Source organism: Neopelma chrysocephalum, unplaced genomic scaffold (assembly GCF_003984885.1).
Source record: "Neopelma chrysocephalum unplaced genomic scaffold, ASM398488v2 Primary Assembly neopelma1_143, whole genome shotgun sequence".
In the NCBI taxonomy this organism is placed as follows: Eukaryota; Metazoa; Chordata; class Aves; order Passeriformes; family Pipridae; genus Neopelma; species Neopelma chrysocephalum.
In genome coordinates, this window is record NW_020897805.1 from 1155969 (window position 1) to 1277864 (window position 121896).

General features: G+C 44.5%; 3 protein-coding genes across 10 annotated transcripts in view; 1 reads left to right on the forward strand and 2 right to left on the reverse strand.

Annotated features, from left to right (window-relative positions):
- LOC113975762 overlaps positions 1–28560 on the reverse strand; it is a 31615-nt gene extending 3055 nt beyond the window's left edge. Inside the window, exons 1-7 of one of the 5 annotated variants that reach the window (XM_027700172.1) lie at positions 28404–28560; positions 17644–18494; positions 10345–10506; positions 7636–7822; positions 6467–6621; positions 5226–5252; positions 3600–3718 (exon numbers count right to left, since the gene is read on the reverse strand). In XM_027700172.1, the coding sequence (XP_027555973.1) occupies positions 3600–3718; positions 5226–5252; positions 6467–6621; positions 7636–7822; positions 10345–10506; positions 17644–18494; positions 28404–28449 (1547 nt within the window). In that variant the 5' untranslated portion in view covers positions 28450–28560. Of the gene's footprint in view, positions 1–3599; positions 3719–5225; positions 5253–6466; positions 6622–7635; positions 7823–10344; positions 10507–17643; positions 18498–20576; positions 20689–28178; positions 28254–28403 lie in introns of those variants that run through there. The other 4 variants (XM_027700171.1, XM_027700174.1, XM_027700173.1 and 1 more) reach the window with 4 other exon arrangements.
- A 21516-nt stretch (positions 28561–50076) lies between these two features.
- On the forward strand, positions 50077–71301 carry HELLS (helicase, lymphoid specific). 3 transcript variants are annotated; one of them, XM_027700169.1, is made up of 22 exons: positions 50077–50165; positions 50268–50389; positions 53971–54093; positions 55375–55434; positions 55917–55953; positions 56047–56111; positions 56596–56637; positions 57379–57603; positions 58196–58378; positions 58636–58779; positions 59368–59564; positions 60233–60329; positions 61269–61430; positions 61951–62093; positions 63253–63391; positions 64831–64914; positions 65018–65137; positions 66061–66177; positions 67124–67283; positions 68776–68872; positions 69079–69155; positions 70769–71301. In XM_027700169.1, exons 1-22 carry the CDS (start codon positions 50123–50125, stop codon positions 70864–70866), a joined length of 2535 nt encoding a protein of 844 aa, XP_027555970.1. In that variant the 5' UTR covers positions 50077–50122; the 3' UTR covers positions 70867–71301. The 3 variants fall into 3 exon arrangements, with proteins under 3 accessions (XP_027555970.1, XP_027555969.1, XP_027555968.1); XM_027700168.1 differs by having other exon boundaries at positions 50128–50171; positions 59371–59564; XM_027700167.1 differs by having other exon boundaries at positions 50153–50171.
- A 5313-nt stretch (positions 71302–76614) lies between these two features.
- On the reverse strand, positions 76615–121305 carry PDLIM1 (PDZ and LIM domain 1). 2 transcript variants are annotated; one of them, XM_027700148.1, is made up of 7 exons: positions 121175–121305; positions 108808–108959; positions 99429–99513; positions 88960–89150; positions 82358–82512; positions 78780–78897; positions 76615–77143 (listed from the first exon to the last, which is right to left on the reverse strand). In XM_027700148.1, exons 1-7 carry the CDS (start codon positions 121268–121270, stop codon positions 76957–76959), a joined length of 984 nt encoding a protein of 327 aa, XP_027555949.1. In that variant the 5' UTR covers positions 121271–121305; the 3' UTR covers positions 76615–76956. The 2 variants fall into 2 exon arrangements, with proteins under 2 accessions (XP_027555949.1, XP_027555950.1); XM_027700149.1 differs by lacking the exons at positions 88960–89150; positions 99429–99513; positions 108808–108959; positions 121175–121305 and adding an exon at positions 86281–88914.
- Positions 121306–121896: the final 591 nt, after the last annotated feature.

Below are 121896 nucleotides of genomic sequence, written 5' to 3' on the forward strand. Positions count from 1 at the left end.
ATGGAGTCACACTGTAATGGATGGACACAAACATCATTTTGTTGAGAGCAACCAGTATTTTCTGCCTAGCTGGCAGCCGGGGCACAGACTCATGGTTCAATGTCACAGGGAAGTTAAAAATTCTGGCCTGAAGTAGTAAATAGGAAATTAAGTGTTTTGAAGAGCAACACTAAGCTAGCTGCTGTGGACTGTCTCCAGCCTATTTTTGTTCATTATTTATTACAAATGATTGAAATAAGTATAATATATCCTGTTTGGTTGAAATTACTTAGCTCGGGCCTCCAGGACTTATAAGAGACAAACCTTTTAGAACACCTTCTAAACATTTTTTTAAAATAGCTTCTGTTTAAGAAAGAAAAGCTCTAGTTTGGGATTTTTTTAAAGCAATATTTGAAAGTTATTTACAGAAAATAAATGGCTATTTACTTCAAATATTTGATTTGGAAAATTTTCAACTCAAAGTCCTGACTGATGTGGTGCAGACTCTTTTTGTTGTCAACTACTATTTTGTTTTTTATCTAAATGTTGTATGTTTTCTTGTTTGTTCAGCTCTTAGTTCTTTTACAATGGGATGGTCAAACTTCTGCATTGATGTTGTTCTTTAATCCTCTGTCTGTTTCTCAACCCTGAGCACAGGGATCTCCTTTAGTAGTAATTTCCCAAGTGAAAAGCAGTGTTCAGACCTGGGTCTGAGGTTCTAGGGACCTTTTCAACCTTTGCTGTACAGTATTGAAGACAGGGGTTTGTAATATAAGAGCTGCGCTGTCATTCCTTAATGACTTTGCCCTAACCACAAAGTAGGTGTCATACAGCAGCAAGCTTTTGATGGCTTCAAACTGAAACTATTATCTTTACCATGAAAAATACTGTATTTGAGGTTAGCTCATGCCCATGCAGCCGCATTAAAGCTATAGCTCCTACAGAGAGCCAGGTGGGTATGTCTGCACAGGAATGTTAGGAGGGGATTGCTCAAAGCTGCTCACATTAGATCCTGTCCTGGAAAGCTGGGTCCATGTGCTGCCTAAGTTCATAACACCATGCTCAAGTCAGTCAACAGCCTGTTCTGCCCCTTTGCACAAAACAGATGTTGCTTTGCAGGAACAAATGTACTAGCAGGAAAAAGAAAATGAAATGAAAACCTGCGCCTGTTTAGAACAATGTATGACAAACCACTGAGTCTTGTGCCAGTATGTTTACCTTGGCAGGCCCCCCTCTCTACTGCTAAAAGAACCAAGTTCTCTCTCTACTATGAGAATTCTTTTGTGGATGTTTAAAACAAAAAAAAAAGGAGACAGAAAAGAAAAACAAAACAACGGCCCTGGAGCAGATCATTCATCATACACAGAGTGGGAGCATAAAAGGGGATTTGCTTTGACCTAGTTACAAAAACAAAAACAAAGAGACTTTCTCTAATTGCCCAAATGACTCAAGTGGGACTGGGTGTCAAAAGCAACAAACTCTGCTTCCTTGGGAGCTGTGTTAATATAGGGCACCAGGATCCAGCCTGTTCCAGTTCGAGACCTGGAGCCCAAGGAAGCCCGGGTAAGCAAAAGCCAGCCAGCTCCATATGCCTGCATGTACAAACAGGACTAGGAGCCAGGACAAACATGTTTCATAAATTATAACAAAGACAGTGGCTTTAAATGCTGAGAATATCAGGCCTTCAAGGTTTGCTTTGCCAAGAGCTACAGATGAGTGAGACGTTCTTGCTTTACAAAGAGTCTGTCTTTCTGTCCAGCAGGATTTGCTGGCCCGTCATTGATCTGGTCTGTCATTGATCCATTAAGCCTAACTTTTTATTTCATAGGAGCCTGAAGGCAACTGCATATCCAAATGCCACATGAGCAAGGTACTCAAATTTTCCAGGCCAGCGTCAGTACATTGTTATTGCTGGGTTTGGGGTAAAAAGAGCAAGATCAAACAGAGATAGGGCTAGGGAATAAGGAAATGGAGGCAGATAAAGGGGCATAAGTAGAGCCAAGGGGTTTATGTAGATATACACGAGAAGAAAGTTAGTGAAAGTTAGCCATTCATCAGCTATAGAAAGCAGCCTGGAAAAATCAGTGTACAAGGTGTCTGGGGCTGCCCAGTTACAACCAGCTAAAAAATTGTCCATTTGGCATCTTACTGTATAGCATTTCCATGACAGCCATAGTTGTCCAGTCTAGGAGACTAATTTCTAGGGAGCTAGAATTTCTGTTAGGAGCTATTGGGCTGGCCCTTTTTTGGAAGTATATCAGTTTAGGCACCTGAGGATCTAGCCTTCAATTCTCATGCAGAAAGCACTGGCACTGTCCTCTGTGCTGCAGAGAAAGAGCCAAGCAGGAGGTTAAAGAGACAGAACTTTTCTGAAACCCAAATAAAGTCCTGGTTCTATTGAGGTTTAGAGGAAAGGTTCACAGGAGTTTGTATTTTTTCCCCAGCTGGTTCACCATCTATTTTAGATGGAACTGTTTGATCTCTTTCTGCTTTGTGTTTCTTTCAGTTTCCCAAACAATAGGAGGAAGTTCGCCTGTTATGTGTGCTTGGGCCCCAACCAAGCTTTTCCCAGCTGGAAAAGTCACTCCATGAACTACAGAGGGGTTTTTTTCGAGCTGTAATTACAACATTCCCAGTTCTCTTATGTATTTTGTAAGGTAGGTACAGGCTGTCTTAAGGGGAACAATAGGACATTCCTGAGTGCTTAAACAACTGCTGTTTCCCTACCATCACCCCCTCTAAAACTTGAGGAGGGCTTAAGCACATTTGAGCTGTTCTGCTCAAGGTTACTGAGACCTCAGCTGAAAAAACATACCAGGAGGTGCACAGCTCCATGTAATGCTCCTGCTTTGGTGAGTAAGATACCCAGGCTCTTCCTGTTACCTGATTATATACACAAACACTCTAAATTCATCAGACTAGCTGTGAGAACTTGGCAAGCACACCGGGAATATCTGTACAAGGGGTAGCTGGCAGCACTGTCAGATAGACATGCACCACACAGTATAGCTCAGAGGCCAGCCTGTAACTAGCCTGGTAGACAAACTTGTCTAAGGGACCAGCATGGAACCCTTAATAGAAATAAGACCTCGTGCTTGACCCAAATATTCATCTACAGCAACAAGCAGGTCCGACTCATGAGCGCACACTCAGCAAACTTCATCTCCCTTCCTCTGACAGGAAACCATCCCGCTGATCCTGACTGTCCCATCCCATCACACATCAGGTGCAATATTGGTTACTGTTCCACTGGATGAAAGGTGGGAAAGTGGACAAAGGAGAGCATAAACCTTGTCTGTAATGATTAGGAGGGAGCAGAAAGACAAATAATTAGACTATAGAGTGGCTCTGGCTAATTGTCATCATCCCCTTGTTCTGCTGGGGGGTAAGCACCATCTTTTAGGGACCCTAATGTTTCCATTATTCTCGCACAGGTAACATCCAGTTGGAATCTTAGAGCATCTGGGCACTAAGGAAGCAAATGGCACTACTGGCCACAACCAGCATATGCAATGGAGAGAAGGTAAGGAGTGGTCTTCTCCAGGCATCAACCACCAGAGGTAAATCTTCTATCACCTCCTCCCAACACTAAGTGAAAATCTCCCATAGCATTGCCTCACCTGTACAACTGTGGGCAGGACCTCTTCAGAGCAGCAGAGGTCAGTCCCAGCTTGTTCTGATTTCTCAACCGTGTCTTTCTCATAAGATCTCTCATTCTCCCCCAAGCATGGCTCTCGCCCTAGGGAGCAAAAAGAAACCACAACTTGAAGGACTAGTGGCAAGTTGCTGACAGACCTCATCTGGCCAACATATGATACTTTGGGGTACTCCAGGGTGGTGGGAAGAGGGCAACTTCTTTCAGACAGATAGGGGTCAGGTCCCACAAAAGAATTTTTAACACTGTGCAATGATACCTAGTGGCTAGCCTGTAGCTATACAGGGAACAAGGAGACAGGATGGAAGAATTGTGAGTAACACCATCCTTTTTTTGTATTTTGTTTGGTAACATTTCCCTGTCTAGGACGCTGCTGTTCTATCTGACTTCAGGTTCAGAGAGTGAGGGCACCTCAGTGGTGAGTGCTAAGTAGCTGCCTAAGGGCAGTTTTACCCTATTGTTATACTGTACTAAAGGAAAAGATCCGTTTGGTTTCCTATCTACTCACATGCACCCAGGGGGCCTTTACAACAAAACCCAAAAAAGCAGTTTGACTCTCTTATCCTTTCTATTAGGCCAGGTGCACCGTTATCAGCCCTTTTCAAGGTGGTGACTTTTGTGGACCATGAATTAGAAGAGATCAAGCCTTTTTTTTCCTGTCACGTCTGCAAGCCACAGCTATTGGGCCCTTACATTTGAAATGCTAATAGAGATTATCAGGAGGTCAGGGAGTCTCAGGAGGCCATTCCTAATGTTTATTCTCTCCAGGCTGAGGTCACCTGGACTCCTGAACTAAAAGGAGCTAAGCATGAAAAATTTTAATGTTTTTTTTCTATATTGTTTTAAATTTCCTAAAGTGATGGCTGGAAAACCTTGGGAACAGAACAAAAATGATCATGCCCCAGAACTAGCATAACGGGTAGAAACGATTCCCATTCCACTAAAGTTCTCAAACCATTATCACGGTTGGAGCATTGTTCTGCCCTGTCCCAAGGTTCCCGCCCACTGTGCCACCAGCAGAGCCATTACTACAGGAGTTGTGGCCACTTTGAGAGCACAACCTGGCAGCTGCCCAGCCGCACGTACCAGCCCTGGCAGTGCCTACTGCAGTAACTTCTTGGGGCTCTGCAAAGTTTTCAGTTCAAAATTTCAGATGAGGTCACAGGCTCAGCTGAGAACTGCAACACAAGATTCTGTGCTATTGAGTTAATTGCCTGTAAGCGAGACTGTTTACTCATGGAAATAGCAAACCTTTGTGTTTACTGCTAGGATTAATGTGTGCTGTAACAGGGTTTTGGAGGCCTCGGCAGTTAGTCCCTCGTTGTGCTGGTGTTGTCTCAGAAAGCAAGCACAGCTGATACCGCAGAAAGCCTGAGCAGTTGCCTGCTCCTGAGGGCTGTCGTCTGCACTGGGGGTGGCAGAACAAGGGACCACATGGGTAAGTCGTAATACTTGTGTGTCTGTTACTTTGACAGTAAACTTTGGGAGTCAACAAACCTCTTTTGTTCATGTACAATGCTGTGCAGTACAGAAGCTTGGTCCCTGATAATACAGGCACAAGTTAAAAATACTCTGCAAAGACAGTACGTACCGAGATGTTCTTGCTGACATCGAGACTCTAAAAACAAAAGGCAAATACATTGATAAATAACAAGCCAGTGAGACCATCTCCCATTGTTGGCAAAAGACTAGGTTTTGTTCTCAGCTCTGCCCTGGCATATACCCATAGCCTTGGTCAAGTCCTTTATCTCTTTACTGTTCAGTCTCTCACGTGTGACAATCCCTTCTTTCTTTTACCACCTCTCATCTCTCTTTTGTATTTAGACTGCCAGTTCATGTTTATAGTACCTAGTACCCTTAGGATGAGTGTAGCAGACAGAATTCCCATACAGTAGGAATAAATGGGGCATTTCATGTTCAGGTTACAAAATCTAATACTAAGTGACAATACTAAGGTGTGATGTAATAAGAAAGCACGAGGATTCAGTTTAAAGAGCATGGATCTTGTTCTCCGGTCCTGTGAAGTCATCAGGACTTCCTGTGTGCTTAAAATACTCTGGAAACTGGCTGGACACAAGCCAGAACATGGAACACCTTTCAGAATTCAGCCTTAATTTGATTTCTGAAGTTCATCGAAGTGTTTGTGACCTATTTACAACTTCGGGGTGGAAATTTCATGAGAGGGTCTTTCCCATGAGAGACCTACTCCTTCCTCTTTCCTGTTGGGCTGGGAATATTCTGATTAGAGTCTCTGCACTGGCATTTCAGCACTTCTGATCCCCACCGGAACATGAAAGTGCTGAGGCAGCCACAAACAATGGGAAAGAAAGGGAGAGGAAAGCACTCATCCTGGCTCCCTTGGACTTCAGAGCCGTGGATTCCCTAAGACATGCTTTGGGGACTGGAGCTAATTACATTGATATGCTGCTAGTCTGGTAGTAAGTCTGGCCAGCTAAGGATTGATCTACTAAAATTTTTTTATGTGGTCATGAATGCTTGGTTTAATCAGTAGTGAAGATACTTATGACAGAGTCCACACACTGAGCTGTTTGGAGTTGGTGAGGGCTCTAAAACCCATGCTGCTCTCTGCAGTGTTCCTCTCCCCTGCACCAGTGATCCATTTGTGCCTTTCTTGGCATAAAAACAGTCCTTCATTTAAATCTGGGAGTAGAGGGTCACTGACCACCCTGGCCCTCACTGCCCCAGCCCTGCTTGATAGCAGACAGGATTGGTTTGTTCCCCTGGCATCCCACACTTATCTGCCTGAGCAGAACTTCTCTCTGCTTCTCCCATAGGTCCCACTCAGGGTCTGCCTTCAAGCTTATCACTCACCTTTCTTACTGCAGGGTCCTTTGACGGAAAAGCCTGTCCCTCAGCCATACTGCCAGCTTCTCTGAACTCATTCTCCTTGTTGTTCCTGTTGTTTGTTGACTTCCTGAGCCCCACCATCAACTGGCTCTTTCCTGATTCCGGGTATCTCTCACTTCCTGCAATAAAATGCAAGGACTTGCTCACTTTTCTTAGCAGTGTCCTGCTAGGATGGCCTCTGGGCAGTGCTGCCAGCAAGTTACGACTCCAGATGGGATGAGAACGCTAAGGACTTAAAGATAGGATGAGACTACGTGTGTCTTCATGCCACACTGCAGTGGAGAAAAGGTTAACGCTCCAATAAAGTGCCTGACCATGGCAGGACTTTCTAAGGGTTTCTTCGTGATCTTATTTTCCTTCCAAGCCTGCTCTGAAAGTGCCAGGAAAGGATATTTTTGAGCCTCAGCACTAGAGATCCCTAAGGCCAGTTATACCCTGGCTCAGTCCTCCTAGGAGGTGTGCTGATGTTCTGGGTTTCACCGGGTATTACAGACAGGCTGAAGTCCAAGGTTTGAAATAAACTCATTAACCTCACTTAGTGAGCTGGTTCACATCTAACATTGGATCCAGACTTTTCATCTGGCTTTATCATCAGTAGGCTGAGCCCAGTCTTTCTCAGCCTTCTGGAAAAGTTGGTCTCTGATCCAAGCTTTGCAGCTGGGGCTTATTTCCACTTGGTCTATAGAACAAATCATTCTCCAGGAATGTGTTCTGTGCCTACTTGAGAGGGTCAGAGACTAACAACAGGCTTAAGGCTTTCCATCTTAGATCAAATCCTACCTTGCCTGGGAAGATTTTAAAGCCACACAGGGGGGCTCCACTAATGGGCCCATTTGGGTATGCTGAGTTTCCAAAAGAAAGACCCCTTTTATAATGCATTTATCCTAATCTTTATAGCCACAGCTGCAGAGCAGAAACCCCTGATTCGCACAAGTCGAAGCAGCCAGTGTTAACATCCTAGGTATAGACAAAGCATTTTAAATTGCTTCTCTTGGATTTCCAGCTAAGGTTTAGTTCTACTAACACCTTGCTCTGTTCCCATCTGTCTTTCCTAGGAAAAAGAAAGTGGCCGGTCAGCTTATCTGACCAAGTGGTGGCAAACAGGAGGGCAGGTTAGACATTTCTGAACTCACCATTGCAGCTGCTCAGCTTTTCAGTGTTCGCTCCTATTTCTGGGATGATGGAAAGATCAGATGGGTTTCCAGTCTGAACCAAGAGGCTGTGAGGTCTGCTCCTCCCAGCAAAAATTGTTTTAATGTCTTGATGCGAGCTGAGGAAGATGCTGGCAGCTCCACAGGAGCAATGCTGCAGAAGGTACTCCTATACCAGACAAAAAGAAAGTATGCAGGCTCTCAGGCTGCAACAGCCCAAGGTAACTGGGCAGTGTGATAGCACAGACAAATTGCAATCATTCCAGCCCAGGGATGTCCATCCTTGTCCTGAGACCCCCCAGAACCCAGACAAATTACTTAATTTTCTAAAAGGCTGAGAAGCCTGGAGTTGGTAATACAGAGTTTTCATGAATTCATTAGCATTTAACTTAAATTGCCTGATACTAAGCATCTTTTTGGTTTGTTTCCTAGGAAGAACTAAATACAAGTGTCTAAACACAGAGCTGCACAGCTAAGGCATTTGTGTAAATAAACAGATCCATTATAACAATGACTTGAATTTTAAGATAATGTTATTTGTTTTGGAACGTGCACAGACAACAATATCTTGTATTTTTGTTGGTGGGATGCCACAGTTCTCTTGCATGTTACCAGTCAGATTGACTGTATGTAGTACTTCAGCCAGTGTACTTCTGCTGTAGCTTGTGGGGTGTAAAGGGGAGATTTTCTACCTTGCATGACCATGTTGCACAAAAATTTAGTAGGGCAGGAAGCAAGAATAATTTTATCCAGCTGAAGTAGAAAGGGAACCAGACTGTTTATTGGTTTTGGAACCAGGACAGGCCAACACCAGTTTAGCATCTCTAGAGACAAGCAATTGACAGTTTCAATGTCACTTCTCATCTGGATATGTTGTCACAACACTTTGCATTACTTATACCTTTGGGAGGTGCTTTGAAAATCTGATGAAAGACGCTGGGTTTGGCCCATGGTATTATAGATTTCCCTGTTAAGCAAAGGATGGGGAACAACAGTGTTCTCTTTGTGTTCCAGGATCGAAGTGTCACCAGTCTCTGTGGTGATGTCTGTACTACTCTCAAGAACAGCAGTGGGAGCACTGGTTATCTACAATCCTCATGACCAGCTCTTAATACCACACTAACCAATCTCTGCTTTGGGGGTTGTGTCTTCCCGAGCCATGTCTGGGACACGGAAACCTTTCCATGCTCATGAAGAGTGAACATGGTTTGTAAAGGAGCCTTTGGAATCCCTCCAAAAATATGATGTGGACAGCAATCTTCACGTCTCATGGCAAATGGGGTAGTAGTGTTCCTCTTCTGCACAGAGGGGCTATGACTAAAGAACAAAATGGCAGAGAGCTGCTCAAATATAGGAGATGCAGGCACCACAGAGATACCTGGGAGAGCATCCAGTTTTATAGAGCACACTGCAAGTGCTGAATATTACAACTGTGGATCCAGTTCCCCACTGAACAGTATGGGACAAATGCATCTCCAAAGGCACTGCTGAGAGATCTTGAAGAGTACCAAAAAGATCAAGGTTTCAAATACTTAAATGAAAGCACGGTGCCTTTCATTTCAGTGGGAGCTGGGGAGAGGGCACATATACCAGATGAGTTTGCAGCTTGGAAGAGTTACTTTGAGCAATGACTCACAGTTGTAAAGCTCCAGGAAATGTGTTAACAATTCCCAGGCTCTATGTAGGAGGCTGCATTCCTCTGAGCATGAGATGGGTACATGGAAATTACGAGCTACTTTGCTCTGCAACCTGACTCAGAACTTGGCTTTGGCTCTGAGGAGGAGTCAGTCACCTACTGCAGATCCAGTCCCAGCAGGTGGGAGAGCAGCACCAGGGGAAGAATGACGCTATCGGGAGAATAAAAGACTCACCACAGCACAGCTGGGAAGAAATAGTTGAGTGTGACAAACCCCTTCTGTTCCTTTGGGGAGTGATAAAATAAACAAAAAAGCAGGGGAGGAAGAAAGCTGGAAACCTTGTGTGGTGGCTGAAGAAAAAGAACTGAGAAGTAGAGGTGGGGTAGAGCTGAACAAAATATGCAGGGGCAAAAAAATGCTGTTTAGGTGGACACTGAAATGATTTGCAAATTTCAGTCAAATTCCCCAGCTAGCTCTGGCTGATAAAACTGACAAATGGGAATACTGAGATGTTTTGTGTCAGAGATTCTTCATCTGGCAGCTCAGAAGCACAAGAAAGGAAAGAAAACATGGAGTTGGGTAGTAGCACCACTACTTCTCTTTCCCATTGTGTTGTTTTGTGAGAAATTCTGGGATTTTGACATTTGAAACCAGAAGGAAGAAATATCTCTTAATTCAAAATACAATTGCTAAGGAGGTCTGCAGATTTCGTTTTGACAGCATTGAGCAGAGGAGATGTGTTCCTGGGAAGTTTACAGCTATAGAGAAGTAAAAGCTAATGACTTAGAGCTGGCCATCACATGAGGTGAGAGGGGTGCTTTTTAACTCAACAGAAGCAAGCACATCTGGGAAGCAAAACTGAACAGGAACAGAAACCCAAGCCCATGCTCAGGAAACTAAGCCCATTGTGGTGGGCAAGAGTTCCCTGAAGACCAGGGAAGTACCCAGCCCAGGTGGGCGATGGATCTGGTAAATTAGCATCTTCCTCACACAGAACTTTCCATCTGGGCCATGACTATATAATTTAATGGAAGATGCTATGGTGTCTGCTTACCTCTTTTAACTGGAACATCTTCTGCTCTTTCTGCAAGCTGCACACTTGTTTTTGGAGACGCAGGTTGTGCTCCTGCAGCTGGCCAATCTTTTCAATCAGTTGGCAAATGTGTTCTAGGTATCCCAGACCAGATCCCAGGGCTTTGCTGTTACCTTGGTTCACCTGCAAAGACAATGCATCTTGGACCATGGAGTAACAACAGAGCAATTCTTACTAGCAGCTAAGAGCCCTACACACTTCTTACAGTTATGGGTGCTTCCTCTTGCAAGGGGCTTTGGTCATAGACAGATTTGAGCTACAGGATTGCTTGCTGGAGCTCTTTTCTGGATTACTCAGCAATATCCACCATCAGATGGACTCCTCTGACTGATCACAGGCTGACACAGAGGAAAACCTCATGACGACTTGTTTCTAGTTCCACCTCTCAGGCTAATTTTTGTCTTTTAGTACCCACAGGACCCTTTGTTTGTAAACAAATATGATTCTACTGTATGGTATAGATGGCTGGGGCTAGTATGGCTCACTTAGCCCATAGTCCTCAGTGCAAATCATGCTTATGTGTACTGAGGCTGAGCTTGGCTCCTACCCAAAGGCACGTATCTGCAGGTTGCATTGATTTGCTGCATTGTGGCCAACCTGAGGGTACATTTTGTCTGATGTACTCTGACTGGTACATCACAGGTGAGTCTCTGAGAGAGACGTGTGTCTGAACCAAGCTGCCAAAGAGAAAGAACATCTTTCCACTGATCTTTACCAGATGCCAACTTGCATCCCTGTTGCTGTTTTCTCAGTCTTTAAGAGATGCCCGAAGAAAGTCTGCAGGATCAACTTTGCTGTCTGGCTGTAGTAGGATAACCTCTACTACCACTCTCTCTTCACCCAGGACCTGCCAGAGTCTCACTGCTGCTCAGCCAAGGGCAGTGCCAGAGACTGAAATCCTGTGGCAGAGGAAAGGCAATGATGCTTCCCTGCCCCCTGCTCTGCACCTCACCATTTCTGGTCCCAGGACTTCCCTGTGCACAGCAAGTGTTCTCCCCTGTGCTGTGAGCAGGCTGTGTCGAACGTGATGCAAACAAACACATGCAGAGGCTCACTTCCACCTTGGCGCTGCCTGCTGATGTGCGTGTGATATCAGTAAGTAAAATAAGCCTCAATCTTTACAAAAGCAGTGCTCTAAGTTTATCTTACTTCAAAAAATAAGTTCCCTCTACAAAAGCAGGAAGCTTACTCTGTCTCCTTTCCCACAACAATCTACATTTTTGGGGAAATGCCAGCCTTGGGACTCTTCCTGTCTTTTCATTATGTCAGAAAGCTCATGGTGTGTTCAAAAATAATCAACATTAGGATTTACTTCTTTTTAAACAAATGATGATACAACGTTATCTATAAACAGGTATTATTATATCCAGATGGTTTTGTGTCTGAGGCTGGGACAGAGGTTGTTGACTCCAAGCCAACCAGTCATTCATATTCACGATTTTTCGTTTCCTCTCAAGCAGAGCCTGCAGAAGTGATGGCAAGACAAAAGTTACTCAGCCATGAAACTGAGTACTCAGTGTGGCTGTGCAGTGAGAAGGAGCACAGCCCCAGGACCCAATGGGAGACCAAAGCCTGTGTGGTGTTGGGTGAGAAAAGCTTGAATCAAAAGCACTATAATGAACAAATCTGAAAGCAGCTAGGGATTCGGGGGTGCCTAGCTTCAGAAGCATGATTTTCAGAAAGTACATGAGTATCAGCTTCTGAAAATTTGGCCATTTTGAGCAGTCTTGAAATGAATTGTAATTTTTTTGTATGCTGTCCCAATGGGTTGTCAGATGTTCCTCATTAGCCTTGAAAATATAAGTTTTGTGCCACACTGTACTCTCTTTTTGCACATCTAGCAACTCCCCTTCCTGCCAGTTTGCTTTTGCATGACTGTTAGCACGTGTATTGCCCTAAGGAGACACTGAGCCAAATCTAACCCCTTATATCTGTGGAAACAAAAGGGGAGGGTACAAGGGACAGAGGAGGTCGTGGAGAAGAGGATGATATAAAATATTTAGTTCTAACTTAGATTGCAGAAAAAGCATGAAGCATTTGTGACCTCTTTCAGTTAGAGACCCTCTTTTTGTTTGTCCTGTACTTAATGCTGTTCAGTCCTGCTTCATGTCTGCAGCTGCTAGGTTGGTAGGGCAAAATGGGCAGGGTGAAGAGAAGGTGGCCCTGATTTCCAGTGCTCTGTGTCTAGGGCTGAAGGCACTGGAAAGAAAAGGTGTATTTGGGGCAGGCATGGAGAAAATCTGGCTTCTAGCAAAAGTTAGACAGAACTTCTAACTCTTGAGAGTAAATACAGGTGCCCAGAAAATGAGAGGGAAAAGGTGCAGAGTAGTTACTCCAGGTCTTAGGTGGATCTACTCCTGCAGAGGACCTAAACCAGACTGAAGGTTGGACTCAATATGCTAAAGACCCCAGACAGAGGAAACAGCCAGCCTTCAGAGGCTGCTTAGGGCAGGCAGTTTGGCCTATTTGATAGGAAATTTATCTGGATTTTATTGAAGTGATCCCAGAAAGCGCAAATGAGCAAGAGGCAAATCAGGCAGAGCCTCCTGTGCCCGCACATTCCTGCAGGGCCAGCCACCTCAGTGGTCAGCATGCAAGAGTAGAAACTTTTTTTTGGGAGGGGGGGGTTTGCTTCACCTGGCTTGCCCTGCCACAGAGCCTGTTTGCCTCAGAATTGCTCAGATATGGTAGGTGTTTGATACAGAAAATTTGTGCAATGTAGCTGGTTTCCCCCAAAACAATTGCGCAGAGAGGGCTTCTCTAGGAACCCTTCAAGGACTTTGTTTCTTCATAGACTGGAAATACCTAAACAGCCCTTGATATCTTCTGGTGATACCAAGTGCATAGAACCTGGTCTGTCCTATTCTGGTCTAAATATTTTCCTTTCAGCACCTGAGACAGTTTTATGCTAGCAGTGAACAGTAAGCAACCATAGAAAAACTGCAAACATTTTCCAGGGTGAGTCTCTTCCAGTTTCTGTCCTTCCAGTTGAAGCTTCCCAAAATATTCACCTACCAAGACTGAAATTTTTCCCACTCCACACATGGGAATTATCAAGTAGTGTTGGAACAAAAGCTGTATGCCCATTTTTGAGCTGATGAAACCTACGAAGAAGGAAAAACACTTTGCCTACTTTTCTGCAAGGTAAAGATGAGAAGGATCAGACAGACACAATTTATGAATCAAATGGTTGAAGTTGCTCTAGGAAAGTAACAATATAATGTATAAGTTGGTGCTAGATTTTGCTTTTAGGTACATGAGACTGAGCCAGATCCTCATCTGGAAGAAAAGGAGTCAAAGCCTCCCAGCTATGCTGTGCTGAGTTACTTCCATTACAGTTTTGACCCTGCAGAGTTGAGGTGCACTACACTGACTTCACACTTGTGTAACTAAAAAGAGATCTCTGCCCTTATCAGTGCTCACCTGAGTAAGTTTTGGGGACAGCTTCTCGGTAGATGCGTCTCTGGCAATAAACCATTACAGTTGTGCTGGCCCATAGATTTCTTAGGAAGTTTAAAAATACAGGATCAGTATCTGCACTGGGAACTATGGCTAATCCAGAGCCCTCCAGGCAATATTTTGACTAGTGTAAAATCACTTTTCCTCTGAGGCTACCCAAGTTGCAGAGCTGGAAGCCTGTCTCTCTTGTCTCTGTGTAACATTGTGCTCACTGCAGCATCTGAGAACTACAAAGATTTGAAGTTCAGTGGGAGCTGCAAGAATGACAGTTGCTTTCAAGCCCCTTGTCCAATTGATCTATAATCAAAATCTGCATTTCTAGTCATCTAATCAGCAGTTTTTCCTGCCTCATTTCAGCCATTATCTGTTACTTGGATACATGTGGTGTGCTTTTCTTCAGTTGGGCTCAATGGAAAACTGTCCTGGGCTGGACCTGGCAGCAGGAGCTGAAGGTGATGGGCAGCTTGCAGAGGAAGATTTTCTTCATTCAGACAAGAGCTCACTGATGTATTTTACATTGACTTAGGTTTCTGCACTTCACGCAATGCTCTTCACTTTCTCTTGTGGATAGTTTTGAGTTATACTGTGCTCCATCCTCCCATAAATCCCTCATTGCGTGCTCTTGCCACATTAGCATGGCCAGTACAGAGGCAGCAGTCACTGTGCCGACTGCTGCCAAGTAACATAATTATGAACCTCCCATCACGGACTCGGAGCGACTGATTAGAGACGCCACAGGTTGAGCGGGAAGCATTTGTCACTGGAAGCTGACAGCACCAGGAGCCTTGTGAATAACAGGAAAGAGAGGGATTGTGCTGTATATTTCTGAGTGCTCCACCCTGCTGTCCAGGAGGGGCTGTGCTTGCTGATAGCTTCTGATTTCCTCTGAGCAGCATGCACAGGCTATGGGGATGACCATCGCAGGTTGCCCTATTCTTCCCCTGAACCGTACCACTCTGTAGAGAAGCATTTTGACTGCTTTGGCCCAGGATAAATTGCACTGCATGAATAATGGGTTTTTTTTCATTTAATGATGACAATGTTCCCACCCTCTCTCTTCATCTAGGATATGGGCTGGCTTTAAATGTAAACTCTATGAAGTGTGAGGAAATGTTTGTAAAGCAAAAGCATCAAAAGCTATGTATCTTCAAACTGACCCTGAACATTTAATTTTGATTAAAAGGAAATGCTTTTATTTAGGCTTCAAAGTTCTTTCTCTTGTTGTTTGACAGCTTCCACTTTCTTTCATCTTTCCAAATGCAGGCAAATTTCAAAATAACAATAGTTCAAAACAAAAGATCAGAAAGCTTTGTTTAAGAAATGCTGGACTGAAATGATTTGATGTATATTTTCAGCCAAAGCTGTTCACCAACTGAATCCAAACGGTCAAAACATTTGGTCATTTCCAGTCTCTCTTTTTCAGTATTTTTCTTCCTGTTCTCTTGGAAGTGGCCTCAGCAGTGAGGGAGGTCAGGAGGACATCAAGGGGCAACCTCATCCAGAGACTGAATCCTTGCTCGGCTGTGGTGAGCCAGTAAGCACAGTGCTGTTGGCATTGCCACAGCCAGCTGGGCTAGGGAAACTCAACTGTTCTCCTCTCACTTAAAAGCTGTGTTCCCAAAACAAGCAACAGAACTGAGGAAGTTGCTGTCACCTATAGTTAAATAATGCTGTCACTTAGCATTAAATATAAGCCAGTAAGCACTCTTGCATGTCTATCAACATTATTGCAGCAGGGATTGATTTGATGGAGCAATTTGGTTTGCCACGTTCTTGCCAAGCGGGGCGGGAATACCCTGTACTGGCCTGCTTTCTTTCAGACAACACTGATTGCATTTCTAGAGGTATCTGAGTCCCTCAGAAGACATCAGGCCATAGAAGAGATTGGCTTCTAAGTACCATGTTGTGTCTTGGACAGGTTACAGGCAAATGTGAAAACCACAGAGTACACCTGAAGCAGAGCCTCAGCTGGGATGAACCAAGATGGATTCATCAGCTGCATGGACAGATGATCATCTGGACATTGCTTCTGAGCAAGTCTCACTGTGTCCCACCTCTGTTATATGACAGTGAAGACAGGTCAGCCTTGTGCAGATTGGGTGAGGGCAGAAGGCTCTGCAGCTGCAAGGGGCTGTCCTGATGCTCTGAGGCACACAGAGCAGCACCAGCCACAGGGCTGTGCAGCAGCCGGTGGGCATTTCTTGTCCCAGTCAGCTTGGGTGCTACCTGGCATCCCAGCAGTTTGAAGAGTGCTGCTCTTGAGATACAGCAGCCTGGAGGTGCTCTGTGAAGAGGGGCAAACTTCCTTAGCATCTAGGTCACAGCTGTATTTATACAGCTCAAAAAACAAAGACAGAAAAGTGCTCTGGGGCACAGAGCTTTAGCACTCAGCCAGTGAGGATATTAAAAAGGAGGGGAGATAAGCCACCAAGAGCTTCATTTCCTCTTCAGCTTCTTTCTAATTTATTCTCTTGTTTATTTAAATGCTCTGCTTTGGGAAACTGAGACTCCATTTCACAAAGGATTTAAAAGAATTTCACAGGCATACAGAGCTGTCAGACAAGACCAATCTGGCTGCAAACCCTCCAGAGCGCAACAGAGAATTTAGGTAACTTTCTATGAAGTCTCCTTATGGTCAGACTGCTGCTCTGATCCTTTCTTGAACTCTCTGCCAAACGAACGGATCACTGACTGTTTGGGATGTGTGAGAAGTAGACATCTGTCTTCTGCCATGTGTGAGACAGCTCTGGGGAGGAAGAGACTGCTCAGATGGATTGTGTGTTGCTTGTACTGCCTTGATATGCAATGTTAACAGAGATGGGACATCTCTGACCTTTCTTGCTGCTTGAGAGGGTTTGGCACGCTGGAGAGGAAGTCCAGCGCCTGATAGTTCATGGCTGGGGCAGAGAGGTCATGGTTAAATTGTATGCACAGCACACAGCACTTGTTACTTGGCTTCCTCCCACCCATCTCCCGTTCCAATTCATCGCTATTACTGCAATGAATGCCCTAAAAAGAAATCCCCACTATGCACGGTTTGATGCTGGTTCCTGGAATCCACTGCAGTGGGCAGACAAGGCAGGGATCTGTCACCACTTCAGCAGCACAAGCCTTGAAGCAAAGCACTGGGGTGAGTGCTTGCCAGCATCTGCTATGGGAGAAGGTGCACAGAAGAGCTTTTTATTCTCCCATCAGTGGCAGGGTGTCCTCAGCAATGGGGAACAGAGGAACTATGGAATGGGACAACCTGCTGAAATTATGTCTTTGCAGTTTGGTCCATCACAGCTGTGCTTGTGAGTTAAAATGGCATCTCCAGCTCCAGCCCTGCAAAGATCTGAATTTGTGCATTAGCTCCCTGCTCATATATTATTTGGGAGAGCCTGCTCAACAGGACACAACAGGCCTGGACAGAAATGAAATATCCCTTAGACAAGTTCTGTCCAAATTTCAGTGTCCCAACAGCAGTCCAGCTGTTCCCAGGGATGGTGACTAAGTTCACAATCTTCATTTTGAGACCAGAACCAAGTCCATCCTCTACTCTGGGGCTTTTTGAAACATCACATCTCTAAGAGCCATTTGTCATCCTTACCGAGACCTGATATTTATGAATTACTTCAGAATTTTACTGCTATGAAAAGCCATCTTAAAAATCAATTACCATTATTTATGGCTTACAACAGTTTCAGGGGAGGTATTCTAAACTCACTCAGATGTGTCCTAGTTTGTGACAAACAGGACTTGAACTCTGACTGGGATGTTTGGACAGGCCTAGATCTAATATTCAGTTTAGGTGCTTCTTACCTCACTCAGTCTACAGCATTCATCCATGTATTCATTCAGACTGTCACTTGTGGGATATTTCTTCAGCGGATGTCCATGGATCTGAAGGTCTTGCATGCTGCCAAAATTCTCTGGGAAATTGTCAGCAATTGTCTTTGGCTCTTCTATGGGACCTGGGGTGGAAAGAGTGCTTTCCCTGGAAAGGTCCATCTCTGGGGTAGGTTCCTTTTCTGGAAACTGCTCATCACTCTGGTCAAAATGTTCATCAGGATTTTCTTCCTGAGGGACGCTGAAGTCTTCAAGGGAAGCTGTAGGACCCTGCACAGAATCTGCCTCCTGGCTGTAGTAATCATCTTGTTTTTTGCTCTCTGGATCTTGGAGGCTGACTTTTCTGGCATGTTCTTTACATGTTCTCATTAGCTGATGGTCAATTTCTGGAGAAGAAGAGGTGCTAAGCACACCTGAGTCACAAAATGAGTCTCTGCTGTGAAGCACAAAGCTCTTCTCTGAGCCAGTTGGTGTTGATGGAGAATTAGCCCCACTTGGCAATTCAACCCCTGAGTCCTCAGATTCAAATTTGGAGAATCTGTGAAGCCGGCACTTGGACTCGAAGGCGCTGAGATCAGGCAGGGTGGGTACATAGTCAGTGCTTGCCGGGCCATCTGCACAGTTTGGATCTGCCGGTGTGGCTGCTGCATTCGGATTTTCCAAGCAGTCTGCTGGGAGGCTGGCGCCGGGAAGATGGGACTCTTCTGTGCAGGCTGTGTCAGTGGGAGCCTCTGGGATTAACCCTGGGTTTTGAATTCCTTCATTGCTCAATATCTTCATGTGTGTTAACACAACTTTGTCCTCAGCAGGTGGGCTCTTCTTACCTGCTTAAAAGAAAACAAGTAGAAGGTCACAGAAGGCAACAAAACTCAGTGTCTAATGCATCCCCTGAGGAATGTGGAATGTATAACTGCCTATACTAAGGTAATAGAAGGGGACAGCCCTAATTTGTTTTTCTTGAGCTATATGAAGCTTTCTTGTAAGCTTTGCTACAATAGTGTTGTGTTTCATAGCCCCAGAGTCCTTTAGGGGGACTCATAAATGCACACAGGGTTCTGAATTAGTAGATAGGTAGAAAACAACACATGTAGCCAGATGACTTTTTAGTGATTACCTGCATATAGATGCAGAAAAGTACATGTTCCTTCAGCATGACAGATATTAATTTAAGGCTAAATATTTTCTCTGATTTAAATGTATTCTGAACCAGCAGAAAAAAGAGTAAAACAAAATCTGTCTTTCCACAGGCTTAAGTGAATTTTGGGTTGCAGTAAGCAATTTGCAAACTGTTTGGTAATCTCTGCAGTATTCTCTGCACACATACAGGTGACAAAAAGCAAGTACTGATAGGAAAAGCAAATGAGGCACTGTAAATCTTTTTCACTCCCTGTATGGTTTTAGCTATGAAGTAATTTCTTTAAAGGAACACCTACCTATTTGTAAAGAGTAAGGAGATGGGGGCAGCTTTGTTCAAGAGCTTTTTGCACATAGACAAAGAAGACTTGTTTTCAAATCACAATTATTTTACACAGTAACATGGTAGAACAGTCTCTGGATGAAAAGCTGATCTTCAGGAGATGAAGATCTGCCCCAGATTTTCTTACAGCTTTTATTAATATAATATTTCATAGCGCAGACTTCTGGATCACAATGGTATGAGAGCCAGTGTGAAAGTTCTGCATCTACCCTTTAGCAAACTGCAAATCTCAGTTCCAAATCCATCTGATTGTGGATTTGGAACCAGGAATTACTGCAGTACAAAACTTCAGTTTCTCTGGTATCTTTTCCCTTATTAGTGCCTAACCCAGAGCACCTCAGAGGGCTACAATGCATACGCTTTTCTGGATATCTTACTTCCTACTTAATTTCCTATCATTCCCCCCTCCTCTTTCCTTTCTTTTTGCCCGAATCAAACCAGCAGCAGCTTTGCAAACTCACTTCCAGTAATGTAACTGTGCCTTGGATCCACACCACCGGTGGTGGAGCAGGGAAAGCTCTGCTGTACAGCTCTCCTTCATGGTAACCCAGAAAACTCTCTGTTTCAGAAATAACCCATTTTCCAGCCTTCCCTCCTCCAGCTCGCTTTCTGCAATATACACAGACAAGGCAGACTTTTACTCATTAAGGCCAAGCTAACTAGTACATGGACATTTTCTACTGTATTTAAATTTCCTTTTATTTGATCTTGTGAATTTCCTGGGATACCACTGAAACATGCCCTTTGCTGTTCATAGACACTCACAGATTTAATATTTTACACTGGATTTTCATAAAGGGCAGTGAGTGATAAATAATCCCATCTGATGGGCTTTTTTGTGGCACTTGGGCACATAGTGCTTACAACACCCTATATAAGATCTTGTTTATCATATACAGAATTGCATTGCCTCTTTTAGCAGGATTCACAGACATCCTTCCAGTGCAAAGAGTCACGTTTGGGACAGTCAGTGCCAGACCTCAGCAATACAACACCAGTACACTGCTGTGGTGAGGGACAAGAAAAAGACATTGCCCACAGAAATGCCCAGGGAAGTTCATCAGGAGCTGCCTGTGCTGGGCTGTGTTGTCATTATTCCACTTTTTGGATAAGCATGAGGGACCCTGAACTGAGTGTTTCACACACAGCAAAACACCAGCTGTAAGAGAGAGCTGGGTGCCAGGTCTTGGAAGGAGGTGGAGCTGAGTCACTTCTGATTTGACATGAAGAGGATCTACCTGCTCAGCTGCAAACATCTCTTGGCAGCGAGAAGCAAAGCATGTATCTGCATGAAAAAATACAAGGCTTACAGGCTCTTCTGATGGCATCACCACCCCAGCTGGCCAACAAAACCACTGAGAGTCAGGAGGAGAGCAGTTGCATTCTTCCACTTACTTTTAAGAACAAACCATAGAAGTGTTACTCTTACCAGGAATTACTATATGCAATAGTAGTTCCTTCCCACAGACTGATTGCCTTCACTTATTAATCATGCCATGCTTTCCTTTGACTGGATTCTCTCACTTCTTTCAATCTGCCCCTTTTTCTTCTTGCTTAACTGGTTTTGCTCTGGCCTACACAAACATTTCTTTGTCTGAAATCAGGAAGCAGCATGTTAAAGTGAGGTCTTGCTACTTACAGAAGGAGATGTCAGACACTTCAATTCATATCTTTTATGACTACAAAAACTGCAACGTGTACCAAAAAGTTTGGCTGCAGTAGAAAAAAATAGAAGATGAGATGAAATCTCTGACTCTCTGTGTGAGGATTGCCTTGATGCCAACAACAAAGTCCTTTGCTCTCCCCCTACTGTGGTCACTAGCAACATCACATGGTTTCACAAAAACTTCTTATTTATCTGTTCTAGGCTGCAAACCATTGATCTCAGCACTGTCATATCCTGTTAACCCCAGTGTTGAGTATTTCTTATTTATCCTCCCAACCCTTTGTGATGATGCAAAATGTTATCATCCCTCTACCACAAGACCAGAATAGAGGCAAAGGATGGCAGGATTTTGCAACACGCTTAGGCACCTCATCCTCATTCATTCAGTGATACTTTCCCATGGTCAGTGAGGTCATCTGTGCTACAGTAGAGATCTCCCATGATTAAGGCAGTGACCTGAAACTCAAGTTATTCTTGTTGCACCTCACTGACAGAGCAATCTCTTTTCTTCCTCTCTGTTAATTGAGTTATGGAATCTAAACCAACAAGCAGATTTTTTCTGCTACATATCTTAAAAGAGGCATACAAAAGTGCTCAGCTCTTTCAAGGATATCACTAACAAACACCAGAAGGGTGCAAATAAAGCTCATCTGTGCAATTACAAAACAAAAAAAAGTGAGCCAGAACCTCAGCTGCTGTAAATTTACTAATTTCCAGGGCCCTTAACAGAACTGTTGTTAGCTAGCTAATTTTGGCTGAGGACTTGGCTTGTAAGTGCTTTGTTAGGGGCCCTAAGCAAAGCAAGCAAGCAAGCGAGATGAACTTCTGCCTGGCACTGGAGGGAGCATGCTGTAGGGATATGGTTACAGTCCTGCTCAGAGACTTCTGAAAGGAGGTGTGAAGAACTTCAGAGAGCTGAACGGTGGCATTAACGATGGTAAGATGTATTTAATTGCGCTGGAGGCCAGCCAGGTTTGACACAGCTGCTCCTGGGAATTCAGCCAAGATTTTTTTGTTGTTGTTGTTTTTTGTTTCTTTTGCCCTGGACTGGTTTTCCACACCCCTCTGGGGTGGGGGTAAGGTATCCAACGCTGCAGCTTTTAGGCAGCTGGCTGGTACACTGGTATGGCAGCCAGGGAAGGAGTGGAGTTTTGTGTGCATGTTTCAGAATAAGTATAGCTTCCTCAAGCATCTCGGTGTGCATGCTCAGGCCAAACGTTGTCTCAGGGTAGCTTGTGCTACTTGCCTAGTAGCCCTCTCAAAGGATTATACAGCTCTGTAATCACCTTAGAGATAAACAGGGTTCCCTGGATTGAAATATATGCTGTAACTGACAGTGACTGATTATGTATAACTTTGGGAAAGTTGCTGGGTTTCCTGTGCCTGTACAGCTGGAGAATAAGATTGCTTCCCAACTCATGGGAAGGTGGTAAGACTGAACTAGCTATTAGCTGAAGGTAATTAGTAGGGAGTGAAAGGAATGGATGTGTCCCAGCTAAGTCCGTAGAACTTTGCTTTGCATCATTTCCAGATTGTTTTCTAGGCTATTTCTCTGCTGGCAGTTAGCATAGCCTAACAGGGAAACTTAAGTCTTTCAAAGGTGAATACCCTCCCATCAGCTCCTGTCCCAAGGCTTCCCTTTTTTGGAGTTTTAAGTCCAAGTATATTTTTCCAGTTGCATAATAACTAGCAGCTGCCACAGCTCAGCCTCATGCATTAATACAGAGATTTCTGACCGGGAGAAAGAGGGTGAATATCTAAACATGAAATTACGTTCAAGCATTTTCTTTATCCCAAGTAACTTGCATGCAAGAGATGAACAACTGCTCAGGCAAAACTCCTATGTGTTTCCAGTCCTGCTCAGGCCCAATTACTGCAAAAGCTCCCATCTTTCTAGTAAACCAATTTAAAGTCTGTATCCAAATCCCCATGCTCCAAAGCACTGGAACCCATGTCTGATTTTTTTTTCTTTTTTTTGCATCTATGCCTGTGGCTCAAAGCTGTGTTTCACTGGCAATTCCTTCAGTGCAAGCCTCGTTAAGCTACATCCCTGACAGGGTCCTTGGCCTCTGATGCACTGACTTAAGTATCATAGGACATGGTCTTCTGATGTATCTGGCTAACTGCTGGATGGGAAGAGGCCAGGCTGGCAGTGGGATGAGTGCTCCTAGTGGCAGTAAAGAGCTATACTATACAGCACTGCCCTTTGCTGCTCTCCTCCCTTCCAATCTGCCCACCTGTCTTCTCAAAATGTTCATCTTCATTTGTAAGCTACTTGGCAGAGGAGGATCTCTGTTAAACATGTGCACAGTGACTGGCACAACTGGAACCAAAGCTTTCCTTGTCTTCTGCTGCTGCTGGAGCAGCATTAGAGCTGTGGCAGCCTTCTGCTTGTGCCCAGAGCTGATGCAAGGTCCGTGTGCACAGTAAACCCATCCACAGCTGGTGGTGCTGGCAGGGTTGTGCAGGGCAAACAGTCCAAAGATACTCAGAGAATCTATTCCTCCCCCTACTACTGTCTGCCACAAGACATGCAATACCCTCTACATTGCAGTTCATATGGCCAGTACTTTCCAAACTGTACTGTGCCACAGGAGCAGAGCACCAAAAATAAAGGGCATCCCAAATAACTTGGGTTGTTAGCATAGAGGGACTTTGCATAGCTGCCCTGCAAAGGAAGACCAAAGTCAAACCCCAGCACTCCTACCAATCTGCTTAGCCTTCAGTACAGGAGTAAGATGCACATGCAAAGCCCCAGAAAAGGTTTTTCATCATCCCATAGAGAACGCACACAGGCTGCCTAGCAACTCCTCTCTGGCTCCAGCTTAAAACCCTGTGCCATGCAAGACTGGTTCTGTGATGGGCCTGTGGCCTTCAAGTAACAGACTAAGAGATGATTGTCGGCTTTTGAAAAATCATTAGGTAGCAGTGACTGGTGAGCTGGAGTCAAGCTCATGACCTAGAAATGAAAGGCTGCCTCTCCCATTAAGTCCTTGCATTCCCTCATTTTCCTTCCTTCCTTTACAAAAAGTCTCCCTTTAGTTCTGTCACTGTGCCACATTCTCTAACACTGTTGGCAGTATAGCTCAGGTGGTATTTCCCTTTAACTTCGAAGAGGTGATTTTTTTTTCTCACCAATGATGAGGTCTCAATTTCCCAGCATTTAAGAGAAAAGGGGTCACTTCCTTTCTGAAACAATAGGCATTTTTTGCTGCTGACTCTTCCCCCATATGTGCTGAGGGGTGGGGCTGGGTGCTGGGGCGTGCTGGCACCTCCTCAGCACCAGCGGCCCCCACACAGTGCCTGAGGGAGCTGTGTTACTTTCCCGGCTGGGCAAGGGCTGTCCCTTGCATAGCCCTGTGGGCACAGGGAGGAATTGCATGGACAGGACCTCAGTACTCACAAGAACTGGATTACTCCTACGCTGCCAAAAAACTAAACCCAAACAAAACAATCCAACAAATGAAAAAAATCCCCACCCCCAAAAAATGAGCAATTACTACCAGTCGACGCTCTGGGAAGAAAATCTATCTCTACAGAGCTTTGCCGTGTATTTCCATGGGGCAGGGATCTCCCCAACTACCCGGCAATGGCAGGGGTGCTGCTTGGCACTAAGGGTCTGCAATCTGCCTTCCCAATGCCTTTCAAGCAAAGCATGCTGAGTATGCTGCTGGATCTTGGGCTGCCCAATCTGAGCAAAGGCTTCTCCTAAACAATTAGGGCAATGCAATCATGAACCTAAGAATTTCTAAGAAGAGCTTATCAGAAGGTCTTGTGTCTTCAGTGCACCAGTTACAACTTCTATCTACAACAGCAGAAACTTGTGAAGGCTTGTTTTTTTTTCCAACCAGAGCTGTGACTGGAAAATTCACATTTGCAGAAGAACACATTCCCATGTGGTAACTGAATATTTGCACCAAATTCTTGAAATTTCAGTTTATCCAACCAGGAAACTGAAATGCATGTGGATTTCATGAGAGTACATATACAATTTGATTTGCTTGAAATTTGAATGCAAAGGCATAGTTATGACAAAGCTGAGATTCTAGATAGTCCTTGGAAAAAGCACAAATTTTTTGGATCCTTTGGCTCCAAGGTGGTCTCTAGTCTCACTGTTAGTTAAGTGTGTGAAGTTCCTTTGGATCCTAGTTTGGTAATAAAATGTGACCAGAAATTTTATAGGTCCCCACAGCTGCAGCTGGTAATGATAAATCCGTATAAAGTAGATGCTGAGAGAAAGATAACAGGGGTCAAGGATTCTGACTGAGGAGGCATTCATGACTTTAGTACATATGTTTTAGAAGAGGAGGAGATAATTATAGCTCTTTGCAAGCATTTGAGGAGGAATGAGAAGGAGGTTGATTGTTTACTGATTGATACAGTTGGGTGAACTAAAGAGGAAATGGATTTCCAAGTAGAGAGGCCACTTGACACTTTTACAGCTTGCTTCTATTCATTCCAAGTGACCTGTGAAGTTTTTGAAATCTAAAGACAGGTCTGATAGATTAGTGACCTCTGTTAGAAAGTCCCGGGGCACAGCAGGTCCCCACAGACCACCTGGTTTATCAGTTATTTGTGTAGGCTGTCAGTGTTCAGTTTTTAGACCAACACCTGACCCTGTGCATAGTGCCAGCTGAAGAGCCTGTCCCACTCATTACTGCATTTACCCTGCAACTTATTTCTTTATATATGATATATATGTGTTATATATATATTAATAATTATATATGATATATGGCCCAGTGGGAAAACTGGCACAAGGATAATTTCAGTGCACAAGGATCAGTGCCCAAGTCCTCTCCACTCTGCAATGTAACCACTCCTACTCTGTTGGGGGTAGGTTCAGCTCTCACAATCACCTATGGTGCTTATTTGTGAGATTTTGTCAGGGAGATGACAGCTGTCACTAAAATCCTTCTCCTTAGAAATTCCCATGTGCTCCTTCAGGAGAAAGGTTCAAAACATTAACTAAATAAAACAGTGTTTTCAGGAGTAGCCCTGTATAACAGCAAAAGATTGTTTAGCACACAGGTCACAGATGTGTCTGACCAGAAAATGAAAACAATGGAAACAAATATACCACAAATTAGCAAAAACTGTCTAATTTAGGAGATCTTTTCCATGTTCGTCTGATCTGCAGGCTGCCTCATATCATGGAGGATTATTCAGCCAGAAATGAACTGGGAGACAGGAGGCCCTTTGCAAGGATGGAACGTGCCCCCCAGGGATGACAGGTATGTAGTAATTCAGGTTTTATTGCCTATAATAAGCTTGGATAAACAACTGTTCAATAGCCCCAGAGACCAAGGCCATTTAGACATCAGTGCTTCAACTGAAGCCAGAGGAACCCGTGAATTGTATTGGAAAGGTCACTGTTAACCCATTCTTCATGTGTAGTCATTGCTGTCCTTAGGCAAAACCCTGGAGAGCTGCTTTTGCTCAAACAAGGTAGCAATGGACAGGTGTAACCATACTCTTGCATGTCTGAAATCTTTTATGGTTGCAATGAGAGCAGTGATGGTTTTGGGGTTTGTTGCTCATGCTGAGGCCACAAAAGGACCTTGGGGAAATGATGAGGTGGTGGTGATGCAGAGTGATTCTGTAACTGCAGTGAACTGAACTTGCAGGTACAGAAGGTCCTGCCACACTGACACTTCTGCTCTAACAGCCCCCTCAGGAGGAGGGGGGGGGCAAAATCCAGCCTATATCCCTTTACTGAGCTGCCACTTAAAAAAAAAGTTTTGTTCGGTTTAAGTTATCTATCTTAGGCTGCAGCTGGAGATAAAACTTTTAAGTCCCTGCCACAAAGCTTGCAAGAAAGAGCATTCTTGGTTCTTTCTTAGTAGAGATGGGGTCCAAACCAGGAGATATATATGTATATATATAAATATAATATTTGGTGCGTCCTTCTAGCTGAGGTGATTAGGGAGCACTGTCCCTGTTTCTTATTTGGAGAAATTCTAGCTGAATCTCTCTTTGATTCCTCAGTTCTCTGTGTGATAAGTCTGTTCCTCCACCAAAGCTTTCACCTATCCTGCCAACAATACTGCTGTGTCTGGGTGATGAGGGACACTTCCATGTGGAAGAGCAAGCTTCCTTCCCCCTCCTAACCCTACCATTAGGTTTGCACTACATGTCTTGGAGGAAATAAGTTCATGGTCAAATTACATCCAGGGAAAAAAGGAGCAGTTTCTACCATACTATGAAACGACATCTCTTCAAACACTCTCCACATCTTATGGGGATGTTGGCATGCTCTCACAGCAGCACTGCTCTAGAGCCCTTCGTGTCATTGGGTAGCAGCCTCCAGACCAAACCTGGGCAATGTGTTTCAGTAGCCTCGCTGGCAACAGTGCTCAGCAGTTACCTGCTAGGGCACTCTGGAGAGGCTCCTGTTCACACTGAGCTCTGAGTAGCTGCCCCAGACCAGGATAGCTGGGAAACACAATCCAAGCCTTGAGTACCTGAGTGGATGCCCATGGACGTGGCGCCTCTGGTGACTCTGTGGGAACTGCCTGTGCTGCAGCAGTTCAAGGAGATGGGAGTTTGGCATAAAGACGGGAAGTCAGGACTTCAGGAGGCAAAACCACCCCAAACACAGTGTTTTGCAACATCTTTACCATCCTGCTGTTGTGCAGCAGGCTACATTTAGACTCTGGCAAACGCTGTCTGGAGCCACCTCCATGCCAAGCAAACCAACCCAGCACAGTGATGCTAACGGGACAGAAGCTGCTGGTCTCGTTTACAGCTGACACAAGCCATGCTGAGGGGTGAACAGGGATGTTAAAAGAATTCTGCTACCTGGGGCTTGTGATCTCAAAGCCTGTAGCTCTGGCTTAGGAATAAAATACATTGGACCCGTTACGCATGAAAAAGACATACTGAGACCACATAATTTGCTTTCACAACAGACTTAAAAAGTTACAAAGTGATCAGCTGCAAAACCATAGCTGCCTTCCCTGCCAGGGTCACCTCCTCTGCACAGAACAGGAAGGGAGCACGTAGAACATTTCGAACCCGCGATAGAATTATCTATTTGCTGCATGGGGATGTACCAGCCTAGAAAGCGATCCGATGTCCGCTGCCCGCGCAGTGACGGGCGGAGGGCAGCCCCGACCCGTGCGGTGCGGGGGGCAGCGTGTGCCCAGCCGCTCCGATGGGTGCCGGTCCCTGGGCAGCACGGCGCTCCCGCCTCCCCTGCTCCTCTCTCCCAAGCTTTGCCGCGCTTACCAAGGCGAAATAAACCCATTTAAAGAGGAAATCAAACCGGTTCCTGAAGCGCGATCCTTGTCCCCGCCGTCCCCGGGGCAGGAGCGGAGCGGCCGGAGGCTGAGGCGAGAGGGGACGCGCTCATGGCAGACTCACCTGCGTGGGGACAGAGGCAGCCGGAGAGCAGGGAGCGCAGCATCGGGGCCGGAGCGGCCGCGGCGCCGTGCCCGGCCGGCGAGGCCCAGGAGCCGGGCGGGCCGGGATGGGCTTGCCCTAAGTACCGTCTGCGCGGCCGCTGAGGGGAAGGAAGGGGGTGGCGGAGAAGCGGCTTTGGGGAGGTGTTGGCAGCCGCGGGGGCCCCGGGGAGGGCGGAGGACTCACCTCTCCAGGGCGCTCCCAGGGTGAAGCTCCGGTGCCAGCTGAACATCCCGGCAGCAGCCGCCCTCAGGGGCGGGCGGGGCACAGGGACAGGGGTGCCATCGCTGCCGGCTCTCCCTGAGCTTTGCGCGTCCCTCGGCGGGCGAGCGGGACCGGGCACCGGGCTTAGGGCATGGCCGGGCAGCGGGGGCAGCGCGGAGCGGGCAGCGGGGGCAGCGCGGAGCGGGCAGCGCTGCCGGCGCGGAGGCTGCGGAGCGGAGGGCGGGCGGGCGCCTGGCCAGCAGTGACTTATAAAGGGAGCAGCCCAGAGGAATGCATCTCCTGCGCCTGATAAGCCGAGATGACTGGAGGGGTTTGAACTACCTTTGCAACCCCCAGAGGAAAGTGGGGGGGAGAGAGGGGAAAAAAGGACGTGAGAGAAGAAAAAGAAAAATATTTCAGTACTTGCATAATGTCAATAAACAACTCCCCTCTCTAGTGGCAGGGAAGGCTGGAATGTTTTGGGTGGGGAGGAGAGAGTAAAGTGGGTTTGGTGTTTTGTTTTTGTTTTCTTTTCAGGTTTTTTCTTGTTCTCTATTTAAATCACACGTTTTTTGTTCATAATGCAAAAGTGCCTTGGTTGTCGTTGGGGCTGCAGGCTGTAGGTTAAGAAGGGTGAGGAGGAAGTGGAAGGACTGTCGCGGGTGCAAAATCTCATGGGCAGGTTTGTGGTGTCACCCCACTGGAGTGAACTGGGAATATGCAAGCCAGGCATGAAGAGTTCTGGGATGCCCTGGGCATGGTTGAGCCACCTGGAGTGCTGCCTTGGGAAACATGTAGGAAATTACTCCTAGGCTAGGTTTAAGTAGTACAAGTTCCCTTCAACCAGCAGCCCCATAACCTATTTGGGTCTCTGCTTGCTAAGAGAGCACCAGTCCCTGCATTACTCTCCCATCCAGACTTCTGCTGACACAAGCACTCTCAGGAGAAAATGTCCTGCTCCACCGGTTAAACCGGACTAATTCTGTGGACTTCAGCTGTCCATAGGATCAGTGGCCCCAAGAAGATCACAGAGGGGCAGTGGTGCTACAAATACCATGAGAAAGTGAGGCAGGGGGAGATCAGTCCAGTTGCCCCCTTGCTCTGCAGGTGCAGGTCCTCCTGTGCCTCTGCAACACTCATCTCAGGACAGGTATCAAGTAAAGTAAATTGACTTTTTGTTGTAGCAGTCACTGGAGTTTGCAGATTAGCACCAGTTACAATCTAAAGACAGGGTGTTTAATTGGCCCCTTTTTTTCCACCACATACTTTATTAATTGTTCCCAAACTTGTGTCATCCAACAAAGGGCATCCTTCCTCCCCAGGCTGAGAGATTCTTTATGTTGCTCCCCCCTTGCCTCCCACTACAGTGGGATAGAGTTTTTGTGGGCTGCGTCTGATTTTCTTGCAACACTCCAGGCACTCACTGTGCATCCAGTGCCTCCTCATGTTTTTCTGAGAAACCAAAGAGTGTGGGGTTTTGTGTGGACAGAAGCAGGTTTTCCACACTCTTTGGGCTGGTGAGAAGGAAAGCTGTAGGTTCCCTTGGGGAAGGAGGTCCCTATTTCCTGCAGTGAGGCAGTCCCAGGCCAGGAAGGTGTGCAGGACTGTGGTTAGTGCTGTGTGCTTGGTATGAGACATGCTGCCATGTTCTACACATGCAACCAGCCCAGGCTCACCATCTCAGCTCCCAGCTGCAGTGGGCAGACTTAAATTATTAGAGCAGCAGAAGAGTAATTTACAGATGCCTTAGCATGAATTCAGTAGCATTGTTAGCAGCCAAAGGAATTCTGGAGACCAAGTAATACTCTCTCACCTTCAGCTCTGCTGCCCATATACCATTTCATCCCCGTTCTTTCTGCCCCCTTTCTGCATTGTTTTGTACACTGCTGAGCACATCACACTCCTATATTACCCAGAAACTTTTTTTTTATAGTAACTATTTTGGAGAAGGAAAAAAGCTACAATGCTGAGGTCTGTAAATAGCTGCAACCCAAAGTGCTCTGAAATGTATATAATTTGTAGTAAGCAAAATATTTTATGCTGTCAGAAATCTAGATTTCTAAGGAGAGTCTCAAGCTGGCTGTTTCTAAGATTGGTTTACCCCCTTGTGTTCAACAAATGCTTGAGGCCAACAGAAATTACTGTGTTACCAAATATAATAAATAAAAGAATCCACTGACAGTAAGCTTTTGAACAAGAATAAAACATCCCTTGGAATGTGCACAAGACAAGTGCTCTAGCCCTGGGCTAGGGCAAATATGGAATGAAAATGGCTGGCAACGAGCACAAGATTTTAATGCTCCAGGTATTCTCACAAGAGGGAGTGTTTGTGTGTATGAAACTGATAATTAAATTGGAAATGCCCTGTGTTGACACAATATGGGACAGTAACAAAGTTGTTGTTAGTTGTTGTACATGGTTATTTTTGTCTACACTTAAAAAGTTTTAGTAGCATAACTGTGGTTTTTGTATTTTTTCAACTCAGATTTATTTGCTGTATTAGCATCAAAATGTTTTACACTTGAATAGCTTAGCACTAAATTGGGAAAAAGCATTAGCATGCTTTGAACTTTTATTCCAGTGTAAAAGCATCTACCTGAAGGGAGATTTTACCATTTTGTTCTTGTATTATTAATAACAGTGAAACCTTCCAAAGGGTGGACACCACTGATTGCAGTCCTGATCAAAAACAGCCCACAAGCAAGAAATGAAAGTGATGCCTGGTTTTGGTGTCCAAACTTGAAAAAAGTGCAGAAAAGGGAAACTGATTATTAATGTGCTTTTGTCTAAACCTTGTGAACCCTTGACATGGGAAAGGTCATATCCCCTATATACAGAAATACATTGAACCCTGTTGCTGCTATAGTACAAGAAAGGAAGGATGCCTCTATCCTGCAGCCTCATATCTTGTCTGGCAGTGAGAGTATTGCCAGATCTCACTATTTAATTGGGAGTTTTGAGGCACATTGGCTCATTTTCCCTAAAGTCCAGCCTGTTAGTGAGGGGACTGTGGGGCGCTGGGGCTGAGCTGGGACTGAGCACAAGAGTGGAGAGGAACCTGCCTCAGGGACAGCCTGATCTGAGGACTGGGGACACATTACCACTGACTTCCACAAACCTTGTGGTTTTTGGTGCATGCTACATCTGCCCTTTCCCTGCAGCTGCCGGTTCTTTTGCTGTGTCTCCTTCACATTCATCCGGGTGCTGAGAGTATGGGATGGGTTCTCCAAATTGTAACTGGGCAGGAAATTCCCTCTTGAGCTGCACAGGATGTAACAGGAAGAGGAAAACCTCTTAGTCAGCATCAGCTTCATTTCTGATGGATGCATCAATTTCCTCAGTCATAAGAAAACCCTCCACCCAAAGAAGTCCCCAGTTGTGGAAAGCTGTTGTGTCTCTGGATCCCCTGGGCATACAGCTGCATCCTATCTTTCTTGTCATCTTTGTCAACCTGGGGCTTCTGGGAAGCATCTTCAGAGCAGAGGGCACTTCCCTACTGGGGAGAAGTGCTCGCAGGGAGCTGCTCACACCAAGGAGGGTGGGTGAGGGCCAAGGTCTGTTTATAGTGCAATTCCCAAGTTAGGCACCTGGAAAGCAAGAGAGATAAAAAGATTTCATGGTGCCTCCTAAAACTATGTGGGCCATTGTGTTGTTCCCTCATGCCCCAGTTAGTACTGTGCAATCTCAAATCTTCTATAAAAATGATTGCCACTGAGATGCTCTGCAGTTGCAAAGAAGGGTGCCTGTCAAATGTGAGCCATGCTTCAAAAAACTCCCCAGGAGCCAAATTATGCAGTAGCAGGACAGAGCCCTGAGCAAGTGCAGCTCTGCATGGGTGAGCATTGCTGGTTGGGACAGGTGTTCCTCTGCTGTTTGGCTTTAGGCATGTCCCGTGTGCAAATAACTTAATCTCCTTCTGCTGCAGCTTGTCTGGGAGAACAGGATTTTTCTAAGTAGTTTCAAGACCCATCTTCTTTAAGTTGTATGGCCCCCAAATCACAGGATTTCTCATGCATGTAAAAAACCTCTCCACCTGGCGTGAAGTATTCGTGGTGACGAAAAACACATTCCAATGCCATTGTCACTGTGGTTTTCACACTGAAGCACATAATGAAATAACTGTCAACCTTTCATCATATGTATATATTAGACCTTGTTTTCCATCCCGTTCCCTGACCCCTCAGTTAAAGGCTGGATCTGGACAGGTTGCTTGACCAGCTCCTGGTTTGTTTTGTACACCTGCAGTGTGGCAAAAAAGGACCTTGTGCAATTCAATCACATCCTTGACTTGAATATGTTTTCTTTCATTTTGATACAACAAGGTTTTGGGATGTAGCTGGCAGAGGGACATTGGATCTGTGTGATGGTTTGTGAAAAAGGGGTGAATTTAATGTGGTGTTATGGGGAGGCTCCCCAGCAACAGAAAAAGGACGGGGAGGATATGGTCTGTGCAGCATCCATCAGGGTTGGCTTGGACCTGTTCCCAATGGGTGACTGTAAGGAGTTGCTCTCTGCCTTAAGTTTTAGCTACTTTTGCCATGCCAGATCAGCCATGCCAGCAGTGCTGTACTGATGTCACTTAAGCGAGCACTCGCAGCACCTTCTGCATGAGGGTGTCAGTGCCATCCCGGGGGTAGCCTGGTGCCATGGGGCTCTTGCCTTGCACTGCACCTGCGTGCGTGGCTCGGGGGAGCCCTTGCTGCCTCAGTCAGGAGCCCCTCGCAGGAGGGCCAGGTCAAGGGAAAAAAAAGAAGTGTGGGTTCAAAGAGAAATTGCATTATATTTGCATTCCTGTAAACAGAAGTTTCCAGAACACTCCAGCTTCCTGTGAAATGGTTCTCTTGCTAACTTGCCAGTGGTCTGCACGTGTACAGCTTGTACAGGTGAAGGTTTGGGATCACATAAGAGGAAGTTGTTTTACTGCCATGCACTTATGGTGCAAAAAATAGATTGCTGAGGTAGTGAGCAGCTCTCAAATCTATTAGCAGTAGTGTGTTAACCCTTGCAAATCTTGTGTTGTGCTCCAGACACTTGTTTTAGTCTAAATACATTTCAGTTTTTGCCCTTTCCTCAGGGAATCAGATATGCTTAATTAACACTTATTAACCCTTAATACTCGAAATGAGAAAAAAACCCTGTCTGTACGGGCAAAACTCCTCTGTATCTTCTCTGCCTCTCTCATGGATGCTGTTGCCCCAAGCCATTCCCCAAACCGAGCAGGGGAGAAATCTGCCACCTAGCTCAGCACCAGTTCTGCTTGCTGGTGTGTCCACCAGCATTTTCAGAGCAGAGAAGGCTCAAATGCCAGGTATGTTTGCATCCTGGAGCAGGTGTGTGGTGCCCACTCCTCCCTGCTGTGAAAGGAGCCCTAGTGAACCACAAGGGAAGCAGCTGCCCAGCACTCTGCCCTGGGAAGTCAGGGCCAGTGGCTTGCCAAGAACATTGCTTCCTCTGGTGCATGATGGAAGCACCTTTGTGCTCACTGAGCTGGGCTGAAGGGACCACTGAGTTCCAAAGCTGTTGCAACAAGTGCTTAAGCTCAGGTTGCTGGTCTCTAAGGTTCCAGGGCCAGGACAGTCTCCTTTGCTTTCCTATGGACTACCTGCCCTGAGCATCCACACCTTTCCTGACCAAGGGACAAACTGGCATACCTCATCAACACCTTCCAAAGGCAGGCTGAACTGCACTGTACTGTGCTGTGCTGCTTATTTTTTCACTGGGACTTCAGTATCCTGGGGGTGCCAGTGGGTTGCTTCTGTGGCCCTAACAAAGGACAAGTCGTGGTCAGGGACACTCTGCTCCTGGGCTCCCTGGAGACAGTGAGCCTGGGCTCTGCCATCAGTCCAGCTTACAGCTTTCTCCAGAGCTGGGCCAAGCTGTGTGCCTGCTCCCATAAGTCCTTTCACAAAGACAGCAGTGAGTGGCACTGAGTCCAACCTCACATCCTTGTGTGTACGCGCTGGCCTGAAAACACTGGGATGGAGCAGGGAAAGGCAAGGGGTCATGACACATCAGGGCTGGGTGCACGGCAGCAGGAGCTCTTCCCCTCCGCACAGCCCTGGCCGAGCACACTGGAAGGAGGGCATACTTTCATTGTTCTGCTTTGTCAAGAGGAAACTGGTAAAATGAGATGGTAATCCAAGGGACCTTGACAGAAAAGACAGAAGACATGAGGGAAGAATTGAGGAGTTTTGCACCATGAAATTGTGTGAAAAGGTGATGAGGAGGAACTCAGAAGAGGGCTGCTGTTGACCTGGGCTTCCCTTTTCACCCTCTGAGATGTCTGCAGCCCTGCAGACCTTCAGCCAGGCCTGGGCTGGGCTTGTTTCTCTATCTCCATCATGACTGCCCAGTCCAGAAAAATGGATGCCCTCTGCCCTCGCTTGGTCTGCTGCTGGGAGGCAGCCAGCCTGGGCAGGGTCTGCTAGGCATGTGCCAACACTGTGTTCTGGGCCAGAGCTGGGGAGTGAGAGGATTCAGAGCATCCCTCAGGCTATCTGTTTCTTTGCTTTTAATGCCTGGGGAATCCCAGCAGCTGTGAAAATGCTGCTTAAACTTTGCAATTAGTGGGGCTGAGCGTGTGGGGATCTATGCCTCATTTACCTTGTTGTAAATGCTGCATTGTTTTAAATGCTGCAATTGCTTTAGTTTGGAAATGCTCACTCTCAGTTTAAAGTGATCTGTTTCAGTGGAGTACAACAGAAGAGTCGCTAAAACATCACCAGAGTTTAAAGCAGTAACAGTAGCAATTAATGAAATCCTGAACAATTTGCATTGCTTTTCCCTGAATATATGTGCAGTCATGAGTAGAACTAAATATTTTTCTTGTATAACAATTTAATTAGAACTGATTAAAGTAAACATGTCTTGAAGGTTTGAATATGATAGCAGTGCTGCATTATAAATGTCACTTTGATTAAATAATGGCTTCTTTGCTTGAACAGGGTAACTATCCACCCGAAACACAGAGGTGAAACTTCAGTTAATAATAAAACTCCCACCAACTTCAATAGAGTTATATTTCACCTTAATTGTACTCATAATTATGCTTTCACAATTTGATTACAGAATTTACTGTTTCCTGCTTGGAGGGGGTATACATTGTTGTACACCTTCTATAAAAAAAATGGGAACAGAGGACTGTGGACATGCAATATGTGAGCCGGGATTTCCCCCATTCAGTGAAACGATGGAGCTCCCTTGTCCCAGGATTCAACAGGAGCACTGAGAGTTGCCACATGGGCTCTCACTAAAAAAGATACCATAAGATTATCCTGGAGCAGTGGTTGCCAGTTCCTGTGGATCTGGCTGCTCCGGTACTGGGGAGAAGTAACTGAGGAAAGCAGGCTGACTTTTAGCAGGTTTAATTACACTGCATGAGACCTGACCTCCACTGGTGAAGTACAGAGGGGCTTCCCAGGCTGAAAAATGTTGAAAACAACTGTCCTTGATGAGCAGATAGGGTTCAGTAGTCAAGGACCTGTCTGGATGACCCCAGGACATACTTCACAAATAGCATCTGTTTCTGCAAACCTACTATTTAAAAAATCTTTAGCTGAAGCCAAATCAATGCTCTTTCATTTGTGTACAACTCTGATATCCAGTTCTTGGGTGTGTATTTCCTCTGGACATCCCGGAGGATATCTGTGGCTCCACTGTTTGTGAGCTGAAGTTTGTAACGTGACTGTGGATCTTAAACCGTGGTCTGTGTACATGACTGTGTGCAGCAGCAGGTGGCTGCTGCTGTGTGGTCCCACAGCTGGCACCTCTTCATGCAGTGGAATGGGCACAGGAGCTCAGATTTAGCACCAGCACTGAGGTGCTCTGCTTCCTCAACTCATTGGTTCAGTGCTCACTCTGTGCTTTTCATCTCCATACCTGAAAAAAGGAGGTAAACTCTTTCTCCTTTGGAAAGCTGTCTGGGCATTAAAGCTGTGAGTCTATATTAAACTGTCTGTTTGTATAAACATTAAATGACTGTGGCTGCCCAGAGTAACAAAAACAAGTTCACCATTAAGAGACATTTTTTCCCTTCCAAACCAACCCCAAAGCAGGCTCTTCTAGGTCTGAATGGGAAATGTCAGTGATATATTCATATTCACTCTGTTCAGATCTGATTTAAGCCCACCATAGAAAATTAAATACTACCAAGGACTTTCAGGGACATTTGTGATTTTTATCTTAGCAGTGCTATTTGTGCTTTTAGCTATAAAATTCTGCTTCTCTTTGTATGCTTGTTTAGTGGGGGATGAATGGAGAGAGTCTGCTTTTTTACTGCAGACCTCCCTGTGCTTACTAATTTAAGACTGCCATTCAGACTGAAGTTTCCAGGTTGGCTCACGATGAATCCATAGTCTATATGCAGCTCTTGGGAGATATTTCTGTATCCTGAAACAACAGGAGGCTTGTGATACATCATTACATGACTCTGTGGTACTCTGCGAGTCATGAGATGGAAGACAGATGTCACCAAACTGTTGTACACCAAAACAGTCACTGCCAAATCATCCTTCATTGAAAGCCAATACGATTGAACTGACACACAGGCTTCCATGCCAAGTAAAAATAATGGGCATATGTCTTTTTTGTGGATTTGTATAATGAGAGCTTTCCTGGGTACCTTCCACTGGTAGTGCTCTTAACAATAACAACAACAAAAGAAAAAAAGAGAGAATACTGACCTCCAGATGACCCAGCTTTGAAACTTCTTGATTTGAAGCCTGGTAGCACAATTTGCTTGCCCCCAAGATAGTTTTAATGTGAATGAACAGGCAAAGACACAACAAAGTATTGTCCCAAGTTTGCAAACTAAATCAATCAAGATCCAGTCTGTCAAAATCAGCAGTAGGTAGGGGCCAGCCTTCCCCTTGCCCCAATAACCTGCATTGTGCAGGCTGAGAAGGCAGCAGGAAACAAGGGCTCGGGAGGGCTGCAAAAGGCTGCAGAGCAGATTTCAGGTGAACTTGACTGCCAGGGAGGCACTGAGCTACAGTCTGATTTTTCAGAAAAAGCTCCGCATCTACCTGTTTCAGGGATATTTAAAGTAATGTTTTCAAATCACACCATTAGAGAGAGCCCTCTGGGAAGAGCTGGCTGGTGATTTTAGTGCCCAAAAATGCAGGCTAAGCTGTTCTGAAGATCTATCTCTGTTTGTGGCTGCTGAACTGTTTTAAAAACCAAACCTTTTTTTCATATAAACACCAAACTGCCTGATGTCAAGTCAGGTTTGCAAGATAAGATAAGAGTGCTTCAGTGAGGAATAAATGGAGGAGAGTTTATGGAAACAGAGTTATTGTAAATAGATAGCATCAAAAAGGGGGGTTTATATGGTGCTGTGCAGAGCAGAGGTGGATAGGGAGTGAATACATATTTTTTAGAGCTGTGGCAAGAGGCAATGAGTGGGAGGCCAGAGTTTCCCACCCCTCTCATTCCAGTGGCCAGGAACCCCATGGCACAGGTCTAAGCAAGGGGATCTAGAAGCCAGTGCGCTGCAGCAGTGAGGGCTCAGTGTTTCAGAGGCAAGCTCAGAGGGTGATGAGAGGAATGGAGGGAATGTGATAAGGCCAGGGGAGGATTCAGTGAGGGAACGAGCAGGGAAAAGGAGAGGGTGTGGGGAGTGCCCCTTTCCACTGCCTCCCAGTTTCCCCATGCTGAAGGCAGGTTTGGGTCCCTCAGCTGAAACAACAGGGAACTGCTGTACTGAGGGGTGTCCCTGATGCTCTTATGGATGAAGCAGATACCCTGACTAGTGTCTTTTCAGCCAACCCTGATGTCAAGAACAGTGGACAGTGTGCTGCCAACAGTCACTAGCAAACAGCAACTAGCCACTAGCAACCTCAGAAATAGCAAGCCTTTGTTGTCATTGCCCTTGTGTTTGTAATGACTTGGCCTAAGCAAAGATGAAAGCCAGTGGAAATCTCTAAGCTGCTGTGGATGTTCCTGTGAAGACAGACCAGATTTGGAGGATCATACCTTAGAGGTTTTTTTTTAACAGAGAGCTCTTGTTTTTTGAAAAGGTGGAGCAGTGTAATTCCACAGCACAGAAAAAAGCTCAGGGGATCACAAGTGGTTATGCTGCCAGCCCCTGGGAAGCTGCTGAGCTGCACTATGTGACTGTGGTGTTCCTGAACGCTGAAGGCAGAGCAGACACAGTGGTGCACCGTCACTCCCCATCAGATGTGGTGTAACGTTCCTGGCTCCAGTACTAACCCAAGTGTCTGCACATTTTTATCAGCAAGACTTGCAGGTAGCATTACATGTTTGTCCACTTGGAATAGAAATATTCCTTAACTCTGAGTATCCCTGGCCTCTATATTCATGTTAGTCTCTCTTGGTGGACAGTAGATTGATATATTTATATTTAACATTTCTGGCTCTATAAATTCATGTCTGCAGTGACTCACAACCATCATGGCAAATGTATGAGTGAGTTTGTAACTCACTTGCTATCCCAAAACATGAGAGCTAATGACCTGAAAATTTTCATATATGAACATAACCCAAGCCCTATATCTGAACAACTGGACATTTACAGGGATTTAATACAGATTTCAACTGGGCAGCTCATTACCACTTTGAGAAAGCTCTAGGAGAAGGAGAAGTAATCTTTAAAGCCATGGGTGGAAGACAACAGAGGGATATAAGACAGACACAGCTAGACAACCTAGACAGCTCTAGTTAGCACTTAACTGTGATTTTTGTAGGAGATTCTTTGGCATAGATACAAAACTTTTATGATTAATTGGTCAGTTTTAGCCGCCAGTTTCTTGCAAGCCATCATACTTTTAGCTGAAAGAACTAGAAGGATGGTGCTGGCCTCCTAGAGCAGATCAGACTTCACTTCTGGCACAGAAAACCCTATGTGGAAAGAATTGTGGTAAGCAAAAGATTTCACAATGTCAGTAGTACCCAAAGGGAGGACGAGGTAGAGGTCTCAATGAGTAATATGAGGTTGGGTACCAGCAGGTCTAAGTATCTCAGATAAAATGTGTGATTTCATCCCGATATTTTGGTGAAGACCTGGCCACCCTGCTTTCTGCTCACAAAACCAAAACAAAACAAAACAAAACAAAACCCAAAACAAACAAAAAAACCCCAAAAAACAAGAGTAATCTCCCCTCCATTGTTATCAACATGCTGGCCTCCTGCAAGGGAGAGTGCTATATCCCTGTTCTCAGTCCATGCCACAGTCCAGGCAGCACAACAGCCTCCTTACATTTGCAGTGGTGCTTCCTAGACATCTCTTCCTATATTGAGTGGGCATGTCTTAGGCAATCTCTACCTCTTCAAAACCATCCTACTTTTCCCCAAACCAGATGCTGTTTTCCCACCACTACACACACCAACCATGCTCTCTGCTGCAAAATACACTAACAAGGGTTTAAGTCAATGTCAGGTGGGTCCTGAAATGTAACATCTGAGAATCAGGCAGCTGAATTCTGTTTGTGCTGCAGCAAAGAGCCATGGAGATGGATCTCAGTGGGATATTTTGATCTCAGTCAGATGATGTGCTACTGAAAAAGATGTGTGATTGGTGTGCTGTCATTTTGAGTTGAAGGAGAAAATGGTGAGGAGCCTGCATTAATTAGTATTAAACCGCACTTGGCAGACACTAACTCCTCCACAAAGTATCTGTCGCTAGAGGGCATGAAAATATACCTGTTGAGTTGGATGGGTGAGGTGCAGAGATAGTGCCAGGAAGCAGGGCTTTCACCAAGTTGGTGCAGAAACCAGCATGATATTCTTGGGTGAAAAATCACTTAAAAGCAAGTAGTGATGTCCATGAATTACACCCCCCTTTTCACTTGGGCACTGAAGTCAGCAGCTATCAGAAAGAAAATGGTTGGCCTGTTCTAGGCAGGAAAATGTGACTGTGATGCTAAATGTCTGAGAACTCTTGGAAAAAACATCCCAGGATGTGGAAGTGACAATGTGTCTCTACTGGTATTTTACCAGCAGATCTCAATGTGTTTTGCAGCAGAAGTCTCTATGGTTATTTCCACTTTTCTGTGGGGAATACAAAGTTCAGGTACCTGAGGGACAGGGAAGGGAGGGTAGTCAGGCATTGTAGTAAACCTGCATAAATGGTTACCCTCTTTAGTAACATAGGATCATTAAAGCAAACTTACAGAGAGCCTTTGGCTGCCACAAGGTCTCAATGAACTAAAATCAAGGTACCTGCACAGTTCATTGCATCAACTTTGTGACAGTCATTCAAGTGTAAGAACAAGTCTTGTACAGGAATGGGTAATTTTTATTTTCCTGTTTACCTCTTTCCAGCAGGTGAAAACTAGGATTTCCAATAAAAAAAACAAAACAGGGTACCAGCATAGCTGACAATGATAATAACTCCCTAGGCTCTCAGGTTGGTCTCCATCTGCTAGGAACCTCTGCCTCAGTCAGTCATGTGGGTGTATTCAATGTTCATATTCACATTCTCACGAGTTTCAGGGGAAAAGAAGTGTCACTTCATTGTTTTTCCCCACAAATCTTTGGTTTTACCACCACCACCCTAACAAACACTGAACACAATGGATCGTTAAACCTAAATTGATGTGTTCAGTATTACTGGAACACAAGTAAAGAAAATTTCAACACAGCATTAAAAATACATCACCTTCACTGTAGCACTGTACAGGAACAGACATGACTTCTTATTTTATTTGCCCATGGAAAGGAACTGTCATTTTCATTGCTAAAATATTTGTCCATTGGATGGAAATAATTACAAGTGGAACAAAACAAAATGTTTTGATTAAATACAGGGCTGGTCTTGTTTTTTCCAGTAAATGTTTCATGTTTTCAATTCTCTTCCCCCTCTGCTGGGGATAATATAATGGACAGTTAGAGATCACCTTCTGTCTCAGAAGAGCCTAGATTGCATAGGGATCCGTTCCTTTGCCACTGAAATTTTGGTACCCAGGGAGCAAACACCAGTGAGCAATTTATTCCCATAGAGTACCACAGTGAAGGTGAGTCATCTGCTGCAGAGCAGGGGAGTTTTCAGGAGACAGACTCCAGTTCATAATTCATGCCAAACCCAAGGGTTAACACTGAAGTGTCAGATCTGACTAGCCCATGGCTGAGGAATGAAAACCAGCAGCTGTCTGAATTCCAGGGATGGTGCTGGGAATAGCTGCTATGAAACAAAGTCCCACCAACTTTGATCTTGGATCTCCTGCACAGGATTAAAGGAGTAACTGAGTTTGGGCCTGAGGCACAGACATTTGGGGAAGCAGCAGGGGGAATTCACTAAGTTTTAATGGGGGTTTACTAAGCATATGTTGGTAAAGCAAAGATACCTCTTTTATCATTGCAATCCATTTCTTTTAACTGAGTGCTTTGAGGCCCCAGCAGGATCACAGCAGACTTGCAGTGCTCCCTGCATAGTGCTGCTTTGTTTGGATTGAAGAGGTGATGTTTTGTCCTGGATCAACCTTGTAAATAAGAATGGAGCAAGACGAGATTTGTTTGTGCGGATCCAAATACTTTCATCATTTCTTCTGCTTTCTCCCAAGCTTGATGTGATCAGTTCATATACCTGCCACTTCCCTAGGATATGAGCAGTTTCCAGAACCCTCTGTGGTTGCTGTCACTCTGACTCAGGGCATCTTTGCAGGAATAGCTCCAAGGGATGAGAATGTGGTCCATGCAGATACAGCATTTGATCTCCACCATTGTCAGAGCAAGGAATCATATTTCCCTCACCCCTGCCCTCTGGGTAAGAAAAGGCAAACTTATCATAAAGGTACCATAATAAGTCTGCTACAGATGTCTTTGCAGCCTCTTTCTCCTCCCCAAACTGGAATGTGCCTAAGCTCCTTCTGGTCTGCTTATTTCTTTTTTCTAGCAGCCCTTGGGGAAGACACCTAATACCTATTCGCAAACATTATTTGTGGACTCAGAATGCCAGAAATGTGTCTTTACAAATAGTCTGTACAGTATGTCCTGAGCCCTCCTGTCTGGCACCTACTTATGTCAGTCCACAATGCGCAGATTTCTTTGGCTTTTTGCTGTAAGCCAAATTTACTGATGCGAGGTTGTTTCCACATGAGCAGAGTACTGTAATGACCGATGAGCTGCACTCATGTGACTTGCACAGTAGCAAGTTCTGATTGTTCATGGTTCCTGGTGATTCCTGCTTAGGTCCTAGAGCCGATGTTTAGCGTTTCAGGGAAAGAGAAAGGTCAGTGCTAGCCCTGCAGTGCCAGTGTTACATTGCACAGCACCCTAGGAAGCCCCACAGAGCCCGCTTGATCTATAGTGGACCACCTCTTACCTAGCACCACTCCTTTCTGCCATGTCTGTATTCATTAGATTCATGTGGGTGCTCTGCCTATGTACCCAGCACTAAGGTTAAAGAGCAGGTTCATACCAGAGAGGCAGCTGTATGTATACTTTTTATCAAAACCACCTAAAAACCTTCCTTTGGATTAAAATCACTGGGTTTGTTAGTATTTCTGTCTTTTCAGAATCAAAACCACGGTATAAAAATCTTCTGAAAGAAGCTTACTGGGTTTTTCCTCTTCTCTTACCTAAAATGAAGAGGAAAAGGCTGCCCTTTCACACTTTTATAGCATTTCCCATTCCCTGCGAATCTGGAATACTTTATAAATGAGGTAGATCTTGGTCTCAGTGTAAGAGTATTAAAGGAAATGCCTCACTTCCAGTCAAGAAGAGTTGTTTCTCTTAAACAAGAGTTCAAGAGAAAATGGAGAACTGTATCCAACTGAAACCATAGGGCAAGAACTGATCTGAGCAAGAATTTTGTCTGGGTGCAATTATTAACATCGCTGTTATTCAGTGAATACTGTGTGACTCTTAATGACTGTAGTTGCATGAAACTTCGGTTTTACTTTTAAATCGAAGTGCAGTATCTCCACCAGCAAAGATCTTGTAGGTTATCCTGTGTTGTTTTCACATGTAGCTTGTACTGGAATGCCTTCTGTGACTTGGGGGTTAAAAAAGCAGAGCATCACTAGGCTACCACTTATAATGGCTTGTCTTCTGCTTGTCCTTTATGTTGAGTCATTCATTCTTGGACTGTACAGTCTCACAGAAGAAGCTTTCATCAATAGCAGACTCTAGAGGTGCAGAAAATTTCTGGTGAAATCCTGAGACTTTTGACAGAAATTTGGTGAGGAGAGAATATACTCTGACAGTTCAAAATAGCCAGTGGGTTCACTGAGGCTGGGATTCTTTCCAGTTACCCTTGGATGTTTGGCTGGCCATCTCAGTCCCTCTCCAAGGCCTCACCTACACCAACTCCTGAACCACTGCACTCCTTGGTTTTTCTTTAAAGAAGGCTCTTTAAGACTAGTGTTTTCTGAATACTGGCAGAAAGGATGTGACTTGCTGACTTCGGACAAGGTGCCAAAGCATGCAGAGGGTACTCTACTGTAAACAATCTCTTAGAATTCATTTTAAAATGAGAAAGGGATGAGGGGAGGAAAAACAAAATACTTGGAGATGCTGACTTGCCATCTACAGGCATCCTCCCTTGCTGGTGATTAATCATCTCTCCCTTTGAGCCCAACAGACCAGATACACACATTCCTCATTCTCTATGTTGATGGAAAAATTTGATTTTTGGCATGCCTTTTGTAGGATTCAAAATGCCTTTGTGCTGGGGTGAGTATGAGGGAAGGGAGTTTCACTTCTCAGCAGATATGCTAAAATCATGTATTAAAGGCTGGGCTCTCCACCCCACCAAGGTTGCAAGGAGCCATTTGTGGCTGATCCCACAGCTCTGGTACATGCTGGACTTACCAGGCTGGAGATTCTGCATGTGTGTATGCTGCTGCCTGCTGCTGGAGATCAACACACTCTTGCATAGTGGAAGTTACTTATGAATCACCAAAAATTGAGTGTGGAGGAATCAGAAGGAATGGGATTTTAAATGAGATAAGTAAATGTGATGAGTAACTTTCCTTTGCTGTCTGCATGCTGTAAACTAAGTGAATTTCAGGTCCTATATTACAAAACATAAATAAATCATATTAATAAGTACAGTTGCAGGCAAACCATGTACCAAGTAGATTCCCCTGGAGAAAATCTAAGCTTAGTAATGGTGTTGACTAAGCACTGGGAAAAAAAATTTTAATGGCACCGACAGGTCCCTTGCCACCATGGCTGTGGTTCCAGAGGCCTTCAAGAAGGCAATGTGAATGTGAATCTGGCCCTCCTGACTGCTGGGGTTAAACCATGGGTTTGCTAATGGTGCAGCGTTTCCTGATATTTGTAATGACAATTAAATAAGTAAAAAAACATTAGCTGGTGATAAAGCTTGTAGCTGACTCAGTTCTGAAGGAGTTACCAAAAGAGAAGACTGATTATCTCATGCAAACCAGCTGTCATCCAATGCAGCTGAATCACCGTGATCAAACGCCACAAAAGAAGGAGCCGATTTATTACCCATGGACAGAGTTTTGTGAACATTGTGATGCTTGGACCACTCTCATATGTCATCAGTACTGGGTTTGCCTGTACATTAAGTGTGTCCCCACTCTGTGTTCTCAACTTGTAGTAAAATTTCACCATGCTTGTCTGGTATACATTGAGCTCACAGATGTTTGTGCTCCCCCTTTGCCTGCCAGCAAAAAATTCACAAGAGTTTTTTTTTAGCATGACTTAGTAGAGGTCATTAGAGGTCATTGTCTCATGTGACACTGAAAAATGTAATCATTCCTGGTTGGAGCTAACTCTAACCATGGGGAGAAGCAGGGAGTTGGCATGTTCAAACCTAGGTGAAGACTCTCTGAGTCCACACCTCTGTAGGTTGCTGTGCAGCACATGCAAAGCTGCACCTGTGATCAGCTTTTCCAGATCCCTTAGAAACAGTCTGTGAACTCCCAGCATCCAGTAGGTCACAGGCTGCAGTTGGTGGGATGTTGGGACCCCCAGGCTTCACTGGCAAATTGTCAAGAGTAATGGACAGGCAGCAAACTGCAGCACAGCAAGATTTCTGTGCTCTTCCTCGTTGCCTCACCCGTAACATTCTAATTTCTTGCAGCCACAAGCAAAGAGGTGGTTTAGGGACCAGGAGCTTTGTCCAACATGGTTGGATGCCTTCCAGGGTTTGGTTCCACCTTCCCTACCTGGGGCGCCTGGAAATGAAGTCATAAGCATTGATCCTAGTACATATACGTGTCAAGTGACAGCAGAAAGTAGTTTTGAAGCAGAAGGTTAACAGGATGAGTACTGTTTCTTATTGTGCATGAAATTGGTGCCTGTGAATATGCACAGCCACAAATCATCGTGAAGAGCCAAACAGTTAAGGGCAGAGAAACTAGAAGGGAATTTCATTACAGTTACCCAAATGTAAGCCAGGAAACACATTGCCAACAGAACTTAGGCTTGGAAGATTTAGACTAGGTGATGAGCTGGATAAAACTGTCATTTCTTAGCAGATGTATTCTCAGTTACAGGCAGAAGTGCTGAAACATCCAGACCTAATCATAGTGAAAAAACACAAGCAATCTTTCATGTAATGCATGAATAAAAGCTGTGTATTCAAACACCAGGTTAAGAGCTCACTGAAACAGTCAGACTTATGTGGTTATTATTTTGCCACTTTTGCAGCAGCAAGGAAGAATCCTGTCCCCCAAGGGAACTGATTACCCGCTGGAGAGTAACATCACACTATCAATTCTTTCCCCTGACAACCCTAATCCTGCTCTGTCTTGTCTGGGCTGCATGCTACAGCAGGAACTAGAAAACTGAGAGCTGTATCCTGAAAAGCCTTGAGATGTTGATGTACAGAATGGTGGGTGGTATTATTTAGATGTCCTCACAAACAAACAAATATGGCTGATTAAAGCTGAATGGCCACAGAGGTTTCTGCCTCCCTCTGCACACCCCACCCTTTGCCTGGCAGTTACGGGTATATCAGGTTTCTCAAAAGGCCAGGTTGGAAATGAGTGTCTCAGGAGTTGCTTCACGTGTGGTTCAGCTCCCATGGACAGAGACATAGCAAATCTGGAGGTAGGCTGCCTCACCATAGCATGATATTCTAGTTATTTGGTGGGATGCTTAAGTCCAGCTGTCAGCAAATGCCATTCCTGCAGCTTACAGGAGAACTCGATTGTTTACTAACATGTTTCGATGATCAGCACATCTTACCATATATATTTCAGGCCCACAAGCTACATAATCAGACTTGCAGACAACAGCAGTTTCTTGGAGACTGTGCAGCCATCTAGCGTTATTGTATATATAGCATGCTGGTTACCTGCCCAGACCCAGATCCTTCAGTACTTTTTTCCTACACATCTCCCAATTGGATGTATAACTTTTAGTCACAGGAGAGGTAGTTAAACTTGCTGATCCACTGGACTTAATCTCTCAAATTTCTGACCATGTGAAGATTGTGCTTGTGGATGGAGAAAAGACTCCTGCTATAGTATTTATGTTAGCCATATCAAGTGTTGTTAATATAAAGAAGAGCAACCAGTCTCCTTGGCTGCTACTGCTGCGTTTTAACAGCCATTGATCTTTAAGGAAGCAAAAAAAAAAAGAAAAAACTAAATTTAAATTTGAACATCAGTGAGCAAACATCAGGGATGCTACTGCTATCTGCCAGAGTGCTTTGGAGACTTTCTCATTTTCTCAGGAAGAAGAAAGTCTCATACATATATGAATGAATAAGACAAGGACAAAAAAGCCTGAATTTATATATCTCACTTTTCTCATCTAAAGAAAACCATTTTATTTCAAAGTCCCAGCTTCCTCTTTGGTCATTCAGCAGACAAGGCAATTAGTACAAGAAACTACTTTTACAGTTTGTAGTAAATTCATTAGGTAACTTGTGCAGGCATGGTGCATGATGAAACAACACACATTCTTGTACTGCATACCAGAGTGACAAGTAAATCTCAAAGGTGACAACCCAGGGTTACTGTGACTTAGCAGCAGCCACTTGGCCAACCTGAGAACAGAACCGTCTTTGTTTACAATCTACATTTTTCTAACTCTTATCTGCTCTCTTGCACTGTAATTTCCCCCAGCCCCCTCTGTGCCACTAGGTTCATCTTTCTCTGCACCTTGCATTACACTGTAGAAGCATCCAGGTGTATTATGAGGGACTTTCATCTTCTGAAACAAAAAGTGATGGACTGGTGCTGCACTGATAAGTCACTGACTAATGAGGTAAAATTAATTGCTTCTGCATAAAAGCTATGTTACAACTTCTTTGCTCGGGCTAAGCAGTGAATGGAGATTCATGCCATGGAGACACATAATTTTTTGGATCCTGCTACACTTACGGAAAGTGCTCCCATCTCTGCCTGCTTAACAGTGAAATAGCCCTATTCCCAATCCCTTAGAATCTACCCCATGAACAATTTACATAAACACTGCCTTATTCCTCTTGTTACCTCAGACTTTTAATATCAAATACTGATGTCTCAGTCTTAAGAGCCATTGGAGAGGAGCAGTGAGAAGCAGCACATACTCATTCAACAGTAATAGCTGGGTCTGGAGGAGGATGTTTGTTGACAGCACCTTACTCACGTGTGCTAAGCCAGGCTAATTGCCCTTGTCTGCAAGACTGGACATGAATCTTTTGCACACTCCCCTTCTAAGTGTCTGTCTGTCTATGGGATGTTAAAAACAGACAATGGTATGTGTCCAGCAGGTTTCAACCACAACTGACTGATCTGATAGCATTTACCTGGAATATTTTTTTAAAGGCATGTTTTACAAAGCTTTCGCTGCATCAAGTTTTGTGGATGTTGGATATAAGAATGTCAGCAAAGAGATGGCTAATTAATTACCATTCTGTCATTTATTTATGATGACTTTTACCAATAAACAGGGAAAATAATATTCTATCCCTAAATTACAACTGGTTGAACACAGAAACACACTGCACACACAAAGGCAAATAAACACTCTCCTGCTAACAGAGCCCCCTCTCCTGTTCCAGGGCATAGCAGGGGATCCATGGGCACATGGATATGGACGCAGCCACGGCAGCTGTGGTGGGATGGAGGATGAGGGTCGCTGCACAGCAGCACAGTCTCTTCCTGCAAAAATGAATGGCAGTTGTGATGCTGAGCCATCCACAGGGAGGCACAACTCCACTACCCACAGGCAAATCCCTTCCTCCCGAAGAGCTTGCAGACAAAGGTGTTGGGCAGAGCAGGAAATGGCTGAAACAAAGTTGTCTGATTTAAGTGATAATCTGAGGTAAGGTGGAGTATGTCTGTCTCACAATTCTAAAAATGGTTGTAATGATATTACCAAATAACAGGTATGGATGCAGGAATGAGATGAAACATTTGTATTCTATGACGTATTTTACTGAGAGGCTTATTTTTTTCTTTGGATAAGAGCCATATATTTGTTCCTCACAATTTCTGAGCAGCAAAAATATTATGGTTTTGTTTTGGCTTTTTTTTTTAAGTAGTAGAGGTGTTAACGTTCATATCTCAGACAAAATCTTTGCAAGTGCTCCTTTAGTTCTAGTTACATCTTTGGGATCCCTGCTTCCTGCCTGCAACTGATATTCAGAGCCACTGAAGCCACATTCCAGCTTGGATGCCTTTCTGTTGTCATCTAGGTGATTTTTCGACTTTAATGGTATAGTTTGGAAAGCACCTTAGGTCTCATAGAATTAAAGGTGCCTTTGTTTATTCACTGTGATGCCTTGAGAATATTTGCTAGTGAAACAGAAGCTTGAAAAAGCCTGCAGTCAATTGCCACAATGCCAATAAAATAACTTTATTGGGGTTAATAACATTCCTCCCTGCTAACTTTCCCTCAAATGGATGCAGCACTGTCTCCAGTTAACCTCTCAACTATGCCTTAGAGAGCAGAATCACTTTGCCATAAACCATATTATGATATCCAGAATCGGCCTGTCAGGCTTTGGGAATGAGAAGAATGCCATCCACCTCAGTTATTACTAGACTTGTGGTTCTGTTTCTTCTTCCCTCCCCCTTTCCAGGTCTCTTTTTAAGAGCCAGGAGCGCTGGTCGCCGTGTGCGTGGGGCAGGATTAACACAGGGATCCATTTGACAGGCACGAACAATTACCAGCACAGCACTCGAAGTGATAAGCCCGGTTATTTTGACAGCTTGTGCGTTATTTAGGTGAAGCAAAAACGTTTGTTTTTTGAACACTGGAAATATTTATTTTAACGCAGTCCCTTGTTTGGGGAAAGAGCGTTTTCCGTCGGCTGAGGAAGCGCAGCTCCCACCCCGGTTTCCAGGGTTCCGCTGCCCTCTCGTGGCACAGCCAGCAGTGTCCAAGGAAGTGCCCAGGCCCTTGCACTAACGGAGCCGACAAGGCGGTGCCGTGTCCTGCTGTCCAGGTGCCGATGGGCGCCGGACAGGATCACAGCTTGGAAAAGAGCCCTGACATCTTCGAGTCCAGCCTATGACCGAAGACCACCACGTCGGTTAGACCATGCCACTCAATGCCACGTCCAGTCTTTCCTCAAACACCCCCAGGGACGGTGCTCCCGCACGTCCCCGGGCAGCCCATTCCAGCGGGAGCGGAGCAGCCCAAGCGTTCCCCGCGCCGTGCCCGGCCGTGCCAGGAGCCTGCCAGGAGCCAACATGGCCCCCGCGCGGGCCCCCGAGGGGGCGGGGCGGCATCGCGAGAGTGACGAGGCCTCTCGCGCGGCTTGTGCAGCGCGCGGTTTTTGTTCTCGCGAGGCGGGCGCTGAGGCGGCGCGCGCGGGAGCGGCGGTGGGGGCGATGCCCGCCAGGAACGGAGAAGCCGGCGGCGGAAGCAGTGAGGGTGAGGGTGAGGGTGAGGGGCGGCCAGGGGGGCGGCGGGTGACCGGGGGGGCGGCGGGTGACCGGCCCGGGGTCACCCAGGGTAACCGTGCGCTCGTTGCAGAACCGCTGGGAGCCGAGATGGGGGAGCAGGCAGAGACGGCGGTGATCACGCCGGCCATGCTGAAGGAAGAGGAGCAGCTGGAGGCAGCGGGGCTGGAGCAGGAGCGGCAGATGCTGGAGAAGGTGAGGGCAGCCCGCGCGGCGGGGCTTGTCAGGGTGCCTGCGGGCCGTGCGGCTCCTTGGGTTTCAAAACAAACACGCGTGAGCGGCTGCCAAAGGCCGGGCGGTGACTGGCGCACAAGCGCCTTTTTCTCATCCCCTGGAGGCTTTCATTTTTATTTTTTAAAGGCTAACGGCAAGAAGCTTACTGCGTTTTATAAGCATTGAAATTTGCAGTGAGAAGATTGCCTCTTTGCTTTTGTTATTCTGAGCCAAAAAATGTAAGGTATCATGCCTTTAAAGTGAGCTGATTTTAGAAAGGGTAGTAAGTTCATATTTTTCTGAATTTCTGTCTGAAACATTAAAGACAATTTTTTTCTGTTCGTGTTTCTGTATGTGTACATAACCATTCTTTCTCTCCTTGTGGTCCTTATTTAGTTAAAAAGACCCCACCAAACAAGGTACTTGAGCAGAGCTTTGCAGAACAGTTGTATAAATTCCATTTATCCTTTCCAGAAATAAGCCCGGTTATGTGTTTCTTTCGGTAGCAGGTGTAGTTTATGTAGAACTGCATCGAGGAAGTAGCCTAGCTTACAAAGCCCAGCTGAAAGGATGAGATTTATACCAGTCGCTCTCTTGGTCTGCACTCTTGCCTTTCTCTGCACACAGCTGTCCAGGAGCTGCTCCTGACTTGGCATTGCTGCCAGGAGAAATGTACATGTGATCATCCTGGGAGACGATGTTTGGTTTGCATACCTCGGTTTGCTTGTGTTACAGGAAATTCAGACTCCTTCACGGAAATGGTACATCCCCAGAGCCAGTGGTGTATGCTTCATTTCTCTCTTGCCGTGAATGTTTTCATATGTTGATGCTAAGCACTGATGGATACTAACCAATCTGTTTTGGAGAGAGAATATGAAAGCATGATGCTCCCAGACCTGTGCAGATAAAAACTAACGTTATCAGAATACAAGCTTGAAAGAACTATTCTCTTAAATGTTCTTTTGGGGAATTGTGTTCTAAGGGATCATAGAATGGTTTGAGTTGGAAGGGACCTTAAGTATCTTCTAGTTCAAGGCAGTAGTACTATTACTCAATATACTTCAGAAGTCGGGTGGCTATGTTTTTTTCACTGTCTTAAAAATTGAAGCATTATTTTAAGGGCATGAAAAATACCAATCTCTTAAGGCTTGGAACGAATTTTGATTACTCTTTTTCCTACAAAAACTTGGAATTTATAAGGACATGTTTATAGAATGCAGTATTTTGTGATACTGTAGTTAGAAAATAGTAGCGATTCTCCCAGAAGTCATGATATTCTTTGTTGCAAACAGTAAATGATGATACAACCTGTCTGAACTTTACCTATTCCTTGGTCAGACTAGGAACAAAAAATTTGCAGGCAATTCTTTTGGAGGAAAGGAGGAGGAAACCCTTGTAGAGCAAATTATCTCATTACACAGGAAGTATTGAGAAAAGGACTTAGAAGTAATTTCTTTCACAACCAACCACTCCTGGAGCAATGCTATAATGTGATAGCGCTGTGAGGTTTTTTGTGTTGTCTCCATTTCTTGAGAATCCACAGAACTTACCTCTAGCAAGGGTTATTGCTCCATTGTCCTTTGTGCTTCTGTCAATCTTTCTTTGTGCAATCTGGGGCCAGTCAGACCAAGGGGAATTACTCATGTAGTTAACTCAGGCTTACTGGCATTTTGGGGGCAGCTTCTGTGTTTCTTATGCTTGTCACTTCAGCAAACCCCACCAGGTGATTTGTGCAGCAGTTCAACAAAAGAGTTGCCAGTCCTTTTTGAGGGCTAATGGCGAAATACCACTGTCCAAATACATATGAATGTAGAGTGATGAAAAAGAGTGGCAAGTTTTTGACCTTTTCAGTCAAAGGGAAAGAACCCCCCACTTTCATGAGGCTTGAAGGTTTCACTTAAAGTGAGATATCATGAGTTCAGTGCTGTGCATCTTTGAGTTTTCTTTTTTCCCCTTGAAATTTTTGCAGTTGGTCAAGGGAACAGTCTTTCAGTTTGACCAATTAATGGAAGAATACTGTGTTCACTACAATAAAAAATGAGCAATAGTAATTTGCTGAATGAGTAGTTTAGTTTTAATTATATTCTCTCTTGGCATTGCCATCAAGAATTGATCTTTCTGAGCTCAGGTACTGGTCATCTGAAGGTGAAACCTGGATTGGGGAGAGTAGAAGGAAATAAAAACTGGATGGAGAATCATGAGAATGCAATATCTTCCCCCAGAGAAATTGTAGAGATAGATCTTTCTCGCATAAAAGAATAAGGTGATAGCTACCTGATTAGAATGACTTGTGGAAAATAAAGATTTGATTTCTGGGGGAGAAACGTGCTCCACCTTTTCAGTGTCACACAATTTGTCCCGTGATTCAGGAAATACCCCATTTCCCTGCCTATTTGTGTATTTTGTTTCAGTAGATGCCCTTGTCTTTATCTTAGCAGTTTCTTCTGAAGGTGATGGCATACATAAGGATCATGTAAAGCTCTGCATCTTGCCTCTGGGGTTTCTCTTGGAGATGCTAATTTATACCTTTTTGCTCTCTACAACCTGCTGAAGGAGGCTGTAGACAGATGGGGGGTTGGTCTCTTCTCCCCGGTAACAAGCAGTAAGACAAGAGGAAACGTCCCCAGGTTGAGCCAGGGGAGGTTTAGAGAGGATATTCTGAAGAATTTCTTCACTGAAAGGCTGGTGGAGCATTGGTACAGTCTGCCGGTGGAAGGGGTGATTCCACCATCCCTGGAAGCACGTTCAAAGAGTGCACAGACCTTGCGCTTACAGACATGGTTTAATGATGAACTTGGCAGTGCTGGTTAATGGTTGGACTTGATGGTCTTAGGTCTGTTCCAAACTAAATGATCCTATGACTTGTTTGATATTTCAATTTAACAGGCAGTGTTAGATGAATCTGTAAAGGTACATGCTTTTTTACTTTTTGGGGGAGTCTTGACCTGAGTTTTGAAGAGTAATTTGCAAACTTCTAAATTACTAATTCAACAGAAGTTACTTTGAAAAGTGTGTCTAGATTTTGTAAGCAAAGCAAGCAGAAGTTATTGTTTTCACATTGGGAGTTGTCTTGAGCTCTGTAAACTGGATGTGATGCTTTCATAGCTATCTGAATATCTTGTTCTTAATGAGAAACTGTAACTTTGTGCAAATGGCATGTGGAGGAGTCCCAACTAATACTTGGAAAGCTGTGCTGAAATTTGCCACATAGGGTTTTTATCCTCACAAATTTGCAGACTGCAAATAGACTTAAATTTCATTTTGCTCTAAATCTATAAATTGAAGTTAAAGCACCTTTGAGCCCTTGAATGCCATGTGCTGCTATACTGGGTGTTTGTATGATGCATATGCAAGTGAATGCAGCCCTCAGTTACTTTCATTTTGCAGCACTTCATAGCTGCATATGAGTCCATACAATCACGAATCATAGATGTATAATGGCTGGAAGGGAAAAGGGAGTGTGTGTGTGAGACACAATTGTAGTTATCCTGAAGAACCATTTATATTAAAAACATTAACTCTGAAGTATCTATAAATACTTGACATCTCTTTTTGTTGGCCAGGCTCGCTCTTCTTGGGACCGGGAATCGAGTGAAATGCGCTATAAGAGGCTTCAACATTTGCTTGAAAAAAGCAACATTTATTCCAAATTCTTGCTAACCAAAATGGAACAGCAGCAACTAGAGGTAGGTGTATTTTGATCTGCAGTGAGGATTTTTAAGGTGCTGCCTGTTTAGGTTTTTTTGTCATCCAGCTGTTTGAAGTAAAATGCTTTTAAGATTTCATTTGTAACATTAAAATCTACTGGACCCTACTGCACTGGAATGAAGTGGTGCTTTACATTGTATTCAAAATTTGTTCTATAAATTAATAGATGAATCAGACTGGGTAGAGCATGAATTATAATTTTCAAGTCACAGAGTAAAGGTGGAACCGATGCCTTTACAATTCTTCATTTGGCCTGAGTGCTAGGAAAACAAGTATTTGAAATAAGAAATTAAGTTTAAGGGAGCTAGAAGACCTGAAGGGAGGATAGAAGATGTAAAGAACTGGGAAGTAGGAAGTTTTGTAGCCTGTTTGTGTTATTTACTGAAAGCTGAGGATAAGGTGTGCCTTCAAGATGCTGATGTAGGCCTCCCTCAAACAAATTTATAAATTACAGTGATCTGAGGCCATGCTGTTCCCAAACAATAGCTTCCATAAAACAGTTTTATGTGGTTTTTTAATCCATGGGCTGCTGAGTTCATATGTAGCTTTATCTTGACTTTTCTTAACTGTACCTTTATGGGCAAGCTTATAAGAATTTATGCATGAGAGAGGGGGAGAAAGTTAGGAAAAGATTGAGGACAGTGTTCTCCAAAAAGGGACATTGACAGACTGCAGGAACTTCCTTTCCAGAGTGAGTGTTTCAGTACTAAGTCTTACTCCCTCTGATGAATACAAATGTCTCATCTCTTTCTCCAGGATCCTTTTGCTTTCAGCGAGTAGAAATAGTAGATGGAGTGAAAATCTTAAGTTCTTCAAGACATAAAAGCACTTCTTCTTTAAAGACATTCTAGGCTATTTACATTGCTGTCTGTTCCGCAATGAACATGAGTGGTAATATGTAGAACTTAAAGGGAAGCTGGATACATGGAAAACTAACTGCAGTATATGTGAACTTCAGGACTTTGCAGTTGGGAATAGTTTTATTGGAATCTTCCTAAATTACTGCATTTAAGTGTTTAAAGTATTTGCTGACAAGCAATTCAGAGCAGTTACACTTTCTTGTCCAAATTTTGCTTTATCATTTTAAACTGTGTCAGAACAGAGACTTTCAGTGAGATTGCGAAAACAAAGTCTGTAGAGTACATGGAACTCTGTATTAGCAATGTAATCTCTGCCTGTTATCATTTCTGTAATGGATAGTACTCTTGTGGGTGTTATGAAAAGATAAGAATTGCATGTGTGGTTTTTATTTTGTTTAGGAACAGAGGAGGAAAGAGAAGTTAGAAAAAAAGAGAGAGATGATGTTAAAATCTGCCAAGGTAAGATTAGGTAGCTATTTTATTTAACTTTTTGAATAAAAGTCTGAGAAATTACAATGCTAGTTTTGATCAAGGTAGGTAAAATAAGTAAATTTGATTAGCCAGTATTTTACTTGTAGAATCTGTCTAATATATATTTTAACCATAATAAAAAAGATTGTTTAAAAGTGCTTAAAAATTGCGTACCATGGCAGTCATCTTAAGAGGATGTTTCTACTAATTAATATTAGAGAAAATGGTTTCAATTTGTTTTGAGGAGTTCTTTTGTTTTAGCAATGATTGCTTATTCAACCAAGATATTGAATAAATAATAAAAAAGATAAGCAGAACCTTTCTTTTGCTTTATTTTTGAAAACTGCCTAATAGTGGAATGTTTCAAGCTTTCAAAGGCAATGGTTTGAATCTGATTACATCTTTTTATCTGTGTCATGATAGTTAGAGATTCATAAGATGATGAACCTTTTCCTACGTTTATTTTCTAGGGTCAAAACCCAGCTGATGGCAAAGAGGAGAAATCAGGTAATGCATTAGGTTTTGCCTTTTTTCAGTACTGATGTTTTTGGTTTCTTTAATGTTTGATGCATTATATAAACTCAAATATTATCTTTATAGGTGCAAAAAAGAAAAGAGCGAGGGAAGATGGAACATATAACATCTCAGAAATTATGTCCAAAGAGGTAGGCCTTAACTATAAATAACTTGTCTGGATTTTTGTTGCACAACTTTTAATGGGTAAGGCAATTGCTGTGACATCTCTTTTAGAGCAATCCTTTCTCTTATACATGGCTACCAGAGATTATCAGCCATCTCTAGTCTGTCTGTGAGGTATGACTTTCTTCCAACAAAGATCCATGTAACAAGCAATGTTTTGACACCTGTAGAATTTGGATGCTCTTTTGTTTTTTCAGGTCTTTAGGGAGGCAATCTGTGAAGAGTCTACATTGCCAGTTGAATTTTCAGCTACCCTTTGTAATTGAGATGTATTCTCTGGTGTGTGGTCTGGTTTTAGAGGCCGTTGTATGATTAATGGTGTTGCATGGAAAGCTTTTAAAGTATGTTCAGATTGCAGAATAAATTAAAAGATCACATGAAATACAAATTATAGTAGCCTTTAAGGTTGAAAAGGTTATAAGCATGTTTTTTTTTCCCCTTTGTTTCCAGGAAATATTATCAGTGGCAAAAAAGAGTAAAGTGGAAAATCAGGTATGTCAGCACATATTATTGCAGTTAAAGTGCATTAAGCCCAAAGGGAGGGAGGGCTTTTTATACTTCATAGCATATCTCTAAACTTGCCTGTAAATAAACATTTCTGCTAGTTACTGAATTCCTGAATTTTAAAGTTTAAAAAGGTGGTGTGAATGCACTTAAATACTTATTTCAGAAATCAAAGGTGAAAACTTCTAATTTATTTTTTAAAAGACTGAATTTGAATGTATTTATACTTTATAGAATGCCTGTAGTTAAAAAAAAAAGAAATAGGAATTTACTAAAAAATATTTGTACTGGTGTTTAAGACCTTAAGAAAGTAATTTTTTAGCATTCAGGTGTGGAGATAGCAGGTGAGGTCTCTTTTGCTTTTGCTGCAGTTCAAAAGCTACATGCTTAGTTGAATTGCTTCCCAACATTCTTTAGAACCCACTTACAGAAGGGAAATAGCTGCATTAAGTGCCAGCTGCTGTGAGGAAGGTTTTAAGTCTGCTTGCTTTATGGGTGGAAAATTATAAACCAAATAGCTTCAGTAGCTGTCACTGCTCTTCAGTTTTAAAGGAGTACAGAATCTAAAAAGTCTGCTTTTGAGTTGACAGATACTCAAAAAAAGCCTTTGTGTCAGGGACTGACTTACTCCACTGTACATTAAGGCTGGTCTAAATTTGGGAAACGTATCTTAGCTGGGCTTTGATGTGCGTTCCACTTGTCATGTGTTCCTTGAACTTCCTTCTATAGGATGAAAGCTCTTCTGACAACCTGTGTCCAGAAGACCTGCAGAAAAATGGAGACTCAAATAGTGTCATTAAGGATAGATTGTGTCAAGCTGTACGACACACTGCCAAACAATCTCTTGATCCAGTACGAAAATTTAATGGACAACCAGTGCCTTTTCAGCAGCCAAAGATTTTTACTGGCGGTGTAATGAGATGGTACCAAGTGGAAGGCATGGAGTGGCTAAGGGTATGGAGCAATTGTTGATGAGATTTAACTTCTGCGTCTTCCTTTCTGTTCTTTTGTGAGAGGTTGCTCTGTCACTTGTCAGAACTGGCAGTGTCTGCACAAAGAACTGTGGCTGGAGCAGGTGGCTGTGTTGGCCAGGAGGTGCACCTTTTTCCTGTGGTGAGGTAGCTATGCCCACAGAAGCTACTTGATTACATAAAACTGAAACATCAGCACAGTAACTTGGTCTTTTAGAGAGGGGAACTAAGTAAATGTTTTGGAGCTGGGATGAGTAAAACCTGGGATAATATAATGTGAGCTGTACTTGAAGTGCCTTTTGATATAACACTAAATTACATACTTTCCTTTGATACTGTTCTGTGGTTTTGCACCATAGTCAGGCATACGGTGCTGGAATGCATACATCTACATGAGAATATCTGGAGTTTACCAGATGCTTGTATTTATTCATAATGGAGAGAATCATCCTCATTTGTAATATAAAATGGGCCTAGTAGAGAGTTTCCACGGGTGTTACATTCCTAAAGATCTTTGTTTTTTCTGAAGGTTTGTTGATTATTTTGCACTTACTTTTGTTTTTTTGCATATGCAGATGCTTTGGGAAAATGGTATTAATGGCATTTTAGCTGATGAAATGGGGTTGGGGAAGACGATCCAGTGTATTGCAACAATAGCCCTGATGGTGGAGCGAGGAGTCCCTGGTCCATTCTTAGTATGTGGTCCCTTGTCTACTCTTCCAAATTGGATGTCTGAATTCAAGAGATTTACTCCAGAGGTAAAAGAAATTAAGACTTTTCTTTTTCTTCCTTAGGTTTAAAAGCACAAATTATTTAATTTTTATTCTAATTCTTTGCCTTGAAACTTTCTCTGTACAGAACATCACTTTAATTGTGGTGTTTATGTGGTTACTACACACTGCCGTGGCTTGCTATGTATTTACAGTCTTCTTGTAAGAGATCTCATAATTTCTACTATCTTCTCTTTAGGTTAAAATGAGCTTAGTTTGCCTGACTTGTAACCTCTTTTTTACAGATTCCACTGATGCTCTATCATGGAGCTCAGCAGGAGCGTCGGAAACTGGTTCGTAAAATTCACGGACGACAAGGATCACTCCAGATCCATCCTGTGGTCATTACTTCGTTTGAAATAGCAATGCGAGACAGAAATGCCCTGCAGGTATCTAAGTTCTGGAAGCCCTAGAACAGTGTTGTGCCTCATTGCTGGCAGCAGCGCTTTTGAATACAGTAAAAAAACTCGCATGCTGCCTGTACAATAAGTGTCATACTGTAGCATGTGTGCTGGCATTTGCTTCTGCTTCCTTGGTAGAGTAGTGCTGGAATTTAATGCTTAAGAAGTTCTTCAAACAGAACATTATCCAAAAAGTAAGCAGATAGTTACAGCCTACCTGCTCTTTTCATTACCTTTCTATTGGTGGTAGCTGGGGAGGCTTGGAGTAAAAACTATACTTAATGTATAAATATTGTGGTTAACATCAAAATGGTTCCTTCAGCAAGATGAGTTTCTTGTAGTTTTATTTTAACCACCTAAACTTACTAAATGCAGTCACCATGAAGCAGATGTATGGCATTAACTGTTTGGACTCAGCTCTAGGAGTGTGGCACAGTGAAATACAGTAAATAGAATCTTTGTAGCAGGCAGTATACTGCTGCTTAATTCATCTGGCCCCTGTTTTGATGGAATAAAAAAAGCTAAAATTTACTGAAATAAAGCTAAAATTTACTGAAATACCCTTCCTTTTTGTAGCAGTGCTACTGGAAATACCTGATAGTAGATGAAGGTCACAGGATTAAAAATATGAACTGCCGCCTTATCAGAGAATTGAAACGTTTTAATGCAGACAATAAACTCCTGTTGACTGGTACTCCCCTGCAAAACAACTTGGCAGAGCTTTGGTCATTGCTTAACTTCCTGTTGCCAGATGTGTTTGATGATTTGAAAAGGTAGGTTGCAATCTGATAGTGGGAACTATCTCTGTTTGTTCTGTTTGAGCATTATTGTGACTCTTTAATTATTAAACTTATATCAGCTTGTGAAGAGCTGTTTTATGGTATGGTTGTAATTCGGTGTGATTTGAAATGTGCCTTGTTTCACACTTAGTTGTTTCAGAAAGGAAGGAATTAATTGTCATCTCCATGATAGTGAAAGCTCAACTCTGAGCAAAGACATGAGCATTTGTGGTGAGAGATGTTTGTCTTACTGTAAGTGCCTGGTGCTGCTTTGAGATTCTCCTGAGGGGCTGGAGAAAACTGTGTGAGGCTGGCAGACACAGGACCCACAGATCCTTTTCTGCAGTAGTAGGGGTCAGGTGGAAGAACACTGCCAAGACAGTCTTTAGACTAATTTTGGAAAAAGTTACAGACTAGATTGAATATAATAGATCACAGTGAATATTTCAACTAATGTAAGTATTTTTACAAATTACTTACAACCTCAAGCATCTGAATTGACAGGTGTATTTCAGAAATTCCTCCTGTACACCTTCTATTCATGATGGATATTAGGGCTTTATTTTTCTTAAATCACAGGATAAGAGAAGAATAGTATACTTAAATAATGAAGAATAATAGCTATGAAGGTACCAATTTTTTCCTTTCTTTTGTTTTTATAGCTTTGAATCCTGGTTTGATATTACCAGCATTACAGAAACTGCTGAAGATATTATTGCTAAAGAAAGGGAGCAAAACATCTTGCATATGCTGCATCAGGTTTTCACTTATCCTTTGTGTTGTATTTTTCACGGTTTATTTTTAACACTAACCATTATTATGAAGTGTATAAAAATCTTGTTTGTGGAGCTGAATTTTGGGTCTGAGGTTTTTGTTGTGGCACTTCTGACTTCCTTAGACTTTTGGGGTTTTTTTCAATTTACAGCACTTAAAAATGCTAAAGAAACAATATAACTCTTTGATAATTACTCATTTTTATTTTGGAATTGAGTTGAGTTCAGTCATACTTAATTACAGTTTACAGGCTTCAGTTTGTCAAAAGATTTAATTGGTGGATTTATTTTGTTGAAAGATAACTTTGAGGGAAGTTATGTAACTTTTAGGTGTCAAACGGAATAGAATACCTTTTGACAAACTAGTTACATAATGTGCCTGTCTTCAGGCTAACACTCAAAGCTTTTTTTTTTTTTAAGAGGGTGTGTGGAAGTAAATGCTTACAAACCTATCATTTTCCCGTCAAAGGCTGACGGTGAGAGATCTAAACTGTGTCTTCTATATATAATTGTTGATGACTATTTATTTATTTTGGTTAAAGGTTTGGGACTTTTCCAGAATAACTTGATTTAGGAAATATAACAAGCAAAAGGAGCTGTTTCATAATAAAATTACTTTCAGTTATTGGAATTTATATGAAAGGTCTGTAATGTAGTTACTACTACACCCTTACTAAATACTTTAGAATTTTTAAAATGTCAGTGGATGTGTTGTTTCAACATATCATTACCAGCATGTGAGTGAAAGTTTTGGAGTAGGCATCTATATTAAAAAATCAAATGTACGTGCAAGTTAACTCCCTTGCTTTAAATTGGCAAAATAGCATTACATTAGTAGGCCTGTTTGTGTCTCGTCTTGTTTTTTTTTTTTAAACTAGCCACGTTGAGAGTTTTGAGTAGTTGTAACATCTGCTCACCATTTCAGATTCTGACACCTTTCTTACTGAGAAGACTGAAATCTGATGTTGCTCTGGAGGTTCCTCCTAAGCGAGAAGTTGTGGTATATGCACCGCTGGCAAAGAAACAAGAAACTTTCTATACTGCCATTGTAAATCGCACCATTAGGAAACTGCTTGGAAATAATGAGGTATCTGCTGATATGGATGTTAGAAATGTGCTTGCTATTGGTAGTTTGTAGGCAAAACCACATTGGTATTGCTTCATTACTCTTGTAACTAGACCCCCTTTTTGCTTAAATTTTTAGTCTGATCCTTTTGTTATCTATTTTGGCAGTTACTGTGATAGGCCTGTGGGCACAGAACTAAAACAATATAAGTGTAAATATGTTCTTGATTACTTGTAGCTTGAGGGGGAAAAGAACACAGTTTTCATAGAATTGGCAGTTACAGCTTAAAAGGTATTAATGTGGCTTTTTAAAATCAAACAAACTTTCAAAATCTACAATTAAAAAATTTACAATCTAAAATCTACAATTTAAAATTTGGGCTGCATTTTCTGCTTAGCCAAACTCAAAGCTTCTGAGTCTAAGTAAGTGTTGCATGATGTACATCACTGAGACCTTTTCAGCTTTGAGAATTCTTGGGTCAGCATAGGCCTTCGAGTCTGAAGCAAACTGCTGCTGATGGAAACGTTCTCATTTCCCACAGGAAGAAGTAGTTGAGTTGAGTCCTACAGGCCGACCAAAACGCCGTAGTCGAAAAGTGGTTGATTATTGTGAAGAACATAATGGTTCACCTGATGACTTGGAAAGATTGATCAGCAAAATGCAAGAGGAAGTAGAAAAAGAGAGGTGCCTGCCCCAAAAGATTCTTTGTTATACTGTCTATTTCCCTCTTAATTTGCTTCCAGAGCTTTGCTTATTGAAATTGATCAGGAAGAATGCATTTAGTTATTCTCTATCCTTTAAGCTTTATGCTTTGTTTCTTTGATTTTACCTAGTATTCATTGAGCTATGATAGCAACGGTTAGGTTGTACCATCACTCACTGACTCTAATATTAGAGTTAACTTTGGGACATTGTTGTGGTTTAACCCCAGACAGCAGCCAAGCCCCACACAGCCACTCACTCACTCACTCACTCACTCCTCCACCAGCCAGATCGGGGAGAGAATCGGAAAAGTAAAAGCTGGAAAACTTGTGGTTTGAGAATAAAGACAGTTTAACAAGGAAATCAAAAGCTGCTCACACAAGCAAAGCAAAACAAGGAATTAATTCACTGCTTCCCTTGGGCAGGCAGATGTTCAGCCATCTTCAGGAGAGCAGGGACCCATCACATGTAACAGTTACTTGGGAAGGCAAATGCCATCACTTCAACCATCCCCCACTTCTTCCTTCTGTTGGTGGCTCATTATTGCTTGAAAGTCCCTTGGGTATAAGGAAAACCGGTTTAATCTTCAGAGTTGAAATGCATTTACTTTGCTAGATTTGTGGCTTGCAAGAAGAGACAATTAAATATGTTTGTATTAGTTTTATGGTATGTATGGGTCTGTGTCAGAGACAGTACTTAGATGTAGAAGAGCTCAATAGCTGTATTTGTTGTGAATCCTGCAATGTCTACATGTGACTGAAATGGGATAGGCAGAGAGCTGATTGTGGAATATCTTACGTGTTGCTCCACAGGAGATCTCACCATGTGTTCTGCAGAGGGCTTGGTTCTGTTCCATTTTGTGCTGGGTGACTTGCACAAGCTAAATTCTGCAAATTACTACTGACTGCCCTTTTGTATTTTAAACCAGTAATGGCACGCTGTTGTGCCTTCATTGCCAAGTGTGGCACTATAAGAAGTTTGGTTTGGTAATAGCTTTACTAATTCTGAGGGATTTTGAGGACATTTGATGCAGCATGTGAATCCATTGCTTGATTTTGTTGTGGTTTTTGTTTTCTTTTAAATATTTGTAGCATAATAAGATGACACTTTCAGTACTAATAAGATGATGTATGTTTTCAAGGCCAGTGGTAGAAGTGAGCATTCCCATGGATTCCGAGGTGAACCTTAAACTGCAGAATATTATGATGTTACTGAGGAAGTGTTGTAATCACCCCTATCTCATTGAATATCCGTTGGATCCTGCTACACAACAATTCAAGGTACATATTTTAAAAGCACTAGAGAAAATTTATTTCAGGCATTAAAAAGCGATAGACTGTGAGCTGATGGCAGTAAAAGAATGACCTTTTCAATGTATTTGGCATGTGCCTCCCTATTGAATTCCAGCAGTATATTGAATCATTATTTGAAACTTCCTGCAGCACCACTTGCAGAGGCCCATTCAGCCTCTCTGCTTATTTAGTCTTTGCACAGTTACGCCGTATTGTCCTTTACTATGGCAGCGCTCCTCCGCTGGCGGGAAAGTTACGGAATACAGTCGCTGGGTTCCGTTGACTCCAGGTGCTTTAGGGTCTGCCTCAAGGTCTCCTCACAAGGGTTATTTTTTGAAACATGCTGACCCTTGGTGAACTGTTCATGACATAAATTGTACACACTGCAGGAGGTGCAGCGGTAACATTTAAGTGTGAGTTGTTGAAGGACCGAACCAAGTACAACAGAGTCGTCTGCTTAGAGAATACAGCATCCCTTCTCTTCCTCAAAAGGGGAAGAATCCAAGTTATATCAAAAGGCCAGATGGTACTTTAATCTACACAAAACAGTTGGCAATATAGGAAAGTATGAAGTAATTTAAATTGGAAGAATCTTGGAACAACTGGGCGTTGCGTGCACATTCTAAATGTACGTTTGTGGGCATGTGTAGTCATGTTTTCCTATTTACCTGTGATAACAGGTTCAGCTGCACTCAGGAGCAAGCTGTTGAAGTTTATCAATGTAAAGTTAGTGTATAGAAAGCAGATACCCCAGTCTGGGAGGCGAGGGAAAATTAGTTAATGTGTAGAAAATGCAGACTGTTTGACAGTTGACACCACCTGCAGGAGTTAGTACCTGCTCAGCCAAGTGCATTCAGAATTATTCAAGGTAGTTGCTGTATGGTTCAAACCTTAGTTTGTTTCTATATCCCTGCTCTTGGCCCATAGCAAGAATTAGATCTAACAAACTCTTGAGCAGAAGAGGGGTTTAAGGCCACAGTGTGGAAACTTGTGCTGTGAACTTTTACCTCTTGGCTGATGCGTAGTAACTTGCTCAGCGGTGCCTCCTTGTGTCCAGTAGGTGGAAGCCATGTGCCTTAGTTACAAGCAGGGAAAGAAACATCAGTGCTCTTCCATGAGGAAAAATTAAAAACATCAGGGCTTCTCCTTCTAGAAATGGGGTGAAAACTAATTAGTTTTATTTTTTAAATTATTTGGGCATATGAAATGCCCAATTTTGGGTTCAATTTAGTTTTATCATGATTTAACTGATTAAAGGTTGTTTGCTGAAATTAGTGTTGCTTCCAGTCTTAGGCTTTTAGTTAAAAAGGTGGTGCATGTTTGTTTCAGTGAGAGGCTTTCAGATACCTTTTTTTGATGCTTCTGAGTTGGGGAAGCCTTTGGTATCCTGCCCTCCTAATATAAGATCTCCTCTTCTCTGTTCCAAGGTTGATGAAGATCTAGTAAAGAATTCAGGCAAGTTTCTACTCTTGGACCGAATGCTTCCAGAACTGAAGAAGAGAGGACATAAGGTAAAGCTAAAGATTTGTTGCTGAAGGGGGTGGGGGAGGGAGGAAATACACTTGTCTCCTTATGAACAAAAAATTGTATTGAGGAATCTTTCTGGTTTTGTAGGTCTTGTTGTTCTCACAAATGACTATGATGCTTGACATTTTGATGGATTACTGTTATCTGAGAGACTTCAAATTCAGTCGATTGGATGGCTCTATGTCCTACTCGGAGAGAGAAGAAAATGTAAGTAGGTGTACATGCCCTTCAAGAGTGTTAGCAAATTCTGCTTGTCCCTGTGACACTGGAACATGATTTTGCACAGTATTTAGCCTTTAATAGGCAAAACATATCTATGTTGAAAAGTGTCTTTACTGTCTGCAGCACAGAAATACTGAAGCAATTAGGTGTGCTACTAACTAGTATGTTGGGGTATGCCTGGATTGGTGGGTGCTCATATACTCTGTTTCCACATTTTTTTTCTGTGCCACTGATGTGGCTGAGGAAAACTAAACCCCTAAACACTGAGGTTGGTACTGTTAAACCCGATTCTTAAAGAGGAAAGGCTAACTAACATGTCAGCAAGCTATAATGACTTTTATTAAACTGGTAGAATTTTGTACTGCAAGTTCAGCAAGGCTCTTCTCAGTTCTGTGATTTACTGGTGTCCAGGGGATCCCAGAGGTTGTGGGTCTTTTAGAGAGCTTGGGTGTGGGATAATGGTTTCTTTTTCTCTGCTATCAAAGTCCTGAAAATTATATACACTCAGTTTTCTACCAGAGTGGCTGAAAGTTACAGTCATGTTGGCATTAGACTCTCATTGTATCCAGAAGTAACTATGTCTTTAGACTTTGCCACCTTGGACGATGGACACCTTGCTCATCACTGGGTGGTAGATCATGTGGAGGTGAATGTGATTTGGACCATACCTCACTGTAGTCATCTCCACTTTATGTGTTAGACATCTCACTGACTGGAAGCATAAGATAAGAAAACACAGTTGTTTCACTTCTTGGTCTTGTCTTGTCCCAGGTGCATGCAGTGTTTTTTAAAGACTCCGACAGCTTGTGCTGTATTTTATCTTTTTAAACGTAGGTCTCTCAAAATTAAAGATAAGCTATGGCGTGTTCAATCCATCTGCTTTTTTTAATGGATGAATTCTCTTCCAGATGCATCAATTTAACACTGACCCTGAAGTCTTCCTGTTCTTAGTGAGTACAAGAGCTGGAGGCCTGGGCATTAACCTAACAGCGGCAGACACAGTTATCATATATGACAGTGACTGGGTATGTTGACAGATTGTTAAACCTAGTGATATGTGTCATACAATTCTTTCTCTGTTGCTGCTTTTGACAATCATTTATGAACCCCTTATGGCATAGACCATTTCTATAACTTTAAAGAGGTGTTACATGAAGACGATAGTATGTAGTGTGTGCAAACATTTTGTGAGATAATGCAGCCTGATTTGAAAAGTCCTACATTATTGAATACAACATTACAAGTTGGTTTCTAAAACTAGCCTGTTTGCCTCTGAGTTACCAAAAGCAGGAGGGTTTTTCTGTTGCAGATACATTTCCTTCTTTTGATTTATTACTTAAGTTTGAATGTATCTGGACCTTCTATGGGTTCCCTTTTTACAACAGCTGCCATGTTAGTCCCAGTCCCTTGAATTTCCTCCTGTGGCTTGCCACACGTGTTTTAGCTAGCTAGGATTGTACTGCTCCTGTATGTCTGGAGGCTGGGAAGAAGTGAGCTATGGAAGTAAATGACTGAGGACCTCTTCACTTTGTTTTAGTAGACAGTGCTGCTGTTGGCATGACTGTTCAGATTCAGAAGAGCTAAAGCACCTTTAGAAATGGCTGAAAACTTTTTAAATGCTTCTTTTCTTACTCTCAAAAAAAAAATTCCACAAACCTACAACTAAAACTCTCATCTAAATCTCTCATTAAACACATCTGTATTGTGAAAACTGCAGCACAGGGTGCAGAAGCATCCAAGCTGGTGGGTTCCTCTGCCTGTGCAGCTACAGCAGCAGAGCTTGTCATGGATGAGCTTAAGAGTCAAAAGATTCAAGAGTCAAGTAGAGTTTTATTACACAATGTCTCTCCTGCCTACTGCTTTTGCTCTGACTCTCAGCTCACCATTGAAAATGCTGCTTGTGATATGTCCCTTTAAAAAAGGATAATGGCGTAGCTGAATTGTTTTTAACTTGTTTCTTTGTCTGCTCAGAACCCCCAGTCAGACTTGCAGGCCCAAGACAGGTGTCACAGAATTGGCCAGACAAAGCCAGTAGTTGTTTATCGTCTTGTGACAGCAAATACCATTGACCAGAAGATTGTGGAGAGAGCTGCTGCCAAGAGGAAGCTGGAGAAGCTGATAATCCACAAAAGTTAGTATCTTTCTCTTATGATGGCATGTCAACATGTGTTGCTTCTTCAGATCTCAAGCTGTAACAAATTTCAGCATCCTGTTTGCACCTGTCTGGTATGTTATAACCACAACAGACAAATTCTGTTTGAACAATGAAACAGTGCTGAATAGAACAATAGACCTTGGTTTCATGGATGGAGCAGTGGCGATTCTTGATTATATAGCTGGTCATACTCAAAAGTCTTTAGAATGTGATTGCTTTGAAGTGTCTCAGGGATAAATTTTTCTCATATAGAATCTATATGAATTCTGCTTTGCTTCTGCAGCTTTCTCTGTGACATTTGGACTGTAGTTCTGTATATATAGCAATTTCAAACATTAAGCTCTCTTGAAAAATTGCAATTCTTGTGACTTGGTGTGGGCTTCTGAACAGTAATTAGTCTTATATTAGGAGGTTAAAAACTTCTCATAGTTCTTATATTCTCATATTAAGGGGAAGAAAGACATTTTCATGAGGGCATAAAGGGGCAAAAAGGCCACACCTCTAACTGTCAATTGCATGGTGCAATGCTTGTCAAGCCTAAGCTGTGGTTTGTCTCTGGTTTTGGATTATGTTAGCTAATCTTTGTTAGATGCTTACTTTATCCTAGCATTAGCCTTCTTCTTTGTAATCCCTTTGCCACTGCTGTCCTGGTGTGACTGCCAGGACTGCCATCTGACTTTTATAGGCATGTTATTGACCAATGTAAGTTTTTTTTTTGTTTGGTTTGGTTTTTTTAATGATTTGATTATGGTCCAAACTGAAGTTAAGACCGAAGTGGCACGATGAGCACACAAGAGCACATGAGCAAGATGAGTGTAGAATGGGCTCTAATAGTATATTCCTGCCATATACTGAAATATATAATATTTTATATGGGTTATTTGGACTGACATTGAGGTTTGTTGTAAATAGGTACTAGCATAGTCTCCAAGAATCCAGCCTGTGTCACGGTATTATTTTGTCATGTCTGTCTATTTCATTAAACTGCAGGCTGGTCTCTCTGCAAACCATGTACCTACCTTTCACATATTTACTGTCTTGCGGTTAATACTGCTTACTTTGTTTCAACCAGCTTACAATACAAAGGGAACAAACCTCAGCATCCACCATCTAACTTTATTTACAATGTTTTTGCAGTAAGTAGAGCTAATGGCTTTTCTTCTCTGTGTGTGCGTGTGTGCATGTTGAATTGGTGTTTCAATCAGTTCTTCTGCATACCATATATATACATACATACACATCATAGAAAGTGAAAGGCCTGCATGTAAACCTTCATGTCCTCTGAGTTTTTCACCAGTTAGACTGTTAGTGTAAGGTGTGTTTATCTGAGGGCTACAGCAATGAAACATAGCATTAATTCTGATTTGTAAGAGTAATTTGTTCAATATATGCATCCAATATTGATTTATCTATTTACATTATTTGTTCCAGTCTCTGTGTACTTTCTTAAAATTTCTTCTTTCTACAGATCAGTTTAAAGGTGGTAAATCTGGCCTAGCACAGTCAAAGAGCTGCCTGGACCCTCAGGAATTAATAGAATTACTGAAATCCAGAGACTATGAGAGGTATGCAGATTTCATGTTTTCTTGGACCATGAGTTTGTAACTAGTAGCTTTCAAGCAGCTATCAATAGGTCTCTTGTCTTAGGAAGTGGTATGTGGATCTTCTTAGTGGAAAGAATGTCCTAGGGATTCTGCTATGTGGGAAAACTGACTATGCAATACTAACATGCTTTTATCTGTATTAAGAAAGATTATTTCTTCTTCAACAGGGAGGTTAAAGGATCTAAAGAAAAAGTAATAAGTGATAAAGATCTAGAGTTACTTTTGGATAGAAGTGATCTTATTGGTAAGTCTGAGTTTTCATCTGTTTTCTTTATTCTATTTAACAGTAAATTCATATTTTGTAGGAGTCTTTATAGTATATAGTATATAAAAAGCTGCCATAGCTTCCTTCCCTACAGCTGTGTTGTTGATCTGGAAAAGGACATTTGGTCCCTTTGCTGACATTTTTGGTATGGTTTGCTGAAGAAGAAATAACAGAACTTAAAGTACTCCAGAAAACCACATTCAGGCATAGTGTGCCCTGAGCATACTGTGAATGAAAAGCATAGATTAGGAAGTGTTCTGCAAAGCAACTTTCAAGGAAAGTTGTTCTAATTGATCAAAATAGAAACTATTCTTACTAAAGGTTTATTTCAGCAAACTTGTTTAAAAACCTATTTTGATATGATTGTAATTCAAAGTATAGTCTAACATTTTTTTGGGAAATAAATCAAGCTTTTCACCGTGGCTTGTCAGTGGATCAACTATTTAACAAAAAGCCCAGCCAAACCACAACTTTTTTTTTGAGGTTGTCTGCAAATTCTCGTGCTTGATCAAGCCAAAATACTATTAAAAAAGCCTTAACTTTCCTGAGAGAGCAAAAATTCTTGTCCAGTTCATAGATTTAACATGCTTTTGTAAGATTAATAGATTTAGTATGCCTGGTTTCCTTCAGCATCTTTAGCAGAACAATCCTCAAAGCACAGATGCAGAAAAAAACCCAGTCATTACAGAATTTAGAAGTAAGAATTATAGCCTTAAATAAGTGCACTGTGTGTAGTTTGCATAAAATAAATCTGCCTTAGGAAATTTTTGCTATATTTTAGATAATTTAGGAAAAAAGTTTAAGACCTTGTTCTATAAAACTGCTTATGTCAGTTAAGTGACTGCTAATATAGAAAATTATTCTTGGTGCATGGTCTACCTCTATCTTTACAAGTTCAGATTTCGAAACAATCTTTTCCTTTTCAAGTTGAAGAAGGTGCCATTTATTTTGTGTTATTAGTGTGCATCATATTTATCATGGTTGCTTTTTTATTTCTTGGCTATACTAAGCAAAATAACTATAATAAAGTTGTCAAAAAATGTTAATACGAAGATATTAGTCTAGCATTATGTACTGAATATTTACTGACGCTAACTGCTGTTAATGCTTTAGAAACTGAATTGCCACCTTCCACCCTGGTAAGCCATAATTATTAAATTTTATATGAATAAATAGTTTTTTATTAGCTTTAAATTCACTGGAAGGGCATCATAGTGATGACAAGTGCTAGGAAAACAAGCTGCAGGTCTTTAAATTTTAGAAAAGAATATTACTTATCAGGGCTGTAACTTTTTCTGTTTCTCCTAGTAATTTCACTAAATAGGTTTACTGCATTCTGTTTTTTTTTTCCTCTGGAAAATGAGACCAGTTCAGGCAACTTTTAGAACTGTTTATTTCCATTCCAATTTAGCCAGAGATGTTAGAATTTTTTTCTAGAAGTATACAACTGAAAAATATTTTCAAATACAAACTTAGTGGCAAACTGTTGACGAAGGAGCAAAATGGTTTAATCCATTTATTTTCCAAATCCCAAGAAAAAATGTGTCTGTTATATCACTTGTTATTGTTGACCTGTTTTGTTTTAATCTTAGATCAAATGAAGACCTCTGAAAAAATGAAAAAGGAAAAAATGGGTGTCTTCAAAGTCCTGGAAGAGTCATCAGAGTCCAATGGAGAATGTGTATTTTAATGTGCAAATGTGGCCTCTGTGTAGTCTTGCAGATCTTCCAGAGATGTCACTTACACATACTGATCCTTCATGCTGACTTCCTTTACAGCCTCGTTCAAATCCCTTGTGTTCTTCCAGTGAATTTTAACATGTTCTAGAGTATAATGCAGGTGATAGTTTGTTGTAGCTTTAGTAGACTCGCACAAAGAAAATGAGCATATTTCACACTTACAGCTAGTTCTTGTGCTCAGTGGTAAAACCTGGCAGATTTGTGTAAAAAAAAAAAAATCTTCCTGTGGAAGTCCTAAAACACCGTTTGTTTTGGTTTTAAAATATGGTGTCAATTATGGTTGTATTTGGGAGAGAACTTGCGCCTTTGTTCAAGCCATTTGTGTAGCTTCTGTTTTTAACTTCTGCTAATTATTTTGGTTAAATAAATATCTGTTTTGTTCTAAAGGTCTAGGGATTTTGGCTTCTTAAATAAGCAAAGCTTATTTTGTGTCCATTAATTCACACTTTCCTACTCATTTAGCACATTAGCTAATCTCACATTTGAAAAACTAACCAGCCCCCCCATTAGCATGGTACTGCTGGATCCACCACTTACCTTTTGGTGAAGAAACTTTTCCTAATATGCAATCTCAGCCTTTCCTGGTGCAACTTGAGGCCATCTCCTCTTGTCCTGTCATTTGTTACTTGGGAGAAGAGACCAATAGCCACCTTGTTACAACCTCCTTTCATGTAGTTGTAGAGAGTGATGAGGTCTTCCTTCTCCAGGCTAAACACCCCCAGCTCCCTCAGCCACTTCTTGTAAGACTTGTGCTCCATCCCTTCACCAGCTTCTTGCCCTTTTCTGGACACACTCCAGCACCTCAATGTCCTCATCGTGAGGTGCCCAGAACTGAACACAGTATTGGAGGAATCAGGCTTTCAGCTCTGGTTTGTGAAAATGTCATCCAGACGTCATTAGAAGCTGTGGTCATGGAATTGCAGCTGGAGCTGTCACAGTTGCAGTTGTACTAGTTATGCCAAGGTATAGATACCACCTACCTTATCAGACTGCAGAAACAGTTTTCACTCACTTCATGATCATTTGCTCTCCACAAAGAGTAATCTGTTGGCCTGATTTAGAGAAAGTTACTTTGTAATAGAGATATTTCGCCGTACCTCTCTGAGGGGACAGCTAAACCTGTTAGGCTGGCTTTGACCTTTGCCTGTCGAAAGCCCTGTTTTGCAGAAGACAAAAGTTGCTAAGTTTTCTGCTCAGTTACTTACTAGCCTGAATAACACAAAGTCCAACATATGCTGGCTCCACGTGTACTTACATTTACATTCTATGGTACTCTTCTTCATGCAGCCTTTATTCTAGTGAGCACCTATACAAGATTTAAGAGTAAATGATTGTGCTGGTTTTGGCTGGGGTAGAAGTAGTTTTCTTCACAGTGGCTGGTATGGGGCTGTGTTTTGGATTTGTGCTTAACACAGGGTTGATAGTATAGAGATGTTTTTGTTATTGCTGAGCAGGGCTTGCACAGAGCCAAGGCCTTTTCTGCTTTTACTGCCATACTGGTGAGGAGGCTGGGTGTGTGTAGGAGGCTGGGAGGAGACATAGCTGGGGCAGATGACCTGAACTGGCCAAAGGGATATTCCAGACCATATGGCATCATGGTCAGTAAATGGAGGGAAGAAGGAGGAAGGGGGGACATTTTGAGTGATGTGGTAATGTGGTGCACAATAAAGAAGAGGTTTTACCCCAGATCCAGCACAACTCATAACAATTGCTGCCTTCCTAAAAATGCATAAACTAGCATTAATGCTAATGGTAGCACCAGTGAAATGGAGAGTTTATCACTGTTTATCAGTGTGTGGAGCTTGATGTCATTTAGAGAGACTTGGCAGAGCTGTGACTGCTTTTCTAGCCCTCCTTCAGAAAGTGAAAGCAATGCATATTTTTTGCTTGCTGTCAGGGAGGAGCCCCATGTCTTCATCCCTATTTTTTTTTTCTCCAAAAATACTACAAATATCATTGATTAAAGCAAGCATGGTACCTTCTTAGCACAACCTTGCATTTCTTATTCCTGCAGTCCAGATAATGACTGCACTCGCTACACACCTGAGCTCTGAAGGGGCATTGGTGCGCTGAATGCCTACAGGCAGAGCAGGGCATGCTCCAAAGGGGGCTGGTGTTTCAGAAAGCAGCCTTTCTTCCTGCAGATGGGTGGTGGGGAGCACCACAAGGAAATGCAATAATGAAAATGTGAGGATGCTATGGGTCGGGGGTGACTGGTGCTAACAAATTGTTCATTGTGAAATAACGTCCCCCTGATTATTCATTAGAGAGAGAAAATATTTCAGTGGATACAAGACAAATTATTGAAGCATAGATTTATCCTGGTGACTTGGAAGCAGTGCTCCTGTCCTCTCTGCACCCAGATATATCCAACTCTTGTTCTTCTATCTTCTTTGTGGATGTTTGAGTTCTGAGACCCAAATGCATGGACAGAAATGTGGGGTCTTGGCTTGCTTGTGTGTTGCTACTCCATGTCTATTTGCAGGTTTTCTTTTTCCAAAGTTTTTCCAGGTGATGACGAGAAAATGTGTGGTAAACTCATCTAATGTTAGAATATATTTAATGGCATTTCACCAGCACTCAAATGTACTCTGTACATGCCAGCATCCAGGTATTCTTACTTACCTGCCTTAGCAGTGATGTTTGAGCCGCCAAGACCCGCCTTGACAACAACCTGAGCCATTAGCAAATGAAACTTGCATGTGAGAGCTGGAGCAACTGGCTGTGCTGCTCAGTGGTGTTTTGGTGGGATAAGGGTGGTGCTGATGGTGTGGGTTGTGAGAAGGGGACAGTGAGAGGGAGGTCAGTCTTGAAGATAGTATTGGGGTTCTTAACCCATTTCTGTCAGTTTTATCTCTTGGGATAAGCTCTGTCAAGTTACTGCCACCAGCAGGGTCTTTTTAACTGTGTAAGCAGTTTTAAAAATAGTGATTCCTGTTCAGGTCAGAAGAGAGCTTTCCTACTGTCCCACACGAGCCCTCTTCTCCAGCCTGCCATGGCCTTCAACTCCTCTTGCGGCTGTGCCGTGTGGAGGGGGCTCCCGCCAGCTATCAGAGAACAGCAGGCCACAAATGTCTACTGCACAAGGAAAAGGGTAGGTGTGGCAGTGGCAGGGAGGGACCGCAAATGGAAACCCAAGTAATCAGTGTTAAAAATGACAGATTGTGCTTTGTGCTGCGCTGCCCTCCTTCATGAGACAGTCCTGGCAGGATGCTTGTGAACTTATAAACTGCCCGACACACTTCACATAGGAACCTGCTATGTATTTCCTACATTGTTGTTAACCTCTGAAGCAGGCAGCTCAGTGTGGTTGCAAGGTATGAGTGACCCCATTTAACCTATTTTGTTATTGTTGACAGACTGCAGCAGCCAACTGTTAAACTCCAGAGGAATTTGGAAAGTCAGACTACAGTGAACACTGCAGTTGTCAAATATTTTGTCTTGCATCATAAAAAATTAATACATTCCTTTTCTCAGCCAGCTACAGCCAAAACTGATCAAAGTCCTCCCCAAGTAATGAATGTGAATTGCCTCAGCTAACCCGTTCCCACAGTAATTAACTGGATCAATACTGGCATCCATGTTAGAAATCTACACTTCCAGAGCTATCCTACAAATCTTTTGTAGTTCCCGACTCCTGCGTCAAGCCCCACACAATTGGTGTTTTCCCAGCACTGCTGCCAGCAGGAGCTCGGACAGGCGATAAAGCAGCGGCTCTGGACAAAGCAGGGCTTGTCGCCTGTTTGCAGCGCTGGGGTGGGGAGGGCAGGGGAAATGCCAGGCACAGCTCAGGCTCTTCCATCCTCACCCCCAACACGAGAGCAAGCTCAGGAGGTTATCTGGAATGAGCCCTCTTTTGCTGACAGACGTTTGTAGTGACTTTGCAGGTGCTCCTGGGCTCAGGCCACGCTCTGGGGCCAGGACACAGAGCACCAGATGGCCTCGGCAGCCGTTGTTTTCCCGGGCCAGCCTGCTGAGAGAGCGGGCAATGTGGAGTGTGCAGTGCTGGGAACAGCCATGGCCCCACAGCAGGGCCTGAGGCTGGTCTGCAATGCAGCCAGAGCAATTTGTGCTTACAGAGTTCTCCTTCACCCTGCCGGTCTGTGCTTTCCACCACTGCACCGGCTTATTGTCCAGTCTGGCCACCAGCACTGCAGCACGGAGAGCCTTTCCCTGCAGAACTGTGCTGCAGAGGGGAGGGAATTAACCCCCTTTAGCAGCAGTGAGGAGAGATGTCATCCCAGCAGGCCAAAACACCCCTCCACTCTCACCTTGAAAAACAAAGCCGCTTGTGTTACTATCTGGAGTTTGTGCAGCTGTGTGTGCAGACATGTGCCACTGCACAGAGAAGCCAGGCTTTTCCCAGGGATGAGCTGGACAAGGAGTTTGCTGGTTGAGCTGTGGCATCCTTGCTTGCTCACCACTGCCCATAGAAGGAGTCTGTGGGGATGAACTAAATTTAGCTGGGTTAGTGAATTAGTCCCCCCCCTAACATGCCTAAAAGCTGCACAGTTTATCTGAACAGCAGGGGGCTTACAGCCTTGGTGACAGGTCAGCTTTACTTCACGTGAGGACTGGGTTTGGCGTTGTGGTTTGAGTTTGGGTTTTTTGTTATGATTTCGTTTCGTTTTTTGGGTCTTTTTGAAAGCCAGCTGTGCTGTGGTGAGATTAATTGTGAAGGAGAGGGAACAGAGGGCGCAGCAGTACAGCGTTACTGAAGACAGCCAGGACTTTTCAGGACAGGGACATGACCCTGTCTGTAGCTGTTCCAGACTCACCCACTAACCCTGTGCCTGCCAGAGGGGGCCTGTGTGGGGGTTACAAACCCTTCTGTTTTCAATCACTGGCAATTAGTTTTAAGGGAAAGATGACGCTACGTCTTAGAACTGTTAATTTCTATACCATCAGGAACAGCCAGCATCTCATTTAGAGGTATGAGCAGAGAAATAACCACTGCAGAACACCTCTGTGCTATATGTGGAGGTTCTGCTGCTCAGGCACCATCAGCCCCTCGTCCAGTGCACAAGGGGCATGTGCTCCCCTCTCCACATCGATTGCAATGGCATCCTCCAGCAGCTGTGCACAGCAGCAGCACAGGGAACAGGGTATTCCCTTGGGCAGCCACAGCACCGAGGACTGTCCCAAATGTCTGCAGACACAAACAGCTATGGCCATGGGGTCCACTCTGAATTGGATGAGGGATGTGCAATGGCAAGAACCACCCTCACCAGCCTGCACCCAGCCCCAAGGGGGAGCCAGAACAGGGACTATGGCCACTCAAACCTTCCCCTCTTTGCTCTAGGATTCCCTGGTTTCCAGGAAGCATCAAGTGAACATTTTTTCACAGAGCTGTTTCTGACTTTGGGGAACGAAGGGGCACCTGGGTGATGCAGTAACAGGAAACATTGACATGTCTGGTCCCATCATCATGAAGCAGTGCTGCACACAGAGGCAGCTCTTGGCTGCCTTGCACAAGGGACAAGCCACCAGTGCGACCATGGTCCGAGGCCTGGCTGTGCCCACCTGGCCCTTGCTGGGTGCCAGCAGGCAGCTGCTCACAGCCAGACCAGTCTGACTCAACTTTGTAAATCCCTCCCGTTATTCTCCGGGATAAATACAGCCAGGCACTGGGCACCTCTTTTGCTGCCCAGGGAACCCCAATCCAGTGCACAAGGGAAACAGCAGAAAGCGGACACTTCTGCTTTGTGGATTCACCCTCTTTATTGAAGGCAAACAGAAGGCAAATAATGGGGACACAGCAGAAGAGTTGTAATCTGACTTTGGCCTCTGATTTTCCTGTGATTGACAGCATAAAGGAAGGGGGAAAAAAATCTGTGTATTAAAAAAACCCCAAACAGTGAAATATTGGACAATTAGTGACATCTTGTGAACAGATGGAGGATTAACAATGACAAGGAAATTCAAAGCCATGCCTAGCATTCCTTATTGCAAATAAGATTCTGCAGGGGGCAGGGATAATGCTTTCCAAGGAAAAGCAGCAGAGGATAAATCATCCACATTGGCTTTGTGAGCAGCGTGGTTTACTTTGGGAAGACAGTGACCACCTCGTAGCCTTCTGGGGGAACCACCCGCTCCCGTGCGTGCTTCTCACAGTAGATTTGGTCTTCCACGAAGAAGTGTCCTTTCTGCTTGAGATTGGTGCCACAGTCACTGCACACGTAGCACTCGGGGTGACGCTGCTTGTCCCGGATCTTCACAAACATCCCTCTGGGGAAGGAACCAGCACCCCTCAGTGCCAGGTGCCCACCACCATTTCCCTTTTCCTCAGCCACCTCCCACCCAGCCCACACCCACATCAGCCCTGAAGGTGGACAATTTTCTCCTGCTCCTGACAAGTCAAAGTATAGGCTCTACCTCTGGTCAGGCAGATGTTAACAGCAGTTTTAGAAGCCCAACATGTGCTGGCATGGCAGCCCTCATCTACAAGGTGTTTCCCACCACTGGCCTGCCTAAGTTTCACCGGGACAGTCCTATCACCTGTGGTGACAAGAATTACTGTGATGGCATCTTTAGCTGATGGCTAAAGCATTTGAATGCCCAGGATCAAATGGCAGACCATCTGAGGGAGCAAAATCCAGGTCCAAAATGATCTGATGGCAAAATCCAGAAATGACTGCCTGTCAACAGCTGAGGTGGATGAAGGCTGCTCAGCCAGCCACTGCCTTTTTGCTAGTGACTGACATGCCAGGTACACGTGGGAGAAGCACAGATCCTGGTTCTGATCTCTGGCACTGCTGCTCAGGAGCTGCAGTGAACGGATCCAGCCAAATGTGGGCCAGCCCTTACTGGAAAACTTCATAGCTTAACCCAGCAGATGATGAGGAAAACTACACAGCAACTCGTTAACTACCACCAGCCACAACACAACAATTTTCCAGTATTGTTTTGTTCCAGCAGCCATCTATATTTTCCATAATTCATTAGTTTTGAGTGCTATTCATAGCTCTGTGCTTTCTCTCCAGACCTACCCAGCTGGTAGAATAATTATAGGGTTTGTCTCTGATTTATATTTTACAGAGTATGGATTGCCTCTGTAATGACTCTGCTGGCCCAGGTGCTCCAGGCAAGCCAGGACCAGGCAATCACAGTGCAGTGGGTCTCAGCAACAATCTGATAGCTTGTGATGGGCAGCACTGGAGAAATTGGAATTCTTCCATGACAGTGCAGGTGGGCTACCAGTACTTGACTGCTGTAGTCAACTGTTAAGAGGGCTGCAGGGAATATGTGGTTGAGAAACTGAACAATAACTCAGAGACATGGGTTGGGTCCCTCACGCTGTCACACACAGTACAGCAGCTCTGTATCAAACCCAAACCCCTGCTGTGCTGGAAGTTGGATTTTACCCACATAAAACCAACAAAAAATATGTCTGTGCAGACACAGTGGAGGTGTGTTCTCCTACAGGAGAGCAGGGAGCAGAACACAGCTCTACTGGTCCCCATTGCCTCTGACCACCAAGGCAAGTCATCCCACCACATCTGGGAGCGCCAAGACATGAAATGCATTAAATACACAGGCCCTGAATGGAAAGGTCATTTTCTTTCCAGGTGCTGTAAATAGATTTCAGGTAAGAAGCAAAATGCTGCAGCAACAACTGCTTCAAAGTTCCTCTCAGAGGGACTTGCTTTGGTTTCCATTGATATGGATCTGTAGATGGAAACCCAGCTCCTGCCTCACTGCAGGGGACTGTTAGCATTATTAAAGCTGGTGAGAATAACTGTGCCCTGAGCTGGCTCCTGGGTGCACTGGATGTGGGTAAGTGAAGTGGTTCGGGTGCGGTACCTCAGCCCCTCGCACAGGCACGGGATGCTTGGCTTGCAACCCCGGGGACAGCCTTACTTACACAATGCCAGATCCACACTTCTCACACATGGGCAGCTTCTGGGCATTCCCAATCGATGAGGCCACCTTTGTGGTGGGGGCTTTGACACTCCTAAATCCAGATGGTTTGGTAGGGTCTCCTGGAGGTGGAAGAAAAGTGCTTCAGAGCATGTGAGCTGTGTTGGCTGAAGGCTATTCCACCCAAGCCAATGCTGTGCTGGGGGCATGATGTTCTTTAATCCCAGCTCTGAGGCAGGGATTCATGCATGGAAAGTGGGCAGGGATTTAGGGATGTGTGGGGAGGAGGGAGAGAAGGGACAGCTGAACCTGGCCCTGGAAATTTGAGGGCCTGAGGTTGTGGGCAGTCAGATGAGTCTCTTCTCATCTTAAAAGCCCATCATGCTTCAGCTGACGTGTTTCACATGCACAGATGCACAAAGCAAAGCAAAGCCTCAGCCCCAGCCTTGGCAGCACTCAAATCTGCCTGATGTGTCCTGATCACACACTCAGGACCAAGCTTATTTCCAGATCTGGGCTCAGAAAGAGATGGGTGTCCTGGCAAGCTAGGGGGGGCTGTCACAGTCCTTTTCCAGTCTTCTGTCTGCTATACAGTGGAGCTGACTGCCCCAAGACTCCTGCAAGACTTGGTTAACAAACTCTTTGTTCTTGCAGAGCCCTGAGACACGGGGGATAACCTTGCACACCCCTGCTGCTGCGTAACATGCTCCAGGGATCTCCCTAGTGCAACTTCCCTGGGGCAGGGATGTTCTGCAGGGCCTTAGCAGGAGATGTGGTGATCTGGATGCCTAAAACAGCAGTGGATCCTAGATGTGGGATACGAGGCAAGCCTTTAAATCTGCAGGGAAAAAGGAGCCTCATAAAATGACACCAGTGATGGGACATCTTATCTATACGGCTTTTGCAAGGGGTTTCACACAAGAGAAGGAGGGTTGCTGAGACTTCCACGGTATTTCACCAACACACCTTGGACTGGAAGGAACACTGATAGAAACCCTTCTGACTGGTGTCAAACCAAGAGCACACTTACAATGAATGTTCCTAGTGCAAGGGGCAGAAAAACCCTCCAAAGGCACACCTTAGTGACCAGCAAGGTCAGGGACACGTCACAGCCCACAGCAGTATCACTGATAGAAGAGCTGAAGGAAAAAGGGGGGAACTGCCTACCAGACCTCCCTGTCACCACTGCTCACCCATGGGGCAGGTAACGCTGCACTGGTTTGCCTTTGGGGCAGCCTTCAGCTCAGAGGTTTACACCCAGTGCAGAGATGCTGGTCAGATGTGCAAGTTCCTTAACCCTCCAAACACAGCAGGAAGCACCTGGCCTCCAACAGAGTTGCTGCAAGTGACTCTCACTGGGAAGGATGCAGCAGCAACCACATTTTCAGACTCCTCCCTATCACCTCTGCCCACTCCCTCTGCCTCAACCAGCACTTTGCTCATATCAGCAACACTGACAGTATGTTTTTAAATCTCTCTAAAGGAATCAGCTTAATCAAATACCCACAGGAAACACGACAGGTTCCACCCTGTGAAACACTTTCCACTTAGGAGTACAGGGTCAAGTCTAACCACAGACCAGTCATGGTGCTTCCAAACACCCATGCCCATGCTCAGCCCCTGGGGCCAGGCTCTCAGCTGGTGTAAGTCATCGATGCCCAGGGGACTTGTCCCAGCTGCTCACAGCTGCTATTCACAAGCCATTGCCTCGAGACAGGCTGGGAGAAGCCATCGATGTGCCAATTATCCATTTATCGCAGGACATGCTCTGACTCAGCAGCAGTGTTTGAGGCTGGCCCAGCAGCACGCCAGGCTGGGGCACTGTCTCCTCGAGGACAGACATTCCTTTGGGGCTGCGTAACCTCCCGGCCCAGCTCCCCAAGGGTGATTATCAGCTCACGGTGGAGTAATGCCAAAGCCTATCCTGGCCTGTGATCCGGCAGGCAAACCTTGTGCCAGAGAATCCCAATAATGCTGCAAATCTTCAAAGAAAGATAAAACAGAGAGGCTTTTGCTTCTTATCTTCTTCAGCACTACTAAGCACAGGGGCGGACCTCGGCTTTGTGAGAAGTCCCGGCTACTCCAGTCCCTTCCATGCAGGAGCTGAACCCTGAGGGCAAGCTGCAAACACCCAATATTTAAAAGAGCTTTCAGGTAGGTATTTTAACAGTATATTAAAGACTCAAAGATTCTGGTTTCTTTATTCCTATTGTTTCCTTATGTCCTTCATTTTGCTGTTTCCTTACAGATCCCTCAGACCTACTAGCACTTGGCTGATCTGTTTCTCTTTGTGGCAAATATCTCAGCACCAGGCTTTTGTTGGATTAAACTGAACGTACCACTGCCAGGCTAATAACACAACAGAGAGTCTCAACTGGCCTAAGGAAAAATAAAGGTCATTCTTGGAATTCTTTTCCTATTCATTTGTTTATTTTATTTTATTTAAGGGGAGAAGAGAGTACAATTTGGCCCTCAACTACGTTAATTGGCTTTTTTATCTTAAACTCTATAGCCCTGAACTGTGCAAGTCCAGATGTCAGATCAAGAATGCCAAGCAGAGAGAATTTTCAGAGGTTAAAAGCTATGAACTGCTCATGACTCACAGAATCATAGAATCATAGAATCAGCTGGGTTGGAAGGGACCTCCGAGATCATCAAGTCCAACCCTTGATCCATTACCGCTGTGGTTGCTAGACCAGGGCACTAAGTGCCACATCCAGTCTCTTCTTAAAAACCTCCAGGAACGGAGAATCCACTACTTCCCTGGGCAGCCCATTCAGATCACCCTCTCTGTAAAGAAATTCTTTCTAATATCTAACCTAAACCTCTCCTGGCACAACTTAAGACCATGCCCTCTTGTCTTGCTGATAGTTGCCTGGGAAAAGAGACCAACCCCCACCTGGCTACAGCCTCCTTTCAGGGAGTTGTAGAGAGTGAGGTCTCCTCTGAGCCTCCTCTTCTCCAGGCTGAACAACCCCAGCTCCCTCAGCCTCTCCTCATAGGACTTGTGTTTGAGTCCCTTCACCAGCCTTGTTGCCCTCCTCTGGACCTGCTCTAGGACCTCAATATCCTTCCTGAACTGAGGGGCCCAGAACTGGACACAGCTTTCATATTACAGTCAGCTGCAGAAGTGGATCTTTTTTCTTGTGTAGGGGATTCGAGTTCAGAAGCATTAGGACTCACTGAAGAGCACTACCTTGTGTTACCATCCAAAGTCTTGAATCTAAGGTGTCTTTAATCAGTGAATATTATCTTAAAGGTGGCCAAACTTCAGAAGGTATAGAAGAATTCTTGCAACTTTTAAAATTCCTTCTTGATAACTAAATGTTGCAGAGGTTTATTTCTTGAGCAATGATATGGGCCCATAGACACTGAAACTAATCCATGAGAGAATATTAAGGAGTCAAATCAGTGACAGGATCTGTAGATTTCTGTAGAAATAACCTACACATGCTATCTTGAACAATCAACCGCTAAGGAAGGAAAATAAAGTTTTAAATGTTACTCTTAAACACTGTACACGGCCCAAGGAATGGCAGAAGGGAAGAGCACACTCAGATCAAGTGTGCTGTAAGTACTTACCTTTCTCTTCTGACTCCAAGATCTCTTGCAACACAAGGAATGAAGCAGACTGTCTGGGTGGCTCATTTGACTCTTGATTCTCCTGAAGCATCTTGTAAACCTCAGATTCTCTGCCTATGGCACTGCTGCCTGGGGGCTGATTATGCTGATCTAAACTGAGGAAGGAACAGAGAATACTCTTGTTAAATAGACGAACACTAAAGCCAATCCCCCTAGCAAAGTTTTCACAATGCATCATATGACTGAAGAATGAATGCACAAAACAAATGCACAACAGGAGGCCATAAATGCAGAGGTGCTGGATGTGCTCACACAAGTCAGTGCAGCCCGGGTGGGGTCACACTGGGCTGTCTGTGTTCACTACTGTGAACAGGTTCTCACCGACAGCCCCCAGCCAGTCCCCAAGTGTTCTCCCTGCTTCACAACAACCATATACTCCAGGAACTAAAGCTTTCTGCCCAGGAAATCACTGCTCTGTTAAAAGGAAAATAAAGAACTCGTGTGCCGGGATGGGAATCCCACATGGTAGCTGTGCCATCCATGCATGTGCCTTGCATGCATAAACTACCTTACACTGCTACTGTACACCAGTGTGAATGTCAAACTAAGTAAAGTTTATTCCATTAAAAAGAAATCTTTGCCACTACCCTATGAATTAGTTCTAAATGCCACCTTCACAAAGTAAAAGCTGTAGAATCTAACCAGAAGATTCTCTGATTAGCAATAATTTAATCTGTTTTTCAAGTGAGTGTTATTATTTCCATTTTATACGTGGAAGCTCTGAGCCACAACCCATTTACAGCATTTAACTAAGGTTAATGAGCAGGTCAAGGGCAGAGGAGATTTCTGCCTGCTAAGGCCAAGCCCTCCTTTCAGCTGTCCCCAAGGTGATGCTGTCACCCCTCATGTCAGGAGGGACTTGCACCCTCAGCCTAGAGCCTGAGGTGCTTCAGGGGAGGCTTTTCACAGTGCAGAATGGCAGAAAGGGTGGTCGTTGTGCCACTGGAAGGGTCTTCACGGAAAAAAAAGGAGGCTGGAGGCAGTACTTAGGATGTTCTCCACATCCAGTGGGTACCTAATAAACTACAGGCTTAAACTGCAGGAGGATATTTAGCATATCCCTTGGGAAAAGTTTTCCAACGGACACTGAAATACCAGAGGAGATTGCCATGGACAGGTGAGCAACCTCCATACTAAAGGATTTAAAAACAGTCTGGACAAATATCCGCTGGGAATTATTTAAATCAATGGTTTAAATTGCTAAATGATGGGCTGGGGGATGGACTGATGGACAAAGGAAGTTCCTGCCTGCCTTTTGTTCTGTAGCTGCAGTAAAACATATACAACAAAATGAGATATCTGATAAGTCTCCTCTGATGGTTCAATTCTATAATGCAGTCTTAAAAATCTAAATCGTCTATTCGGTTTCGCCATTCCTGCACTCTGTGATTGCCTGAAAAGTACATAAACATCCTGAAATTCAGACTAAATTGCAGAGGGAAATCCTTTTCTTGAGGAGGCAGCGGCATACTTTCCATGCCAATGTGCAATTGAGTCATCCAGGAGTTACTCTACAGAATAAACTCTTCAAGCATCAGAGGTAAAATCATCATATGTGTTATAAAATGCTATTTCCATAAAAAGAATTTAATAAAATGTTTCCATATTTAGTAATTTTCAGAGGAGCAGGAAGCACAGACATGCAAGCAACTGAAACTTTGAATCCTGAATCTCAGGAATTCTGAATTACTGAAGCCTCTCACCCAAAATAAAAGAATGATGTGCCTTCTATTAGACAGAGAATGTCCCATGCTCCACATTACATTCAGCTTATGTAAACTCATATACTCCCACCACTCCATCCACCCATAAAAGCATTACGCAAGAAGCCTTTCATTGCAGTTTGCATGCTAAGAATGTTTCAATAACATGCATCCAAAAAGCAAAGGCTAAATCATCTTAAAGAGCACTAGAGTCAAACAAAGCCATCACATTTCAACCATGCATTGTGGTAGTGGAAAATATACAAATCAACTCTCCCAGAGATGCACCCTATAGATACACTTACATATACAAGACTTCCAAAAGGCGATAAAACCCCCCAAATCCTAGAATTTGTACCAGCAGAGTGAAATACTTCCAACTGCCAAGGCAGAAAAAACTTCACCCAAAAGCACATGTATCTTCTGAAATGGTAAGGCAACAGACACAGAAATGATACTTGCAGGTTAATGAGTCTCCCTATGCCAGCTGATTTATGGCACCTCCTGTTATAAAGGTACTTTTTTGCAACAATCACCAGCAACTGGTGTCCTTTTCCATGCACACAAGTTCCCTGATGCAGAAACTTTGTAGGGGACAACTCCAACAACCTTTACTGTGTTTCAGACTCATACAACCATTACTGGATCTCATTGCTGCTACCATGGGCAACTTGCAATGCTGACTGACTAACACTGGATCACTGAGCCTTGAATATTGGCAAGAAGATGGGAATAAAACCCATAAAAAAGAAAGAAAAGCACAGCTTATTTTTTACTAATGATATTTTACTATTTCATGTCAGCACATTTTGCAAAGTTTACAAGGATCTCAAAGCTGGGCTACAGGAAGGCCCAGTGCTCAGAGCACTCACTTTTGGAATGAAACAATTGCTGATGTCTGGGGGTCTTTTGTGACCATTATCAGCTGTCCAGGCCAGCACAGCCAGCCAGCAGTGTGACCACTTCTGGCATGCACAGCACTGACTATAAGCCAGAGCAGCGACTTACAGCAAGTAACTGCACTGAGTAACAAGGAAGGAGTAAATCCTCAGCATCCAACTATCTCTAGGCTGCTGGTATGCAGCAAAGCTTGGCTATGTGGGTCCCTGGATGAGGACACCAGTTTTTCTACTCTGAACTACATGGTGGTCAGCCCAGAAGAGGACTAGGAGCAGCTGAGGAGCCATGAGGTCTGGCTGTGTCCGTTCTGTCCCATGAAGGCCACAGGACTGAACACCTCCCTAGACCACATGTCACACAGCTGCAAACTGCTTGTTCACATAGTGGGATAACTCTGCTGAAGATTCACAATACAGCCTTGACTGGAGACCTCCTGTGAGACAGCTAAACGTGCCTTCTGCTTCACCTGTCTCAATACTGAAGTCCTCCCTGTAAAACCCTGTAGCCTGTCACTCAGAGGCACGGGCCAGGGTGTTCCCAACTTCCACAAAGCAAACATCAAAGAGCACGCAGGCCTTGTGATGCTGAGGTTCTCTGTAGGTCCCGTAAACCTCAGAGCGTGTTGAGCATCCCCCGCTCCTACAGGCAAACAGGTAGCCTGTGCTGCAGCAACCTCTGCAGACAAGCAGGCAGGGGTGGGAACACGGACTGGGCCCTCCACATGCCTGCTGCTCCAAACTCATGAGCGCTATGAGCCAAAGATGGAGACCATGGGTACCTGTTTCAGCCTGAAATGAAATATGCCCAGCACAAACCCCATGGCCAGCGAAACAAAAGAACAAAGTTGTGTGGCAGCACCTGCCAGTCACAAACAACAACAGTCATTTCAAGTGCAGGAGAAACACCAGCTTTCAGGATAAAGCACTCTCCTACTCTCATCAAACCCATCTCCTGCAGGTGGCTCCTCCAGGAAAGCCACCAGCTGCCATCAGGCCCTCCTGTGTGGGTGTGCAGGGGCAATGGACACACTGACAGGCTAAAGCCACGTTTTGGTGTTTCCCACAGTGTTGGGCACAGGCAAAATGCAAACGAAGCTCCTGTGAAGAGTCATGCACTAATGTCAGAAGGGTGAAATGTAAATGCTGTTTTCTTGTGACCGGCCAATGCCATGAGCCACAGACAGGGACAAGGGACTCGTGGACACCAAAATGCAGATGAGCAGATGTGCTGAGCTGGCTGCAGAGGCAGTGGACAGGTTACCTGGGGAAATCAGGGCTAACAGAAGAGATTTGCCCCTGCAGGGTGTCCATGATGTTGCTCTGCGAATAGAGCTGCAAGGGAGAATTGAACTGCACGTGCAGCACTTTGAGTCCTGGCACCTCCACTTCCACAGGGCTGTTGGGGCAGACCTGGGCCACGTGCTTCAGCTGCTCAGGCCCCACTCGGACCTGGCTGGTGACGGAGGAGGTGCTGTGCCTCCGCTGCGGTGACCCGGAGCTCTGTGCCTGCAGAGGGTTATAGACGGAGGCGACGGGAGCCCGCATCGCACCCACTGGCAATGGGCGGCTACGGCCCCACGTGTTCACATGGGCAGTGAAAGTTGTGTTTGTTTGGGGGTTCATTTGGAGATTACATTGCGGAATTGAGGGAAAAATACACAGGAGGAAGAAAGGAAAGAAGAAAGAAATTAATGAAGGATAAAAACAAATACTCCAAGCCATCAAGCAGCCACAGAATACTGTCTGAAGGACACCCACTGAATATATGACTTTACATTAAAGGCTTCTGGCTAATGCTGTGGCTCTGGTCTCACACTACAGGTGTGTCTACACAAAAAGTAAAATGCAGGCACTCCACTGATGAGCAAATGCAGGGGTTGTAAAAGCATGAACACGTGGCAGCAGGGGTTTCCCTATGCACTAACTCCCTGCCCACACACTCATGGTCCCACTGTCCAGACAAGGAATGCCACCTTCATTGCTGCTCTTCCCAAAGCTAGCCTGGACATCCTACTGATGGGCAAGCTCCCCTCCCATCCCAAAACAGATGTGCTCAGCAGCAGGGCTTCTCCCTTCCTGCCTGCTTTTTGACACCGGATCCAGCGCAGATGTTTGCTTTTTTTTCTGTATGTATCCCAGCCCTGCATTTATATCACACACCCTTTAAGGATGAAGCATGGACTAGGTCCTCAGTCATGTCACCATGTGGAGTGGCAGGATCAAGCTGCCGGGTTCAGATAGGCTGTGTATCTGCAGGGTGCAGGATGGGGATGCAGATAAATGTCAGGTAAACCCAGAGCAAGGTCAGCCATGTACCAAATAACTCAGCAAAACAGATGAGCAAGAATTTAATGGTAGCTGGAAGGCTGTGTGTAAGGAGAACCTACTGGGAGAACCAATCCTGTGCTTGTGCAGTGGGGAGACTACAGAAGGTTTTTAGTGGCAGGCTGAGGTCCCTGGCTCCCACTGAAAACTGGTAGCAATTAATTTGCTTTTGGTGACACTGTAAACAAAAGCATATTAACATCCAAGGTTTCATCCACAGTTACCCCAGCATTCCTTTGCAACTTGCTGTGTTTCAGCAAGGAAAAGATTAAGGAGATGCCATGTACCCCACATACAGCAGGGCTGGCAATGGACCTTCCTGTTAGGAGGAGCACAGTGAGCCACAGCACCAGAAGGAACCCACTTCTTTGCTGATCCCTGGAAAAAAAAGGATCAGCCACAAGTCTCCAGCCAAATCTACCTGGCTTCCAGGAAAGTGCTCTCACCTGGAGGGGACTTCAGACTAGATCAGAGGTATTATTTGACTACCAGCTGGTCCCATCAGGTTAATGCAAAGTCAGATTTTCCTTGTCCTGCTCTGCCTCTGCTCAGCCCCTGAATGAGGTTGCTGAGTCTACAAAGCAAATGAGGAACAATCTGTCACCTTGTCTGCCGGCTGCAGCACTGTAACTCTGCCTAGAAGGGACCATGTTGCAGACAGGGCTGCCAATGCAAGGGGCCAGCTTCAGTCAGGGGCAAGTTTTCAGGCTTGTTTTAAACCACAATCTCAGGTCTTTATATCCTGCAAAAGCAGAGGCTGAAGTTACTTTTGTCTCCCCATTCACAAGTCAGAAATTTAGTTGAGTATCACCAAAAGCATTGGTATTGCAGCTTTTATTGTAAAAGTGGCCAAAGTCTTCCAAGCAGTTTGATATTGTTATGCAGAGACTTAGGGCAGTTAAGTAGCCTGCCCAACACAGCCAGAAAGATTTCAGACAGCTCCTGGTTTATTACCTCCAATAAAAAAGGGAAACGTTGAACTTCTAGGATAAGGTAATGTCTTTGGTGAGGCTCAGATGCAAACACAAAAATTAACAGGCCTTTTAAAGGTTGGGACCCTTTTCAATCTCATACATAAAATCATTCACACAGGTATGAATGTTTCAGCTACTTTTAAAAAGCCCTGTGGAAAGCAAAGTTTGCTAACAAAACACAGAATTACCCTATCTGTGCCAGAGCCTGTTTATGAATCCCAGGCTAGCCAGGAACAGGGATGGGTGGGCTTTCTGCACTAATTGGTACCTTTCCTGCCCAGCACTGCAGCAAAGCCGGCACAAAACACTAACTTTACAAAGTGCTCATAACAAGCTGTCAGGCACCTGTTCAGACCAGCAGGTTGGTATGTCATGCTGAACGCACGTGGAAACTGCGTCGGTCTCTGCTAAACAAAGAAACACAACAGCATTAATTTCATTTCTGCATCTCATGAAACGTTCCCCACTCCTCTGAGCCCTGCCCCTGGGAACAACATCCACGCTTGTGCCTCTGCTACTTCCCTTGATCTGAAAGAGAACTTTTCTGGGTTAACAAATTGGTGCCGTCGCAGCAAACTCGTGTCTCCTGGAGCCTTCCCCTGGAGGCCCAGGGAAGGATGGGAGGTAAAGAAGGTACTTACGGCTTGGTAGGCTCTGGGGCCCCAGGTGATGTTTTTGACTCCACCGCACTGTTGAAGGTCTGGATGTTCTCTGAGGAGTAGAGGCCTGCCGGGCTGTTGTATTGAGCAGTGATCACTCTGGGGGCAGAAGCTGTGGCAGCAGTGAAGGGCACTGCGCTCCGATTGTGTGCACTTCCTATGTGCCTTATTTCCTGCATGCAAAGGAGCAGAGGCAAAAATCAGAGGTGCTCAGGCATGCAGGTGGATGTGAGAGGGCAGCCTGGAGCAAGCAGCCACTGCACTGGTGGCCTTTGTGTGTGGTGTCAGCTGAGGAACAGGCGACCACAACCACCAAAGCAGGTGAGCATCCTCCACATGTCATGAGGGCCCACCTTGGAGGGCTTCAGAATGACCTTCAGGACATTTCAGAGTTGACATACTGGGAACATAAGAGCTGAGAAACACTGCCAGAGCTATTAGCTCAAGATGCCACACGCCTGGGAACTCCTCCAAGCCTAAGATAAGCCACAGGACCTACCTTCTCATGCAAGACTATAGATTTTAAGTATTCCTTACAACTCCTGAGAGGAGGGCTGATTTCTATGGAAAAGTGAAGATGAGGGGCAGAAAGAGGAGCATGGCTCAATGACATCTGAAAATTTGGCTTCCCTTAGATAAGGGTAACCCAAAAAGAAGGGATGTGCCATTACTACAAGTGCCCTGGAGCATCTCTGCTCCTTCCGTTAAGCCTGGGGTTCACAGTTCTCTTTGATGAACAACTTTGGAATTTTGGGACATGAAATTGCCAAAACAAAGGTGGGACCATTGTTAATACAAAAGACTGTCCACAGGCAGTGACAGCTAACTGTCAGCAACTTCTTCAGCATCAGAAATATAAGATATCACCCAGATGTTCTGGGTTTGCTGCAAACTGGAGGCTCCCAGCAGTATTAGTGTATACTTAGAAATATGGCTACAATTTAATAAGGGGCAAATCCAGGTTAAATAAGACACAAAGTAAGAATCTTCTTAATCACAGGCAGCGCTAACAAAAATGGGGATATTTCTAAGCCCCATCACCAGTTCAGCAGGCTGGGAATTGGCAGACTTAGGGTAGAGATAACAACATCCAGGGTTTACTTCTCCCCAGAGAAAATACTTGACCAAAGCAAGTAGAAAGTACAATGGGGCCTTACTAGAGCAGGACTAACACTCACAGAGGTGGCTGAGATATGGAGGGCTAAAAGATGGCACCAAAACATGCTTTTTGAAATGTTTCAGCCAGCTGTAAAGATTTGGCATGGCTTCAACACAGGGCTAATGTCCAATGGCATAGGATGAAACGGGGCGCTTCTTAGCGTGCTGGGCCCCTGATTCCCAGCTCTAATTAACACAACCAGTTCCCACTCCCACTCTGTACAGGCGCTGACTTTTTCAGCAATGATGTGAGCCTTCACTGCACTATGAACATCTCACAGCATTTGTTTGATAGAGATATAGTTACAGGATAAACAGTCTCCAGAAAAAAGTATGACTAAATCCACCTACAGATTTTTCTTTAAATCACTTTTATGCCCCCAGTCTTCCTTAGGCAGCTGGATAGCCTTCCCAGACGACCAGATGGGAGTCATCTCATTTCATGGCATTCAAATGCTACTTATGGCATCAAGCAGAGCACAGGATCCCTCAGAGAAGAGCAGCATGGATTCAAACACACTCATTAGTTACAAGTCATTTGAAATCAGTGGGGTAGCTCAAGTTGTTCAGGTGTGGGGTGACAGGGCTGCTCTCCCATGGCTTTCTGGCCAATGTGTATGGATGTCAGCCATGAAGCTTTCCCACACACCAGAGGAACAATGAGTGGAGTAATTAGCTAATCTCCCTTTGTTTCAATCTCATTCAAACCACAGAACAGCACTCATGAAAACGATCTTTTCCCATGGCAAAAGTGTAGATTTCAGCAAAAGAAAAATGTTACTTCAGCCTGTATATCACACCATGGGGAAAAATTATCTGATATCAGCATTAAATACACATGCGAGCCCACCATTTGGAGGCCACGAATGGGAGAGGGTTACAGATATGCACAAAAATAGTCGCTTTAATGAAAGACAGGCAGAAGATTTAGGCTAAGGGGGCTATACTCTTAGGTCAAATAGGCTCAAAGTTGAAAACGTGTCACAAAATGTATTGCAGAAACATTTAAGTAATAACCAAGAATTAGACAAAATAGTTTACAGTATTTTTTTTAAATTCTGATTTCCTAAGGAAGTAAAGCATCTGAATTACATACCCCACATGTACATGGGCACATTTCCACATCCACCTCTGTCAGCCAAGCCCAAATCAGCTTGACAGTGATGAAGGCCTCAAGGATCCTTAACTTCCTACAAGTGTTCAGAAAATAAGGCAGCTAGACGGAGAAGAGAGACTGACACCACATTAGAACCTTGACTCCAAGAAGAACTGCAACACGCACTCAGGCACAGAATCCACACAGGAGCTTTTGGCCTACTTTTGACCACCAGATAGGTTTTCTGCTGTGTAGTAACATCTAAGACCATAAATGAAGCTTTCCAAAGTATCAGGACACCTGTAGTAGCTCTCAGGTGGACAAAGGTCACTGATCATAAGGGAGCTTATAATGGTTAAATAGAGAAATCGGTGCAAAGGGTGGTGTCTGAAGATTAGATTAGAAAAATCCCATCTAGAGAACAGTGCTGAAGGTGTATAACCCAAGAGTCTGTAGACAAGTATTACAAGAGCAGTAACATTATAAAGGTCATTTGGATAATCCAAATTCTCCAGCGCTTCCTGTCACGCCATGCTGCTCTTTCTGCTTGAGCTGTGGAAGGAATTTGCAAAGAACAAGTGCTTTCATGATCCCAAGATCAAAAGATAATGTGTTTTCACTGTCAAATATATTTACCCAGGGATTTTCCAGAACTGCCAATCCAGGCCCTGTGCTGTGCAGCAGTTTTGTTAAAGCCCCAGCTTCTGGAATCATGTGCTTATGTGAGAGTCTCTGACTTAGTACTGGAAAAAAAGTCAGATATGTGATATTCCCAAAAACCTGTCCACCAGCAGGCAAGTGAAAAATGTTAGTACAAAAATGCTGCTATACTCTGTGTATGTGTGGGGATAGCAACTGGTTTATGCAGTTGAGGTGCCTGCAGTTTGCAGCGTCTCTAAAGCTGTGGCATTCCCAGGACCAACACAAGGAAAAGAGGGCAAGCAGCACTAAACAGCATCCCTGTCTGGGGCACACACTGCAAGAGCAGTAAGTAATCGTCTGTTTGCAAAGGAAGAATAAAAGGACAAGATCTTATCCAGTCAGGACATGACCTGCTCTTTCTTTGACAGTAGTACAGAGGACACGGTGACTAACATTAGATCTCTTCAGAGATATCTTCGGTGTGCACCTGCAGGTAGATCTGAATCACCTGCCTCACCTTCCTTGCAAGTCGTGGCGCTGCCTCAGTCCCCTTATGCCAGTCCTGTCTGCAGCAGGCTGCAGTCAGCAGCAAGCAGGGATACTGATAGTGGCTATTTTGGTCTGAAGCTGGGATATGGAAGCTCCAAATCCTCCAGGCAGGATATTCAAGAGCAATATTCTACCACTATAAACTGATACTGTGATAGTTGAATTGCCTTGTCTGCACAAACACTAGCCCCGCTCCCCTCCTTCCTCTGCAGAGGTGTGTCTCCAGAGGGGCTGGCAGAATAGTTAGGCCAAGCTAAAATAGATTAGCAACTGCACAAACTTCTCTGCTAGCTGCTTCTGAACTCTCACTTCAAAATTTAGCCATTCCTTCAACAGCGCTCTCCCCACCTGAAACTACCTCCCCTATAAGAACAAGCTCCAAGTGGCTTTGGAGCCCAACCCCATGTGCTCCAGGCACCAGTGCCAATCTTCCCATCCCACAGAAAAAGCTATTTCTCAATCCCAAGGACAAACAAGGCTTGCAGGACCCCACCTTTCAGTTAAATATGCTCATCTTCTGCCAGATGAGTTTTTTGGGTGCTGGCTGTTAGTGGCAGTAGCCCTCTCTGGGGGCAGATGGGGGCACTGCACCACAGCCATTCCAGCTGGGTGCTAAGGGGCTTCACCACTGTCACTCCAGCCGTCCTGGCAGAGAGCTGCCAGCAAAGGTACCAGGCTGGGGGGAAAGGGAAAATATCCCCGTGCCGGGGCAGGAAGCAGATCAGCATTTCCTACTGCACCAGCTGCAGGCTGCGTCATGGGGAATTTTCTGGGAAAACAATGGCCCCTTCCTCCCTCTCAGGCCATGCTTGGCGACACTGACACCCAGCCCACAGCTACATCAGCTGTCACCTCAGTGCCTGGGGCCAGCCACCAGCTCATGGTGTGGGCAGCTGCTGCCTCTTCACCATACACCAGGGACTGACATGGCTACCACCACTGGACCTGTTTGTACCAGGAACTGGGATGTGGGACTCCAGGGAAATTCCCAGCTGTGAGCGAGGCAGACAGATAGACAGCCAGTCCAGGATGAGCCACCTCGATCAGCTAAGCTGGGGCTCATCCCATGAACCAGGGGCACAAAGCCATCTGGAAACCTCTATGGCCTCGTGTGCCCTTGGGCAGGTTGGGGGTAGACTGGGGTCAGGGTGGGCTTTTGGCACCCTTCCACCTGCAGTGACATGTCCAAGGCCATTCTGGCTGCTCTGACCTCACCACCACCACAAACAGGAAACTGGAGGCTTTTTGTACTCACTAAATAAACTAAACCAAGATGTGAGGGGTCAGACAGCCTCTCCCATTTAGTGAGGTTTCCTCTCCCCACAGCACAGCCTGAAGGCAGCTAGCAGGGGTGGGGCCTCAGAGATGCTGGCTACTGCCCTGCTGCCACCACACCTACAGAACCCTCTCTCCCCTGCCTGCCCTCTACCCCTTCCCAGACCATCTCTCTGCAGTCCTCAGAGGAAAGGCAGGCCAAATACAGAGCAGGGGGCTGCTTGAAGCCACCAAAAATTAGTTTCAGGTGTGGAGTAATGATTTGGAGACTGGCCAGCATAGTTATTTCCTAAAGCTCCAGCTCTTGGAGTAGGGGGATTCACTCTGACCTCATGTTACAAATTAAAAAAAAATAAATTAGTGCCCAGGCCCTGCAGTTGCAAGGAAAAGCGAAAGCCTCCACGGCCCCACAGAGCAGCTCCCCATCCCAGGAACAGCTGAGTGAGCCGACAAAACCCGCTGCCCCATACAGCCCGAGAAACATGGGATATTTTTGCATCCCAAGTCAGAACCCGGAGGCTTGGGGCCAGCGATGCTGGATTGCACACCTCGAGAGCCATGCCAAAAGGAAACAAGATTAAACATCTCTCAGTATAAATGTTTACTCAGCTCTAAGAAAGCAGGCCCCTGACCAAACCTCATGGAGCAAGAGCATTCTGGTCCTGCTGGCAGCGAAGGAGAGCAAAGACCAGCAGGCAAACCCCAGCTCCATCCTTGCCCTTGCAAAGCCACCCATGGGCAAATGCTCATGCCCAGCAGGCGTGCTGGGGAGGGAGGCTGCTCGTGCCAAACATGCAGCAACAGCTCAGAAGAGGACATCATGGCAAACTCTACCCCATGCTATGTTTCATCAGCTGTGATCACAAGTATTAAAAAGTGCCTTTACTTTCACCTCTCCCTCTGTTATTGTTTGGGGTTTTTCAGCTATGGAAAGATCTTTTGCAATGCTTTGAAATCTGATTAGAAATTAGGAAGGGTTTGGGGTTTTATTATTGTAGGGGGGTAAAACAACAAGACTGCCTTCCCACATCTTCTCCCTTCACATCCCTAACACATTCCACACCCATGCAGTAATGCTTTTAACCAAAACCAGCAGGTCGCGATATGCCAGCACAGTTCCCTGTCTGAAACACAGTGTTGTTACTTTATATACTTATTGCTTCATTCATTGCCCATACACGCACGGCCTTATCAAAAGCCAAGTCAGCCACACACCCAGTTTCTATAGCCCCTGCCTTCTTTGTATCCAAGGAAATAAAATACATAAGACGGAAACAATGACATCACTCTGCAAGGATAAGGATGAGCATGGGACAGGCACTTCTAAGAAGCCTTGGGAAGACAGAAGTGGCTGTCTGTCTCTCTCATCCTACAACTACCCTGATTCACCTTCAGAGCTCCTCCAGACACATGTCTGGAGGTTATTTCTCTTTAAAAAAACCAAACAACAAAACAACGGGCTTTCCTTGTGTTTGAAAGCCCATACTTTCTGTGGCTAAGAGAAGTTGATCTATCCATCTCAAACCAAGAGTTTTCACAGACATTCTTAAGGGCTGATGTTAATACCTGTGCCTTGCTGCAAATGGGGTATGTGGTCTTCAGGGAGCCGGACAAGTTTATCTGGAAATAGTTCTGGTGTTCACTGCCTTTGCAGATGGACTCTCAGCTCTTTCCTGGCATTAGCTCACTCAGCAAAAACAGAGACCTTCTCCCACAGAGCCCAGCTCTGACAAGACAGTCAGAGGGTATAGAGTTTTATTGTTTATTTTACCAAGGGGCAACACAGCCATGCACACCAGTGCATGAGTCCAGAGTTTAATGCCTGGCCCAGGATCACCAGAGCACATGGCTGACTCTGAAAGGTATGCTGGTCTCTGGTCAGTATCATAAGCAATTAAAATTACCTTAGTCACCAAGTAACTTGTTCTCTCTTCTGAGATCACTTTTCTCAAGAAACATGATGCAGAGGAGAGAGGCAGACATGTTATTTTAATCTTTCCCACTGTGGTGAGGAAAAGCTCTTGATGGGAAAATGCCTGTGATTCGAGTGATTGCCCTTACGAGCTGGGTGAGAAGGGCAAGTGAAATAACTCAGTAAACATACTAAGAAACCGTCATTTCCTTCCTCTAATGTTGCCATGGTCACACAAAAACAAAGCTGCCTCAGCTGCTGAGCCATCACCACCAACGAGCACCTTTTGATAAAAATGCAATTTTGTCACTCTTATCTCAGTTTAAATTAATTTAGAAGGATAAGGATAATGGCAATGAAATAATAATAAAGCTGTATGGGCAAAGGTCAGCTTAGACAATGAAGTCAGTCTTTGGATTCAAAACTTTGGGGAATGCATGGGAGGTTGCAGAATGCCTTTTTGTTTTCCAAAGGCAAATAAAAGTATCTTGAACTTACATTCCAAGTAAGGGAAAACACTTCCATAGGGATGACGCAGCATGTCACCAAATGTCAGCCTCCCAAAGGATTACAGAAGTAAAGAAATAGTCTGTTACAAATTGGGTAAAAAGTGTGTAAGCAGTGATCTTAAAAGTGATCTAGCTAGTCATACAGTTCTTGAGACAAACTGAAAATTTTTTTGCAAGATCTAGTAACTGCACTGATAAAATAGGAAGACAAAAAGGAAGTGGACAAGCGTGAGAAATTTTTTTTAAGACACTGAAGGTAGGAAAGGCAACATCAAACATTAATTCTAAGAAAGGTGGTAACATATCTGAATAACTACAGTCCAATTTCTACACCAAAGGTTTAAAAGCTTTTTTTTTCCTTCAGCCTGAAGTAAGGCTATTCACATGATTATATGTCTGCATTCAAAAGGCTGTATGTGAAGCCAGTGACAACCATTGTCAGAGGACCCTGGATCAGGACTTCAACGAACTCCTTGGACTTAGTGTATCCTATTTACTTTGGTAAGTGAGTTAATAAGTGTTCTGCACAAGACTGATGCCAAGGAAAGCAAATATACTGTTTTCACTGGCCAGCAAGTTAAAAAAACCTGAACAGCTCAGCACTGCCTTCGAAGATTCAGCTCTACTCACAGCTTCAACCAATCCTGTTGGAAAAATTACATCAGCATCTTTGTGGTAAACTTCATAGCAGTTTGCCATGTTGATATATATATGCACAGCATCTTCTGCCCTCTGCTACTGCTGATGTGCAGCAGGCCTGGCCAAAACCCCTGCCGATGCTGCAAAGACACAGCCCCACAGCAACCCGGCCGACACTTGCCACAGTCTCTGACAGGAGTCAGCTGCTCTGCTGATTTCGTGCTCCAAGCAGACACACCTCACTACAAACCTTACCTGCTGCACTCAGCTACTGAAAAAGGAAATGGGTATATTTAAAAGAAAAAAAGCCAAACAACAACTCACCAAACAAAAAACCCAACACCTTAAAACTTGATGGTGCTCACACTTTTCTTTGGCACAGCAGATTAGGATCTTTGGGCTCTATTATGCAGTAAGAGTAAATAGGAGCTTGTGGTTTGGAGACATGATACATGTCCCCTCACACTGCTGAACTCCTCTGTTTGAATATGTGGCGGGCAATGCCCTTAAGAGGAAAGCCCAGTGCTCCGAACAACAGCAAGCCCCACTCACATAGACAACTGCAAATGACTTGATTGGCTTAATTTTAAGGAAAGGAAGAAGAAAAGGCAAGACTTCTGTGGAATTTTGAATGTTCCTTTCACACTAGGAAATAACTCTTCTAGTATCAGCCATCAGGAGGGGTCAAAGCCTAATTTTCAGGCAACAGTTGATTCTTAGTACAACAGTAAGACAAGGGTCACTGATCAGAGAGCTTTGTAACGGGAATCTTTATAGTCAGTTTTGCATCAAATTCTCCTGCTCAAATAAGTTACAGGTTGTTACCAACAAATTCATTTGTGCCATACTAGCAGTATCAGGATATCTATCCAATGGCCAGAGCTAGAGGACTAGGACTGAGGTTAGGATTTAGGATGGGATGTGCTCCACCACCAGCATTATTGCTAAATCCTGACTAGCCTGACCTTCATGATGCCCTTTAATTGGACTTTCAAAAATCAGGGCAAGACTAGAGTTAAGGTTGGTCTTTCTCATCCATGTTTCTTTCTTAGTTGCAGTAAAATCCCTGGAAGAGTCCAGGGCTGACTCACATACAAATACACCACACAAAAGGCAGCTGACTAAAGGAAAGCCATTGATTAGGGTTAAAACTGCCACAGGAAGTGAGTTTAAGAGGTGGCATCAGTTAATTATAATAGCTTATGTTTAGTACTTGACCAGCAGTGGATATCCATCCAGTGACCCAGGTTGGACTGGGGAGAAAAGTGTGGTGGTGGGGCAGCAAGTGACAGGAGGGCTGCAGTAGCAGGTTTCTTGTTGAATTAACTAAACTTAGTGAGCTATTTTAATTTCCTTCTTGAGTCATGTGTTGTGCCCTATGTTTAATTTTGATGCATTTCGCTAAATTCTGGTTAATGGCTGAGCTGGGAAATTGGTCTCTAGGATCGACTCTCCTGCTGAATTAAATGACAGCCCTCTGCAGCCTTGAAGCAAAGCCTCAGTGCAGACTGTGCCCCACTACTTTGGCAAGAAATAGCCTCCAAGACTCAAGGCTGAAGCAGAGCATTTCAAGAACTTGGGCAGCAGAAGAGAGACCAGATCTCAGCTCAACAGTGTCACAGACAGGTGTCACCACACGGCCCCAGCTCAAACTAAGTCCAAATGGTTCAGTCTCACACTGTGCCTTGGCTGAGTTATGAAATACCTGGAGAATGCTGCACTGAATTCTCAAGCCAAGCAACACAGAGCAGCTTGATGTGAAAGGGAGCATGGACAGATCCCAGGCCAAGGTCTGGGCAGGGTGTTGCTGCACATGTGCTGCTTTAGTTTCAGGTTCTTTCCAACCCAAACATCAATATTAGAGCTTAATTAATTTCAGAGTCAAACTAGTTGTATAATCTACTTAGTTTGCTAGAAAGACTCACAGAGGACGTGTGCTAGGGCCAGAATCCATGTCACTGCCCCAATAAAAATCCAGAGGAATGCCACTGATTTTAGTGTAGTTATTTAAGATTTTTGCAGTGTAATCCTCTAAATCTAGTCGAGGTGATGCCCTTGCACAGATCACTGTTTTTACTGCATTTACTTGACAGAGGCAGCAGACCATCGAAGCAAGGCTGTCAATAGGTTACAACTCCAACCTCCTAGACAGAGGCTGCAAGATCTGCCACACAGATAAAAATGTAACTGGCTGGAGTATTTCTCTTCCACTTCCTCCACAGCTGGACTGCTAGTAAGAGAAAAAAATCCAAATCAACAGAAAACACTTAAGACTGAATAATATTCCTTGCCTCTCAAGACTTTTCTACCTATGAAAATCAACTGGTTTAGCATAGTAGCAATGACTTACTGAGCCACAACTCTACAGTGCTTTTTGTGCCTCATTGTAAGTGTGAGCACACAGATGGCAGAGGATGCCCTTGATCCACACACCTTACCCCTGGCAAGGTATCTGACTTGCTCTTACAGCAGCAGGCTTCTCACCATGAGGGAGGGAGTCTGTCTCTCAAGGTTTCCAAGGGCCATGTGATCCCTAGACAGTATGGGGCATGGTGCTATCCCCGGCAGGATCAATGGAATGACACATGCTCAGCTCCTTGGAGCAGCAGGCCAGGAACTCCTCTTACAGGAGTAGGCAGGAACAAGAGCATACAGTTACTCCATCACTTACCTGTGGCTCGGAGGCCAGATTCATCTTATAAGGATGCGTCTTTCCCTCCTCGTTTACAAGTGGTGACCAGACTTTTGCCTCTGTTCTGCAACATAAAAATTTTGAATAGTTAATCTGTTTTCATCAGTGAGAATCACTGCTGTTATTAAAAGACTCAAAGTTTATCAACTTCTCAAACATTTCCTCAGTCTCTCCTATATAGCACTATCCCCATTAGGAGGGATGTAGACAGCCTCATTTTAGGTACAAAGAGCAGGTGACTTAGATATGTTGGATGAGATCCTTGGAGAAAGACAAGATCTCAGCAGTGACTGTCCTGGCTTACCCTTTGTGACTCTATGGGCAACACATCAAGTATGGGCTCCAACCCAGGCAGTCAAGTTGGGGATTACACAACAGCAGAAGCTGGGGATATTTCTTAGATGCAGATCCTTTAATTAAGTGAGACAATTAAGACTGCTGTGTGTTTCAGCTTTTACAGGTAGCCAGGGAGAGGAACGATTCTTGTCTGTATTGACTATATAGAGAACATTTTGTTCTTGAAGTTAAACTGCCTTAGATAAACTAGAAACACTTTTTGGTTTGAGTCTCCAGAATTTTCTTCTTATTTATACAGTGGAATCCATGATGAACTAACAGAGGCTTTTGGGAATTACAAAAAAAAAAAAAAAAAGAAGGATCCAAGCCTGCAATGGGACTAAGAACTGAAATGACATCATGTGTTAGAGAAAGTCTACATAACCTTTACTAATCTGTGGTCTGACCCAATTACTCACAGCAGCCTGAAACACAAGTCAAGTTCTGCAACTAAAACCAACTGCTTTTACCATAATCATTTTGGAATTTTGCTATGTCCCAAAGAATGACAAACAAGTGGGGAGGAAGAAGTAGAGTGCTTAGATTTGCTTGAGATACTTTGTAGGAAACATATGCCACGTACATTTCTCAGAAGTACAGACAGTAGTTAGCATCTCAAATGGACTAAAAAGTGCAACTTTTCCCAAACTTTTTAATAGTAGGGAATGAGTTCAGCAGTATTGCTGAATGAAAAGCGTTGTTCAATGTTAAACATTGCATCATGCAGCAACCAGATGCCTGATAAACTCTTAGGATGAGGTTTGAAAATCATGTCCTGTTTTGATAGGAGCCCCTTCTGGAATCTGAAACTGCAGATAGATGTACTTCCCAGACATTTGTAGATCCAGGACCAGTTATAATTTAAGTACTTAGTTAGCAAAACAGGAATTAACTGGATAACTGGAAAGAGACTTTCCAGTTAAAGAAAGAGACTAGAAACAGAAAAGACACATAAAACTTACAAGGATGGAGAAACAGGGTATAAAGCTACCCAGGATAAATTCAGTCTGGTCTGCACCATTACTCTAAAAGCCCTGCAAAGTCACAACATTTTTTTAAGAGCCCAGTCTTAGCTGTGATGCACATATATATATATCTCCCAGACATTTGCTGCATAAATAGTATTTTAATACTTGCATTCAGAAGGTAGTTCAGTGGGAGGAGATGGGAGGCACCATTCTCACTCAGGGAAGAGGAAAAGTTTTACTGACCTGATATTGTCTTTATTACACTTTGGACTTTATACAGAAGAAACCTGAACGAAGTCTGCTATGCTGTACCTCCTTTCACAGGAAAGTACAATCACACAGGTCACATCGCATACCTTTTACAAGCATTCAGGTATAGCAAATCTTTTTGACTCCTAGCTATTGCATCCTGCTGTGCTGATACCTGACAACCTATGCCACACAAATTCTGGTGTCTGGCAAGGTGGGGCACACACAGACTAACAAGTATTGAATATTGAGTAATAGTTGCATGGAATCAGATCTATGTCAATCTGATCATCTTGTTGCAACAGCTGCTGTTACTGGATGCACAATATGCCCCATGTGAACACAAAACAACCATTCTCTCCTTGCTTCTAGTAACCTGTGCTTTAAGGTACCTGAGAAACCAGCAGTTTTACCCAGATTATGGCTATCAAGCCTCACAAAGTCACAGCCATCTCTAGAATGGCTGTATTTTGCACCAGGCGACTGTATTTGTACATAGGGAAGCAGCCTGTTGACCGATACAAAGCCTTATTCCTTGGAAGTGTTTGGACATTATGTGTGACCAAGCTTCATCTCCTTTGAAAAAGCAGGGGATACAGCAAAGCATATGGAAATCAAACACCCTGCCAGTCAGGCTCTAAGCAAGTGGACATCAGCTGAAGACAAAAGAGCAGCTCAGAAAGCATTAAACACTTCAGCTGATTTCTAGCATGAGCATCTCTGTGCCAGTTCTCACAGCACTGATCCAAGAACTTTTGAGGTAGCGTTTTTCTTTTACAGCAGTTTAATATTATCAGCTTTCAGAAGTGCCAGAAGGCTTTATTCAGACTGAAAAAATTAAGCCTAGAGCAGGCCAATGTATGAATACAGAACAGAAATTTCCCCCTAGGCACTTGCTTTCCCCCCACTGCCCCTTGCTCAGTGAGTTTAAGGTGACACAGCATGTTGGTCTCCAGTGTAGGGGAGGCAACTATAGCCAACTACTGCAGCCAACAGGTTTTTGACCAGGTTTTTCTCCCTTATTTATTAACAAGACAAATAGCTCAAGTTTGTGTCCCAGCCTGTTGCCATTCTGATCTGTCACTGGATATAAATGGAAGCAGGAAGATCACTCCAAGCTTTACTTTCAATCCAGTTTAAAAAGTTATCCAAATAGAAAGGTTAAATAGCCCGTGCATCTGTCCCTCTAAGGCAGGGAAGATAAAGTTTCCCTTTGTCTTCAAAATAGCTGCAGCAGAGCCCTTGGCCACTCTCAACAGCCCATTTATGGCCCCTGTGAAGCCACAAAGCGGAGACAGCTTTGCTCCCCCCCAGCTTTACCAAGTAGGCCTTTCAAGGCATGTGGTCCTTCCCACAGCACCGCCTGTGGAGCCCACAGCCTGTAGGTTTTAGGTAGGACCACTACGGTCCCAGTTCTCAGCAAGGGTTTCCTGGCTCTGCTCCTGGTGTCAATGCCTCTAATTCTACTGAAGTGGTGGCAGAAGGAAGAAAAATAGCACCTAGAAGTTGACCTTATGTTTCACTGCTGGCCCAGGGCTTATTTTCTGCAGTGCTGGGAAGTGTGGGCACCGCAACAGGGCAGACTAGACTCACCATGTTTGCATCTTATCTATATGTTTTCATATCTTATTTATATGAAGCAGGGAACAGGCATCAGAGTAGACAGCCAAACCCAAACTTGGTAGCAGTGCTTTCAGTTTGCAGCAGGTTGCTACTGGTAATGGCTTTCTTGAGGATTTTTTCCCAAACTTGGGGGAGAGGACCTCCAGTGGAAGGGCTGGATGTCCCAACAGCCTGCTGGGGAATCCTACTCTATCTAGTGAAAGCCAGCAGGCTTCAGCATCCTTACTGTAGCTCAGAGACTCCTGATAAACTGATGATTTATTTTATAATATGGTTTCTAATGCATATCCTTTCAAATGAGACTCCAGCAGAGAGCAATGTTCAAACAATGCAGAGAAGACAAAAACATGACACAAACAGGCCTGAGAATTAGTGTCAAGCAAATTAATTGCAGACACGTAGATATACAAACTTTTTCATGTTCGGAGTTTACATTTACATGGTGTTTCCTTACTACAGGATAGAGAGTAACCAAGACAGGGCCAGGGAATAAGCCATGCATTTGATTTTATCCAGACAGAAACCAAGACCCAAGTTTAGAAAGAAATTTCTCCCATGCTAGTTTGGATGGGGAGGTACTGGTAGCAAGAGGAGGAAGGAAACTGCGTGCAAGTCAAGGCAGGAATGTGGAAAGGTATTTATGAAACATAACCTTTTTCAAGCAACTTGGCTTCAACACAGTGTAACAGAAGCATCACAAGAGCCTTGATTTTGCTAACAGTGCTTTGTGTGCAAAGTTGGGCCATATCTTCAAGGGAAAATTCAGAGCTGGAAAACGAGGGTCTAGTTCTGTGTGCCAGGAACTATGTAATTTCCATAAAGAAGAAAGGCACATCTACATTCCCATTCAAACACTAGGATGGACACAACTAAGAAACCAAAGTAGAGAATAAACCTCAAAAGATCGAGAAGTTTCTTGCACAACACAAAGTTTGTTTGCTGAAAAATGAGGAAAGACCTAAACAATTTATCTTTCACCAATCCCGTCATCAGAGTTTTAGACAGGCATCTTAAAAATGTTTAGAAACTAACTACGAGAGCTCTCAGGCTACCAGGAGGATACCTTTTAATCAGCCCTTTAGCTGCAACAGCTGAAAAATACATGTTCTTGGCCCTAAACACAAGAAGTCACCTTTAGCAACAACCCATTAATGGACATATTCACTTTGGCAAGTAGAACTGTACTCGGGCTGCATGCAGTCCACTGTCAATTCAAACAGCACTGATAGTCACAACTCCCTAGAGACAGGAGGTCCCAAATGCATTTCTCCATGCATGGTCCTCTTGCATTTCAGGTGTCTCTTCACACAACCACTAAAAACAAAAAGGCAACTCCAGTTACACAGAAGAAGCAACAGAAGTTTATTACAAGTAAGTTCATTACAGAGCTACAAAAGATAAGACACACCTGACACTCAGGCTCACACTGCTCTTCCACTAGCCAGCTGCAGAGTTAACTACTTTTACCTTGCCAAACAGGCTGTAAAATGCCAACAAATACCTATCTTGACTTGCCAAAATCACTCTGAATGTGCCAGCTGTTAGTAAAAGCTGCTGGCATGCACCCAGGAGGACTGGGAGCACCACACTGGCCATGGAGAGGTTGTGAGCAGCCACTCAGGGTCAGGCAACCTGCATGCCCTTATATAGCTGCACACTGAGCAGCTGGCTTTTCCCAGGGCCAAAAGAATTATTAGTAAGATGACAGAAACTGGAAAACTCTCCTTGGCAGGGAAGCAAACAAGCAAACCTAAATGAGTCAACGGATTCCACGAACTTCCTAGAACACAAATTTAAGCCTATTGTGGCTTCGTGCAACTCGTTCCCACAGCTCAGACCTGGGAACACGTGGAGCAAGCAAGAGCACAACCGAACAAAATGTAGAGGGCAACACACATGTGCTCTCTTGTTCTTCATAAGCATCTACATATGATCCTTTCTGACAACGCATTTAACATGTGCTGGTAGCAGATCTGACTTCCCTAATCCCAGCACTTTTCAAAGAACAAATACATAGCTTCACTCCTTGGCAGAACTTTTAGCAAATTAAAAGACTGTTTTGCAAACAAAAAAGGTGCATTAATGTATTATAAGCTGGCAGAAGAGCTGCAGAAAAACAGCTTGAAATTTGAAGAAAATGACAGTAGGAGCAGAACAAGAGATGACATGTTTGCAATCCCTTTTCACAAATATTCCCCTCTCATTACCACCCCCAAACTGCCTCCAGACATAAAGGGAAGGACAGACCCACTACAGGAACACTTCTTTTGTTTGAAAAAAAGATCACCATATAAATACGTACTTTACCTTTGAGTTGCCTCAGGGTTGCACAGCTCTACCACCATTTGGTGACTATAGCTACAGGCAAAGAGCCATTTGTTTCAGAAATAATTTTCACCTGTGCTGCAATGAACATTTGTCTGCTTCTGTACATCTGCAGCTACATTAGAGCTCTATGTCAAATTCATCATGAGCATTTCCATGGTTATACCTGGATCTTTGGCTACCAGGTGTGTTTTGTGGTAGTATTTGTTCCTGCTGCTCCTTCCTTTCTTTGAATGTTCTTTGTAAGAACAAGTGTCTCACCCAAAATACACTGTATTTCCAATGGAGAGTGATACCTTTCTCCAATCTGTTGGACACATCTTGCTGCTTACCCCCACTAATGGAGTGCAGCAGCCTGGGACAAAACTTTGCTCAACCCTAAAATGTCAGTGCAGTGATATACACATTCTGTTTGGGAAAAAAAAAAAAGAAAAGAAAAAAGAAAAAAAAAAAGAAAAGGAAAAAGAAGAGTAGCTCTTCTCAAAGACTCAAGATCCCAAATTTCATTATTCCTATGAATGGGAAAGGCTCTAAAATCTCTCTGAATTTCTCAGTTTAGCAACCAAGTGGGCTTGAGTTGACTGAAGCATACTGTCTTGAGCTTGATTTTATACTGTTGAAGACAATAATGGAACCTTTACTTTGGTTCCTTGAAAACTACATTTCTCTAAGCACTCTCTGTCCTGAAACAAAAAGCAAAAGGAATGAACAAACACAGGCTCAGAAAAGAGTGGGGACCTGCCCAACACAGTAAGTTCAGCAGGAATTTGGTATATGCACCAACATTGTTGAACACCCACTTTTGAGGTAGAAAACAGACCTTTCCAACTCTGTTCACACATTAAACAGCAAAGCACCTGGCAGTGCCACTTAAAAAAAGAGTATTGAGAGAAAGCAATTTGTGGCTGAGTTTTAAATCCTAGGAAATTAAGAGATTTCCACCCTTGGGTGAAAAAGCAGATCAGGCATGTTTTCTTCAGCTAGAAATTTGATCCATTTTTAATGGTGACATATGTTAGACTAGATTTCCTGCTTACAATCTGTTTTGAACTATTTTTCAACTGTTACCATCGTTAAGAAAAATACTGAAACAGGAAACATTGGAATGCTGTTGATATACACAATCAAGTATACAGTGCAAACAGCATTTCCTTTACCAGAAGTGTTTAAGTCCTTTCAATTCTCTATAATTACACTTCTCTTAAATAATCATTAGTACAGCCAAACATGAAGACATCTTAACTGCTTGACTACCATTAAAAGAGAAGAGGATTGCCTATTTGGAGTACAAACACGTTTAAAGGGGTTTTTTTTGGTTCACAGAAGAGCCCAAGAAAAAGATAAGCATAGTACAATACTTCCATAAAACACTCTCCTAGCCTCCAGTTACTTGCAGCTTAAAGGCTTTCTGCAGCAGAGATACCTCCATTGTATATATCAACCTTTATAGATTTGTCTATATATTTGTCACCCACTAGGCTCTTGAAACCACATACTTTTCACATTCACAGCACAGTCACATATGAAGTCTCCACTGTCATGATGGTGTTGATCCTTTGGTGGAACTGAAACACCTGATGTGATCTCAGACCTATGTCTAAAATCTCATCTGGCATAACCTTGCTGCCACTCTGAATGCAGGTCAGAGAACATTTAGCTTGGGTAATCATTTAAATGAGTAAACATTTAAAATTCATCAGCTAGCAATTTAAAAATCACTAAGGATTTATGCTTTCACAAGACATCTCTACAACGATGAGTAGAAAAGAAGGACTGGAAGACTTTTCACTCCAGAAAACCTGGCCCGGCTGGGCACATCCTCAGTGTGTGATGCTCCAGCCCACAGAGCTGCTGTCCTATCAGACCAATGGTCCATGCCAGCACAGCTCCTTGTACAACTAATTCAGGTAACAAGCTACAACTGCACAGCATGGAGACCAATCTAGAGTTGGTGGTGTTGAAGTGCAAATTATATGCTTTCCTTTTCATACTCAGCCAACTACTTACAGAGCTACTCTGACCACTGAGTACAGCTGCCTTTAGGACAACGCAGTGGAGTGGGGGCCTAGAAGGAGACAGCTGGGCACTAAGGATAAAATATTCTCAAAAGAGTACAACCAGGAAAGATAACATGATGCACACAGATTTTATATAGAGCAGTGGCAAGTGGTCAGATCCTTGCAGTCTTGATACTCTTCTTGGCTACTCTGTCATCAATACTCGGCAATCAGTACAGCAGCAGAAGAGCCAGCACACACTCATGCTACCTCACTGAAAGGAGGTCATGAAAGAGTTGAGTTGTGCAAACTCAAAGCCCCTGCACAGCTGCATATCCAGCTAGAAATCTCTCCCTGGGCAGCTTCCACACCCAAGGCCAATGAAATGTGCATAGGGTAGCTATAAAGTTAATGACTTTGTAATTAACATTAGCAAACACATTTTACAGACTCAATGATCTGTAAGAGTGAACTTGCCTGCAGGCTGAAAGAGCCCTTGCTGCCCTTCCTCTCTCCCAGCCAGAACCACACGGCACTCGTTTGTCAACTCAAACAGCTGGATATTTCGGAGAGGAAAAGAAGCACTCCTTTGCAGCCTTACAGGCTGCCAAATTCGAGGCCAGTATGAGAAATTCTGGGGTTAACAGGCCACTGCAAAGCTCACCATCCATTCACACTGCCTGCACTGTGATCTGCTGTTCCCTCTGTGAATTCCCTCAATGAACTGTCAGGCTTTTTTTGGCCAAGACCCATCGCTTCTTCCTGAACTGGGAAATGCCTCCTGAACTCCTGGCATTGTCCAAGCTACGGTAAAAGCCTTCTGTTTATCACAGAAAAGCACTGAACAACTGAACCACTGTGTCACTTAAGGCATGCTTTTGCATTCCTTTTGAAAGCACTTCCTCTGCATCTGCCCTGAAACTGATGGATGATCACTCTGGGGGAAGGTAGGCACGGGAAAAACTCACTCCAGATGCCAACACTGTATCTACCATCTGACTTTGAGAAGTGCTGGCACCCATAGCTGCAATTCAAACCAAAAGGAAGGATAAATCCCCAGCATCCTCAAAAAACAAAAACAAAAAACCCAAAAAGCAGGCTCCAGTTCTTTTAAGCAGCAACAGGTCAATGCAAAGCAGACCCCTGCCTTCCCATCTCCATTTCCTCTCTTTACAAAGATGGTCAAAAATAAAGCATGGCTAGGGAAAAGAATGAAGCTGTCCATTTCTCTGCAGTTCAAGATGGTGGGAAGGCTGAAGTCAGCCTGTGCTCTACATTAGTGACAGAGATTGTGGCTCAGCTGTCAGCTTCCTTTAGTTTTTCAGGACTTGGAGAGACTGATGCCTAACAGGGACCTTGCTGCACCCTGCATTGTCACTGTTTAGCACTGACGGTGCTGTTTGATCAAGAGGCTTCACAACGTACATTTCTGAGCCTCTCTGTGCCAGAAACCAGGCAATTAATCACTTGGAACAACACACAACCATATATTTTAACTGCTAAATCAGTGCAACAGGAAGGAAGGTCATCTTGTACCTCCTCTGCTATGAGTGAGGTTTTCACGAGACCATCTTTGATTTCTTGTTGTCAGGAGCCACAGAATAAGTTGAGAGACTCTGCCACAATCAGTCAATTCCTCACTTGAAAGGTTGCTTTTGTAAGGTCAAGTGCAGCAAATGCAAGCAGCATTAGGATTAAAGGATGAAATGCAGTTCCCTCTTGCTAGCCAGCACCTGTCAGACAGAGCACTAAGAGGTCCAATTAAACCACCCAGAGAGGTCTACTGTCAAACCAAAACACAGCTACTGCCCACCCTGCAACCCTCCCTCTATCCATCCCCAGCCTTGCTCAGCAACGTACCTGCTGACTGTCAGAGTGAGTTCGTCTGTGCAACCCTTGATTTTGTTCTGAGCCTCAAGGTGCGTCATGTTATCTGTGTTCACTCCATCAATGGCTATGATCTGGTCTCCTATACACAAGTTGGCTATTGCAGCTTTGCTACCTGGAGTCACCTAAGAGAAAACAAAAAGAGTGAATGGACTTTCCAGTGAGGAGCTTTCCACAGCAACATCTGAAAAACAGTTGGACAAGTTGTGGTTTCTCTCACTGGTACCTGGAAGCAAAGAGGTGAAAACTAAAGTAAATTCTCAGCAGAAATCTATCTGGGTCTATTAGATACTCCTCAGCAATAGTTAGGGGTAGGATTCTTTTTTTTTTTTTGTCACCCACAGATAGAAATTTGGAGAGGGAACAACAGGTAAATTGAAAGAAAATCATATTTTCACTCAAGGCAATTGATTTCATGCTAGAGAGTAAGATTATCCAGAAAGCAACTCTCTGCTGGACAGAGAAGTGCTCTGTGGAACAAGGTGCTGAACACAGCCAGAAGTCCAAGTCTCTAAGAACAGAGGTGACAGAAAAGTATCAGACTCACTGCAATACAGTCAATGCCAATCACAAACACCTTTGTCTGCATCACAATCTCATCTGTTTCCTTCCCTGGAAGAAAGGTTTGGGCTCAAGATTTTGGATTGCTTCTTTAGTTGTAATAAACTAGTTTTGCCCAGGAACAGGTGCAACACACACTCACTGACTTCAGCAAGATCAATCCCAAAGCAGTGCACGATCTAATGAGCAGAATGGAAGGGAGAAAGGCATCAGAAACTTCATCTTTAAACCACAAACTGACAATAGTTTCTGAAAAAGTAGAAGCATCACCCCCAGCCTGACCACAGCGCACCTTAATACCTTCTGCCACATTACATCACCCTTTCCTCTCCATGCATGGTGCTTTGCTTTTCAGATACACCACTGTACTGCTAAAGAGGTGCTGTGCTCTGCCTGAGAAACGACTAATGGAAGGAGCTTGGGGTAATCTCATTGAGATCCCAGATAGAAGAAGCTATGCAGCAATGCCATTGGCATGACACTCCAAATTAAAAGGTCCCAGCTAAAACTTGGCATTTTCAAGAAAATCAACTAAGTGGATGGTTCATTTTTCCCTACTTCTTTTAAAGATGTGTCCTCTTAACAACTGAGACCTCTTTGGGCCAAACATAATGCTTAGGTGGAGGGTGAATAATGTCATGTTTGTGGCTTTGCAAGCACTATATAAGATTTTGTGCAGTTTTAATGACTTTGTGGAAGGATTGTAATGATTTCTGTGGGCTTTCATCAATTATTTAATAGGCAGAGGAAATGAGAAGGGTGGACTGCTCCCAGACATGAGTACAGATTAAAACATGCCTCGCAGCTGAGACATACCTCATTTATGAGTCCATTGTAAATGGTACTCATTCTACAAATTCATGCTAGGTTTCAGCATGCTGGAAAGCAGCTGAGCAAACCCAGCAGAGCTGTCAGACATAAATAAACATTGCTCACAAGATTTAGAGACCCCTCCTAACGTGGGTTTGGTTGGTAAGTCACTGCCCCCAGGAAAACACTCCCCTTCTAGAAGTGTCACACATTAGCAGCAATTACAATCACTGTTTTCCCTGGGCTGAAACCGAGGTTTTTAGCACATTCCCTCACAGCTGTAGTGGGGGTATTTTCCCTAACCAGAAGAAAGATCACAATATGCTTTTCTTTTTTCACGTCTCTACTAGGATAGTATTTCACAGAAAGGGGAAGGACACAGATGTGCATCACAGATGTCCACGGTTGACCAAGGTGCTCAACATTAATCCAAAGAGCTTCAGATGGATCAAACAAATAGTGGGTGTCTACCTGCACACCACTTCTAAGGCTGCAAGCACTCTATGAACTGACAGAGGAAGTACTGCTGAAAAGACCAGACAAGGCAACAGATGGATACAGAAAATCTGCTTTAAATGTCAGCTGCAGCTGACCGGTGGACTATCGAGGCCACTGAGTGTAATCTGCAGCCACTCCACTGGATGCACTGCCTTGAGAGCACCTTCTGTAAACCTTGTGACAGGGTGTCATGGTTCAACCCCATCCAGCAACTAAGCACCACACAGCCACTCGTTAACCCCCCCACCAGGAGGACCAGGGAGAGAATTGAAGAGTAGAAGTGAAAAAACTCCTGGGTTGAGATACAGACAGTTTAAAAGGTAAAGCAAAAGCTGCTCATGCAAGCAAAGCAAAACAAGAAATTAATTCACTGCTTGCCATGGGCAGGCAGGTGTTCATTCATCTCCAGGAGCGCAGGGCTCCATCACACATTATGGTCACTTGGAAAGACAAACGCCATTAACTCCAAACATCCCTCCCGTCTACCGTCTTTCCCCTCTTTATATAACTGAGCATGATGCCATATGGTATGGAATATCCCTTTGATCAGTTGGAGTCAGCTGTCCCAGCTGTGTCTCCTCCCAGCCATGTCTCCTCTCAGCCTCCCATGCACCCTCAGCCTCCTCACCAGCATGGCAGTACGAAAAGCAGAAAAGGCCTTGGCTCAGTGCAAGCTCTGCTCAGCAATAACAAAAACATCTCTATATTATCAGTGCTGCGTTCAGCACAAATCCAAAACACAGCCACATACCAGCCACTGTGAAGAAAATAAACTCTACCCCAGCCAAAACCAGCACACAGGGACAGCTAGCAGCCGTGAAGAAACCCTGAGCACTGAAAGTTGCCCATAGTCCCACCAGACTTGGGAGCTGTCATTAGAGAAACTCTGAGACATATCCCTAAGGACCTGTCCTCCTGTTGCACGAGACACAGTGTGGGTCCTACCCTGGCTGCTGGGCCTTAACCATGTCACTTGGTTTCCTGGTGCATTTATTTCCTCTGGTACCAAAGGAGGGAGAGGGGCACATTACTCACCCCCTGAGGAACACCAAGCCCAGCACGCTACTGCCATGATTCATTTTCAATCAGACAAGGCTGCCAAAGGGTCAAGGATAACAGTGGATTGACGCCAACGCTGGAACACTGCTGGAGACTCAGCTATACATCTTGCATTTCAAGACTGATAATCTACACGATATGTGGTAGGCTGCTAGAAATTATCCTGTACCACCAGGAACAGCTAAGCTGGAGCAGCCAGGGACACTGAAATGCTGAAGCCTCCTGAATAAACTCCTAGAGCCCCCAGGATGAGCATTCACAGTGACACCTCAGCACTTTGCCAGTGCTTGTGGTGTCAGTTCCCCTTCTGTGTCCACTTCAGAGGAATTTGAAGTGTGAGTGCTCTTCTCCATCAGATAAGAGCCACTGGTAGCACAAGGGCTATTAAATCCACTAAGGTACCACCCAAACCTCCTCCCTAAGGGGAAGCTACAAGGATTGCACAGTAATAAAAAGGATAAGTGAATTTGCCAAAAGGAAACTTTTTAAAATTCAGCTTCTTCATTCTGGAAATAACTTGCCCCGAAGTGCAACCTTCCACAAACTGCTGCACTGCAACATCCAGCTCGTACTCCCTGCCAGGACTGCTCATAGGAAACATGTCTGCACAAGGGCAGGGTACCGGACATAACCCATCCCCCACCCTTTTAGGATGATTAATAGCTACTAATAATGTTCCCTTCCCCCCTCGCAGTAAGGCCTGGGCTTATCTCAGTGCTGTCAACGCTGCTTTTGATATTTGCTCACCTACCAGTTAAGTCAGGAAAGCAAAAGGCGTTTCTGTTACTAAGTGAGGAGCACAGAGCTGCCGCTGGGAAGACCTTTTCCTGCTTTTATTTTTGTCCCATCCCTCCCTGGTCCATGGGAAGCAGCAGGGTGGGCAGGCAGAGGTGCTCAGAGCACTGACAGCTATCAGCCAGCTTACACAAAAGGACTCCATAAATGAACAAAAGCTTTCAGGCTCACAGGCATCCGTACATTTTGCACCACCTGAAGCTGCTTTGCTCCTGCTCTCAGATGATCTAAAGCTTTGCCCCAACCTCTTTCCTTACCCTTTGCTCTTGACTGAGCATGGAGCAGACAGCAGCAGGAGACAAGGGGACAGCAGGAGTGCCTTGCACACTTTGTACAAGTAGATGACCCAGTAATGAGCAGATATAGCTGCACTTCTGCATGGAAAGGCAAGGAGCTGTGAAAGACACTACAAGGAACAAAACCAGCAAACACAACTTTGCCCAAATCGCACCTCATGCAAAGGCACAGCCTCTTGTCTCCTTTAAAAGAGCTCCCTGACTAGCTTGGGCTTCCTCCACTGGGTTTGGGCAGCCTCTGGCAGATGGGACATGGGCAGCATCACAAGGTGCCAGGAGCCTCCCAGTTCCAGGGATGCTATGGGGAGGTGAATAAAGCTCTGCACACCTTCTAATATCATGCCCAAGGGCATCCTTTGGAAGGGAGCCATGCCCTACCTTGAGGTGACTGCTCTCAGGCAATTGGGTAACAGTGCCATTAGGTCATTTCACTGTCGAACAGACACTGCTGAGACAGGCAGAGCAGCACTTCTTCCTACTGTATCTTGAACAGGTCCCAGAGCTCACCGCAGTGTGTTTATGGTAATGCTCTTTTTAGCTGGTGTTCTGTGTAAGAAATCTGGGCTACTACAGAAATAATCTAGATACTTATAACCAGACACATCAAGCTACACCCTTGACACCAGCTCAGACACATGAGCCAGCACATGGAAGAAACAAATAATCCCCATAATCCATGGGCTTGATTGTGCACTCTTTACTCATGCAAAACTCAATGTAGTAGATTAACAGTTTAGACCAGTTATAGGCTTGGACCCCTCTTTTTAATAGAGGTCCCACAGATTCAGGATTGGTTTGGATAGAAGAAAAACTTACATTATTTCCTTATGCTGCAAAGTGAAGCTTTGTGGACACGTGTGCATGCACACACATGTGTGTGAATATATATATGTATGTATATACACACTGCCCCCTCATACACACACTTTGGGCTCCACCTTGTCAGCACCACCAGGACTTTGCAAAGTTCAGATGTCCATCTGAATTCAGGTAGTTTGCTGGCTGTCATCTCCCTGTATGGGCGGCCAAGCAGCAAACAAGCATTCAGCTGTGACATATCAAGTCTTCAGGTTGTCTTTGGACAAGTGCATTTACAATAGAAAACACTTTGATTTAGCAGAGGGAGACACATTTGGCTGCTTATCCAGCTCCCAGGACCTCTTTAAAAACTTCTGTCTATCCCAGAGCTTGCCAAACAAAACCACACTTTAAGTTTGATGCAACCCCTCCATACACGCTACCTAACAAGCTTTGCAGTCCCTGGACAGGGATTATGGTGCCTGTTTTCCTTCTGCAGGCAAGGATCCAAGAGGCAGCAGTGGGTATATCGAGGGAAGCTGCTGCCCACAGCAGAGGGAGGAAGGGTGGGAAGCATTTCTATGAAAAGCAGCATAATGCAGCTCCATGTATAAAGATAGCTGGGTGGGTCTAAAATTCATTCAATTCTTTCTGGCCTTCTCCCCTCATCCCTTCCAACACACTACTTGCTCACTCTGTCATCTCTTTACAGTTTCTCACAGACCCTACAGTCTCCAGCATCACCCATCACTCCACACCTACACACACATTGCAAGAAGTGATGAAGAGGCAAAATTAATATCAGCCAAGAAAAAGATCTGGAGAAACTGCACCTATGTGCACTTGAGAGGAAAACCCAGCTGGATCTTTGCTGGACAGGACAGACATGCAGCAACATTATTCCAAGGCCACGAGTGACAACAAGACATCTCTGACGTTCAGTTTAATCCTCCCCACCCACACACACTGCTCTTTTACCATGAGTAATGTCCTCAGCGCTGGAGTATTATGCTAAGCAGTCACAATTTCTCCCAGCAAAAGCATGCAGCTGGGTCAGCAGAGATCAGAGGCTATGAGAAAATTCAGGCAGGCACGTTCCCCACCCTTTCTCTTCAGGGGAGGGGGAATGACAGGCTGGTTCCTTACAACTGGCTCCAGGAGAGCTCCCTTCAAAGCTGTTCCCACTCTCTGCACCATTACAGTCCAACACAGCTGCAGCCCAAACCTCACTGGCTGTGCTGGCCTAGACCACACCATCACCAAGAGAGAAGAAGGGGAAGGGGGACATACCTCTGGCTGGTGAAACCCTTGAGCATCAGCCCACCCCAGTGGGGTCTGGGCTTTCACTGCACAAGCTCCTCCAGCAGCCCAGCCCTCACCTTCCTGCCTGCCTTCACATCCTACCCTGATAGCCAGATGAGCATTATTAACACAGAAAGGGGAAGGCATCAGATATTGCACAGAAAGGGCTGACCTCACTAAGGCAGTACAAAAAAACATAGATTATTTGCTCAGAAAAATGCTCAAATAGTGGTCAAGGAGTTACTCAGCCTCACTGCTTGTTTTGCAACATGCCTCACATTAAAACAAACAAAAAAGATATTTCTTACAACATCTCAGAAACAGCTGAGCTTTTCCTGATGGTTTATTTCATCCTCTAAATAAATCAACATGTCCAGTGATCAGCAACCATCTAAGATACTGTGTCACTGTCCAGAACAACATCAATTGTTTATGCAGTTAAGGCCTCCTATAATTTCCCTGTTTGTAGTGAAAAAAAAAAAATCATTTTGATGCTGCATCTTTCAAATCCAATTAATTTTCCAAACCAACTACCTTTCCTGATGGACAAACTGATTTTTGAGGACAAAAGGTACCAAGAACCCTGCAACCACGCACAACTTGACATCTGGGAACAAGCCGATCAGGGAACAAAAAGGACTTTCTCCTATGAAGTCCAATATTTACTTTTGTCTCACATAAAGTTCGGGCTTGTACACTCCCTCCAAATGTGGAGTTCTCTCTTTAGGTTCTTTAGGTAACTAATCCAGAACAAGGTGGGTCAGAAAAAGAGATTATACCGGTCACAAAGAAGAGGTACAGAGAAAAGGGAATTCCAAAGTTTGGGTGACATAAAGCTGCTGCATAACAAATTGGTCTGAAAAGGTGAACTGTAGAAAATACAACCCTGGCTCCTAGGAGAGACAAGGATACTGCTCCTGCATGTAACTCTGGTAGAAGGAGTTTAATTAGCATGCCAATTCTTTCACAAGTTATTTCCAAGATAAAACTGCCCCCCAAGACTCAGGAAACAGGACTGGAAAAGATCAAGCCTGTCCTGTGCCCCAAAGGACTCTGCATTTACCACAAGAAAATTCTGCTGCTTTGCCCTTGCTACAATTAAGGATGATTTCTTGTCATCCAAACCCTGGCAGCCAGGGAGATCAGGAAAGTCTTTTCCTCTTCTCAGCAGCCATTTCTATCTTTGAAGCACAGGCCTTCCCAGCCACAGCAGCTGCCCAGGAAACTGTCAGGGGTGATGCTGACTTCAAAGTCTGTAGGAGCACAACCTCTGTTCTCCATACCTGACGTGCCCAGACAGACCAGACAGGACTCCCTCCAAGCAAAGGCACAAGACATCGTCCCATCCTCTAAACACCCACCCAACTACTTCTGCAGGGCCAGAAGCTCTTGGCAGGTGACCCTAATGGCCAGTGTTCCACAGGCACTTATCAGCTGTCTAGTTCTGGAGCAGCTCTGCCCACCACCCTGGGCAGCGTGGCACAGCACAGCAGGGCTGGTACTGCCACAGCCCCCACCCCACCCAGCAGCCAGGAACAGCAGCACAAGAGTAAACATCAGAGCAGGAAACACAGCCACTTTCACCTTCCTATAAACCCCAGCAGCTTTTCCCAGCTGTCTCCCTCTGCCCAGCCAACCTCAGAACAAGACCCAAGCACAATGCTGGTGTTTGCAGTTACAAACACAAAAGCTGGACGGTGTGGCAGAGGAACTTCAGCCATAGGTGTGCACAGTGGGGTCCAGCCAAGGCTCCCCAGGCTGAGGAGGAAAGCCAGCCCAACCCTAAATCCTATCACATCCACCACACCCCATGTTTCCTTTGGCAGAGAGGAGGCATTCCAGCTCCCCTCTGGGAGCAGTGGCCTCCCTGGAAATCAGCTCTCCCCATGTCTCAGAAAAATACCCTGCAGCCACAGCCTTTTTCCCACCTGGGGAAGAGGCTGCAGCCCAGCTCCTGGCGCTTGTGCCACTCAGCTGAGCCCTGGCATGCTCCAGAAGGACGGTCTCCACCCCCACAAGTTGCTCATCAGCAGCATGTCCCACACCACTGGGGCTTTCTCTCATCAGTGGCTTCAGGATGCCTTTGCTCAGCTGCTTCCTACCGGGGTGACCGGTTGACAGGGGAAGAACATGAGCCAGTACCAAAGCTAAACATCATGTCTTTTGACACCACAGGATTCAGTCCCATGCTTGTTTTCAGACCATTAAGTTCACTTTTATCACTAAATCAAGCTTTAAGTTTATAAAGCTGGTTCAGAGGTCCATCTCAAAAAACAAAACGAATGCACTCAAATACCCAATTATGATCCAATTCTGTACTTTATATAAATTCTGAGCTTTTAAAATACCATGAATAGATAAAACATCAAACTAAACAGGGATTAATTCATATTATTGCAACAAGCATCATGTTGGGATTTCATCTTTTTAATCTATTTGCATAACTGGTCTATCTTGAAACCATTTTTCACTGGAAAATTGCTCACTTTTATAACAAAAGTGTCCAGTTTCACAGACTCTGAGAGACACCACTCTTAATGGAGCTGGGAGGTTTTTGACATGACAAAGCAGAGCAAAACTCCACTCTGCCCATATTTTGGGTCAAATGTTCAAGATCACTACCACAAACCACAAAAATAATCTTAATAACAAGGGTTTACAGTTCCACGTATACATTCAACTGGAAACAAAAAGCCCCGATGTTTATCAAAATCATATGTAACCAAACAGGCAGCAGCTCATGTTACCTGAGAGATGGGGTCTGTCAATTGCACTGCTTTTCACACAGCTCCACTTCATCAGCATCTCTCCTCATAAAACATGCTGCTTGCTTCCTCCATCAGCTCCACCAGCCTCAAGGGGATTTAACTGGGAACTACCCTGTGCATAGGTCAGCTCTACAGAAACTGTTATCCTGTATTGTGTCCATCCACAGTTCAGAAAGAGCTTTTTTCAAATTCTACCCCACTGACTCACTGTACAGTATCACCCAAAGAGTGATAAAGACAGGGGTCTTTCCTACTCCTGTAAGGCAATCCAGCAGACTGTGGCCCAGTCAACACAAGTTTGGGGTTTTTTTTTCTGAACAGACTGTTATAAAGTGTCCACCAGAATCCTGCAGTTTTGAAAAGAAATGTAAGCCAGAAACATCTGTGAAGCATCTCTCCTAAAGAGAAGGGAAACTCCCCAAGGAAGTCTCATGAGCAGTACTTGTGAAATCCCCACACTCGGCTTGCACTGGGAAAACTGGTCCAACACAACCAAGAAACCAGAAGCATTCACACAACAAGATGCTTGTGATGTATTTGGGCCTGAAGCAGGTTTGAACACACATTTCAAGTGGAACAGGAGTTAGGGTAGTGACAAGAGACAAGATAGAGCAGCTGTGGAAATGCCACAATCTTTCATCTGCTGCTCTCCTAAGGCACAAGCAGGCATTGGTGCCATGCAGCTGCTGTCAGCCAGAAGCACCATGCTTGGCCATGCTGCTCTGCTGGCTCCCATGCTCATGGCACCAGTGCTCCTCATCCTTCTGGGAGCCAGGACTACAACACCAAGCTCATATGACTTCCTCTGGAGTATGAGATGCCTTGGCAACTCAAGCAGCGCAGCATGACCAGGATAAACCCTCCCTACATCACCATAGAGGAGCTTGAGAAGCCATAAGCTACTAGCAAGGAGCTGAGGTATAGTGGTGATGAGGCCATATATACCAAGATAAGCTCAAGAGCTCACCATCAGGATAATGCTGCCAGAAACCAAATATGAGCTCCTGGCAGGCAATGCAGGCTGAATTTAGGCACCTGCTTCAAAGAGAGCTGCAAGACACCCAGTTCAGGCCCACGACTGGATGGATGTCTCTCTCCTGGCATCCCACCATGCCAGCACACACCTGGAGCAGCGTGGTGACCCCATCTGTGCATCAATGAGACAGGCAGCCCCGGATAAGGCAGAGACAAGCTCCACTGGCTACGTGGGAGGGGACTTATCCCATACATAGCATACCTGAATTGCAGTGCTCTCAGCTGTCAGTGGCAGGAGGATCCTGCTCCCTGGAGCAATCCAGAATGCACATCTGGCCTGGGGCAGGCAGCCCTGTGCACCCCTGCTAACAGCGCTCCCCCCGAGCACATCTGTGCCACTGACACACCTCCTGCTGCTGCAGCACAAAGCAAACTTGTAAGTGCTGAGGAGGGATAGCCACATGCCCCTCTGCTCCTAGAACAATGCTCTTATCACAACTTACAGCCTCCCCACCTTCTTGTTCCCCTCAGGTAGCCCCCCATATCATACCTCAGTGGGACCAAGGCCCTCAACCCTTGGCAGTCCTACAGCCAGAGCTCACCCCATCGTGAGAGAGAAGGAGGGCTCTGTGCCCACAAAGGTCTCTGGTGGGAGCCCAGGTACTAAATGAAATAAGCAAGAACAGCAAAGTTATAGCCCTGTAAAGTCAACACACAAGGAGGATCACATTCTTTAAAACAGGTCAAAACTGGATCAGATAATTTTTTACATGGTAAAAGAAGAACCTGCCAAGAGCTTCGCTCCTGAGCCAAGGGGACAAACCCAGGACTCTTAAGAGCAAGCCACAGGAAAGATTAATCACTTGAAGTCTTAGAGGGGAAATTAAAAATGTCAGAGGGGCCACAAGAGAAAGCCCTGATAAGAGCTGCTAATTGTCAGCATTTACGTCACCATCACCAGATAGGCTCTTTTATTACATTTTAGTCCCCAGGGCCACAATTTCTCATGAGGGGTTATTTTTGCCACTTAGCTGATCTACGTCCCTTGGTATGTGCCTATCAGCATTGACAAAGGCGACCAAGAAGAGGTAAGAGCAGTGAGGTAGGGCTTCAGACACACTTCTGCCTGAGTCTTTTGCTGGAAGGAAATTACCATAACAATGAAGTAAATATCACTTCCTTCATGCTAAAGCTGCTTTCATGTCCCAAAAATGCTTTAGAAAAATGAGGCATTATTACTGTAATTGAAAGAGATTACACAGAAAACTAGTAAATTTCCCCCCCTCGGCGGGTTTAACAGCACTTCCAGCTGTGCCCTTCCTGGAGCTGGCAGCTTCTCCAGTAGCACCTGGGGTCCTTCAGGCTATGGGACCCCATGGCAGGAGACCCTGTGGTAGGAGGCATTTATAAAAATTCACAAGTTTGACCATCCTGGTCTTCTTTAAGGGCAGTTCACAGAAGTTCAAGTTCTTGTATATTCCACTTCCCACAGCCCTTCCTCACCTGGGGCCTGTGGGCACATCAAAATTGTACCATGGTGGCTGAGCCCAGGGCTCTCAGCAGCTCGCTGGATGCCGTTGATTTTTAGAGGGATTGTTGGAAAAAGGAGCAATTCCTTCATTCCTTCTCCCCGGGAGAGGCCTGCAGCCAGCCCTGACAAGACACTGAGCAGCACACCCCACTGTGCCGAGCCAGGAAGGCACAGGGAGCTGGGGGTTCATTGCCCCCACGGACGTGCCTGTGCTCCGGTCGGCCTGCGGGGAGCAGCCGGGACAGGGCCCAGCTCCCGGCCAGGAACAGCCCAGCCCGGCACCTGCGCGCACCTGGGGCAGGCGGGGACGGGGACAGGGAAGAGAGGCAGCCTGAACCCAGCCCTGGCGTTCTACGGGCAAGAGCTGGAGCGGAGCAGGGAAAATCAAGGTACGATTCTAAAATTGTTTAGATGCAAAACTTTGTCATTTCCTAACTAATTTCTCTTTAGGGGGGGACAAAAAGGACTTCGAAAAGAGTCGGGAAGAGGCACTTAACACACCTTAACATGGCTTCTGTAAACAAAGACTGTTAACTATACATGGCAAGCAAAGGCAGGCGAGCATTCAACCCACCTCGGTGAGACGGATTCCCACGGGGTGGGCTGCCAAACCCGAACCTCAGCGGAGCTGAGGAGATTCTCACTGCCTGCGCCGAGGGGTTCCCTACGGACAGGCTGAGGAGGGAGGTTCGGTGGGAAGCAAAGATTTCAGTCTGTATCAGGTGAAGGGGCTGCGTGGGCCACCACGGACTTCCCCGTTAACATTACAACTCCCCCCCTCCAAAAAAACCCCAAACAAACCAGGGGGGAGAAAAAGACAATCCAACTCCCCTCCACAGACACACACACGCCCTCCCGCCACGGCTCTGCCACCAACCCCGCTGCTGTGCCACCTGCCAGCCCAGGCAGACCCCGGCCCCGGCCGCCCCCAGCGCCGCCCGCCCTACCCGGGAGATGGCGAGGGGCTGCTCGAAGTCCCGGCCGCCCACCAGGCGGAAGCCCCAGGGCCCGGGGCCCGACAGCACGATGCGGTGCGTCCCCATGTGCGCGCTGCACCTCGCGGGTCACCCGGCAGCGCCGCCGCCTGCACCGGCACGGCCCGCCCGCCCACGGCCCGCCCCGCCCGCCGGCCCCGCCCCGGGGGAGCGGAGCTGCCCGCAGCCCCGGCCGGCTGCCGCCCTCCCGGGTAGGAATCGCGGCGTCGCGGCCCTTCACCCGCCCCCCGCGGAACTGACCGCGGCCTGCTGGCAGGACAAGCCACGCGGGAGTGCCCCGGTGCGGCATCTCCCAGGCAAATATGTCTCGGCCTGCTCCAGCCCGGAGCAGTGTTAACTCTGAAACCTAATGGGGGCGATGCAAATAAGCGGCCTTGGTGTGCAGTTTCCCAGCCAGGAATTGATGAGTGAGGGCGGAGCCTGGAAAGGGTATTATCTTTCTGCTAATTTATGCCAGCTTCATCACTGCTTTAGGCAGGGGTTTGTTTATATCTAACCCCTTAGGCATGGTACCACTAACAAAAGGAATTCTATATGTTTTTTCAGCTAACCTTCTCAGCTGTGATTCAGGAAAAATAAGTTGTTCCAGTTGCATGTTAAGCCCACACTATGATGATGATGGAGAACGTGGGAGAGGTTGGTTACAACTTGAGTTCAAGCATTGCTGCCTATTT

Excerpts from the sequence above, each read along its gene's own strand:
- HELLS (XM_027700169.1), top strand. The coding sequence starts at position 50,123 with ATGCCCGCCAGGAACGGAGAAGCCGGCGGCGGAAGCAGTGAGG. Across the intron at positions 56,638-57,378 it reads AGAGTAAAGTGGAAAATCAG|GATGAAAGCTCTTCTGACAA; the intron begins GTATGTCAGCAC and ends TTCCTTCTATAG. Across the intron at positions 62,094-63,252 it reads GAGGAAGTAGAAAAAGAGAG|GCCAGTGGTAGAAGTGAGCA; the intron begins GTGCCTGCCCCA and ends TATGTTTTCAAG.
- PDLIM1 (XM_027700148.1), bottom strand. The coding sequence starts at position 121,270 with ATGGGGACGCACCGCATCGTGCTGTCGGGCCCCGGGCCCTGGGGCTTC. Across the intron at positions 82,513-88,959 it reads GCCCCAGAGCCTACCAAGCC|TTTAGATCAGCATAATCAGC; the intron begins GTAAGTACCTTC and ends TTCCTTCCTCAG. Across the intron at positions 78,898-82,357 it reads CTTGGAGTCAGAAGAGAAAG|GAGACCCTACCAAACCATCT; the intron begins GTAAGTACTTAC and ends TTCCACCTCCAG.